At 35.9% G+C, this 122,366-nt stretch overlaps 5 protein-coding genes and 1 pseudogene across 11 annotated transcripts; 3 read left to right on the top strand and 3 right to left on the bottom strand.

Annotated features, from left to right (window-relative positions):
• The first annotated feature begins 997 nt into the window (after positions 1–997).
• On the top strand, positions 998–4,413 carry LOC127808025 (probable serine/threonine-protein kinase PIX13; annotated as a pseudogene).
• Positions 4,414–13,023: 8,610 nt separating this feature from the next.
• On the top strand, positions 13,024–64,204 carry LOC127808022 (uncharacterized). Its single transcript, XM_052346324.1, has 39 exons — positions 13,024–13,183; positions 13,942–14,018; positions 14,499–14,598; positions 15,235–15,342; positions 16,787–16,903; positions 19,012–19,162; positions 20,481–20,728; positions 20,827–21,009; positions 22,360–22,436; positions 22,521–22,638; positions 22,771–22,854; positions 35,734–35,826; positions 36,029–36,130; positions 38,546–38,614; positions 39,360–39,455; positions 39,532–39,639; positions 40,365–40,478; positions 40,711–40,794; positions 41,914–42,042; positions 44,062–44,260; positions 44,401–44,544; positions 44,651–44,694; positions 46,986–47,069; positions 47,185–47,253; positions 47,336–47,412; positions 48,476–48,545; positions 49,615–49,764; positions 51,271–51,336; positions 51,468–51,612; positions 51,815–51,879; positions 51,979–52,044; positions 54,284–54,377; positions 55,127–55,163; positions 55,269–55,326; positions 55,458–55,568; positions 63,227–63,294; positions 63,559–63,625; positions 63,714–63,782; positions 63,940–64,204. The coding sequence occupies exons 1-39, from the start codon at positions 13,115–13,117 to the stop codon at positions 63,976–63,978; spliced, it is 3,849 nt and encodes a 1,282-aa protein (XP_052202284.1). The 5' UTR covers positions 13,024–13,114; the 3' UTR covers positions 63,979–64,204.
• Positions 64,205–65,018: 814 nt separating this feature from the next.
• Positions 65,019–71,898, bottom strand: LOC127808023 (protein NLP5). Of its 5 annotated transcripts, none has more exons than XR_008024851.1 (6): positions 71,323–71,887; positions 69,803–71,001; positions 68,513–68,566; positions 67,486–68,419; positions 65,279–67,369; positions 65,019–65,178 (listed from the first exon to the last, which is right to left on the bottom strand). XR_008024851.1 is itself a non-coding variant. In XM_052346327.1 (6 exons), exons 2-6 carry the CDS (start codon positions 70,691–70,693, stop codon positions 66,468–66,470), a joined length of 2,514 nt encoding a protein of 837 aa, XP_052202287.1. In that variant the 5' UTR covers positions 70,694–71,001; positions 71,323–71,889; the 3' UTR covers positions 65,019–66,467. The 5 variants fall into 5 exon arrangements, 4 of the variants coding, with proteins under 4 accessions (XP_052202287.1, XP_052202285.1, XP_052202286.1 ...); XM_052346327.1 differs by having other exon boundaries at positions 65,019–66,979; positions 67,247–67,369; positions 71,323–71,889; XM_052346328.1 differs by lacking the exon at positions 65,019–65,178 and having other exon boundaries at positions 66,973–67,115; positions 67,247–67,369; positions 71,323–71,898.
• Positions 71,899–85,827: 13,929 nt separating this feature from the next.
• On the bottom strand, positions 85,828–90,266 carry LOC127808021 (catalase isozyme 1). Its single transcript, XM_052346323.1, has 8 exons — positions 90,099–90,266; positions 89,726–89,822; positions 88,902–89,179; positions 87,445–88,221; positions 87,095–87,184; positions 86,372–86,439; positions 86,196–86,289; positions 85,828–86,069 (listed from the first exon to the last, which is right to left on the bottom strand). The coding sequence occupies exons 1-8, from the start codon at positions 90,111–90,113 to the stop codon at positions 86,010–86,012; spliced, it is 1,479 nt and encodes a 492-aa protein (XP_052202283.1). The 5' UTR covers positions 90,114–90,266; the 3' UTR covers positions 85,828–86,009.
• Positions 90,267–93,287: 3,021 nt separating this feature from the next.
• On the bottom strand, positions 93,288–96,418 carry LOC127808020 (U-box domain-containing protein 15). The gene is made up of 4 exons (XM_052346322.1): positions 95,796–96,418; positions 95,585–95,701; positions 94,773–95,195; positions 93,288–94,587 (listed from the first exon to the last, which is right to left on the bottom strand). The coding sequence occupies exons 1-4, from the start codon at positions 96,156–96,158 to the stop codon at positions 93,538–93,540; spliced, it is 1,953 nt and encodes a 650-aa protein (XP_052202282.1). The 5' UTR covers positions 96,159–96,418; the 3' UTR covers positions 93,288–93,537.
• Positions 96,419–99,376: 2,958 nt separating this feature from the next.
• LOC127808019 (G2/mitotic-specific cyclin-2) lies at positions 99,377–102,936 on the top strand. 3 transcript variants are annotated; one of them, XM_052346320.1, is made up of 12 exons: positions 99,377–99,674; positions 99,905–99,968; positions 100,106–100,244; positions 100,361–100,417; positions 100,500–100,551; positions 100,649–100,795; positions 100,870–100,992; positions 101,406–101,495; positions 101,596–101,817; positions 101,906–102,004; positions 102,099–102,277; positions 102,367–102,936. In XM_052346320.1, the coding sequence occupies exons 2-12, from the start codon at positions 99,914–99,916 to the stop codon at positions 102,497–102,499; spliced, it is 1,296 nt and encodes a 431-aa protein (XP_052202280.1). In that variant the 5' UTR covers positions 99,377–99,674; positions 99,905–99,913; the 3' UTR covers positions 102,500–102,936. The 3 variants fall into 3 exon arrangements, with proteins under 3 accessions (XP_052202280.1, XP_052202281.1, XP_052202279.1); XM_052346321.1 differs by having other exon boundaries at positions 99,379–99,674; positions 99,891–99,968; positions 100,652–100,795; positions 102,367–102,902; XM_052346319.1 differs by having other exon boundaries at positions 99,379–99,674; positions 99,891–99,968; positions 102,367–102,902.
• Positions 102,937–122,366: the final 19,430 nt, after the last annotated feature.

The following is a 122,366-nucleotide window of genomic DNA, read 5'->3' as shown; positions in this document are numbered from 1 at the left end:
AGTGCTCAACTAATTTTGTAGAAAATGATCTAATTGATTAAGGCCATTTCTTTCCACCAAGTACTCACCAACATTCTCTACAGAGACCTATGTTTTCACGAGTGTAGAATGATGAGGTGTGATTGGTGGTGGTTGTTTTACTCTTCGCATGTACTAAAAAATAGTAAATCTATCTGTTGTCTTTAGGTAAAAAAAAAAAACTAACACCTTATTAGATCTTATTTTTCCTAAATAAGAAAAAGAATTGGCCAGTTCTTCAGGTGAAGCTAGATGTAAATTTCGCCCATAAACCCAAATTTTTGTTGGCTGGCTGAAGCTCATTTTTAACTGGTAGTGGATTTGGCTGATAACCCCAGCATGTGGATAACTACTAAACAGATAAAAAGACAAGAACTTTAAGACTCAACAAATGAATTGTCCCCAGCTTTGACCCATATATATATGTTCCTTTCAATCTAATTCTTCTTCTCCTTCTTCATTAAATCTGGAATTAATTTAATTTAACAAAATCAGTTTCATAAAATTTACCCAAGTAATGAAACATAATTATTGCTTTAAAAGGGGGGGAGGTGGACTTAATATAAGTAAGGGATAAAATAGAAAAATGTCACATTAGACAATATTACTCCTTTCTAGTTCAAAATTAAAACGGAGAATTAGGGGGCATAATGATCATTAATAGATTTAATAATTAAAGAGGTGAAAGATGTGACACATAGCATCGTGCAACTTCTAAAAAATGCATAATTAATTTACCTTGAATTAGTTTATCCGTGATAATGCTGACGCATGCCTAATTTTAGATTTAGTTTATTGATAAATCCCTTATTTAGCGAATTGAAGAAGTAAACGTCAATGATGCTGACATAAAGCAGACCAAAGCAAACCAAACGGAAGAAAAAAAAAGGCACAATTGTCATTCACTGCTCCCCCCGTTCTCTCTCTCTCTCTCTCTCTCTCTCTCTCTCTCTATATATATATATATATGTATGTATGTTTGTATTGTATTGTATGTTCGTCTCTAGGAAAGTGGCTCCACTTTTTCATCTGGTTGTCTCCTTCCCGGCTTTCTTCTTCTCTCCTTCGAGGAAACCAGGAAGAGAGACACTGAAACCAAATCAAACACCGCCTGTGATCAAAGCTCCAGACAGAGGGAAAGAGACCAGGAGAGATGGGTAACTGTTGGCCATCGCTTCGACGCAATCTTAGCCCGGCATCCCCCACCAGACCATCCACCGCAGGTGAGTATAACACTAATTTGAACAATAATTCTCGGTTAATTTTCTCTTCGTTTCGGTAATTGTTCTTCAAATTCATACATATTATAGTTCCTTCTCAATTAACAGTACACCATAACGAGGATGTGTTCGGCAACAACGTTCACGGAGTCTCGGAGGCGCCGGAAAGTGAAGCTCAGAAGCCGTCCCCGAACGAACAAACTGGACCAAGGAGTGGAGGCGGCGAGGGCGGCGGGGTGCCGGATAAGGAGATGCCGCCGAGCGGCCGGATTGTGACGCCGAACTTGAAAATGTTCAGCTACTCGGAGCTGAAAAGCGCGACCAGGAACTTCCGGCCGGACACGTTGGTCGGAGAGGGAGGCTTCGGGAGGGTTTTCAAGGGTTGGGTGGATGAGAAGACATATGCTCCGTCCAAGGTGGGCGCTGGAATCCCCGTCGCCGGTCAAGAAATCTAATCCCGATAGCTCTCAGGGACTCAAGGAATGGCAGGTCAGTAAATTTCTTCTTAGCTCATCATCTACGTAACCCTTTCAAAATACTTGTTTTACCAGATGATTAATTAATTAGTCTTAAATTATTACTAAGCCCGTTTACGTTTTCTACTTTGTTAGCTTCATGGATTCATCCACATTTGAAGAAACCAATAACCTAACGATAAAGTGACCTTTTTTATATAGAAGTTCTACATATAATAACGTCATTTTCTTGACAGAGATATACATTTTCAGTGTGAGAATAATTTATGGAACTTGAACTTAGAGTTCATCACGACTGTTACTTATTCCATTAGACTATATATAATATTGATGCAGTAGTGTTTGCATATATATTAAAAAGTCACATTAATTCTTAGGGTACTCTAATGGGTAAGCGTGTGCGATTATACCAAAAAAGGGTTAATTTTGTTGTAATGACCACTGGATGCAGTAATAGTATCTGTTTATGATGAATCATGCTTGGACGAAGTCAGTACATGATGGAGCATCTTGGTCAAAAGGTAGCAGCAGTGGGTTATAAAGTCAAATGAATTAAATAAACTTGTTTATTAGCATATATAACAAATTCCATAAATTCGGGTTAAGTATGAACACAAATCAACATTATTCTCAATACATGTGACCTTCATTTTATTTTAAGCATCCAGATCACCTTATGATTCTCATTCAAATATCAAAATGGGATTAGCCTGTGGCCAGATCTTTCTTTCTTTCTTTCTTTCTTTTATTAGTTATTTATTTATTTTCCAACTGTTCGTCTCTATCTCTCTTGTCTCGATTGATATTTCCCAAGTGGGTATTGTTTGGAAAGCTATCAACTCTATATAAACCGGCAAATATATAGGACAAAATATTGGACCTTAATGGCCCTTTGATCTGCGGTTGTGCCAAATGGAATTAAAAAAATATTTAAACTAATTTGAAAGTTCAAACAAGTATCATGTATGGGCACGGGTTTAGGAGCTGATAAGAGTTTGACTTCTTCAATTCATTTGCCTTGCTTCCAGAGGTTTGTTGAACAAGTCTCTCTGGACAGATGAGAAAAGGTCAGCTTTTAAAAAAGTCAACCTAACAAGATGAACTACTCTTTCTTGTTTGCTTGCAGAATAGATTCCCCATTTGAATATATAATAATAATAATAAGAAGAAGAAGAAGAAGAAGAAGAAGAAGAAGAAAATAAAAATTTTAAACAAGAGTGGAGAAACATACATAGATAGCATTAAGTTAATTGGCTAAATTTGTTTGATAATTAATTCTATTAAATGGATTACAATTTTGTGGGTGCATGCAGGCTGAGGTGAAGTTCTTGGGTAAATTTAGTCATCCTAATCTGGTCAAGCTCCTAGGCTACTGCTGGGACGACAGGCAATTCCTTCTGGTTTATGAATACATGCAGAAGGGAAGCTTAGAAAGCCACCTTTTCAGAAGTAAGCCTTCTCCAATCCCCAGGGCCGCCTTCAAATGGGAATAATATAAAAAAAAATTACTGTTTTTATGGGAGAAGAACTTTCTGTGTAACATAATAATAATAATAATAATAATAATAATAATAATAATAATAATAATAATAATAATATTGGTTGGTGCAGAGGGAGCAGAGCCGCTTACATGGGAGACGAGGCTTAAAATAGCAGCAGAGGCAGCTCGAGGCCTCGCGTTTCTGCACTCCACCGAGAAGACAGTCATATACCGTGACTTCAAGCCCTCCAACATTTTGTTGGATGTGGTAATTAATTAATTAATTGAATCTTTAAGCTCTTAATTTCTAAGATTAATGTTTGATTGATACGTGGTTAATTGTTAACTTTTCAGGATTTTACTGCAAAACTTTCGGATTTCGGGCTGGCCAAGTTAGGCCCTGACGACGGCGATTCGCACGTGACAACTCGCATCGTTGGCACATATGGTTATGCCGCCCCTGAGTACATTGCCACAGGTAGTTAATTAATTAATGTTCATTCATTCAGTCATCATATCCTATATATATATATATTTCTTTCTTCTTTGGTTTTTTTAAATAAAAAAATACGCAATCACTACCTTTAAATTTAAATTTGGATGATTGAGCAGGTCATTTGTATGTGAGGAGTGATGTGTACGGGTTCGGAGTAGTGTTGCTCGAGATACTTACCGGGGAGAAGGTGTTGGATATGAACAGGCCGAATGGGGAGCACAATCTTGTTGAATGGGCTAGGCCATTTTTACCAGACAAGAGAAAGCTCAAGAAAATAATGGATCCAGCATTGGAGAATCAGTATCCATCAAAAGCGGCTTTCCAAGCTGCTGAGCTTATAATTAAGTGCCTTGAATCCGATCCGAAGAATAGGCCCTCCATGGAAGATGTTTTGGGGACTTTGGAACAAATCAGAGCGGTCAAGATGAAGCCCAAAGAGTCAAGAGCCGCCCAACGCCACCGCCAACTTCCCAAAGACGCTCTTCATTACGGTCATGCCCGCTCGCCTCTTCACCATAAGTACGGTGCCTCCGCCCCCGCCGCCAGATGTCAATCTCGTTCGCCCTTGCGTAGGTCTTAGTGATTACCACTAGCTTCTACGTACTCCTGTATTCATGCAGCTTTTCTTTTGTGATATCCCCCAGCTCAGTTTCTTTTGTGATATCCCCAGCTCAATAAAACTATGTATAATTATGATTAATTGCATTATTGGATTTCGCTTAATTAACGTCCCCAAGATTCGTGTTCACACCTTTAGGTCCTAGATGTTGTAAGCTTTGGGATATTTTAAATGATTTTTCAATCTCACATTGTTAGATTAATTACAAATCTTTCTACCTGATTTTATATTTGTTATGTCTTTATAGACTTGAATAAATTATGAACGGACTTAGGCTCCTGCATAAAAGGATTAGTATTTTTGAATTAGTTTTCAGTTTTGAAAATTTTATCTTATCAATTTTTTTTTATTTATTTAAATTAATCTTCTCATTTATCTTTCTCCTGTACGTGGTTACCATCATTTGTCCGTCTATAAATACAACATCTTTCTGTGAAATATAAAATATTAAGTTATACCAACAATTCCTATTGTTATTGTTTTCCGAGTTTTTTTGTTCATTACCTGTTGTTCTTTTTGTTCTTAAAACTAACTAGCTTTTAGAAGATCTTATTATATCTTGAGACAATAGTCACCTTTACCTTTTACACTATTCAAAGGGTAAAAATTATCCTGGTGATGTTTGTCATCCTTAAGCTTAATTTTTGATTATTTACTGTCTACCCTTATCTTTTTTTTTTACAACACTAGAATGATAAAGTGATAGTTATAAGACAAAGCATTACTAAGTTTAATCAAAATGTGTTATTTTTCTCGGTAACAAAAAGTGTTTGGGTTATACTTCAAAATGCCATTGAGAAACTTGAAAAGGTGATGGAAGTTTACCTTTAAATATAAACAGATAACTATAAGAAATTTCTCATGAAATAGAATGAATTGATTTCAAATTAGTTCTTAAAATTTTTGGTAATCCTAATTGAAATGAAGAGGTCTGGAGAAGATGTGCATGTGGTGGAGAAGATTTTAGACTCCTTTAATTAGTTTAAAATTTGAGCACCTTTTAGGTGGGCTATTGAAGAATCAAAAGATGTGGATACACTATTTATTAACCAATTAAATAGATTTATATGTGCTCATAAAAAAATAAATAAAACAAAGAAAGGAAGTCTTGCAAATAAAAATCCTTCCCAAGTTTAAGGGAAATGTTCACGTAGGAGTAGGAGAGACTTGTAAAGGAAAGAAAATCTAGGAAGAAAATTGCGTCCAAGGACTTTGTTCAGCAAATTCCACAAGTCAACAAGTCAAGATGACAGCACGATACAGAGAGTGTGTTGATTGAGATCCATGTTTTTCCAATCAAATTCCATAAATTAAGATTGTAAAAATATTAATGACAATGATAGACGAACAAGTGTCTTCCGCAATCTTAATATATCGTGATATTTTAATATAAAAAATATTATATTAAATTAAACTAAAAAAAAAAATTATTTCACTCATTATCTTCTCTACACACTCTCTCTCTCAAATTCATCATTATCGCAAGCACCTATCCATCGTCGCCTCCTTTTGCCCCGCCACCGTCGCGAGCACTATCTTTGCCCCCATTGTCGCGAGCACTGTCCATTGTTGTTCTCCTCCGCAACGAGCATCAAATCACCTCACCCCCATCACTGGCCACAAATCGTCTTCGCCCTCCCACACCGCACCACAGTCGCCCCCTCCCCACCATCACTCGCACCACACCGTTGTTGCCTCCCGATAAGTCGCACATACATTTATATATATATATTTGTTTTGTTATTTTTTTTTATGTGATGATAATGATGATTTGATTGTGAAAATAGAAAATAAAAAAACATGATTTGCTTTGAGTTGTAAAAGAATATAATTTTTTTTTTTTTTTTTGGATGTGTGAAGAGTTTGGGGTTCGAGCTTATGGAGTATTAGACTTATATGATGTGGTCGAAAAACGAAATTTACCTGCTAACACATGTAGTCAAAAAAGAGTTAAAGACAATATTGAGGAAGATGAGAATGTCTAAATATAACTTTGTTTGTAATTATTTAAGTTATTGTAATTCTGATTAAAATTTGTTATTTGTGTAAATTTAGTTCTTAAAAAATTGAAATTTATGTAATTAATTTTATATTATAAAATTTATGTAATATAATTAATTTTATATTGTGTAATATACTTAAAAGTTACCATTCATGAAATTCAAAGGAGTGTTTAGTGGTGGGTGAGCGTGGGAGAGATAGTGAAAGAGGAAGAGAGAGTGAAAATGGGTGGGCTTAAGAAAGTTGAAGTTGTCCATCTCTACAAGTAACTTAAAGGGAGTTGTAATTGTAACTTGGGATAGATGTGTAATTTTGGTATGAGTCGTCAACAAAATTGTCAAGAAAGTTGTTCATCTAGCATTATCCAAAGATTAAAGAATGTGCTGATTGAAATTCATATGTGGCAATAATCAAATCTTAGTTACAGAATTATAGCCTACATTATTATAATTGAGATATAAATAATTTTATACATGCACATTATTTGTGTAAAAACATGATCATGCATATGTATTATGTACTAATTCTTCTTAAAACCAACTAATCAAGTGAACTTTATTACTCAATCATGAAACAACTGCATCAATTTATCGGATAGTGCAGATGATTCATCACACATGTTTAAAAGCTTGGGTTATTATAATTTGTGAGTTTAAATTTGTCTCCGTACAAGTTGTGATAATTTGTGTCTATTTCAAGAGGTTAGATTTTTAAATTTTGACCTGCGATTTACTTATTTGTACACTTTGGGTTGAGGCGAAAAAAAATAGGATATGAAAAATATTTTAAATAAAAATATTTTTTATTATATTTGTTAAATTTATATGATAATTTTTTTAAAAAAAATAATGTGACTTTTTTTTTTATCTGAAATTATCTAAATAAATTTATCTCTCTTCTATCTAAAAAAATGCTTCTTGTTATCTTGACAACCTTTCTCTTGGCCATTTTAACAATAACTACCCAAGTATAAATGCAGCATCCGGCATCCCAATTGCCAATTGCAACACAGACCATTAGAACTAGAAAGGATCAATGGGTGCCCGCATGGGCAGCCCAGTTGGTCAAGAAAGGGGTACAAAGTGTCTTTCGTGGTGAATCTTGAACCAAAATCGAGGATCGAGTCTTGCAAACGACAGTATGGGGTACCTCTCTCCAAAGTGAGGGGGGCTCTTTGTGCGCGATGAGCCTGGGTCTAGCCACTGCGTCCGACTGAGTTACCATAATTAACCCCCCACGTTCTGTCGGGTCGAGTGTGAGGGCGCCCAAGAGGAGCGATTTCACCTTTGGACCTAGAAAGGTTCAATTGGAAGCTGTGAAGGCGCCACCTAAATTGGCAACATGGGTCAAAGGCGCCGCTGAATCTCAAACGTAGCCCAGGTTTGGAACTGATAATGGGCCATTTCTCAAAAAAAGCCCACAATTTCCTCGGGCTGTTCCTGCCTTCAAATATATTCTGCTCGAGCCAATTTGCTGTAAAGTTGTAACATGCGAACATGCGTGTAGCAAAAAAGCATTCGTTCCTCTTTTATGCTTTCGAAATGAATTTCCCCGTACGGCCTAGATTGATTAGTTCCACCCAACTCAGTCCCATTTTTAGTACTATAACGATGGATTAATTAAGAATGGATTAAGCCAAAGGCGTCGCTTGGCTTGCAAAGAGCATGGCCCCAAATCCCCATGCGGACTGTCTCAATGATTACGCTCGCATGCAAATAACTTGCATGATCCCTCGCTTTTTAGCCACTAATTCGGCAACCATTTGGCCATCTACGTTGCTTATAATGCGGCATCTAACTAGCAGAAAGAAAGAATACACCCAAAGATGGTTTATGATTAAGTTCATATTTTTTGATGCGTCTAAAGTTCATGTTCGTTTGATTTTTAAATAATTTGAAATTAATTATCAGGCATCTGACACAACCGTGCTCTTTTTTTTTTTTTTTCTAATTTAGAACTTACTCTCTGTTTGGTGAGAAATTAATGAGTATGATTCCACATGCGGCACGCTGTCTCGTAGCCGACCCCTCTGTTCTGGTAGGTAGGTAGGGGGCTTTACATGATGCCTATTTTGCGAGTATTCAAATGGTTTTCTTTTTAACTGTTTGGGAGTTGATCAAACGCACTGGCGTGAGAGCAAGGGTCCAGATTAATCATGGTGCTATGATGATGGATTTATGAGTTTAAACGGATTCACGGTTCCGACTTTTATTATGGGTTTAGAGCACACGATCCCAAGCTTGATCGCTGGACCCTGAGCAGCTCCTACCCGTTTTAAGTTAAGTGAGGCGTGGCAGAGGACCGCAAGAGAAAAGTGGAAGAGTTCAGGTGAAGAACATTAATGGTTCCCAAGAACATGTCCAATTGCTTTGCTAATTATGATTGAACCTGATGATGAATGGGCCGGGCCTACCCGGCTTCAGCGGAGTGCCATCCACGGCATCCATTTGTATTTGTAATATTGTCATGCCATCATTCCACTTTCTGGTCAACCCTTCTCATTAACATAACTCAATTAATTATCGCTCCTACACCGCTGATACGTCCCCTCTCTCGTAGTTGGAACCGCTTTTAATTCACACTCTCCCAACTTCCCCAGTTTATTTAAGATTTTTACAATAAAATTCCTTTTTATGATGGAAGGTTGTCATTGGATCCTAAGCAATTTACACTGTCCGCTTATGCAGAGCCCCGTTGGTCAAGTTTGAATGATTAACTGAAGAGCGTGGTAATTAGTAAATAATAATGGACCGAATGTTAGGCATAATTGAAGTCGGATTGCAGAGTTTCGATGCAAAACGTTATGCAATGAGCCATTTTCATATTGATGAATCATATTGTTTCGTGTGAAAGTCTGTATAAAGCATTGTTGAAATTGGGTATTGCATTATGCCGGGAAATGATCCATTTATGGTGAGCCAACAACAGCAATGGAAATTATTAACAACCGAAAGTCGAAAACTAGATAAACCAGGAAACCAATGATGCAATGAAATACGTCCAAATAATCTCGCACTTTCAAGATGACCCCTCGGCTTTTCCGGGCCCAAAAGCCCGGAACAAGGCAAGTGCCGGTTGGTGTGAACGGCGCTCCCCATTTGAAGGCTAGCTGTGCCTCACACGTAACAACAATTTCATCTCTTTGTTGATTTGTTCGTTTCTTGGATCATTATTATTGGGGCGCTCTCGCAAGGCCGTATTAACAGAATTACGTAGGAAAACGTATATTTGGCCGGGAGGGGAAATGGCGTGGCGGAAAGGGGCGATGATTGATGGCATGGCAGGGGATGAGCGGCAATGATGAGCGTGAATGGGCGTCTCTCCTCTTTTCTGCAATGCAATAATAATGATGATTAGGCGAGGCTGAGAGCCAGGGCGCCCCGCGGGTGTGTTGCGCGCTTTCTAGAAAGAATCTTGGGAGGCGTAATGTCTATCCATATAATATCCATCCATGATCCATCCAGCCATCCATGATCTATCTTTATGTAATATGTTTATGTTCCTCTATCTCTATATATGCCCCCAACCACTGGAGCTTGTCCCACCATCACACCCACCCATCATTACTCCCACTTCTCTTTCTTCTTTCTTCTTTCTTAACCTTCTTCATTTATTATTATTATTCTTAATAAGCATTTCCCCCTCCCCTTCACACTTGGCATTCACTCTCAACGGTTCCCTTCGCCCCCCAGCCTTCCCCTGTTCATTCTCCTACTCTTCACTCCCAAATTCTCAGCTTCATCTACCCACGTAAAACTAATTGGGCGTGGCCGCGTGGGCGTGAGTTGCCTCAAATTGTGAATTGTAAATAAAAAAATATTTTTTTATTGTCTTTTTCTAACGCACGTAATTTTGGTAAAATTAGTAAGATTTTAGTAGATATATCAATTTCTTACCCCCTTTTTCAGTATTTATGTAAACTCTTAACCCTTTGAAGGATAATTTATTGACCTCATTAATCAAGTCATTTAACATAATTTGTTACATTAATAATAAAATATCATATCAGTAACTAGTATTTCAAAATTGAAAATAAATAAGAAACAAAATACCTTAACTGATAAAATTAAAAAAAAATAATTCAAAAATTTAAATAAAGTTATATTATACTTCATTTTCATCGTCAAAACAATCTATAGTGTGTTTGATTAAGGGGTGAAAAGTGGGATAGAATTTCAATTCTCACCCGACTGTCTAAGAATTTCAATTTCTTGATTTCAAGAAAAATCTTCATTTTTTGAACTAAAATGGAATTTGAATTATTTGAAAAAAAAAATTATATATAGAATTTCTTGAAATTTGGATGAAAAATAAATTTCACCCTCATTTTCTACCCTTATCAAACGCATCTAATTGATTGGTTAATTTTTTTAAAATAATACATTGACTATTAACTAATCAAATTATTTGAATGTTACCGATAAGATATAATAAATTATTATAATTTCAATTAATTTGATTATTGTATTTTAAAAAATACAAAATAAATTACTATAATTTTAGATCCAGGGTTACGTAAGCTATTATGATAGATTATTTTTAACGCAACCCAACGATATTTTAATTCTATAACATCAATTCTATCCCTAGTTAAAATAATCATAAATAGTTATAAATTTAAATTTCAAAAATCCACACAATTGTAGTTTATAATTTTTTAAAATACAATAATAAATTTGACTATAATTTTTAAAATTATTGTTGTCAAGATACAATAATGAATTTATTTGAATATGAAATGTCGTCGTTAAATTGTTTGACCTTGCAAGAAAGAAAATAGTTAAAGGTCGCGGAAAGATTTCTGCGCAAACACTCTGATACTTAAGTCAGACACTGAGAATAATAAAAGCCCTAGAACAATATTTACACCACTATTAGAGACATACATCTTTTGAAATGAGTGACTGACTATTTATAAAGGGATATAGAGTAATCCAAAGTAGTTCAGAATTAAGATTATTGTAGATAATACATATCTTAATTATTCTTGGTGTGACTAAGATTATGATTGCTATGTATAACGTTTATCTTTACAGATGATGTTTTTCTGACCCTTTTTGAGGATGAAATTTCTTATAGATGATTGTCTATCATTTTAATTGAAGATTTTCAACTTTCGAAATTATCTGATTTACGCATTGAGTGGGAGCCCCCCGATATTCGAGAAAGTACTTTGACAATGCACGAGATCTTCTTGCACACTTTAATAAACGAAGGGACAACGAGCCCTTGGCCATGCTAATCCTTTACAATCGTGAGCTATGGCCACAATTATTTGGGGACCATTTGGGTTGTGAAGATTTCGCTCGTCTTCTTCTCATTCTGTCCAATTTAGGTTGATAAATTGATTTATTTTGTCGTTTTCTACTATAATGCATAACCACAATTCTTTGGGGACTATTTAGGCCATGAAGATTTTACTCGTCTTCTTCTCGTTCCGTCCAATTTAGGTTGATAAACTGATTTATTTTGTCTTTATCTACTAAGGTGTATAACCACAATTCTTTGGAGACTATTTGGGCCATGAAGATTTCGCTCGTCTTCTTCTTATTCAGTCTAATTTAGGTTGATAAATTAATTTATTTTGTCTTTTTCTACTATGGTATATAAAAAATATAATGATAAATTTAGTCATAAAATCAAAATATAATAACTAGTTTGCAATTACATCATGAGATGTCCCTCAAAACACTTTTACTTTTGGATTAAGGTAAATTCCAACAAGATGACGATTGTATAAACGAAGATATCACGTGGATGATCGAATATATGCTACGGTAAAACTTGGTGAATTGGGAGCAGGAGAGCAGGCAAAGCGGGTTTGGGTGGGTTGTTGCAACCGTAAGAGGAGCTTGTCGTTTTGTGTTTAGCTATCCCCACTAATCAACTTTGGTCTTTGGTGGGGTCGGCGTAGGCCCAAACTGGATCTTAGCAGGTTTCCATCTTTAAACAATCATTTATAATGCGCTCTTTTCTTTTCTGTGATCTGAACAGTCCCCACTGTAATTCTCATTTGGCCATCATTATTATTATTATTTCCTCCAGAAGAAGAATTATCTCACCAACAACAGCAACACCAGCAGCTGCAACCCATTATATTTCAAAAAATCATTTTCACAGTGGTACGGACCAATTGGGGAAGATTCTTGTGCAACTTAACCAAAGCATGCTCGTCAAATCATCTGGGTCACCCATTAATTAAAACACTGCATTTATTTGACACATTCCCCCACTAGACACGTTACACGCTCCAAGCATATATCATAAATACTTGCCAACTACGTCCTAACTTTTTACTTAGTTGCTCACCAACTAACTATATTAATAATAACATTTCATTCAGATATATTTAGTGTATTTTATTTTTGATATTTAAATATTTATATTAGTTGATAATAAATAAATATTTAGATTAGTAATAAATTTATCAATGTATTTTTCATGTTTATTATCTCACAGCTGGTAGTCACATTTTTTTATTTAAGAACTTGATGACTAATAACGGTATAATTTGATATTTACACAAGTAAGTCAAAATTACAGTGACACGCGAGAGAAGGCACGTCCAAGATTGAGCTTAGCGGTCCACGTCGCGTGTCAGTCCCGAAAAAGGTAACCGAAAGTAAGGGCAAGTACGTAATTCTGTACCTTAGCGGTTTCGTCCGATTGATGATTTAACAAGTCCCCTGAAAATGCGCGATTTTATTGGAGGAGTGTGTGCGAGAGGGTACCTCACCCTGCCTTCTATACTCTCTCACTCTCTCTGCAACGCGAGTCGGCAACGGCTATCTTTCCTTCTGGGCGATGAAGCTCTGGTCCAGCGCAACAATGGAGGCCCTCCCAGGGTTTCGAGTTTCGCTGTGTGTGCTCCAGGCAAGGCTTCGTTGCTCTGCATTTCATCTCTATGTGCGGCGCTGTAATGGCGCTTTTGTTCGAAGTTCTTTCTTTACTGAAAGTTTCCTCTCGGCAGAGACTTCCGTTCGTCAGTCCGATTCTCCAGTTGTCTGAATTATGATACTGCTTGAAGAGCTTAAGTTGAATCTGCCGCGTTAATTTTGAATAATCTGATCCTGTTATTATGCTTGTTTTTTTTTTTTTATACCTATTTTCGGGAGGAAATCGATGTTACTAGCCTCTAGAACTGCACTTTACTTGTTCTTTTGGTTTTAGGACTAGGATGTTAATGTCCCCTTCTTTACTATTGCTGTTGATGTTTGTGTTTGTTGTACGTGGAAGGATTGGTTTTCTTAGTGTAATGTTACAGCCACTACGAAATCTATTTTTGGTGTGATTTCTAACTTCGGATCGGTGCCCTTGGTGTTCGTGCTTTTACATTTGGCTTCAGCTGCTGTGGCAGTACTGAATTCCTTTACTGGTTTATTTTAGTTTGGTTTATCTATATTCTATAGTAAACTGCTTACGACCTAAAATAATTTATAAAATCTACTGAGCACCCCCTCTTTACTTGAATTTCACATATTTGTTTCACTTGAATTGGTACGGGGGAATCAGGACAAACTGCTCTGTGTCAAGAAGTTATGTTTGTTATTGATACAGTCTATTAGATGCTATATATTGGATTAGGCCTAGAGTCTATCTTCACTGCTTAATTTGTGAAATTATGCTTTCAGGTACTTTTTATTGTGTGTGTATCCAGTGCAGAAAGATATGATAATGGGTTACTTTTGACATCCCAGTCAACATCGGGGTAAGCTTTCTTCTTGCATGTTAATTGATTGTTTACATGCGGTAAGATGTTTTATTGGCATTGGTTGTATATATGTAATTATATCTTCCGCTTCTTCCAGAGGTGCACTGTTGATTGGCATGTTATGTATAGAATGTTACTCTGTTATTGGCCTTAAACTATTCTTACAAATTCTGCTAGGGGTGTGACTGATGCTATATTTGATCTTTTTTGGTTATCTACATTATAAAAAGAATTTAATGGTTATCTACCCCTAATTCAGATAATGTAGTTGTAGCAATCATTTAATGGCCTTAATTTGTCAATATGTCTTCCTGTATCTATCTTGACTGCTCCTGTTGTTACTAGTTGAAAAGTAGTTGAGAAATTATACTATTATGCTCTTGATTATTATTTTTGGCTCTAATGCTGTATTAGGCAAAGTCAAAACTTTTTATTTTTCTTGTATATACATAAGCCGTTGCTTTTTTTTTTTTTCAGGAAAATTCATGCTGAAGGATACTGTTCAATGTATGATATTTGTGGAGCACGTAGTGATGGGAAAATGCTGAATTGCCCCTATGGTTCCCCATCCATTAAGGTATTTCTTGCACTAGCATCTATATCCAGTCTGTTACAGATATACCACTTCTTGGACAATTAGTTTAATTCAAGGATTTTCTCAGATAAATAGGCATGTTGTTGATTGCATACACTACTCATGGTTCACTCTTACATTCTTTGACACTTTGAAGAGAGAATGAAGGAGCAGGACGAGAATCCACGAAGTTCATATCTTGTTTGACTCAGATAATGATGCAGCTTGAGCTCATCTTGTTCAAAATTCTGCCCCATCACACTAGTACATGTGTAATAGTCTCACAGAGAAGTTATTCCCTAATTCTAAATGAGAACATTGCCCATGTCAGAAAATAAAATTGGGAGACATTTTAACAGTTTTGGCACAATAATTGTACTACTAATACTTCTTTATGAGACATTACATAGTGGCTTTTCTTTCTTTTTGTTTATGGTCTTCAATGGTTTTGCCCAAACCATTTCTTCTCAATTGTGTTCACCTACGCTACATGTGTGGTTCTTGGGCTTCCGTCCATTTTCTTGAGGACATGTGAAATCAGATAATACTTTTTATCCTGCGTGTGTAGAGCTATTGGAAACATAGTATTGCATATGGTGCAAATATCTGACACTTGATGTCTTCTATTGTGATCTCCAGCCAGATGAGCTGTTGTCATCTAAGATCCAAAGTTTGTGCCCAACAATCACTGGCAATATCTGTTGTACAGATACTCAATTTGAAACATTGAGGTCTCAAGTCCAGCAGGTAAGTTATTTCATACATCTTGGCTGCGTATCCTGCTTTCTGTAATATTCTGTATTGAACAACTATGAATGATTTCCTTTTTGTAACATTATCTTCCAAATAAGCGAGACAAAAAATAGTTTTTGCTGTTAAATTTTCTGTCAAATCTTTTCGCAGCAGTGTTTATTTCCAGGTTCATGTTCCAATCCATGTGGGATTAAGGCTTGTGATTGTTGTTGTTATGTTCTAATCCAGCCATTGATATTCATTCTGTAATTGATCTATCACATCTTAAAGTATTAGTTCAATTCAACCTTCAACAATAGATGGTTGAACATGTTGTCAATTGCATATGCTACTTGTGCTTTGTGTTACGTTCCTTTTCTTACTTGCCTCCTTCCTTATCCTCTTCTTTATTGTTGCATAGTTTTGAATTTGAAACAAGTCCATATAAGCATTGGGTTTCTTTTTGGACAAAAATGATCATGTTTTGCCTGGAGGGCTATGAAACTCCTTTCAGTTTATGCTGTCATCTTTTTCTGTTTGCAATAGGTATTCCATAGTAAAGTATGTACATAAATATTGTAAGATCATGAACTTCTATGCTATTAGAAGTGATGCTAGAAGAAAAAGTATGCTATTAGTAAAGTATGTACGTAAATATTATTTATACATTTGAGTGATTTTCATGCATTCATATCATCATTTTGTCATCCATATTCACAAAGGATAGAGCTAATGAGTGTACCAAAAAAAGGCTGAAGGTGTCCAAGTCTCATGACCAAAATAATGGCTGTGTTGGGTCTGTACTATACCTGATTCCTGTACTTTGTGGTAGCAAACTTTGCTTAATAGTCAAAATTTGTGAGAACGTTTTATTGTCTTTTAACTTATCTATATTGTGAGGTCTGTTATGTGGTGGTCAGAAGGTTAATATTCTTTTTATAACCAGGGATAATGGCTTGTAATCTCAGTTTTTGGATTTTCTTCTGTTAATGTAGTTATATATATTGGTTTATATTTCATTTATAATCTCAATGAACTGGTTTTCAGTTTTTTTTCCCTTCTTCCAAACATTTTTTCCCCAGTAAATCTATTCTAAAGCAGAAATAGAACATAAATCTAGTTCTCTGATGCCTTACAATGAACTCTGCTGCATTTCTGATTGCATTGGGAGCCAGTGGCGGATCCGCGGGGGGGGGGGGGGGGGCTGGCAGGGGCTTCAGCCTGTGCCAGCCTCAACCCAAACATATATATATATATATATATAAGCGCCCCCCCTCCCCCCCGGGGATCCCCCCTGTTGTGAGCTAATACCATCTTCTCATTTGCTAGCATCCTCTATGTCAGGAATGCTTATGCACGGGTTGCTGTTGCACTTTAAATGGTTCCTTGCATTTGTAAGCATTCTATTGCATTATGACTAGTATTGCCTCCAAAATGAAATTTATGTTCCTCCTTGCAGGCAATTCCTTTTCTTGTAGGTTGTCCAGCATGCTTGAGAAATTTTTTGAATATTTTTTGTGAACTTACTTGTTCTCCCAATCAGAGCCTGTTCATCAATGTGACTTCTGTGGCCAAGGTCTGGAATTTTTGCTTATTGCTTATGTTGCTTTTCCGATAAATGTTATGTGAACTCTTTGTTTTATAGTTTTCTAAGAGCACTCTTTTTGTTCTCATACCTACTCTCATGTATTTTAGCTCAATTTCCATAGCAATGTTTAGCCTTAAGTACTGAAACCTTAATCAAGACAGGAGAAATAAATGAACTTAGTTGATAAATAAAATTAAATTGCACTGAGGAATCAAATCTCAATCCTTATGTCAATTCTAGTGTGAATCTTTAGAGTTGAAATCTGGAAGACACCAATATCATGCCAGCCCATTCCACAGGAGGCTGAAATAGTGAGGCTTTTGTAACTGGTACAGTATTGTGAAGATTAACACAACTGTAAAATGAGTGGTATGCCTTCCTGATAACATTAAATAGAATTTGATTTTAGCAGTAGAACATGAAGGCTTGCTTAATGGAGTTAATCATGTCTACATTACAATGCTTGTAGGCATTCTTAAGTTAATTGCCAAATGTGAGTTTGAAGTTTTTGTGCTCAATAATAAATTGCTTGCTAGCTCTATTGAAACATGGATGCTGAGACTGATGTGTGGTAAAGACAAAGAAATTAGTATGTAGTGAGGCAATAAGAGTTTTTCCAGCTAAAGAGTAAGTGCATTTCCAACAAGGTGCTGCATCATGTCAGACACGATGCTAAGTGGAAATTTCCTGACGTGTTAGACGCTCATCCATACATCATCCTTTTTATGAAGAAAGTCCATAGTAGGATTCTTCATTTTCTCAAGGGTCTTTAACTTAGACAAGCAAAGTTAGAACAAATTATATCTAAACAAATAAGTTAGTGATGAACTGAAAAATAAGGATCAATGTGATTTTTCTATTTATCATTTTCCCTTATTTAGACTTTTCAGTTTTAAGAAATTTCAACCCCAAAACTCTAATAGTTATTTATGAAGAAAGTTCTCAGAAATAGATACTAAGAATCTTTGTTCACATTTCTTGCCTGATATGTATAATGCTAAAAAAATTCATTTTTGTAGGAAGTAAATGTACAGATATTTTCTTGTGTTTGTTCTTTGTTGTGGCCTAACCTTTTTAAAAATTTTCATGTCATTTGTGTCCTGTCATGTCTGTACTTCCCTTCTTGGATCACCAGCGTGAGAGAGTGAAAATTGAGTAGATTGAAGAGAAGTGGAGGAACAATACTAGTGATGAAGAGTGATATGGTAATTGAAGATACAACTGTATGCAATTTGAATGCTTGTAAGGGTGTAAAAGTATCACCAATGTGAGGTACAACAAAAAATCAAATAGATAAAAGAAAAAGGTGACAATTCATTACACCAGTTATGGAGAGATATAGTAGCATGTAACTGATATGTACTTGCGGTTCTTGGGAAAAATAAATTTCATGCTCAGAAATTAAAATGATTGCGGTAAAACTTTGGTGGATAGGATTTTGTTTGTTGCACGTTTTGGTATCTATATGAAATATTTTCAGCTGATCATTTATCTAATGGAGCATATATGTGTTTAATCAGCCAGTAAAAGTATCACTAGTATACCACTGTGGTGGTAACCCAGCGATTCAGGAGTTCTCCTGTGTTTCCTGGGTCTGGGGTTCAAACCTTAAATCCATATGACCCCAAAAAGAGTGGTAGATACAAGGCTTGACGTTGTGCACTGTGGCTAGGGTGACAGGCTTGCCTTTCGGGCAGTAGCCATGAATTGAACTGGACATTCCCCAGCGAGGAAGGACCCTCATGGTCACACCTAGAGGGGGTTTCTACATTGATCGCCCCACCTTCCTCTTTTTTGTTGGGTGCAAAAAAAAAGTATCACTGATATGAGATAAATAAAAGAAAAGGTTATATCTATAATGATAACTTGTGATGGAGAAGGATATGGTAGCATGACATTCTTATGTACTTGTGGTCCTTTGGAAAAGCAAGTTTCATATAGGGTTTCCGTTGTTGCATATTTTAGTTTTCGTAAGAAAATATTCATAGATGGTCATTTCTGCATATAACATTATGTATGGGTTAATGATTCTTGTACAGAGATTCTTATTTTTATCTTTTACTGTTTCTTTATTTGTTCGAATGTGTTATTTTCAGGTTGATGGCAATATGACCGTGGATGGGATTCAGTATTATATAACTGACATTTTTGGTGAAGGATTATATGAATCATGCAAGGACGTAAAATTTGGTACCATGAATACCCGAGCATTAGAATTTATTGGTTCTGGTGCTAAAAATTTTAAAGGTATCCTCTCTCTCTCTTTCCCTCTCTCTCACGCACACGTACACATGCATATGGAGGAACAAATGCATGCAAAGGCACACAGAAAAAGCAAGCAGAAAATGAATGCATTGAACAAGCTGAACTAAGTAGCAGGATTGAAACTGAAATTGTAAATAGTTTGCTAAAGAGAACTGTCGAAGTTTCAGGAATATGTATATTGCAAGAGGAAAATGCGCTCCTTTGAAAAGTGTCAATTTCTATATTTGATTATTTTCTGAATACCAGTGTCATTGAAGCCTGGTGGGGTTTTAAGTGCCTTGGGGTTTTAGCATGTGCTTTGTGGATTCTTACTTTTGAGTTCTTGACTCTCTGTCAAGACATTTATGTCTTTTTGGTTAGCATAACTGGAGTTCATGGTTACTAGGACTGACACTTGGTTTAATCAGTAAATGTGCTGCGAGGTGCTGGTATTGAGGTGGCCAGATTTTTACTTTCATTGGTAAATTACATGCTAACTCATGGAGCCTGGTAACAATTTGTTGATCAGGTTGAAATCACTAGTAATGTTGCTTGGGGCACTTTTACTCAGTGGGATGATCTTTTTTGTTAGAAAATTATGTCAAACTAACTTGAAAGTCTGCCATCCTCGTACCCAAGGTAAACATTGTCTTTATTACCTGGAGCTAATTGGTGGTAACAAAATTTGTTGAATCTATTTTAGTTTTAGACTAGTTACCTTATGCTCTATTGAACTTAAATTCAATGTCTGCAGATTCACTATTCAATATGAACTTGGAAGTCTCTACAAAGAACAATGAATTAGTAGGCATGTAAAGAGCATGCTTGTAGCAGTTAACCCAAGCTTGTAGTAATTTGCTAGAATGGATTAGTAGATCTTTGTGTAACCCATTTGTCCAATGGAAATAAAACTGATATTATCACACTGTTTACTGGTTTCATGAGGGGATAAGGTATTCTACTTGGTAATATATTTTTGGAAAATGATCTGTAAAAGTAATTTATCCTAGCAAGAATTCAAAATTTTCTTGCATAAATATTTAAAAATCCTCTATTTAACTTTTTAAGTTTTATAATGTTTTAAATTTTAAGATCAGGTTCTTGGATTAATTATAGATGAAATGCCTAGTTGTCATTATAGATGAAGTAGCTAAAATTTCAATGTCATTATATTATTTTCAAATATTTTTGAGCGGTGATTGTAGTTTAAAATTAATTAATTGTCCACATGCACCTCTTCTTGAAGGACTATGATTATCTTCAGTGTTTGAGTTGCGTTCATGCTATTGTGGTTCTTACTGATTCTGATCCTTTTTGGCAGAGTGGTTTGCCTTTATCGGCAGACGAGCTGGCCTTAGTATGCTGGGTTCACCATATGCAATTGATTTTCAGCCAGCTGCTCCTGAGTCATCTGGAATGATACCTATGAATGTCACTACTTATTCATGCAGTGACACTTCTCTTGGCTGTTCCTGTGGTGACTGCCCTTCATCTTCCGTTTGCTCTAGTTCAGCTCCTCCTTCCCCTGGCAAAAAGGCTTCCTGCTCAGTGAGAATTGGGTCTATTCAGGTATGATGAAAGGCATAGTATTCTGATGAATGTAATTTCACGGTTTTAATTCTGTTTCCCATTTGCTGCTGGTCTTATTCTATTTTTATTCACTGCAGGCAAAATGTGTTGACTTTTCTGCAGCAATTGTGTACATCGTATTAATTATGATGTTTCTAGGATGGAGTTTCTTTTATAGAAAAGGGGAGAGCAGTCCAGCTAATTGGACTAAACGTTTCTTGAACGTCACTAATGGTTGTGAAATGCACTCATTCAGTCAGCAAAAAGATGAGACTCTGCAGGTTCATGTCAATTTCTGCTTGTGACCTATGAGTTGTTTGCTTACTTGGCTAATTGTTTATTAGTGTCAGCTGAAGCACAAAGAATTACCAGTGATGAAAATGGCATAATTTCCAAGTGTGTTTCATCTGGCTTCCTTTTTCCATGCTTTGAGAACATAAAATATTTTTCCAGGAATTTTATTTTGTAGTACTAAGATGTTCCTTACACTAGAAACTCAAAAGTTCAATATATTCACATCTTTATTGTGATTCCTTTAGGGTTTGATACAGCAAAAGTTCCCAGAAGTTTAAGCTGGTAGAGAGAATTGGCATATAAAAGCTTAAGCTGTTAAACACCATTTGATCTAAAAGCTTAAGCTATTAGATAGAGGGTTAACTTTGTCTTTTTATATTATCATTTTTACTCTCAACATAATGCATTTGAAGCTCTTACCTCCCCTTTTATGTCGAACCTACAATTGTATGTGGAGAGAGAGTTTAATCCATTAACTAAACATATATAGTGTCGGAATGCATTGAGAATAGAATATGCTTTAGTTTTAACATCGGGAAGAAAACAAATCACATGGTTTAAATCTTTAGGGCTAGAACCAATATTATGATACCGTGTTTGGCAATCAATAACTCAAAAACATTAGGGTGTTTTGACATGGCAGGAAGTTGTGCATTAAGCTTCCATTGAGACCATAGACAATTTAGGGAGTACAAAAGGTGGAAGAAGACTTTGCAAAAGAAGAATATATAGATATGTCAATTTGTATACCTATGTAATGGAGATGTATGTATGGAAGGAAAGGAAGAAGAAGAAGAATATATATATATATATATATTTATAGATGTCAATAGACAGGAATCGGAATTTTAATTTGAGATATGGAGCATTGCCTGTTAACATGTACTTTGATTTCAATGAAAAGATTTAAAAGAAAATACAATCATTAAATTTTTTTTCTTAGTTTTTAATATCTTGTTTCCATGTACCAAATTCTTCTCCTCTTACTGGAAATTTGACACACTTACTTGCCACCATGACATTAACATGTCAACAATGTAGGAGAGTTTTTGGTTTGAGTTTCTAGCTATTGCTACAAATATTCTGAATGCAGTTATGGGTTTCAAAGTCAATGTTGTGATTGGATATTCAACTATGCACCAATTTTTGCATGACAGATTGGTCATTATAGTTTTCAGTCTATTTCAGCTTGACTTTGTCATTTTCCATTCTTTTTCTTGCTTTTAATTTTTCTATCTCTATACTTTACTGTTAAGTACATTGCAATTCTTCTATCAATTTATCCTGTGATATCTCATGAAGTGGTGTTATTCTTTCCTTTTAATGATTACTTACAGATGGCTGAGGACATTCCTCAAACTACAAAAGGTGTTCAACTTTCAGTTGTGCAGGGATACATGTCCAAATTCTACAGGTCACCTTTGATGCCAATAATTTTATATTGCCTCACAAGGAAGGGTTTCTGTTCTGATGCTGTGGCTCACATATCTGTGTTCAGGAGATATGGAACAATGGTTGCTAGGAATCCAGTCCTGGTGTTATGCTTGACATTAGCTGTTATTCTCATGCTTTGTTTAGGATTAATCCGTTTTAAAGTGGAGACACAACCTGAGAAGGTACTGTGTGCTCTCTAGATTCTTCTTCTTTCATTTCTTTTTGACTTAGTCCGATATCTTTGGTCTTACCAATCATTGCCTACTTTCATAAATGCACATTATTGATCAAGTTTTGACTTCTGCATGAATCAGCTATGGGTAGGACCTGGGAGTAAAGCTGCGGAAGAGAAAATGTTTTTTGACAGCCATCTGGCCCCTTTTTACAGAATTGAGCAGGTTCTGTTCTCATACTTTTTTTTTTTTTTGGTTTATTATGTCTGTCATCTTACTGGTTCAGTAGTCTATACCATACCCTTTTCTTGGTTAGATACTAATGAAACAAATATGCATTTTCTGTTTGCTAAATGCATCCTTAATTGATAGTATCAGTTATTCCACGTAATCAAAAGGTCTTAAAACTTTTGTACTCAAATTGTGCTTTTAGCTTAATATCTGCAAGATATCAGCGAAGATGCCTTTTACTTTGCCTTTTTCGGGTTATACTTGAGCCCACTGGACAAACAGAAGCTAAATTCTATAATTGATTGACTTAATCGGACATTGTAAACGTTCCTTTGATTTTATGCATCATTAAATTTGGCTTGTATAGTTTAACTAAAACACCATTTTAAGTAGTATTGGTTGTTGTAACTTTATTTATTTAGTTGAGAGTTGGTAAAATCATCAAATCCTTTTGTTTTGGATACCATGATCAATATTATTATTAATAGAAAAAATTATATCCTAATGTAGCTCAACACCTTTTTTTTTTATAGATATATGAACAATAACATATTAAGCCTTAATCTCACTAAATGAGGTTAGCTAGTTAGTTACCTCTAAGAGTTTCCTAACAAGTTTTTATTGTCTAACTCTACCTATTTTTCTTTAAACTTCTTCCATCCCATCTACCCTCCTCACAGAAGCCTCTATTTTTCTTCTCTTTACTAACCAAATCATTTTAATTGTATGTCACATTTCTTATCTTCCAGTGTTCAAAAACGCGCTAGGCGCTAGTCGGGCGCCAGGCTGGGGCCTAGCGCCTAGGGCGCCTAGGCGGGGCCTAGGCGGCAACTAGGAAAAATGATTTTTTTTTTTTTTTTCTAAAAACCTTTTGATGTAATTTGATATTATTTTCAGGTAAATCAAAGTTGAAAAGACAAGTGAAATAATGGAATTAAGACTCAAAAAATAAACTATTATATTAGTTATAAGTTCAAGAAGGTAGAAGTAGCAATAATACAACATAAACCATATCCGAAGAATCTAAGTCTAACTATCTAATTGGTCTTCTTCCTCTCCATATTCTTCCAATACACGATCTTCATCGGACTCAAAATCAAATTCATTGATTTCTTGCTCATCTTCTTCTTCTGATTGAAAATCATCTTCATGAAGCTCTCTCATCCTAGAACTTCTTCGAGCTTGAAGCATCTCGTCTGCTCCCGATGCTTCACCAACCACTTCCCAAGTGAGCCCCGTACCAGGCTCAACTTCTTCATCATCTTCTCCATCAACGATCCATCCTTGTGCATTACTAGCATCACTAGCAAGTAGCACATCAACATTCCTTTCCTTCTCCCTTTTGTGCTTGTTCATCAATTTCGCATTAAATTGAACATAGACTAGATTGTTCAATCGATTCACGTCTAGTCTATTTCTTTTCTTCGTATGTATCTACATAAATAAAATAAAAGCAATATCAATATAAATGATAACTGAATAAGGATAACTAATTGATAGTAAATAAATATAATTCATATATACACTAACCCCTTCAAAAGTGCTCCAATTTCTTTCACAACTGGATGAACTAGTGGTTAACGAGAGAATCTTTCTCGCCATTCGTTGCAAGTTTGGAGTTTGATTTCCATAAGTCATCCACCATGTAACTACATAGGTCAAACAAGTATAAAGTAAACAAATTTAATTTATACACTAATACACAATAGAAAGGATTAAAAGAATTTTATACCTGGATTATAATTGTCATCATTTTTCGCACACCCTTGAGTTGCCCACGATTTTCCAAAAGCTCCATCTTTACGAGTATACTTTGGCAACTCGACATTTATAACATGGCCTTGCAATTCACCATCATAATGATAAAACATCTCCACACAGTTAAAAAGCCCATCCATCACTTCATTATCAAGTTGTATATCCATATCCTTGAAAAAGTAGTAGGGATTCAAAAGGTAAGCTGCAAAATGTAGTGGACTATCTAGCCTATCTTTTACCCTTGCTTCAATAATCTCCATAATAGGCTTATAGTTCTTTTCAAGATTATTTAAGGCCTCCTTAATATCTTCCTTTGCTTGCTTAATCTCTCCACATAAAAAGCCCATAGAAGGCTTTCTATCCGCATCAACAATTCGAAGCACCTTCACCAAAGGTGCAAAAACTTTAAGGCATATAGTCACACCATTCCAAAAAGCAATGCTCATCACAGTAGCATAGGCTGCTTTCCCTTTAACAATCTTTGACCATTTGCACTCCTCCCATTCGGAGCTGGTAAACATTGCCCTCAATTGGATCTTTTTCTCCATCAAACTCTGTAAAGTCAAGAAAGCAGAAGCGAATCTAGTAACTCCTGATCTCACTATATCCCTCTTCTTCGTAAATGACCTCATTAAGGACAAGGTCTTATGGTGTGCATAAATGAAGATTGTGAAACTCTTGGCCTGATCAATGACTTTCTTATACTTCGGCAGTTTTCCAATACTTTCAAGCATCAAATTGATGGTGTGAGTAGCACATGAGGTCCAAAAGATATTTGGCCTCTTCACCTTCAATAATTTTGCCGCTCCCATATTATTGGCAGCATTGTCGGTTACTACTTGGATGACGTTTTGTGGCCCAACTTGCTCAATGCATTTATCCACATACTCAAAGATAAGTTCACTTGTATGTGCTTTATCTGAAGACTCTCTAGAAGAAAGGAAAGCAGTACCTGCATTAGAATTAACACATAGGTTCATGATGCTCCTCCTTTTTCTATCTGTCCAAGCATCTGTCATAATGGAGCACCCAGTTCGTGCCCACTCTTCTTCATGCTTCTTCAATAACTCTTTTATTCTGTCAACTTCCCCCTTTAATAGTGGTTCCTTCAATTGGTATTGACTGGGAGGTTTGAAGCCCGGCCCAAATTGACCAACCGCCTCAACAAACAATTTGAAGCTATCATTGTCAATCGCATTGAAAGGTATACCAGCTTCATACACCCATCTAGTACAATATTCACGAACAAACTGTGTTCTCTCTTTAAATAGTGCTTCACTAATAGTTTGTTGCCTTTGGCTCATTCTCACACTCAAACAAGTTTCAGGGCTGATGGAGCTTGCAAACTTATCGATAGGGCCAAGAGTACGGGACGTCTTTCTGCTACCTAACTCTTGCAATTCATCTTCATCATCCCCTTCCACTCTTTCGGAGATATTAACAGTTGATCTCATCAAATCTTCCTCCTTCTTCTTATTTTTCCTCTTATTCTTTGCCTCGGCAATAGCATTCTTACATTTGGCTTGATCAGTTGGAGAAGATTTTGGACATGCAGAAACATTTCCAGAAATGTGGCCAATGTGTTCTTTTACTCTATAAACACCTCCAGACATAATTTTAGCACACAACTTACATTTAATTTTATCCATATTTTTCGGATCAATTAACATTCCATACTCCCATCTAACATCATTTGACTTCCTTTTAAGAATTGAGGAGGCCTCGGACGATGCTCCCGTACTTCCAGTCCTATCCGAATCATTCATTTCACTTCCTGACTCCTGTTTTTCCCTGAGTATTGAATAATTTCAATAATATACATTAAAATTTAACTAAAACTCATCAAATGAAATGAAATCAGCTGCTGCTTGAAGCAGCAAGCTGACGCAGCAAGCTTGCTGCTTGAAGCAGCAAGCTTGCATATTGCTTGCTTGCTGCTTCAACGAGCAGCAAGCAAGCAATATGCAAGCGAGCCATGAGTAGCTTTGCGTTGCTGCTTGCTGCTGAGTTGCTGCAGAAAGGCAAGCTTGCGTTGGAGGAGGAAGATGGATGGTTGGATACATATCGCAGCAAGACGCGAACGGCGACGAGAGAGAACGACCAACAGGCAACAGGTGAGGTCGGCAACAACGAGAGAGCAAGACCAAGAGAAGAGATCAATGGCGGTGGCGAACAACCAAGAAGAGATCGAAGGCGAGAGAGAGAGAGAGAGGAGCCGCGATGAACACAACCAGAGAGAGAAAGGGAAAGGGGATCGGGAAATAGAGAAAGGGAGGGGGAAAAAAGATTGGCCCAAGACTGCGCACGACCTAGGTGGCCCAGGTCGTGCGCGACCCAGGCGGCCGCCCAGGCGGTTAGGCGCCGCCTGGTCCGCCTAGGCGGCGCCGCGGACCGATTAGTCGGCCATGGCGCATAGGGCTACCGAGTAGCCCTAAATCGATGCGGCCGGTTGCCGCTCAGCGCCTAGGCTGCGCTTAGGCGGCCGCCTAGGCCGAATTTTCGAACACTGTTATCTTCATTCGATGCCATTTTGACCTTGTTATGAATAACCTCATTTTTTGCTTCTATTTTTTCTTGTTTAACCTACATCCATCATAACGTTCTCATCTTTGTTATGCTCGTATTTTGCATATGTTGGTTCTTTCTTGCTGAACATTCCATTTCATATATAAGTTGGTCTTGTACTCATCCTAGAATTTTCGTTTTAGAACATCAGATACACTTTTCCATTTTAACCATCTTGCTTTAATTTTATGAGTAACATCCTAATTAGTCTTTGCATCTTTTTGGAGAATTTATCTAATATATCTAAATTGATATATATTTTTTTTTAAGATGACATGATCTTCAAAAGTCTCATTATAATATCTTCCATACTTATATTTTTACTAAACTTATATTTTGTTGAATTGTTAACCACTATATGATCTAAAGGCTTAGCTGACAGATAGAGGGTTAATTTGATCTTTTATATTATTCTTTTTACTCTCAATATGTCTCCTCATGTGTGGCTAGGCCTCAATATGTAACTGGTCCAAACACATGCAACTATATTGGTTATTTTTACTCTCAACACATTCCATATATTTGGTTTCAATATGCTCACCATAAAATCTTTTGATTCTTGAAGTGTTCATATTTTGAGCTTAGTATTGAGACCTCCTTTTGTCTCATCCAATAAAACAATGTCATTTGCAAAAAATATATACCAAGGAACTTCTATCTGGATGTGTTTATTGAGTTCATCTATAACTAGGGCCTAGGAAAAACGGCTTAATGCAAATCCTTGATATAATCCAATTGAAATTGAAAAGCCTTAGTATTTGATTCACACGTGTAGAAGGAAATGATGTTTGACTAGCTGTTGTATATTCTCTTATGCTATGTTGTGATGGCCTTGTATTACTGTAACAGTTATTGTTATGTTTCTGTTGTGTTGTTATAAGCAATGATTAGATTAGTTAGGCAGTTAACTGGTTGTTTTGAGTTGCAACAACTATTTGTTATCAAAGATAACAACAACATATCCAGCCTTTATCCCACTATGTGGGGTTGGCTACATGAATTCTAGACTTTCATGTACTTCTGTCTTTTGTTATATCTTCATTTAGGTCCATACACTTATTTGTTATCAAGGATAGCTGAGTATTTAGCTATACCTTATCTCCTGTATTGATTATCATTTTATTTAGTAAAAGATTTTCAGCGAGATTTACTTTTCTTCCTCTCGCATTTTCTTTTCATTCACCGTGAAGCTCTTGCTTCATGGTATTAGAGCCCTAGGCTCACGTCAATCGCTTCTAATCTAGAATTCAGTTCCTCCTCTCTACCTCGTTCTTCCTCTACTCTGTTGTCGGCTTCACAATTTAACTTCTCGGCAGTGGCAAAAGCCTTTAATTTCATACCGATCAAGCTGGATACCAGCAACTACCTATTTTGGAAGGCTCAAGTCTTGGCAACGATTAGGGATTTCAATCTCCTTCCTTTCATCAACAAGTCTCCCCCACCTTTGAAGTATGTTTCTAATCCAGCATCCTCCGAGTTAGAATCTTAGGTAGTCAATCCCAAATATCTTAATTGGATCATGTCAGATCAATTACTGTTTGGTGGTTTTTTTGTACTATAGATAAAGAAGTTCTTGCACAGGTGATTCATTGTGAATCATCTATAGAGGTATGAAATGCTCTCGGAAACCTTTATTCTCAGCAAACTATAGCTAAGTCATTTCAATTAAAGCCACAATTGAGATCTATAAAGAGGGATGCTCTTTATGTCAACAACTACATCTTGAAAATTAAGATCATAGGCCATGCTCTAGCAGCTATTGGTGAACCTCTAGATGATAAAGAGTTGTTGCTGGCTATTATTAATGGATTAGACAATGATTATGAGACTTTGGTTAGTCTCATTACCCATCAGATGGATGATATAAACTTAGAGAAGGTTCAATACCTTTTGTTGATGCAAGAGCAAAGGCTCGTTGCAAAGAATATGTCTAATTCCTTTGCTCTTAATTTTGATACTGTTGCATCGCCATCCATGCATGTTAATGTTGCCTTTTATTGGCCTAGAAATGGCAATGGATTTGGACCTAATAGAGGAGGTTTTGTTTCACGAGGAAGTGGTTATATGCATAGAGGAAGAGGTCGTGGCAGGTCTACGGGTAGGAGGATATATTGTCAACTGTATGGTAAACTTGGTCATTTTGTGGATAAATGTTATCATAGATTTGATAGAAATTTTCAAAGAACTCCAAATCAAGATTTTGGTAGAGGCGGTAACATGATACAGTCAGACCCGCAAGCTTATTTAGCTGTTCCCAATGAGTCTAATGAAGTCTTCTTCTTGATTGAAGTAGGGTCTGCACCAGGGGCTCATTGTGGCTATTTGTCTCTGTCTTCAGAGAGATAGTCTTAATCCTCCTCATCTTCCTATCATGTAGAACCTTCCTAGTTTGTCAATTTTGGAGCCACAAATCACATTACATCTAGTCTTAACAACCTATCTCTTCACTCTCCATACAACGGTGTTGATAAAGTTGTCATTGGTAATGGTAAGAGACTTCCTATTTCTAATGTCGGTCTTAGCCAATTATATACTCAAACAACTCCTATTTCCATCATTTCTTTACCTAATGTTTTTCATGTTCCTCATATGAAGAAGAATCTTATTAGTTTTTCTTAGCTTAGTATAGATAATAATGTTGTTGCTGAGTTTCATTCTGATTCTTGTTTGGTTAAAGACAAGGATTTAGGGCTGGTGCTACCTCGAGGACTTCTTAAAGATGGACTCTATCAGCTGGCTTTAACATTTGGTCATGCTGTATCCAAGGTTGTTCTGTCTGTCAAGCCCAAAACCTTTGCTGCTAATGTTTCTACTTCTTTGAATAAATGTCAAAGGCAGAGTCTATTCTCTCCTAATTTGTTTTCTAGTGTCAATGTAGCCCACATTAACAATGTATGTTAGCAATGGAATGCTAGATTGGGGCATCCTTCTTTCCATGTATTGTAGTTCATCTTGAATAAAATCAACATTCCTTGTTCAAATTTTGATCTTTCCTTTTGTGATTCTTGTAAAGTTGGGAAATAACATCAGCTTAATTTTGCTAATTGCCAAATTACAGCAAAGAATCCTTTAGAATTGGTTTATTCTGATATGTGGGGTCCCTCTCCTATTGCTTCTATTGAAGGGTATTGATATTATATCATTTTTGTTGATGCTTACACTGGGTATACATGGCTATATCCCATTATCCCTTGAAACTACAATCTGATGCCTTGACTATTTTTAAAACCTTCCTTAAATTTGCTAAATTACAGTACCAATCCAAACTTAAGGCTCTCCAACTGATAATGGTGGAGAGTTTAAAGCCTTTTTACCTTATCTTCATACGTATGGCATTCAGCCTTGATTTACATGTCCTCATACACACCAACAAAATAGTGTAATTGAAAGAAAACATCGACATATAGCTAAGATGGGTCTTACATTATTAGCCCATGCTCATATGCCCTTGAAATTTTGGGTAGAAGCATTTCAAACTGTTGTCTATACCATAAATTTGTTACCAGCTTCACCTCAAGTTTCATTCTCCTTTTGAATTCCTTTACCACAAACAACCTAATTATCTGCAGCTTCGGCCTTTTGAATGTGCTTGTTTTCCCTATCTTAGACCCTATAACAAGCACAAATTTGACTTTCATTCTACAAATTGCGTGTTTCTTAGTTATAACCATGTTCAAGCTAGGCATAAGTGTTTACATCCATCGGATTGAGTCTATGTTTCTAGACATGTGCAGTTTAATCCAAATGAGTACCCCTTTCCTATTTTGTTTTCAACTCCTTGTTCTTTTTCTCACTTCAAGCCAGCTTCTGATAGTTCTTCTACTAAATTCCTGCATTCTCTTCCTTCCTTCTTCTCTAGTTCTTCTTCTTTTCAAGTAGAACAACCCTCTATTCCTACCTTATCTACTTATGTTTCTGGTCCTTCTTCTTGTTTTACTTATCACTTGACCACTAATCTTGATCAGCAGTCAGTTCAACCTCAGTTAACCAAACATAAAGTTGCTCCAACTCCTTCTATTCACCCTATGGTCACCAGATCTAAATCTAAGCAGCTTGTTGTCACCTCTCCTCATGCTTTAGTGAGTAACCTAGAACCTAATTCAGTTCATGAGGCTCTCTTAGATTCTCATTGGGTTAGAGCTATGGAGGAGTTTTCTGCATGCAACATAATCATACATAGGAACTTGTTCCCTTCTCTCCTGATATGAACTTTATTAGCTGCAAATGAGTGTTTAGAGTCAAGTATAACTCTGATGGGCCAGTTCTCAAGCATAAAGCCCAGTTAGTGGCTAAGGGTTTTCTTCAAACTCCTGGGATTAACCATGCTGAAACATTTAGCCCTGTCATTAAGGCCCCTACTATTCGGGTGTTCTCCTTGGCTATTACCTTTGGTTGGGATATTCAACAAGTAGATGTTAATAACGCCTTTGTTAATGGTGACCTAATTGAAGAGGTTTTTTTGTCACAACCTAAAGGCTTTGTGAATTCTCAATTTCCTTCTCATGTTTGTAACTGAAAAAGTCTCTTTATGGTCTTAAACAAACTCCTCGATCTGCCTTGCAGGATTGGGGTTTTACTAGGGTTATTTCTGATGCTTCTCTGTTCATTAAAAGGACCTCCAAGTATATTTTGTTCATTTTGGTGTATGTGGATGATATTCTTGTTACGGGCTTCAATTCTACAGCTTTTCAAGCTTGTATTCAGGATTTGGATACTCATTTCGCTCTCAAAACTCTAGGATCCATCAATTACTTTCTAGGGTTTAAAGCTTATAGAGACACTAGTGGTATATATCTCACTCAATCCAAATATAGATCTATTGAAAAAGGTAGCAATGCAAGATTGCAAGCCCTATGCTACACCCATAAATTTGAGAGTTTCATTGACTAATGAAGGTGATTTATTTTCAGAGCCATCTCTCTACAAAACCATCACTGGTTCTTTTCAATATTTGACAATTGACATTTATCTAGCTAGATATAGCCTTTGTGGTGAATAAATTGAATTAGTTCTCGTCCTCTCCAAAATTGCAACACTAGTTAGCTTGCAAACGATTGCTTCGATGTCTTAAGGGGATTGCTGGTCTGGTCTTGTTGTTTGTTCCTTCTCCTAGTGATTTATCTTTAACTATTTACACTGATGCAGATCATACTGCCTGTAAGGTCACTAGGAGGTCTATCAGTGGGTTGGGTTGTGTGTCTTCCTTGGCAAGAGCTTATTGGTTTGGGGCTCAAGAAAACAGTTTATGGTGGCCAGGTATGTTGGAGAGGCTGAGGTTTTGTGGCTCAAATCTCTATTTTTTGAGTTAGGTTATCCATGTGCTTATACTTTAGTTCTATGGTGTGATAACCTAGCAATCAAAAGCATAGTTGAGAATTCGGTATTTCATTCTCACACTAAGCACATTGAGATTGATGTGCATTTTGTTCGAGAGAAAGTAGAAAATGGTGAGGTTGAAATCAGATATGTTCCTACTCTTTATTAGGTGGCTGATATTTTCACTAAGGCGTTGTCAAGGGACAAGTTTTTATTCTTATGGTGACAAGCTTGGTCTTAAGCTGTCACCTATGCATCATAGTCCTATTGCCACTTTAGACAGCCTAAAGCTCAAATCTTCTTCCTCTGCCATGGAGTCTGATTTGAGGGGGAATGTAGAAGGAAATGATGTTTGACTAGCTGCCGTATATTCTCTTATGCTATGCTGTGACTGCCTTGTATTACTGTAACCGTTATTGTTATGTTTCTGTTGTGTTGTTATAAGCAATGATTATATTAGTTAGGCAGTTAGCTGCTATTTGTTTATCAAGGATAGCTGAGTATAAATACTCAGCTATACCTTATCTCCTGTATTGATTATCATTTTATTCAGTGAAAGATTTTTGGTGAGATTTACTTTTCTTCCTCTCACATTTTCTTTTCATTCATTGTGAAGCTATTGCTTCAATGTGTTCTGAGGCATGTTTTATTTTCTGCTCCATGACCATGATACAGGTCATATGTGGAGTACCTATAATTGTCTATAATAGACAGTATGCTCGAGGGAGGGTTTGTCAGGAGGGAAGTTAGCCCTTGACCAAGATAATAAGATGCATGGATGTTGATGAAGGAACAATTGAGCCATTGAGATTTGAGTGTGTGTGTAGTGGGAGTGCTCTGCTTGGGCAATGTGTGTAGGGTTGGTTGAGCTATTGGGATGCCAATGCACTCGAGACGTGAGCAAGGGCTCCATATAAAGAGGCCAAATTTGTGTATGCAGAGGGTAGTATTAAGAGCAATATAATTGCTGCCATCTCATGCTGGAGGATGCCATGAGCTACATGATATAGGTTAATGCATGTTAAATTGTTAACTATCATTTCATCTAAAAGCTTAAGTTGTTAGATAGAGAGTTAACTTTATTTTTATATTATTATTTTACTCTCAATAGGCCCCCTTAGGTGTGACCATGCTTCACTGTATAACTAGTTTAACCATGTGCAACAATTTAAATATTAGGGTGGCAGTGAAGTTTGAACTCATGACCTTTGCCTGCTCTGATACCATGTTATATTATTAACTACTATCTTATCTAAAAGCTCAAGCTATTAGAAAGAGGGTTAACTTTATTTTATATTATTATTTTACTCAACAATACATATGCACACACATTAGTGAATTGAATGTTGCCTAAAATAGAAACTGAAGTTTAGAAAAGGTGATTTTTTTTTTTTGTTTTGCAATATACATTAATGCAACAATATATTGGCCTACCTTGAATCTGTGAAGCCTTATCTTATAGTAGACACAACTTAGACATCCTCTCGTTTAAATTGCATTCTGGCGGCACAACTGCAGAACTCATAAGGGAGAAGCTGACAAAGCATCCAATAACTGGTCCGGCCACTTTCTGGTACATAAATCTAGTAATTTTCTGACAAATTGTGGTTGTTGTACTGACGTAGGGAATAGCGCGATAAACAAAGGTTCAAGAACTAGAGAAAACTGTCTTAATTGTATGGGATGAAGTTATGTTATTGACTGAATAAAATAGACTTAAGGCCCTGCTATTTATAGAGGGTTTTAGAATTCCTGTTCTAAGAGATAAAGGAATCTTAATTAAGAAAGGAAAAGTAAAGCTAAGTCAAAGACAAAATAGGAATCCTAAATATTCTATCACTTGGAAATAATTAAATCTTCCTACAAAATAATAAAATAAACCCTACAATAGTTAAAGAATTAAAATTATGAAAATTATTAAAATGAAAGCCCTGCATCATGTACTTTTTGTTAAGTTCAGGATTTTAACTTCTATTTTTGGGACTACTTGGGATGTTGAGTTCTTCCCCATGTAATGTTTTGACTACACAACATTGAATTGAGATCTTTGGAGCTGTCTTCATTGCCCTGACGGCATTAACTGTGTTAGTCTCCATTCTGAAAGTGAGGAGAGCAGGACAATGCACCTTTTGTGAGTTCCTCCTGCATAATTTTTGACTAGATAATTGCATCTTGAGATGTTTGGAGGTGATCTGATTGCCCTGACCTTTTCAGTTCCCATTCCTAAAAGGAAGACAGAGCGGATAAATGTACCTCTGCACAGATGCAAGAGAGACTCGAATTCTTTTTTGTAAAATGGCTTCGCTTGTCCTTGTAATTATCCATCAGTGGATGTGTAAATAAGATTGTTCATCAATTGGTGGTCACTATAGGGAAACTTGATAGATATACTTAAATATATACATGCAGTAGAGCAGGAAGGAGCATGGATAACTTCTGTTTGCGTACAATTCCACCTGCATGAATTGGATTTACTGCCCCCATTTCTTTGCAGTCCTTTTATGACGTTAATTAAATTATATATTCTGTAAATATTCAGGAAGTACATCTTATTACAATACTGAGTCTGCTAAGATCTAATTGGATCTGGATAGATTTAGCTAGTAATTTCAACTGTAATAGGAATGGAATATTTTATAGATCTTTTAATGGGCATCATTTGCAGACTGTAATATTGAAGAGTATTTTTTTAATCATATGTGGGTTTGGGCCTGTCCATAGATCAGTTTGTGGGTTGCTTTGAATCTCAGAAGCTTGGACGTGCATAGTTTTATAAAACTTTTCTTTCTGCTTGTGCTTGACATGCATTTCTCTTGATGTTATTCCTAAATTGTTTAGTTTTTGACTATCAACTCGTGTAAAAGCTTAGGTGGGTTAGAGTGGTGTAATTTTTCCTTTAAATTATTATTTTACTTTAAGACTCCCCCTCTTGTGTGCTAGACATAATATACAAACATATGCAATTATTTAATTGTCATGCTAGCAGTGAGGTTTGAAGGAGCTTTGCTAGGTGTGATGCCGTGTTAAAGTTATTAACCACTAACACACCTAAAAGCCTTTTCTATTAAACAGAGGTATAATTTTATCCTTTTATATTATTATTATTATTTTGTTCACTTGTTTCGTCTTGTTTGCCTCCTATTATGTTGATTGGCGATTTGCCTCCTATTATGTTGATTGGCGATCTTTGTTTACGAATTCAGGAGACTCCTAACTCCTTAACATGTTTTGCAGCTTATAGTAGCAACAGTTTTGGATGCAAATGGCAAGTCCCCAAGCATTTTGACTGAAGACAATATAAAATTACTTTTTGAAATACAAAATAAGGTATTTTTCATGATGTGTAACTGTTCAGAAGGACATTTGATATGTTAACTTTGATCGGAATATAAGTTTTTATTAGATACTGACTGATAATTCTGCCATTCTTTTAGTACTGTTTGTTATCACTTTAAATTTAGGTGTTTGCTATGAATGCGTTCCTTTCATTTTCTTCTTCTTTTCTTAATCAATTTATTGATTTTTGTAGGTGGATGGAATTCGAGCAAATTATTCAGGTTCATTGATATCTCTAGCTGATATTTGTATGAAGCCACTTGGCCAAGATTGTGCCACTCAAACTGTTCTACAGGTTCTGTCCTGTCTGTAACTCAAGCATATTATTTTTAGATGTTATGCTTTCAAGTAATTTCTGTGAAAATTGTTGTTGAGTTACAGCTATTCAGAAATTTCATATTTTTGAATCTATCCATGGTACTCTGGTGGAAGATATGGGTTACCCTTGTAGGAGCTAAAGGTGTTATGATATTAACTAGCATTCTGTTTTGTTTCCTTTACCAAAAACTAAAAAATGATCATTAAATCCCTTTTAAGGCTAAAAATGAAGTTTTATTTGACATCTATAAGACCATGTATGGCTCAAAATGTTGGGTAGCTAAGCACCAACATGTGCAAAATGTGAGTAGTTGAGATGAGAATGTTATGGTGGATGTGTGCCCATATAAGAAAATACAAGATAAGAAATGTGACCATACATAATTGTCATGTACCTAATAACTAAGGGAATATATTTTTAGGTAGTTGGAATGGGCAGATGAAAGGTTATTCTTCTAAAAGGAAGTTAGAGAGTTGCAATATTTTGAAAGCTGTAACTTTGGAAAGTGGAGGCCCTTTTGGCGCCAAATACTAGCCACAATCAGTATATAATTACTATTTGCATTCAGTGTAAAGGATAGAAGAAATTAATCAAAAAAGCTTCTGATTTCCCTCTCAATCTCTCTTCTCTGTCTCTCGGATTTCCCTCCTATCTCTCTGTCTTCCTTTCCCCTCTAGAATTCTTCTCATTTCCCTCTTATTTCTTAACCGGATTCTCACCAAATCAGTGAGAACTTCCTATCAGATCCAAGGAGATCTGACAATAATAAGGTTGGACGGTTCCTATTGAAGATAAGATGCAAGCACGATTAAGATGGTTTTAATATGTGAGGGAAATACACTAATAGACACACTTGTGAGGTGAGTGGATGAAATGGAGAAAGTTTGTATCAAAAGAGGGTGAGGAAGACTAAGGAAAACTTAGTGGGAAATTGTTAAATATAATATGGGATGTAAAAGCATTACAGGGAGGATATGATCGTGGAGATGGTTGTGGGTCTAGAATTTGTGTACCAGACTCCACTTAGGTGGGATTTAGGCTTATGATTGTTGTTGTGTACCAAAAACTAAGAAAGAGAGGAACATCCTGCAGAAGTCTTCTTCATATTCTGTAAACATTGTGGTTCACTTTTGTTTCAAGTGAGGACCGCTGCACACTAGTAGTCCAGTGGTTAGGATAGTTGCCTTTGAAGAGTAGGATTTGAGTACCTTTCCATGGGATTTATACAATTTTTTTTTTGTAATCATTAAAGTTGATTTTTCAAACCTAGATTCATAGTAAGTGAAGGAAAATTTCTTTTTGGAATATCAGTTTTACCTCAATTTGATAGGTACAAAGCTTTTCCAAAACTCACATTAGGTTTATAAACAGAGCAGCAAAAAATGAGTGAAACAATATGATGGATTTCTCACTATTCCAAGTTGTGGACGTGATGCAAAAGCCACATGATCTGACCTATCAAACAACCCTACATCAAGAGGAAGAACACACTGAGTTTTGCTGTACCTCTTGAGATCCCAGGGATTTACCCATTTAATACTTGGTGCTAGTTATAATTTGAGATGGAAGGGGAAGGGCCCGCGCATTCTAAGCTCTAAGAGGCCTGATATTGTTGATTACTATATCAACATCTTACTAGATTTGAGCCCGCTTTGTGGGTTACATGGACAACTCTATTTTTCTTTTAATGTGATACATGGATCTCTTTTGTTGAATTTTCTTTTATTGAAACTGAAGGTGAAGGTACAGTCAAGGCTTCTCTAAGAATGGATTTAGCAACTCATTTGGACTATAGATGTGAATGTAAGAGTCCTGAATGGAACAAGGATCTGTTATTGTTACTGGCAAGATTGTAGGAATGGGATAAACAATGATAACCTTATCGTTCTCTCCAGCTTCACTGGGATTCTATTGCCTGGATATCTTTAAAAATGACTTTTTAGATACTATTTTGCATTCTTGGACTTTGACCAGCTTTGTGATTGCTGTTTTAGCTTGGTGAGGTTCACATACTAGTTGATATCATATCCAGGAAACTTCAATGCTAATCTCATGAAGGCTTGCCGCTGACACATGTTTATTGGATGCTTAGTGTCTAGTCAGAGACTAGTGTTCTTTCTGTTGCTAATATTGCTGATATTAATTCTTTCTGGTATTTCTTTTCCTTGCATACCAAATAATGTAATCCTTTTTGACAAATGATGAACCTTAATTTGCCTCATGACAATTTATTTCAGACTTGTTACCGTGAGCTTTGCCTCTATTCTGTTATGAACTTTGTACAAAATTTTATCTTATTTATACAGAAAACTATAGAAAGTTGGAAATACTCCCTGTTATTTCACCATCAATCATGGGTGATACTTTTTTTTTTTCATTCTTTTGTCATAGTACTTCAAAATGGATCCCAAAAATTATGACAGCTATGGGGGCGTTGAACATGTTGAGTATTGTTTTCAGGTAAGTATTGATGATCTCTATCCCTGTGTTGTGAGCTTAAAATCCTTATCATTCTTTTTTTATTATTTATATGTTTAGTTTGTCTGTTCTTTTTTTTTGGCTGATGAATCTATGTTTTTTTCTTTTTTTCTTTATTATTATTATTTTTTTGCATTGGGAGCGGGGGGTGGGGGAGTACTTGAGGATTCAGTTGTTTGTAAGCTGGTGTTATAAACTCCCAACTTACATCCATTAATGTAAGAAAAGACCATTATAATGAGTGCAGCCAGTAATTTCTCTTCTTGTTAAGTTTTACTCTTGAATGTATTATGATCCAAGAAGAAACAGAGCTTGATATTAACCCAAGCCATTTGCTTGCCTTCCAGACCTAGAGCATGCTTTACATGGCAAATAATAATTCAAAATTACCAGTATTGAGTTAGGGGGTAAATGACTTACATGTCGAAATGAAATAGTTTCATAACATGGTATTCATGGTTGCTAAACTCACCTGGAAGGGTAAGAAAAAATGTGACTGCACTAAAAAATTCTTCAAATTTAAACAGACTCATGCCTTAGTGCATTGGCATATGAAATAGTTTAAACAGTTTGATTGGCATATAGATGTATCTCAAAATTTCATCAAATTTACACTAGTAAACTATTAGATTGATGAATTTATACAATTGGATGGTTTAAATATATTTTCTATTTTTTCTTTTTACAATGAAACTGACTGGTTTTGATGATTGTATGCTTCTTTAAGCATTATACTTCAGCAGACTCATGCCTAAGTGCATTTAAAGCCCCTCTTGATCCAAGCACTGCATTAGGAGGTTTCTCAGGGAATAACTATTCTGAGGTAAGCTGCTGATCCATTGTTCATTGCAGTTGTAACTAAGGCATAAGGTGACACACTAGTGTTGTTCCTGAGACAGGCTTCTGCATTTATTATAACATATCCTGTAAACAATGCTGTTGATAGAGAAGACAACAAGACTAAGAGAGCAGTAGCTTGGGAGAAGGCCTTCATTACATTGGCAAAGGTTGGCCTATTCTTGTGCTGCTGTTCTTGTTTCGAAGGATTTATGCAATATTGTGGTTTGATATTGCCCTATTTTCCTGTTCTATGTTAATTGATGTTGTATCAAGTAAGAGTGAGTGGACCACTGGCAAATGATAAGAGCTAATATAGAGCTTGGACTAATTTATAGGTAAATTAAGAGGAAAAGTTTGAGTGGACCACTACCTTGTAGGATTATATTTCATCAAGATGCCAATCTAGCATATGGAGACGTTGGGTGTCTGGACCTATGAGGTAGTGGGAATATTGCCAGAACTTTCATTTTTATATCACAGTTCTTACATTTTCACCAAGGTAAAGAAGGTAGGACCTGTTTAAATAATGTTTGAATCACAGCCAAATTCTGCTTTTTTCTTCTAGTTTTTGAACTACTAACAAACGAGAATTAGTGGTTTGGAGGGCCTTGTAAGGTTATAAACTAGTAGAAGATAAGGCCCATACTTGAATAGAAAAGTTATTTTGGTGGTCAAATTAGAGAGTAAATCCTTCATTCCTTAGTTTGCTCTTTATCAACTATATATTTTACAAGTATTTATGTGATTCTGTGTCTTCTTATTAGTTACTCCCTTATTTTACTTATCTGGGTGCTTGCACAGGAGGCCTTCCAACCTCTTCCCAGAGGGCCAGTAATGGCATTTCCTAGTATTACTTCTTGTAGTACATAGTCTGACTGAATTCTTTTGACAGGATGAACTCTTGCCAATGGTGCAATCCAAAAACTTAACACTCTCGTTTTCATCAGAAAGTTCTATTGAGGAGGAATTAAAAAGAGAAAGTACTGCAGATGCTATAACTATCTCGGTGAGGCCCTGAAGAACATACTTCTCCTTTTTCCTTCATCACATTGGAGAATGGCAATTACTTCTTGATGGAAATTTTCTTAGTATTATTTCCTGGTTGGTCAATGAAATTCTTGATTGCATGCTGTAAAACACGACACTTTCCATATACGGCTTGAAAACTTTGTTTTGGCAAGTGAAAAGTTCTGATTCTTTTTTTTTTTTATTTCTTTGCCTGTGCTATGCTATTCCAGATTAGCTACCTTGTGATGTTTGCTTACATATCTTTGGCTTTGGGAGATTCACCTCGTTTCATCTCATTTTATAGATCGTCCAAGGTATGTTTCCCTTAATTGTTTAACCACTTTCTAATATTTATCTTTTAGACTTTTTTTTTTTATGTCTTGATGCATGCCCTTTGTCCGTCTCGGTATTTGTATGCTAGATTATGTGATAAAAAAATGTGCCATTTCTATGTGAAGAACTTTTTATTTTTTTTGTAATGATGAGAAGAAGCTTAACAAAGGAGCCAAACTTTTTAGTTTCCAAAAATGCACATCAGTTTGAGCATGAAATTCAAATGGAAGCTTTGAAGCTTGAAATTTTCAGTTATTTAAGATGTGTAGGCATATTTTTCTTCCAACTATTGAGTTACCAGATAATGACTCCAATAATAATAAAAAAATCCTTTCTGATTCTCAAATAAAGATTAATTTCAAGTCAAAAGTTAAGTGTTAAGAAGACAATGGAGTTTGGTCTTTAATTAGAATTTGACATGCATGATGGCATAACTGTTACTTATGTTGGACAGAAAATGTTTTAAAAGAAATTCCTATAAAAACTTTTGAGTTCTTCAATAAGATAGAAAGGTAGTTAATTGATTATAAAATTTTGTATGAATACTTGCATAGATGACAGAACCTGAATATAAAAAAATATATATAATGAGCCAGAGACACAACTGGAACAAACTTTTAAATTATGCATGTCCATATATGATTTATATGAAACAAAGAGAGTAAACAAATAAGAGATAATAGTTTCTTTATAAGAGAAAGAATACCAAAGTGGGCTACATGTCACACTATTAGCAACAATGGGCTTTCCATATATGAATACTAGTTTTGTTTGGCAGATTCATTGGATGACTTCGTCATAAGCATCATCCACTTCACCAGTAACTGTTAATTTTGTTTAGGATTTATTTCTCTCCTACTTTGGAATTACATTATTTGTTGTTTGGAATTCCTAATTTACCTTGCATCTTTTTTATTATGTTCAGACTGTTTCAGAATGCCTGCTACAACATCTATTCATCTGGATCTCTTTAATTTCTATGATTTATTTCTTGCTTCCTTTTTCTATTTTGGAACATGTTAAATGCCTGTTCTGCACTTCAGATTTTGACCTTGTGCTTCTGTTATTGTGTTTAAGTCTTTTCTGTGGTTGGCTTCCAGGTCTTACTTGGTCTATCGGGAGTTATTCTTGTTATGCTCTCTGTTCTTGGATCAGTTGGGTTTTTCAGTGCTGTTGGAGTGAAATCTACACTCATCATTATGGAAGTCATTCCTTTTCTGGTGTTAGCTGTAAGTTCTATTTGTTTACCAAGTCTTTCAGATTTAGTGCTATATTCATTCTCATGCAAAATTGGAGTATCTTCAGTCCTCTTGTAAGTTACAGCAATCAGTGAGAGTAGTCCTATCTCAATTTGAAGTTAGTTTCGCTCAAATATTTGTATTGTATGAATTTCCAAATATTCTTCTATTGTCGAGGCCATGTAATATATTTCTGTTGCATAAAGTTAGCTCTGCAAAGAGCATTCTTAGCATATGCCAAATTTGTGAAAATGTCTCCTTAAGGTTTCCTTACACATTTAGTAATGAAGCAATGTGTTTAAGATAAATGGCACCGGTATGCATTCTTACAAAACAAGTCTCTAATCTGAACACTTTTTCTTATGTTGTTGTAGAAGGTTTTTCCTTCATTATCTGTTTTTCAAATCCATTGAAGTTCACAAATGTTTACTTAGGCCCACTAGATTTGTGGATAAACTCTGTAAAACTTTATATTCCAGCCCCAAACCTGAAATCCAGCCCTACAATAGTATATTTTCTTCTGAAAAATCCATATCAATCTAGCATTTTGATTGATCATCTAACTTTCTGTAATAATTTGATATAAACCTATCATAAAGTATTCTTGGTCTCAATCAAGTGACTGGTAGATCTTTCTTTCTCCCTTACCATCCTCTGCATGCTTTTATTTTTATGTATAATTGGTATAATTGTAACTACTGAGGTGCCAATAGCTATTGGAACTTTACAAAGTCACGTGCAGTTTGTATATCAGATAGATAATTGACCACAGTGCTAGTTTTTTATGAATTAATCATCACATATTTGAATAACAATTAGAGTGAATATGATTTATTCTCAGAATATCTCAAATTGATACCAATCTAATGTCTAAGATCCTCTCAATATTAAAAAAAGGAAAGAGATTGTAATATGCTTTTAGGAAGTATGGCTAGAAGCAACATGAGTGTACTTGGTCCCCTCAGCAAAATCCTAGGTCTGTTGCTAGCTCCGTCACCCCCTGGTATTTTGCTCTATATTTACACTAATGTGGCTTTCACGATTTAACCCAATTTACATTTGTCAGCCACAAGTTCTACCACTGTATTATGCTGTTGCAATAGCAGGCAATTAGGCTAATTTGAAAGGATAGAAAAAGACACCCTACCTCTCGGCAATCCTCTTATTTGTATTATTGGTATTTACAGATTAGGAGTCTAGAAAAGGCAAACTATATACGAGGAAATAGTCTTCTAATTATAGCCTAGCTAAAAGATATAACTTCCAATCAATAATTGCTGTCTTCCCCGATTTCCTCCTTAGAATCAGTCTTCCATAATCCTATACCAATAAGTCAATCTTTCCAAAATAAGCATAGCTGTTCATTTACAGCTGTAACAGCTATACATGTAACAGCTGATGTAGAAATACGAGATTTCCACAAATGCAATTGTGTTTTTTTTTTTCAAAAGAAGCTAGAATTTTATTAATGCAAATAAAATTAGGAGCATTATAGGCAATAAAAAACCCAGACAAACAAAACCCCCATGAAACACTACCAAAAAGTAACCAGTCTCATTAGCACTCGCCTTAGTCAGAATATGAGTGATAATCTATTGTCAAATTGCTTTTATGTACTTCATCAGAGAGCTACATGTATTGCTGATGTCTATTGTGTTATGGTAGCTAACAACCTAATGGATAATGACTGCTACTACCTTCAATGTAAGCAATAGAAGAAACAACTTACCTTTAGACCTAAAGAAGGTTTACCATAACAGGCTGTTTGCTCGGTTGAGTCATACAAGAGAAACATGATAATGCATGCAAGGCAAAATGCATCCAAGCATTACACAGAGCAATCCCATGAGAGTTCTAGCTGTACTTAGTGTGTGAAGAATGGCATCATTCCATTCCTCTAACAAAAGATATATATATATATGTATATATATATTTTGTTTATCTTTACAAATCATCTCTGTATAAGTTTCTCTCCTGCTACTTCTTTGGCTTAATGTATTTGTTTTCCAGGTTGGGGTAGATAACATGTGCATTCTGGTACATGCTGTTAAGCGTCAGCCATTGTCATTGCCTTTAGAAGGCCGAATAAGCAATGCGCTTGTGGAAGTTGGACCATCTATAACATTAGCTAGTCTCTCTGAGGTTTTAGCATTTGCAGTTGGAAGTTTTATTCCTGTGCCAGCATGCCGTGTGTTTTCTATGTTTGCAGGTTAGAGGATTACTCCTATCTTAAGTCAATGACCTCAAAGTTCTAGGATTGCTGGTTTTCACCAACTTCATTGTAAATAATAGTTATATGGTTATTATATGGTTCTTACAGTCAACTTCCATTTCCAAATTCTTTTGCAGCATTAGCAGTACTCTTGGATTTCCTTCTGCAAATTACTGCTTTTGTTGCCCTGATTGTTTTTGATTTCATGAGAGCTGAGGATAACAGGGTAGATTGCTTTCCTTGTCTTAAAATTTCTGGATCACATATTGATGCTAATGAAGGTATGAATGAGATTCCTTGCATGGCTGTATATTTTGTTGTCATTTTCATGAACTTCTCTTTGTATTTCAAACATTGGCTTGTTAAAGAAAATGTATGAATATGCAGGCATTGGCCACACAAAACCTGGATTACTGGCCCGATATATGAAGGTAAGAATGAGTTCTTCTTTACTTTTCTTTTTGGTATTCTTTTAAGGTTTTCAACTTCATCATGCACATTACTGAGCTTTAGTGGCACTATTCCATAAATCAGAAGAAATATCATAGGGTTGAGAAAAACTAAAGACATTTTGTTATGTTAGAATGTTTGTAGTGATCTTCTTAAGCAATTGGCCAACTACTTTTTTATCTTATATATACACGCAAATTTTGATCCATGGAACATAACGATTCCGTAATGATTCATTTGCATGAACTACAAATCGATATGAAGAAATGATGCATGCATGTGAGCTACAAATCTAGTGACCTGTGATCATAACACAACACACTTTTTTATGTGAATTGTTGTAAAGGGGAAGTTTAGATGGTGTCACAGAATTTTGGGGAAAATGTATAGAGATAGAACTATCATGGTATACAAAAACCAACCATTAACAATTGAAATAGAACTTACCTGATTTTGCAGTGGAATTGAAACTGGATCTTTGGTTGAATTACTGGTTCAAAAATGCAATCATAAAAACGGAAATCATTTGTAAGCCAGAGCCTAAAAACCACACTTATACAGAGAATTCACTTGAGAGTTTGTTTCCTTCTACCCAAGTTGGAAAACACAGGAGCACGGGTTTATTTCTTTTCCTCTTCAAAATCTCAGCAGCCATTTTCATCATATATATCACATATATATACTGGCATGCTCACACATGCTTCTCTGCCATCTGCCCACTTCCTCCACATTAAATGGCAGTTCTCCTGTTGCAACTGCACATAGCAGTTGCAGATCTGGATCCGGAGCCCTTTTTGGGCGGACCGACGTGGGTACATAATCCGGATTTACTACACAGAATTTCTAGAAATATTGACAGTTGCAAGCATGCCAATTTTCTGTATTACCAGAAGTTTGAGAATTAGTGTTCAGAGCAAATAGTAAACTTGAAGAACTTGATTTTTGATTAAAAATGGTATGCCTCTAGCTCTGGTGAGTGAAATGAGGATTTGTTTACTAGAAGATTCTCAGAAAGGCTAGTTTCCATGGCATATCTTGATGCTCATATTATAATTGTAGGTTTGTACTTGCACTTGCAAGACTTGATCCATTCTGGCTATTGACATAAAGGCTTAAATGAAATTTTTGCATAGTTACTTGCTGACTTAATGCTTCTCAAAAGGATAATAAAAATGTAATTAACTAAACTTGGATAGAGAATTATCTCTAATGTTGGTGGGGTCAATTTTTGTTTGTTTGCATTAAATGGATTTGATGTAAAAATTAATATTTTTTCAGCATGAAATAATGAACTTAAATTATGGAGAAACACCTTAGAATGTAAAGGTTTTAAATTGTATAGGTTGAGAATTAAATATGTTGAATGTTTAGTAAAGATAGAAGTGTAGATAATGTTATTTCAATACCTTGGATGAAATGTCCAAAGAGAAGGGGAGATTATGGAGGTTGTTACTCATATAATCAATACAAGATGGTTAAAGTAGAGAAGTGCATCTTTCATTTTATGCAATCTTAAAATCCCTTTAAAGCTAAAAGGGAAGTTATATGGTATGATTATAAAACTATCTTAGTTGTATGGCTTAGATGTTGGACAATTAAGCACCAAAATGTGCAAAAAATGAGTGTAGCTATGATTACAATGTTACAATGGATGAGTTGCAAGATAAGAAATAACCAGAACATCTATTTGCTTATTGAAGATAATAAGATGCAAGAGTCACGATTAAGATAGTTTGGAGATATTTAAAGAAGACCAATAGAAGTGCCTATGAGGTGAGTTGATAAAATGTTTGTAGCAGAAGAGGGAGAGGAAGACCAAAGAAAACAAGATGGAAAACCCTTAGACATGACATAGGATATAATAGCTTTACAGAGGATATAGTCATGGATAAGAGATGAATGGAGGTCTAGAATTCATGTAGCCAACCCCATCTAGTGGGATTAAAGCTTGTGATTGTTGGTATCCTTTTGTTTTGTTTGTGTAGAATTGTGTTACATGTTTGTGGGATTAAAGCTTGGATGGATCTTTAGATAGTAAATATCCTTGCATGGAATCTGCTTGCTAGACAGATTGCTGAATGGAATGTTAACTTGCAGGTGAACTTGTTCCTTCTAGAATATTTTTAGATCTATCCCGGGTACTTATAAAACTCCTAGTTTGTGAGATTATGCATGGTTATTTTATATGGATTATGTTTGTATACCTTCTTTTTTTTTTTTTTTTCTGTTCTTTTGTTTTTCTCAAACTTTATGTTTTCTATTACTTTTCTAGGAGGTTCATGCACCCATTCTGGGTCTTTGGTGGGTCAAAATAGTTGTTATTTCTGTCTTTGCTGCTTTCGCATTGGCTAGCATTGTAAGTACCCTATTTTAATGTTATTTGAGACTGAGTTACATGGTTTCATTTATCTTTTTTCTGTTGTGTTTGGTTCTTTTTTTTATTGATTTGTAATTTTCTTGAATCTTTAAAGGCGTTATGCACAAGGATTGAACCTGGTTTGGAACAACAGATTGTTCTTCCCCATGACTCTTATCTTCAGGTTTAACCTGGTGATACCTACTTGTTTCATGGAATATGCATATTATGTCTTACTATGTTGCTCAGCATTACCTCTTCTGCAGGGTTATTTCAATAATGCTTCAGAATATCTCAGAATTGGACCGCCACTATATTTTGTTGTGAAAAACTATAATTATAGGTATCATGCATTTCCTCTTGTGCATTTAGATTGATATGTTTTAATAATTTTCACTTTCTGGAAAATAGTTGACAACAATGTTCTGTTTTATATGTGAATATATTCATATGTCTGGTATTATTAATTTATTTTATATTTCCCTATCTCCTTAATAAGAGATCAACCTACAGGAGAGATCAACTTAGAAGTGTTGCTCTTGAGTACATATTTTGAACCATATGAGACCTCTGATGTTATTGTTTGGAATAACGTATGTAGGCTAGGCATACCCTGAGGGGGGACAGGAACAAGCTGTGAAGAACATGCTAGTTAAATTTACCATTCATGAGATTCAACAGACATTTTAAGACAGTTATACTCAGTCCATGGATGTCTGTAAAAGTTTAGATTGTATATCTACTATCAAAAGCATAAATTAATTTAAACATAATCAGTTGTCAATAATCTTTGGACATTTGGTGTACAATTCTGTTTCTGTAAATATTAATTGATATATAGTCAAGACCATCTTCTTTGAGTGGTAGTCTATTTATGGCTTTAGATCCTTTTGTGTGATACGTGTAAAATGATCCAACAATTTTTACAATGGCCATTGGCTACCAAATGCAATATTTCTCCTTCATCCTGATTTTGTATATTGGTAATACTATTTTTTTTAAATATATTTGTTTCTGGTACCTATTTCTTCACTCCGTATAGGTGGGCTTGCTTGTGATAGTTGGAAAGTAATCATAGACAAATTCAAACAGAATATAGTGGCAGCAGTAATACCAGTTCATACAGGAGTATAATGTCGTAGCATGTAGTTTCAGCTTGTCCATTTCTCTTCTCCAATTATTTGTCTGAATAGAGCCACTTTTCCCTTGCTAAACTGTTGAAAGGGGCTACATTAATATGTTTGCAATAAGCAGAACAAAAGTTCTAGTTCATTTCTTATCCAAAAACAAATGATCTGAGCTGTATTGCAGAATCAAAAACAGGAATAGAAAAGTTTACTTTTAACTTAATTTGCAAAGTTTACCGTATAATGTTTGTCATGCTGATGTTGCTTTATCTCCCTCAGTTCAGAATCGAGACAAACTAACCAGTTGTGCTCCATTAGCCAATGTGATTCAGACTCTCTTTTAAATGAGGTAAATGGTGGTATTTTCTAAAATATCATGTTATTCAGATGGGTGATCTCTTTCAATCTAGTTTTCATCCCAAACTGGCCATACATCTACTAATAATAAAATTACTATCCATAGCTATTTATGCATGTTTCTGTATTATTACATTTGTATGTTGTTGCATTCAGAGGTTGTAAAACCTTAAATGTTATCAATTAATCTCGTTATTTCATTATTATCTCTATTTGCCTGCTTATTGGCCATCAGATGCCTTGAACATGATTATGTGAGAGCTATAGTTTTTAGCTTTGAATATATAGGGACTCCACATAGAGAAGGGCCCATATCTGTTGCGCAATGCAGTGATAAACTAATTAATATATTTGATAATAATGTTTTACATCATAAACAATTATCATGCTGTGGGCCAGCTAGTGATAATATCTTGATTGCAACTATTTAAATTTTATTCTTTATCCTGTAGTTTCAGAGCTAAAAGAAATAAGGCTCGCAGTTGTACAGTTTTTATTTCTTATCTTGTATACTGTTCTCAAATCTAGTTCTGTTGTGATAGTTACATTTATAGAACTAGGGCATTTTTTTGTGGTTCACTACTGGATTCTTTACAAACATGAATTAGATAGATGGAAAATTAAAACCTACCCTCTACAATGTGGGCAAAAGGTTCCCCACAATAGGGCCAAAACTGTGCCTGTGTCATAATAATTGCATCCCTACTTGTGCAAAAACCTTTGGTTTCTGAGACCCTTTTTGGAACTACTTGCCTCAAAAAAGCTTAGGCTGTTTGAAAATTGGCCAAGAATGAATATTGGCCACACAGTGAGTATTGTTTAAACAATGATGATCTATCATGGGAAGATCTACCATTTTTTATTTTCATTGAACAAAGATCGTGCATTATTATAATAGCAAATTCTTTTGTGGACCATGAACTCTGCTCTGTGTTAGACCATTTTCTAAATCGTAAGAGTGCCTCACTACAATTTTTTGTCCTCAGGTTTCCTTTTGCAGTCTTTGCCCCGTGTTGCTCCAAGAGTTATTGTTTCTTAGTTAAAAGTTTTTTTTTATGCAGATTGCAAGAGCATCTTTATTACCCGAGTCAAGTTACATTGCTAAACCTGCTGCATCATGGCTTGATGATTTTCTTGTATGGATGTCTCCAGAAGCTTTTGGTTGCTGTAGGAAGTTCACAAACGGAAGTTATTGTCCCCCAGACGACCAGGTTCATGGCCTTGTCCTGCTCTCAATTGTATTTCTTTATGACATCAAGTTGTTTGCCCAATTCTTTAACTATTGGCTGACCTAGAAACCGGTAGAATGTTTACCTTGTGTACCGTTCAAGTTGTTATTGGTAATTAAGTCTACCTATCTAGATCATCCCAGTTAGGATTGAAGGAACTGGAGGGGGAACAGGGATCTGAAGGAAAAGGTTAACAATCGCCTTGTTTGGATAAGTTTTTAGGAGGGTTATGCCTTGTGTACTGTTCGAGCTATTATTGCTTGATTAAGTTATCCCTATTTGGAACAACCTAGTTGAGATTAAGGGAATTTTTTTTTCTCTTTTTTTTTTTTTGGGGGGGGGGGGGATTGAAGCAATGATGTTGGGGGAAAAGGTTAACACTCTTTGTTTGGATAAGTTTTTAGGAGGGGAAGGAATGCATGGAGAGGGCCCGTGTTTTGAGCTCTTTCCTTCACTCTAGATTTGAGAGGGATTGGATGGGAATTAACTTGATTTTTATTTTGTTGAATTGTTAACCATCATCTTATCTAAAAGTGTAAGCTTAAGCTTGTAGATAGAGGACATTAACTTGTCTTTTCTATTATTATCTTTTACTTTCAACAACCCCGTCACATGTGGTCAGGATTCACTACATAACTAGTCCGAACAACAATTTGACATGATATTAAAACAAGCAAAGTCCTAAGTTCAAACCTCATCACTAATCCAATATTTTATTTGTTGCATGTGTTTGGACTAGTTGTACAGTGAAGCCTGAACACACGTGAAGGGTGTGTTGAGAGTAAGAAATAGTGGTCAACAATTTGACGTATTTAAATAATTTTAAAACCAAGTATGTCTTGAAGTATTTCAGGAAATAATTATATATACAATTTAAATTTTATTTGTCTCAACTCTAAATTTTCTCTCTTTACAATTATTGACAAAGAGAAAGGAAGTTTACCCTATCTACCACTTACCGAAAGAGCAATACCTCCTTTCCCTTCCCCTCTCTTGAATGAAGCATAGCCAGTCTAGTTTGTTGTTCTATCTAACATTCATATTTGTTTGATACATCAAATTACGTTATATATGAATCCTATTTCAATATCCATATCCGTTTCTGTTTTTTTGTTTGTATCCATATCTAATTATCCTCATGCTTTTTAGCCTACCTCCATACAGATGGTAGGAAAAGCTTTTAAATGAGTTTGTGGTCAGAAAGTCAACATTTCTATTAGATCAAGCAAAGGCTCTTAAAATTTCATTGTGTACTACATTACTTGGAAGTTGGAATAGTTGCATGGGTTTGGTCTCCTAATGAGGGGGAGTGTCTTTGTTGTTGAAGGGATAAATAATTAAGTTGCCCCTCTAATTGCTGATCAACAATTCAACATATACTGTCATCTTTTTATTTCCTAAGGACTGGTCTATTAGCTATGTAATTTTGGTTTAAGTAGAAATGTTGGTACTTTTGATTTTATTGAAGCATATGTAATTTCCTTTCAGCCTCCTTGTTGTTCATCTGATGATGGTTCTTGTGGACTTGGTGGAATATGCAAAGACTGTACCACGGTAAATTTGAGGGCCACATGCCCTTCCAATATTATGTGATTTTTTTTTTTTTTTTGCACTTGAGTTTTCAAGGGCAGGCATGACCTTGAAACTATCTGGATTTTTTAACTAATAGTACTGGAATTGTTCAGTGTTTCCGTCATTCAGATTTACAAAATGATCGGCCATCTACATCACAATTTAGGGAGAAACTTCCATGGTTTCTAGCCTCTTTGCCTTCTAATGATTGTGCAAAAGGTGGTCATGGAGCCTACACAAACAGTGTGCAAGTTGATGGTTAGTTTTTTATGATCTCTTTACTATTATTATTATTATTATTATTATTGTTATGTTTGTTTCTTTTTTTTGGATAATCGTAGGTTACTGACTTGTTTGAGTTTGATATGCATATCTGTGCTTCATGACTGGTAATTGTTTGGTCAATTAGTTGATTTGTGGTGGCATTTCTTATGAATTCTTTGTTACTTCCCATCACCAGGATATGAAGATGGTGTTATCAAAGCATCAGCTTTCCGAACATATCACACACCTCTCAACAAACAAGTATGACTTTATATTTTGATAATCATAATTAATTAGATGGCCACATTGGTGTCTTGAATTGTAGTTCCCAACCATGATGGTGCTATCCACTTGTTTCAGGTTGACTATGTCAATTCATTGAGGGCAGCACGAGAATTCAGTTCCAGGGTTTCTGATTCTCTGAAGGTAATAGTCAAATGAAATAGAAATATAACTTTTCCATTTGTATGGCACACAGTAGAAAATTAGTTTTCACAGTTATGTAAGATGCTACATGCTAAGGAGCACAGATGCAGAACAGTGATATAGGTGCAACAACATGGATGTAGAAAACTGTGTCCTATAACAGGTTAAACTTTTACGGTGATAATTCCTAGAATTAGGAAGTGTAAAAGAAGTGTTGAGAGTAAAAATACTAAATTAAACATAAAGTTAATCCTCTATCTAACAGCTTACGCTTCTTCTGGATTAGGTGATTCCTAACAATTCAACATAGTATTAGGAGTAGGACATGTGTTGAGTTCAAACCTCACCACTAACCCAATATTTAAATTGTTGCACGTGTTTGGATTAGTTATGCAGTGAAGCGTAGCCATTCTTAACAACTTAAGCTTTTAGATCAAATGGTGGTTAACAATTCAACAAGAAGTAAGGACTGAAGATAAAGACTTAAATTGGTTTTTTAATTTTTGATAAGTGTGCTATTTTTATTTTTGTAAATGTGCCAACATATTTTGGAAGAAAAAATCCCCCCTCCATATATCAGAGTGCTAGATGAGATTGTGCTGTGATGGAATGGATGAAATCAGTGGAAACTATTCTGCCTCTCAGACCAAAGTTCTCATTGAACTCTATCCTACGCCCTTTCATCTCTGTCCATCTGTTCCTCTCGTTTTCTTTTGTCATTTTCATTCGTTTGGGCCTCCTTCACAGAAAACATGCCAAAAATATTGTTGTCCTACTCCAGCATCATCTAGCTTTAGATATCCATATGCTACTGCCATGATTGACATCTAGCACTGTGGTAGATGTTTGTGTTTTAGGTATTGCTGTCTCTGCAAATAAGGCAAAGGAGCTTCATGCACTGAGTATAAACTTTTTTTAGTTTGCATTCTAATTGCGCCCCAAAAGATCAATAAAATTTGATAAAATGCTGTGCCCTGCCATTTGGTGCCAAAAGAACAACAAAAGGAAGTCTTCTCATGAAGAGAAATGATGTGCTCTGTATGATTGCAAATGATGCAAAACCCGAACCAAAGAAGCAAGAGCAATCCCAATTATTTTAAAACCAATGTCAATATTCAATATTATTCATTAAAGTCCAACCTTCAATACATCATTAAAGGATTTTTTATAGACAACTAATAGATAAAAACCTATTCTAACTAGGATTCCTTGATCCAATCTGATTAAGATTATAAAGATAATCCCGATCTAATTAGAATTCTAGGAAATAAGAGAAATTAAAAGAAGCTAGGAAGCAAATTAAAATAAAGAAACTAATAAAACAATGTAAATTTCTATCTTTACGTCTAAAATATTGCTTCCCAAAATATTTGTTTTTACGATCTTTGTCAGATGGTAAGATAGTGCATGGCATGTGTCTTGATGAGTCCCTCTTCCTCTCTCTAAATGCTACAAAAATTATTTATAGCAAAGGGAGAAATTGATAGTTTGTTAGGAACAGTTTACAATTTACAAATTACACCAACAAAAGAATAATTTAGATGCCATTCATATATGAAAATTTCCAATTGCATACAATTGGGCGTCTGCCTCAATGTATTTAACCATGTGAATTAAGAATGGGTGCAGCATCTGTAATTTTTTTTTTTAAGACTACATTATCTGCAGTAGTGCAAACTGTTCAAGAAAATGCAAAACCTTCTGTCAGTGATACTTTAACTTGCCTTTTCCTTCTGAAATAATTTCAAATGAGAAGTACTAATGTACATGTCTTATTGATTTGCAAATCTTGCAGTGCTCCATATTTTTTGACAATCTTCATTTCCCTGTTAAATTGTGTGTTGCATGTTTCACTGAACTTTGTCTATAGCATGTTAGGAAACGAATCAAGCAATACATATAAAAAAAAAAACTAGAACAAAATCGCACACACATAGAGGACAAAATTTAGTGGTTCGGCAAAGAACACCTATGTCCACAGTCACACTAGGTGTTTTTCACTATTTTTAAAGGTTTCAATTACAAGAATTATGCCTACATATTTATAGACAAAAATTAGGGCAAATAGAGCAGGACCCCCATGCCAGCTCTGCATAGGTGTCATAAATCGAATCATGATCCACATCTCCAACAATCTCATAAGTTTCTTATTAAAGTTTTCTGTTCTTAAGCAAATTTTTCAGGAAGTTATGTACTTGTCATGCTATGTGTGATTGTCTGACCATCTTTTCTGGTGCAGATGGAGATATTTCCATATTCAGTTTTCTATATGTTTTTTGAGCAATACCTTAACATATGGAGGACAGCGTTGATCAACCTTGCTATAGCTATTGGTTAGTACTTCTTTTAGAATTCTCAACACCTATATATTAAGGCATAAAGGGTAACTTTTTTAGGGATTCTTACTCTCAATTTGGTCAAACTGCCACTCTTTAGAGCTTATAATTTGTAACTACTTGAAATTATTGGGTCTTACAGCTGAAAACTAGAATTCTTGCATTTTTCCCCTTGTTATTTTTCTTAGCCTAAAGGGTTCTTCTCCTTCGAATACTCAAGTTTAAGCACTTGCTGATTTTTTAGTTGCTGCTTTTGGTTGATGGCAAAGTTTTTTATCTTAACTTGGGCTTTAAATTGCTGTATGCAGTTCTGACTTGGAAACCTTATACTTATTTGCTGTTCCATAATGTTTCCATATTGCTAAACCTATTCCTATATTTTTTAACTCTTATGTAGTCTATCTTGTCCTATATAATCTAATTATGTATGGATTGTAATTGATGTGGCATAATCTTTTATTCAATGTTTTCTATGACATCTGAAATTGAAAACCAGGAATGGATATATGAATTACAATTTTGGCAAATTTATGGGTGAATTTATCCAAAAATTTATTGGTTGAAAGCTCTTCACCACTTCAGGTTAAGGTTTAAGACCAAGCAATAGCTATTTTTCTTAAACATTTCTAAAGTACGAAATCCTAAGTTGGAGCTTTTGAAGTTAGTACTGCATATTTGCATGTATCTGGTTATAATTCTGCTTATCTGTTAGAAGCATTGATTAAATCTACTTGATAATTTAACAGGTGCAGTATTTGTTGTTTGCTTAATTATAACATGGAGGTCAGTATCTCTTTCTCCCTTCTCCACTTTCTCTGTTCTACCAAGAGCTACGGTTCCTTTTCCTGGAAAATTGTTAATTTTATCCTGTTGCCATTTTAAATGCAGTTTTTGGAGTTCAGCAATCATTTTACTCGTCTTGGCAATGATTGTTTTGGATCTAATGGTACATGTTCTTCCTTGGCATTTCACTTTTAGAACCTCCATGAAAAACAACATTATATTTGTAACTCATTTTTCATAATTATTCCAATTCACGTTTGCTTTTGCCTCTACTCACAAGATGAAACCCTGCAGGGTATAATGGCACTTCTAAACATTCAACTGAATGCAGTGTCTGTTGTTAACCTTGTAATGTCAGTGGGCATTGCTGTTGAGTTCTGTGTGCACATTACTCATGCTTTCACAGTAAGTTTTACTCTGCTTCTTGTTAAGGATTACTGACTGCTTAATAATAAGTACAAATTTGTGTTGTTGGCTTCAGGAGACTTGCACTCAAACAAACTCTTTGGAAACATCAAAAAGTAAACATGCAAAAAAATAAAAAACGAAAGCTTAGGCCCCATTCAGTTTCAGAAAATATTTTCTAGCTTTTTTGAAATGGTATCCAGAACTGAGAAAAGAAAAGAGGGAAAAGGCAGATTGGAGGGAAAAAACTGATTCAATTCAACTGAGCCAGGGTTACAAGTATTTATACTAAACTACTCTAACTGCTATTTACAAGTTATCTAAGCTAGGTACAAGGTCCAACTAATACATACAACACCTAATACAATTGAATTAAACATTCCCCTTCAGGCAGGCATATACATATCATATGTGCCTAGCTTGGAACGAATGCACTCAATCCTGGACCTCAAAGAGCTTTAGTAAACAGGTCAGCTAGCTGATCCATTGTCCTAACAAATGCTGTAGAAATCTCTTCAGAACTCAATTTTTCTTGCACAAAGTGACAGTATTTCAACATGCATGGTCATTTCATGAAAAACAGGATTAGAGGCAATACAAAGAGTAGCCTGATTGTCACACAAAACCTGCATAGAACCTGAATCACCAAACTGCAGCTCCTTAAGAAGTTGTTTCAGCCAAATCAGCTCACATGTAGCTAATGCTATGGCTCTATTCTCAAGATCAGCACTAGATCTAGCCACAACATGCTGATTTTTACTCTTCCAAGGAACCAAATTGCCTCCAACCAAAATACAATAGCAGAAGTTGAGCGTCTATCAAATGGACAATCTGCCCAATCAGCTTCAGCATAACCAGTCACCTATTTATGACCTTTATTCTCAAATAGTAGACCTCTATTAGGCGAACTCTCAATATATTGCAAAATACACACAAAAGTTTGCCAAGGAGAAGCCAAAAACTAGATACCCACACTAACAACAAATGCAATATCAGGTCAAGTAACTGTAAGATAATTAAGCTTCCCAACTAATCTTTTGTAAATTTGTAGTGCCCTAGATCAAGAATAGGTTCCCTTGTGTAACAAATGCAAATGGTTCCTCCATATAAATCTCCTCAAGAAGATCACCATGAAGGAAAGCATTTTTTATGTCAAGTTGATGAAGAGGCCAATGTTTAATGGTACCCATAGAAATAAATAAATGAATGGAAGCAATCTTAGCTAGAGGGAAAAATGTATCTCCATAATCAAGGCCAAAGATTTATACATAACCCTTGGCAACAAAAGGAGCTTTTAATCTATCAATAGATCCATTATGACCAACTTTAACAATAAAAACCCAATGACAACCAACTAAGGACTTCCCTAGAGGGAGTGGAACCAAATCCCATGTCATGACCCTAGGGTTTCAACAGAATATTAGGGCCAATTTTAGGAAGAATTAAAGGAGAATTGGAGAAAGAGAGGGAAAACAGAAGAGAAGAGAGAGAATTAGAGAGAATTAGAAGCTAAGGGAAAGAGGAGACAAATCCGAGAGGGAGGGAGAGAGTTTGAGAGAGAGTAGAACCAATGTTTTCAATTGATATTTTCTGGATACCCCAACTACAACAGCTCCTCTAAACCACCTAACTGCCACTTAACAGCCTATTGTTACAATCAACTAACTGTTAACCCTACTGTCTACTATTACAACCATCCATACTAACGACCGTAGGGTCCTGACATCTCATTAGCTAGAAAGGCAGACATCTCCTTATTATCCATAGCATGATGCCCACGAGGATGAGCAAGAGCCTCTACATTTGTATTAGGTTATAAAGCATTGCCGTATAGGTGTTGCCAGTGTGTTGAGCACTCGCACATGGCGTATTTGACACTTTCTTAAAATTTATTAAAAGGATATACAAGAGGATATGTAGGACACACGTCCCCTATGTGGACACTCATAGGATACACATCCCTTATGTAGACACTTTGAAGACTAAAAAAGTAAGTGTTTTCTTGTTTACTCTTTGGTTTTACAATTTGGTAATTGCATGTTTTCTTTCCCAAGTTTTGATTGCACAACTATTTAGTTTTCATACCCTTCATTCTTTTATTCTCTAGCTCTTTAAATATCAATTGGAATGTGAGGGACGAAGAAGGCTAGACTGTCAATTAATTGCTAATTAGATTGTTATTTATTTGGAATGTTGTCTTATGAATTTGAAATGTATATTTGTGACTGTAGAAAATAGTTTTAATAATTTATTATGCTCTAAAATTGTATAAAATTATTTTATTAATTAACATATCCCAATTGTGTCGTGTCCTACTTTTTTAAAAATGTCGTGCCCCCCGTTTCCTGTGTCTCGTGTACCTGTGTTCGTGTCTATGCTTCATGGGTATTAGGAATAGAAACAGAAGAAAGAGCATAAACAAAGGCAAAATGGATAGAAGGTACACGATGATAGCTCAAGATAGTGTAAATAGGATGAGGATTGTGAGAAGAATGAGTACCTTTCTGAAGTGAAGGCTAAACAAGACCGAAAACTGAAGGAACAATGGCACCTGTAGGGAGACAAGTATCTATGGTAACTGCAACATCTGGAGGAACGGAGATGAAGAAACCACACCATCTGAAATCTTAACAGGAACCGAAAGAGAAAATGGTTGGAAATGATGCTGATAGAATCAAGAGAGGATGAGGGGGGACATACGAGGTAATGGGAGAAGAGGTTGTAGGAACCAAAAAAGCGAAGGAATGAACAGGAAGAACCTCATCAAAGAAAGTAACATTCAAAGCAAAGAAAGGACTAGAGTCAAAGAAAGTAACATTGGAAGAGAGAAAATAACAATTGAGATAAGGAGAGAAACACTTGTAACTCAGGAATACCCTAGGAATATACATTTAGTCGATTAAGGTGGTATTTGTCCCGTCCTCGTGATAGAAGATGAACAAAATAGGTGGAACCAAAAATATGAAAAGGAAGAGGATATAAAGGATCTTGAGGAAAAAGTAGAGTATGAGGAATGTGTCCACTAACAGTAGAAGGCATCCAATTAACTAGATAGCATGAAGTCAAAATTGAATTAGTTTTTCCCTCCAGCCTCTCTTTTCCCCTCTTCTTTTATCTCAGTTCTACATATCATTTCACATGGTATCAAAGCTAATCAAGAAGTGAATCTGGAGAATTGGGGCAGATTTGATGTAAATCAAACATCAAATCTTATCTGGGTTAAGTGGCAATCTGCATCCTCTTGCATTGAGGATTTTTTTTCCTGCACTGCGATCTGGTGATTCAGTGCTCCTGGTTGAGATCTGGACGTGCTGCAATCTGCTAACCTACTCTGCACACTGCAATCTGGTTGCTTCCTACAATCTGGCAGTTATGAGACCTGATCTGGGATCTGATTGCTTCCTTCAATCTGGTAGTTGTGAGATCTGTGATTTCTAGGGTTTGTATAATATGTCTGGTTTAAAGGTAATCTCCATACTCCTCCTGTTGTTATTCCAAATCTGGTACTCCTCTCATTACAACTGAAAAGCTGAATGGGAAAATTATTTCTATTGGTCAGCTTCAGTTAAAATGTGGTTTAGAGGCCAAGGGGTTAGTGATCATCTAACTAAGAAATCGAGTGAGATACTAGAAAATGATAGAATAATCTGGGATAAAGTTGATGCACAACTTTTATTTGGTTATGGCAGTCAATTGAATCCGATCTAGTACCTCTATTTCGTGTTTACGAAAGTTGTGCATAAATATGGTCCCATGCGCATATTCTTTATATAAATGACATTTTACATTTGTACACAGTCCTCAGTACATTTTACATTTGTGCATAGATATGTACATTGTACATTTCTCTTTATATAAAGAGATATTGGAGGGAAAAAGTGATTCAATTCTATTGAGCTGGGGTTACAAGTATTTATACTAAGCTACTATAACTGCTATGTACAAGTTATCTAAGGTAGGTACAAGGTACAACTAATATATACAACACCTAATACAATCAAATTAATATGAATTCTCAACAGTTTTCAACCCCAATTTTATAACTAAAGATGTCCTAACATTTTGTGTTTCAAAAAGCCATAGCATTCATTTTCAGAAAATCTAGAAAGCGTCAAAAAGGATATTTTCTATAATTCATAATATAAGGTTGAAAAATTAGAAAACTGAGTTTTCTATTTTCTAATGGGATATTCAATTGCTCAATAGAAAATTGAAGCTGAAAAATAGAAAATAATTTCTACAACTAGACAGCCCCTTAAATTTACCATCTAGTGTCTACATCCTTTGGTATTTCTATTTTCTAAGTGCTTTCATGTCTATACAAGCTGATTCTCTTTATTGTTTGTCATCAATAGATCAAAAAGGTTTAAGATGCACCAATTGGAAACCCATTGTTTTTCATTTTAGGACTAATCACAATTATGCTTCATTTGTAAGTCAAGAGGAAACAAAAAAAAGAAAAGAAAAAAAAAATATAACTTGAGACTTGATGCAACTTCTTTGGCTTCTTCACTTACAAACTGTGATGTTTTTTCTTGAGACTTGATGCAACTTCTTTGGCTTCTTTACTTACAAACTGTGATATTTTTTCTACAAGAGTAAGCAAAGAGTAAAATGCTTTTAGGATTGAAACCTATAATCATTTCAAACATGGAGTACTGGTAAACAATCTAGGTTGTACTTGTTGAGAAAAATATACCTCATAAAATATGAGAACACCAAGATCTTACTCTAAATACTCTCTTATTTTAACTAGAAAATCTAAACTCTCTGAAATGATTAAATTTGAAAACAACTACAAGTCAATGATGTACTTGACATATCTTGTTGTACCTAATTTGATTTCCCACAATCAAGTGGAATTCCGTCAAAATTGTAGTAGGAGGATATCTCATCAAAGACAACATTCCTTGAGACAGTGAAATTGTTGGTCTCTAGATCCATGCACTTCCACCCTCCCTTCCTTTTATTATACCCAACAAATATGCATTTCTTTGCTTTTGAATTTAACTTAGTGCTCTGTGAGTCTGGTATGTGGACATAGTAGGTAGATCCAAAGATTCTAAAATGCTTTCCCCAAACATAATTTCATTTAGAGACTTCATATTTGTTGAACTGAGTGGCACCCTATTAATCACCTAACTAGCACGCCAAAGTTACTCCTTAATACCTTGGTGCATATTGACACAAGAAAGTTACTCCTTAATACCTTGGTGCCAGCAAAATGATATGAACTCATTGGAAGTATATTCTTCTCCATTATTTGTCTGCAGCCTCTTGATCTTCTTTCCAAGTACACCTTCCACGGTTTCTTTGAATTCAAGAAATCTATTGAAGTGTAATTTTAGTTTTCCACAGTTTCTTTGAATTCCAGAAATCTACTAAAGACCTCAAGACTTTAGTTTTACAAAGTGCACCTAAGTGAACCTTGTAAAATTATCCACAATGATGACCATGTAATGGGACCCAGAATATGAGGGAGCTGTGGTTGGTCCCATAACATCACTATGTATCAGCTCTAGACGATACCTACACCTTGAGAGTGACTTGTCAAACGAGAGTAGATGTGACTTTCCATATCAACTTTAGCATACTTGTCCATTACCAAAATTAGCTAGACTTGGAAGCCGTTAATTTTATCAAATTAAGGTGTCCTATCATTGCGTGTCACGAATGTATTATCATAACTACTCATCTTATTAACATAAGATTGAGAAGCAGATAATACATACATGTCATTGACTCTTCTGCCGATGTGAAGAATATCGGCCTGAATATCCTTGACATTTGGAAGAAACTTGACCTCTCGCAGGCCAAACAATGCTTAATTGTTGTCATCAACTACATTAGATTCTAAGAGGAGGTTTTTCTTCATACCTGGAACATGGAACATGCAATGAAGTGTGAAAAAATTGTTATCTTCATCAATCACCACTGTTCCTTCACAACTTGATGGATAGTTTTATCAGCAATAACAATGGCATTATGACCTTCATATGAGAGGAAGCTTTAACATTTTGATTCATCACCTGTCAGGTGATGACCATGACCAGAATCCAGGATCTAGTCATTATCGAAGTTGATGGAAGTCATAGCACCAATCTTTGTTCTCTTAGTAATGCAACATCTTCCCAATCATCTTTATCCTGGTTCTAAACTACAGCCATATTATTTTGTCGTAACTTGATTCAACAATTTTTCTTAATGTGACTAGGTTTCCCATATTGATAGCACTTGAATAACTTCTCTTTTGAGGAGGAGTTGTTATCTTTTCTAGAACTTAAATCATCATTCTTTTCCTTTCCTTTTCCTTTGAAATTCCTCTTTTGCTTGGCAAGTAATACACTAGTTTCTTCATCTTTAATGGAGATATCAGCCATTTGCTTGGCTAGGGACTTTCGTGAAGACAATAGATTCTCAAACTCCTCCAAGGATATGGTTAGCCTTTAGCTGATGTGACAAAAGGAATATACTTGTTTTTAACTCCACAAATGATTAGAGGGTTCATCTGTGCTTCAAAGATCTTCTTATCCAGAATCAAGAAGGAAATTTCTGAACATAAATTCTTCATCGTCTAAAAGTATTGTGCTATTAGAAAGGTTACTTTGAGTCATATTAACCAACTCGTTTTCTAGCATCTACAACCAAGCTTCATCTTTCTTATTGAACAATCTGTCAAAGGTTTGTCAAATTTTGGTTGTTGATTTACTCAGAATAATATGATCAAATAAACCATGAGAGATAGAACAGTTTAAGACAAATTCTGACTTAGCATTTTCTATCATCTGCAACCGAGCTTCATCCTTTGTTGAACAACAATCTGTCAAGCAATTGTCAAATTTTACTTGTTGATTTACGCTTAAGAATATGATCAAATAAGCCATGAGAGATAGAAGACCCTTTTTTCCTCTTGCTGCTTATATTTCTCTTATTCTTTGTTTGGAGCAACCTTGTCTTCACCATCTACAATATCCCATCAATCTTCACGAAGCAGATATGGTTCCATGCTATTCGATAATTTGATTAGGTCAATAATTTGACACCCAATCCAATTGCTCGTGCACCTAAATCCATTAGAAATTTCTATAAAAGTATTTAACAAAAATTACTTGATAATGATCTTGCCAGAAAATTTGCTACCAATGATAAAATTTGCATAGAAATTTTGTACAACCTAGTTTTGGAATAAAAATAACCAGATCTAAAAACTAGATTTGAACCAACTAGATAACTTGAACGTAGATCAACAACGATCCGAACCACTAGTGAGAAAGGCAAGAGAACCTTAGATCAGAGTTGGGTCTAATACCATGTTGAAAAAAACTACTCTATACTCTCTTGTATTAACCAGAAAACTAAAAAATACTCCTATATATAGACCAAAATAATCTAAAACTAAAACTAAATCTAACTAGAAATTCCCAGCTATCTATAATTTTGATCCAACTCTTACTTGGAATCATTATCACATAACAAATAGATATTATCTTTAACTTATCAAGAAATCAACTCGATGATAAATTCAACAGTAAAGTGTATTTAGAAGGATCATTAAATAAAAATGGTTAACCCAATGACTACTAGGGTTTTTTATGGTTTTCTTTTGAACACAAGACTGTCACAAGATTTGTTCTCATGCATTTATCACGGTCATGCAGATAAGCAGTGGAGACAGAAACCAACGGATGGAGGAGTCTTTGTCTACAATGGGCGCTTCTGTCTTCAGGTTCTTTTCCTCCACCATGAGCAAGTTCTATAATTCTTATGCTAGCAACAAGTAGCCCTAGTGTTTTGAAAAGCAGAAATAATAAGTCATAAAAGTCCTTTCGGTTGCACTTTGGGCGATCACAATTGAAAAACAGATAACGCCTTTACTGTGTAGAAACTCAAAGCCTTTGGAACTAGTTTTTTCTTCACTGTATTTTGAGTATAAACTTCTCTCTCAAACTCGGAACAGTTGTAACTAAGAATTACAAATGTATTTCTGCAGTGGGATTACGCTGACAAAGCTAGTTGGGGTGCTTGTGCTTTGCTTCTCAAGGACTGAAGTTTTTGTGGTCTCTGATTCTACACTTACAGTTTTCGCATTCAGTAGGGCCTTTAATTACTTTTTTTTTTTTATCTAAATTCCATCTTCTTCTGCAGGTTTATTATTTCCAAATGTACCTGGCCTTGGTTCTTCTTGGTTTCTTGCACGGCCTTGTATTTTTACCTGTACGTCACTCGCATACTTCCTACATATATCTATGCCAATGATTTCAGTTAAATGTTAAAGTGGTCTATGTCTGATTCTTTTGTTATGTTAAGAAAGAATTTCATCCACAAAAAGAACTATGGATTAATGACAAGTTTTCCTGCTTTGTGTGTGCAGGTATTATTAAGCATCTTTGGTCCACCTTCAAGGGTTTAGTCATGGAGCAAGATCAACTGCCTCCTGTTAAAATCCCAACTGTAAGCTAGCTGACAGTGGATTGACTATAGGAGCTCCATTAATGGGGTTAAAATTTTGCTGTTCCTTTGGTAGTATTGCATGTAAAAAAATCAGTGGGAGAACAGGTTCCTGTATTTATTATCCTAGATCCATTGTAAAAATCCATCTTTTTTCTTTCTGAAAGAAAAGAAAAAAGTTAATTGTACGCGTCTTCTGAAACGTCTGCAGCTTGATAGTTAGGAGGCGCGGAGCATTTGAGTCGTGTGGCGGGCCGTCCAATTGTATTAAGTAAACACAAGTCAGTTTGATCCTTACGTACTGTTTACCCTACTGCCCCACCTGAAGTTCCAGCATCATGCTCAAAAGATAAAAAAGTTTATTTTTCTCATCTACCATATAAATAATATTTAATTTTTTAATTAAGATAATATTTGTTAATTAAGATATAAATAAAAATATATATATAGAAAACATTTCAAATTTTTGTTCTTTTCAATATGTTTGTTAAATTTATGTGTTGATTTTTAAAAAATAAATTACGTAATTTCTTATCTAATATTTTTTAAATATATTTATTTCTCACCATTTTAGATAAACATATATTGGATCTTATAAATAAAAAAAATAATAATACATATCTTGATTTGAAAAATATTTTAATTTTATTTTAATATAATTTTATATTTTCTTATTAACAAAAGCAATCTAAAAGCATTAAATTAATTTTCTTCTTGCTACAAAGTTGCAAGTATTCTAATAGGACATGTACAAACACCCAAAGGTAGAGGTACACATTCGGTTATAATTTAATCGAATTGATCAAAAAATATTAATCAAACCAAACTGACCGATTGATTCCAATTAACTGAACTAATCGAAATCGGACTAATCAAAATTTAAATTGAGTTAACCGAATCAATAATCAAAAATTAATTGTGCAAAACCATAAATTGATAAAGAAATTGATATAGAAAAAAAATTGATTTACATAAACAGTGGAAGAACGTTTGTGCAACCCATTTGTACAAACGAATGAATACACACAATAAAGAATATAAATCTATTTACAATGAAGAAGAATAGAAAAATGCAAACACATTTACAATGTAGAAGAATTGAAGAAATACACAAGAGAATACAAATCTGTTTGTGTAAACGAAAGAAATACAAACAAACAACCTGTAATGCAAACGAAGAAATACATCAAGAAACTAACCCAACTGAAAGTCAAAAAAATTGAAAAATCTTACAAAACCCTAACCTAACTATCAATACTAACCTGAGTAACCTCTGTCGACGGTCGGTCATCGTTGGTGTGAGTTGATCGTCTAAGCATAGGGAAGGAAAGGAAGAAACAAGTGATGGAATGGTCGGGGCAATTGTCGATGTGGGTCTGATGAAGGAGACAAAAGGGACGGTCAGACGACGAAGGGAAAGGTGGCGGCTGATGACTACCAATGACAAAGACAGAGGTGACCATCACCAATTTACTGATGGCGATGTGCCGACATACACAAAATCGATCGATTTGTGCTGGTTTACTGGAAGGTCTCTCTCTCTTTATCGGTCTTGGTCTCCAGACTCCAGGTGAGTGGCTGCCTTGAGGCGAAAAGGTGTTGGGTCACGGACTCACGGGTAATAACTTTCAGTTCGGGCGTCAGAAGGGTCACGAGTAACTTTTGATTATTTGTTTATTTTGGTATAAATAATCAAGCCAAACTGAATAACTAATATTTAGAAAAAAAATATAATCGAACCGAACTATTTTTTTTATGAAAAATCAAATCAAATCAAACCGACCAAACTTGTCGGTTCAATTTACCCAAATTTCTGCTCACCCCTACCCAAAGGAATGGTGTCCCCCATAATAGATCTCCTACAGAGATGCCCACTTCAGATTGCATCATTCTAGATTCTATCTCCAAATGGGCTTTACAGTTGCACCACCACACCCTCTCCAAATTCAATTCAACTTCTGCCCACTTTGTGGGCTTGGGAGTTGACATGCATACATAGTCACATCCCTGAATACAATAATTGGATGAAAACCAATGGAGATGCATCACTTACTCTTCTTATTCAGGCTAAACTTCCTAAACAGTACAATAAATTATGATTTCTGGAGTTGTTGTGCTCCAAAAATCACTTTTGATACTTTCCATTAACTACTAGCTCCTATTTCCCAATAATTATAAACTTCTTTCAGCGGATTCAAACAACCAGAAGCATTACTCATAATGTAACGAATAATCAGCTAACAGCCATCCATTTGTTAGCACGAAAACTGGAGCTTTTCCTTGGATAACAATATTGTCCTCAATATTCTGCAACATGGCCAAAGCCAGGCACTAGGATCGCCCCTTTTTGAGCCCTGAATGCTGAGAGCTGAAACCCATGGATGGACGACGACTCAGTATTCAAACTGCAGCAAAATCATCAATCTCCCCGGGGTATCAACTCGTAGATTTTCATATCGCGCTGCTGCTACCAAAAGAACTTCCGGGACGTTGGTGAGGAATCCGATAGAGTAAAAGCCTAATCGTGTGGTTCTGAGATGGCCCGCACACATCAACACACTCCTCCAAATCGGCATCACATGTTAACAAAACCCATTCAGAGTCATCATCCAAGTACTTCAGCTGAAATCCCTTTATGTCGTCTATTCTAAATCTCATAGCGATTTCTTGCAGTAAATCCTTGTATCCCCAGTAGCAGTTACTTTGCATGCGAAACCGGATTTTCTCTTCCCCATATGTGACTTTTACTCGGAGAGCATCCCCTTCTTGAGATTTGCAACCGACATTTCTTGATACTGGGGGAAAAGTTACAGATTCAGGGTGCTCGGTGAGAGACTTGTGGCTGTGGGATCTGGGGATGAGTTTTGGCACTTCATCACTGGAGGGACACAGTTCTGCTTCACTTCTTACCCTCTCTAAAGCACCATTACCAGAGTTCTCTTTGGCCATTGGATCTTCACTACCTGAAAGATTCACTGTGTGAGGATGTGGCTGTGTCCCACTAGAACAACATTGGCTTGAATTTGAACTGTGGCTGCAAGAAGAAGAAGGTGATATGGAACCGGCAGCTGGGGCCAAAAAACTGACGACCTCAGGGTGCTGCATGTTCAAGAGATTTGATTGATCACTTAGCTTCCAGGTTGAAAACGGTTTGGTTTTTGAAAATTTTGGAGACGCTAGCTCTGGGAAGTTTGAATAGAAGGACTCAATTTGAAGAGAACCGGAGGCACCTTGGACTGAGTCAATCACTCGTTGGAGTTTCTGTAACGAGTGCCCAACCTTCTTGATCTTCCGAGAAGGCCACCGTTGAATTCCATGCTGCCTACATATCCTTTTCAAAGTGGTCGGGCAAACTGAAATTTAAAGAAAAATCAACACACAAGTTAAAGAATGTTCATCTTGCGGAGATGTGATTTCCCCTGGTTCAAAGTTCACCAAAAGTATAGATGTTGCCATAAATATTGCTTACCACCGATACTTTTGGCTGCATCTTTTAGGCTGCCAGCAAAATATTGCCGAAGAATTTCCAGGGTGATAGTTTTCTCTGTCTTGGTACGTCGTCTCTCTCCTGTTCTACCCTCATTTAAGAAGCTAACTTCACCAAAACTAGAATGATCTCCAGTACAGGCAACACTTGCTCTTGCTCCTAAACTAGTATTGCTTTGGGTTTGTTTAAAGTCTGAGGATCTGTCAATCGATACTTCATTTGGTTTCTCTTTCTGGAATAGTTGATCATTACCATTCTCCCAGATTAAACGGCTTGCCGTCCATGTTGACCCTTCTTGAGAATACTGTTCGGAATGAGTACGTTCCACTGAAGGGGCTATCACTTCATCAACTGGCAAAAGAGTCTCGTCTTGCAATTCCTTGTCAGTGATGATCCTTAAGCTCCGGCAAACTTTTTGTATAATAATTGACAAGGAACTGAGCATCTTCTTCTGTTCTTCAAAATCGAGGCAATCAACAGGTAAGAAGAACTCTAAAACAAAGTCAGCTGTACCAGTGTGGAGGCTTCTCAGGCGTATGGCCACAGCAGCGTGCAATCCAAACATCCTTGCATGGTGAGAAAGGGGATATTCTGTCTTGGTGAAAGAAGTAATATCTGATGAGAAGCATGGTTGGTTGGTCATAAATGCCCGCCCAACAACGCCCTGACCTCTCAGCAAGTGGTGCTCAGAGCAAGCTTTGAGAAAATCTTGCATACGGGAATCAGAAAGGTAGCAAGCTGAATCCACTGTTGAAGCACAATGAACGTAGTTCTCATCAGAGTGCCTGCTTCCCCGTTTACCTTGTTGGATACACGGTACCCACGTTTGAGCCAAGGGTAAGTTATGTGTTTCACATGCAGATCGCAAGACTTCCAGAATCTCTGGTAATGCAGCTTGATAGGATCCATTGCATACCTGATGCAAAACAGTCCCACACATAACGCTAAGAAAAAAAATCATAAAAATTTCAGTAGACCTCTGTTTCTTTCTTGAAGATTGTCCAATTACCTTGATGTTCTGAGTGCTTGATACTTCAGAGGCAGAGCTCCTTAGATCAACAGCCTGCAACAAGCCGATTGCTCATGTCAGAAATTCTGAAGAGACGTGTTCGTGTTGCCCTTTTGATGCTCCAATAAATAAGAAATTAATCTGAGCAAATTTCAATTTCCTTTTATAAGCTGTAAAAAGACTCAGGGCCTACTCCTATGGTTTTATAAAAGGTGCAGTGATCAAGATTAAATTAGGTGGCACCTGAATATGTCAATATGTACTTTTTTTCTCCCTATATCATATCAAGGCCTGCAAAATGGTAGAGGTTTACTAGTGTTCTTAAGATTTTGATCTACATCCTCCAAGATGGTAGTGGTAGAGGTAGTAGAATAACGAAATGACACTTAGAAAATTGCCTTTTGTTGAATCCCAAATTTTCTTTAATGTATTAATACATTACAAAACGAAGATCCTATTTTGATAAATAGGATTGCATTTGAATAGCAAGATATATACGTATGACTTGCTGAAATTCTAAGTGGAATAGCGTCAGGGTCAAGATTTTTTTTTTTTTTTTTTTTCACTTTGGCAACTACTCTTCTAGTCTTCTGAATCATGTTCATGTCTGCATTATGTGTTGCACGTGTTATCGCAGTTCAAACCAAGAGCAAATTTTGATATGTGAAGCAATTGAACAGAAAAAAGAAGTCATACTTACCAAAGTTTGGTTGGATAAAGATTGTCCTATTTTGAGTTCTAAGAACAGAAAGCACAAGAAGAAAAAGGCTTGTCAATGTAGAATTTACACAGTATGTTGAGTAGCACACATGAAGTTTTGGGATATTTACCAGTCTTGCTTGCTTTTAAGACTTTCAGCTTTAAACTTAGTCATCTGGTTTTCTGGGGCTCTTTTCACCCGAAAAGCAAAAGGCAGAAATACATCGGCTTTCCAGACTTCTTGGAAACACAAAACTTCAATGAATTTTTAATGTTTCAACTATATGCAATTAAGGAATGAAAGAAGTTCTAAAAGATCTAAGGTAACTGAAGCTCTTTTTAGACTATTCAGAGACTAGACTTCTAAATATGCAATGTTGAAGATATTCATACAGCACGATGTGTGGTCGAGATTATTAGAGGTTCAGTTATAAAATTCCAGGTGTGACATAAAGCTCTTACCAGATGAAGCAAACAAAGTTTCTCAATTATCTAAAAGAGCACAAAGTTTCTGCATTATCTACAAGGAAACACTTAAACAATGAAACCCAACAAAAGGAATCAAGAAGAAGATAAGCAAAGCAAACTGACCTCAAGTGCTTTACAAACACTTTCAATCTCAGGACCATAATTGACCTTTTGATCAGTCATAGCAACCTCAATCACACCCAAGCAATTCTTACTACCTTGTTCAAAAACTGGTAGGGCAAGGGTTCCACGGACACCATATTGTTTTGCGTGGCCAACTCGTGCAAATTCATCATTTCTAAAGAACCGAACATCAGGTGTCCACTCAGGAACCTTACCCCTGAAAACCCGCCCAGGCAATCCCACAATCCCGTTGGAGTTCTCCTCAGTAGGGAATTGATAGGTCACGGAGATTTTCCGGTAACTGGCAAGACTAGGACTATTAAGATCAAGAGAGAAGGGTTGATCACTAGTGGTCAGAATATGTCTGCCCCCACTACTTACAGGAACCCATATTTGAATAAGGGCATCTTTGTTTCTCGTGGAATCTTTTATGTGCTCAAGCGCCCAAATTAATCTATCCATCACAGAAGATCCAGGACCGGGATTTGCTTTGGGTCCAATCCACCACCTTTTACTAAGATCAGAACACCCAGCAAGATCAACCATGTTTTGGCTAGGAGCAAGACTTTTAGTAGGATTTTGCCCTTGGGGTTCACTAGTAGACAGATTCTCGGGAAAAGATGACCTTTGCCTTTCTTCTTGACTGTCCTTTTGAAATGGGCTTGCGCATACGTTTGATTCTCCGTTGTTTGCTTGAAAAGGAGGCCATGTGAAGGTTGGATCAAACACCGCATTAGAAGTAGAAGGGCTATTATGCAAGAATTCAGATCCACCAGTCGTCTCCAACCAATACCCTCCTTGCAACAAGAGTTCATCCATGTAACCAAAATCCATGGCTAAATCAGGTGGAGCTGCTAAGCTGCTATTGGATGGGAAAAAGGTGTCGTCCATCAAAGTACTTCTCCAAAAGTTCTTTTTTAACTTTCAAGAAACCACTGGTCAATCTAATCTTTTAGCCTCTGAGACCCCATCTGCCCATATAACCAAAGCACTCTCAATCAAGAATTTATAGGAGATGAGATGAAAGGACCAATTTGAACCCATATAACGACTTCAAAGATATCTGAAAAGGAAACAAAGCTCTGCTGATTATCCACTTGTGACAGCTACACAAAGAAGAATTGATATGCAATGTTGGGGATTTCTTCTCTCCTTTTTCCGAGTAAGGTATATATCTGATTTCAGTCAAGTTTGCAGATCTGCAAAAATCAACAGAGAATAACATAAAGATGAAGTAAGAATCATAACAAATCCCATTTCCCTACATGCTCAATGCATCAGAAGTCCAATCAACACAAACAGTGAAGATGCCAAATTAGCAAGTACATAAAATAAAAACCAACTTTTTCTATGGAGATTCTCCCAACATGGCCAGTACTTTTGCCCATTCCTCTTTTCAACCACAATTACAAATTCAAATAGAAGCACACTCAAAGAAAGCCCATGACTAATTCCCCAGTCAGAAACTGAAGAAGATGACCCATAAAAAACATACGTAGAGAAGCAGAGGAGCAACTCACTATGCAAAGATTCTTGGATTCCTGGATATTTCTGAAATACACAAAAGGTATTGTGGCTGTCTGAGATGGAGGAAGATGAGCAACACATGATTCTGAGAAGCTGTCTAATTGTCAAGGAGCTGGTCCCTTCCCTCGTGAAATCCTCACCAAAACAAAAGAAGACAGCCTCTTTCTCTTGGTTATTATCTGGCCCTGCTTTGCTCTTGTGATTCTCTCCTCCTAAGAGAAGAAGATTCTCCTCGCATAGAAGGGCCCCACCAGAAAGCCCTAGGGATTCCCGCAGCCAAGTCAACTCACCTACTTCCACTTGCAGAGAAAACCCACAGCGATGGATGGATGAAAAGTTTGCTCATTCATACGGTTCAAGATTCGAGCTTTAACAAATGAAGAAATGGAGAGGGCGAGGAGAGAACTGAGAAGGATGAACTTGTTTGGTTAAAAAGAAAAAAATGGGATTGTCCTTTGCTTTGTTGTGGGCATTGTCAAAACCCAAAACAATTTGTTCGTTTTTCAGCAAGTGGTGCTTGCGTTTTCCCACTGCTCATGTCATCCGCAGAACAAATCTGTTGATTCAGTCCCACTCTCTGTTAAAGCGCGTTGAAGTGAAGTGGGGCTTATATATGATTAGAACACGACAACAAGCTTTTCCTTCTCTGAAGCAAAATTAGAATTTGCATTTGCACCCGAAGGAAAAAAAACCGGAGAAAGTGAACTTGCCTCTGTCACATCACTGTTTAAGTAATTTAACCATTGAAGTCATAAAACTAATCGATTTGCAAGAGAATGTGTAGAGATGGATGGGGATGGAGATGGTGGATTTTCTTTATTCTTTTCTTTATGAACAGTGCTGTAATGCGAAAACAGATTCTTGACCGTTTCAGATTCAGTGTACGCAACGACAAATCAAATCATTTTTAAAACAATCAAAGATGGATGGCCAAATCAAGTTTGAACAACGAGGGAGAGTATGATACCAAGAAGATTTTGGGACAGGCTGTCTTTGATTATACCGTGATTCACCCACCCACTCAGAATCTTCTCTCTCTCTCTCTCTCTCCCCTACAATGGATTCTTAGCTATCATCTAACATTAAAGCAATTAATTAATTAGGATCTAAACCTTTTAGCTTCGGCTGATTATATATTTAGCTAGGATTTATTAATTAAAATATAAGTTGAAAAAAAAAAGTGAGATTTGAAAATTTTTCAAATAAAAATATTTTTTATTATATTTATTAAATTTATCTAATAATTCTTAAAAAAAAATCATGTTACTTTTTATTTATAATTATTCAAATAAATTTATCTCTCTTCTTTTAAATAAAATTATTTAAAATTTTACAAATAAAAAAATGATTCATATATCTCCTAATGCATTTTAAAAAAATTAATAAATAATTTAATAAAAATCTTAAAATACTTTTCAAATTTTTCTTAACCGTTTTATATTTTAATTCTAAAATTATTCTAATTTTATCTTAATATAATTTTATTTCACTCATTTTAACGAACACTAGGTTAATCAAAATGTTACCGTTGGGTTGCCGCTACCTAGGTGGGACCGCTGTGGAATTTTCATTTGGGAGGATATGAGCATAAGAGATATCTGACTGTGGATTAATACTAGTCAATTATGGTGGCCCAAGCATAAGTATTAGGAGTGTTAATTTCATATCAGATTAGATTAGATTGATTCAAACTTATTCGGTCTTGGATAAGATTGATTTTTTTTTTTTATCCAATTTTTTGTTCGAATCAAATTTGAACACTCTTATATGGTTTTAGCTATAGATTTTAGGTTTTTTTTTTTTTTTTTTTGTTGGCTTATGTTATTGGTAGTCACAAAAAAAAAAAAAAAAAACTGTTTTGGTTTGGTATAATTTTCAAAAACTATTTTTTTATGAAAAACTCAGCTTATTTTTAAAATTTCTAACAGAACTTTTGATTAGGTTTTTAGCTTCTAAATTTTTTTAAAATAATATTTTATATTAATAAATCAAACACTCTAAGACTTTTTTTTATAAACTGTCTTTTAAAAAAAAAAAATCAAAAGTTTAAACTTAAACTCCATGGCAGCCCAGCATAGTTAAATTGAGTTGATTTGAATTGAATGAGTTGGAGGTTTGGTTCCATTGGATTTGAGTACAGTTTGTTTCTTTCAGCTCTAGGAGTAGGGCCTATGGAGTATGGACCACCCAAACTCACTAACTGAGTTTGAATAACAACTTGGCCAAACTTGCAAATAACAAACGCATTAACTATTTATCTCCTAAAAATCTAACTATTTATTTCTATTACTTTACCCTTTTACTCTTACAAGTTATGATCGCCTTTAAATTTACATTGGATGATTGATGCTTTTAGGATTAGTAAAATAGATTATTCTACTTTGCCGAGTTACTTGATGTACGAAATGATTAAAAATATCAAATTTTAAAAATATCATCGTCTTAAAATTGCTGTAATATCCTAAAAATAATAGGGATAATTATATAATTAAAATAATAATAAACTAATAAATTAAATTAATTAAATTAATGTTTTAAATTTGAGGCGGTGCGCGTGTGTTAGTGTGCTGTGCATCAAAAGAAATTGAAGCTTCTTGAAGCTTCTGGCTGAGTGAAGAAGAAACAGAGAGTGAGCAGAGGAGTAGAGAGTGAGAGGTGGAGATTGGGAGAAGGCAAGAGAGCTGATGCGAGTGAGAGAGCTCGGCCAAGAGGGAGCGATCGAGACCGAGAGAGAGAGAGAGAGAGAGAGAAGGAGAGAGAGATGAGTTGCAGGGCGGCCATGGAAGCTGCCGAGTGAAGCTCGGCCATGGCCGCCCAGCGAAGCACAGTAGCCGAGAGGGGGCGACGCAAGCAGCAGCGGCGAAGCGAGGCAGCAGCAACGGTGGTGCGCGGCCGTGGGAAGCGAAGCTGGAGGCAGCGGCAGTTGGTGGCGACGAGCTGGTGCGGCGGCCATGGCCGCGACTGAAGCAGGGGAGGCGGCGCACGGAAGAAAAGAAGAAGAAAGAAGAAAGGAAGAAGAGGAAGAAAAGAAGAAAGAGAAGAGGGAAGGAAAGAAGAAGAAAAGAAGGAGAAGAAGAAGGCGGCAGCCGCGGGAAGAAGAAGAGAAGAAGAAGAAGAAGAAGGAGAAGAAGAAGAAGAAGAGGAGGAGAAGAAAAAAAAGAAAAGGAAAGAAAAGAAAATAAGTGAAATAAAATGATTTTGGAATTTTTCAGCGTGGGAAGTGATCAGGTACGTGGGTAAAAATTAATAGAAGCATGTTATGTTTAAATTATAAATTTTACTCAATTAAAATTAATTAATTTGAGTCCCGGTTGTGTTATTTGCTAGGAAATTATTTAATTTGCCTCGGGAGCTTGAGAGAAGTCGGAATCAGCTGATTTCAGGCAAGTTCCTAATGCTTTCCTCGTATTCTTTAATTCCCGTGAGAAACCCTGTGATTTCTCGTATTTTATACCTTCCCTTCGTCTGTTTCGACTCGTTTATTAATTATGGAATTTGGAGTCGTTTGATTTAAATTTAATTTATTAAGCTGGCTTTATTAGCGTGATTTAATTTAAAATAAATATGAGACTCGTTGAGATATTAATTGTGGTGCGCTTACGAGGGATTTTAGACGGTTAAATTATTTATATTACACGGTAGATTTATTTAATTAAGCTGCGATTTTATTTATTGCCAGCGAACGTTTTACTTCGCAGCGGGAGTGCAAGAAAGAGAAGAAACGGCCGTGTAAAGGCAAGCTCTTAACCCTCACTTCCTGATCTTTAATTCCCGTGGAAGACCCCGTGATTTTCTATATTTTATCACCTCCCTTACTTTAATTCGGCACCTTGCCTTATTGGTTGAACTATTATTCATTTGTTTTAATTTAAATTAAATCCAAGACTTCTATAATTTATTCGTTGTGAGCCTACGGGGGTTTGTACCACCCCCATTCCTTTCGGGAATGATGCTGAACCAGTTTGGGGAACTAGGTTTCTAGTCGTGCGGGTTTTATTTACGGTTTTTCTCGGATTTACTTATGATTTGGTTAGAGCTATTGAGCAGTGGGGCAGGGGTCGATTGTTGGTGACGTTGGGGTAGACTATGGTACGGCCCTGAAGTGGACCGTCGGGTGGACACCCCTAATCACTGGCCATTGACCGGTGCCGGGCACTGCTGACTAGCTCTGCCGGTATGTGATTTACTGCATGATTAGATACATTGTATCACTGTTCATGATTTGATATGCACATGGGTACGGGATGCATATTGGGATATCCATTTATTGAGAATGCTTGGACACAGACATTCTAGTTTGGTTAGGTTGCATCCAGCGCGAGCATATGCATGGCGTGTGGTTTACTATGTGGGCGGAGCATGGCCTGATGCCTGAATGTATGGGCGCCTTGTATCACGTTGATGCTCACTACGCCATTGCATTTCTATGTGCATTGCATGGATACTGATAGTATTTAGTTCTCGGACGGGAGTACCGTTCCGAGGGAGCTTATGGCTCGGTTGTCGGGAGTACCGACGGATACAGGTGACGGGAGTACCGGCCTGGGACAGCGCGCGCAGGTTTGTGGAGACATTTGTTGCCTTTCAGGGCAGCGGCAGGTTGGTATGGGACTTGGGTGCCAAGTGTCTTATGTGGGCCCCAAGGACCGGTATGTGCTTTTATTTTGTTATGCTATTGAGCTGTTGTGTTGTAGCGTCTCATGGCTTGTGTGTACCTGGGGGTTTATTTTGGGAAGAGTTTTTTGGTTATACTCAGCCTACAGCCTTTCTTTTCCTTATGCTTGCTGAGTCTCTCGACTCACCTTGCTTTCCATCATTCCAGGTAGTGGCGGCGTGGGCCATAGCAAGGGAGTCAGCTTTAACGGCAGAGTCAGTGTGGTGTACAGGCAGTCTCGTCAATCCCTGTCAACTCTGATGATTGTGTAGGGTCTACTCTATTATTTTCTATTGTGCCAGGTGTTTTCTCGAGTCTTGTGTATTTCGGCACAGGAGTTTGTGTTTGTTTATTTATCTTGTGACCGCTGTGTTAGCGGGGTACCCGTAGTGCATGCATGTGTTTTTCTTCGCTTCCGTTGCTCTCATCTTTGAGTATGCATGCCGGGGTGGTTTTTGTCTGGTGTCTCATTCTTTTCTCCTCCCGTAGGTGCTCCCGTTCGGGTAGTCCGGGTGCTTGGGATATCCGGGCGGGGGTGCTTACAATTGCCGTCTCGCCTTGAAAACATCGCGCGCGTTTAAATAAAATCTGGGTAGCGAAGTGAACGAGGCGGATTTCAACTGTTGAAATCCGCCCAATAGATTTCATCTCAGATGAAATTCGCTGAGCAAGGGCAGATTTCAACATTGTTGAAGTTCGCCCGATAATTTTTTGGTAAATTCGTATGTCAACCTCTTTCAGGTACTGTAACACGATTTTGGCAAAATAACTTAATTTTACTAGGATTTTCTCTAGTCTCATCTTGATTAGATGAGGTCAATTACTAGTGACTTAAATGGGGTTTGGATTTAAATATTTTTTAACTAAATTAGTTAGAATTATGGGAGGGATAATATTTAACATTTCTATTCTCTGTTCTAATACTATATATACATAATTATACATAAATATATTTTTATTCCATTAAATAAGTAACCAAGTTATTTTAAAGTTATAAAACTCTATTAATAATGTAAATTTCAAAATACCCTTTTTCTATTCTACTTAAAAAGTTAAAAACTTTTAAGAACATCAAGAAACCAAGTGGAACATGTAGGGCTCATGATGGATCTTCATTTAAAGTATTATATATATAAATAATAAATAATATTCCAATAACAATGATATTTTTATTTTTGATTTTAAAATTAGAAAAAACTCTAAGAGTAATCAATTAAGTCAATTCATCTAAGTTACTAATTAGTATGGTTAATAATAAGATTAAAAAAAAGTGGCTTCACTCCAAATTATTATATCAAAAATTGGGATGTTGTTTACTTGACCGTTAATTAAAATTTATAATTTTATGACTAAATAAAAAATTTAAATAATTAAAAAAACTTAGTTTTATTTAGACAAATGGATAATTTTCCGATTTAATAAAATTAAAAATCTAAATAAAACTATTTTAGATAATTTTTAAAAATTTCAAATCACCACCAACTACTACTTTTATAATTTCACAAAGTCTTTTGTACTTTGATAATGTGGACAAGACTGACCATCTTTGGGCCACAAAGCCCACAACCAGACGAGAATCGGACAAAAGTATGATATGCTGCTGTGTTGACATATTTACCATAATAATAATAATAATTAATTTTCACCCACACGACACATCTAGAATTGACGAAATGAAACAAAACAATAGAAAAGAACAAACCCCCCAACATAATTTGTCTCCTCCGCAGGAGCGGGCATAAAATTAGGAGCTGACCTACACACAAATAAATTTATTTCTTAATAATATATATTTATTATATCATATTTTTAAGATTCAATCAATTTTAATGATTGATTAAATAAAATTACTTAAATATTAATTGATAAAATTATTTAAATATTAAAAAATATATAATAAATATATTTTATTTAAAAATAAAATACATTTATTAATATGAGTAATGCTATTTGGTCACCTACAGTGCCACCCACAAGACAATTACAAATCTACCCATTGCTTCAATTATAAATATATCCCTAATTCATCCTTCTTTCTTAAACGCACTTCCCTTCAGCTCGTTCCTACCTTCTCTCTCTCTCTCTCTCTCTCTCTCTCTCTCTCTCTCACAAGTGTAACCGAGCCTCCGGAGTCCCTTAGACGTAGTCTCGATTGTCCTTATTCTACAAGGAGGTAAGACTTGTAGTTTTATCAACAATGATATACGTATATAAGCGTTATTTGGGTTTGATCAAAAGTTTAAGCTTAGATTTATAGAAATTCGATCGTTGGATCTTGTTGATTTTTGGGTATGTTAGCTAATAGGCACTTAGGTGTCGGGTGGTTGCCTCTGATCGCCAAAAACCACCGACCACGGTGGTCGGTGGCAACTAGCAGTGCGTATATATGTGGGTGTTAGGTTTGGTCAAATGTTTAAACTTAGATCTAAGGAGATTTAGCCGTTGGATCTTGCTAGTTTTGGGGTATGTTGGTTGATGGGCCCTTGGGTGTCGAGTGGTTGCATCTGATCATAAGAAACTACCAGTCATGATGGCCAATGGAGACTGACAATGCATATATAGGCAGGTGCTGGGTTTGACAGAACATTTAAGCTTAGATCTAAGGAGATTCGGCCATTGGATCTTGTTGATTTTTGGGTATGTTGGTTGATGGGCCCTTGGGTGTCGAGTGGTTGCCTCTGATGGCCAAAAACTACCGGCCATGGTGGCCGGTGGCGACTAGCAGTGAGTTTTTTAGTTGTGGCCAAAAATTAAAAATCATATTTACGAAAATTCAACTGTTAAATTTGGCCCATTTTTGTGTATGTTAACCCCATTGACTTTGTGTTTCTAATTGACTTTGATCGTGGGAATCTCTGACCGAGAATGGTCACAGGCGGCCACTGGTGGTGGCTATTGTGTCTGATTTAGGCTATTTTTGGAGTTGACCAAGTTGGTTCACGGGTTAGCCCATTGTGTTTGGGGTTGGGTCTAACCCACTTGCAACAGCCCTATGGTTATTTCAAAAATCCATTTTGTTGACTCGTTTAACCAACAGAGGAATTTGCGTCTCCTTTATTGGTCTCAATTGTTTTTGTTTCTTTCATTTCTCTTTATATATTCATATACTGTATTATATTTCTACTAAAGTATTCATTTTTTTTTATAGTTTTTTAGATTTTATTGCAGACAATCAATTTTATTTTAGAAGACGAAAGAAAGCCCCAATGAGTGACTTATATCTATGTTTGATTTTTTGTCCCCCAAATATGGAAGTGCTTCCTCAGACATATGCCACAAGTGAGTATAAATAGTTTGATGAGCTCATATATTTGTGTTACGGGTATTTTCTGCACTATTTCTTACGGGCTGGGCTCAACCCAACAGGCCGACCCAATCACCTAAAGCCCAGTAGACTCCAAGCTGAGTTCTTTGGAGTAAGCTCATACATTGCTGGAGTCCGATCTTAGATCGCGGGACCAAGCGGGCGTTAAACGAGTGAGCTCCTGACGATATTTCGAGCCAGCTCCCAGCGACGCTTCCAACTCGCTGGCCTAACTGATCAGCTCGCGTAACAAGAAGGCTGCAGAGTAACCAGAGAATAGCTGTGGGCTAGGGATTATTCTAGTTGGGCGGCCTAGGCCCAACCTGACACACCTTCTTAGCCCATCTTTTTGCCCCATGCTGGTCCCATCTTGGCCCTATACCCGCCTGCAACAACATCATTGCAGCCACTTCTGGATTTTCGCGCGCTCGCCTCAAATCTCATTCTCATTAATGGTAGATCACATCTACATTAATGAGGGTCCCGTCGGCACCATGCAAACGCTGAATATTCTGTCCCATCACCCGCATACGTACAACATATGCAGGAAGACATCTCATCTTCCTATATATCAGCCAGTTCTCCCCAGAGCCATGGTGTGCTCTCTTTATCAATTTGATGATACTCTGCATCTTTTCTTTCGCTTATTTACTTGAGCGTCGGAGTATTTTGCAGGAGCTGACCGACCAATGGATCAACAAACAGAATTATACCACACATCATTCTATCTTTCAAGTTCATTAGATTAGTACGGGCCGACGAATCACGGTCGACCAATTCCAAACGTCTACAATTTGTTTCTCTAAATGGTAACTTTATCACTTAGAATTAGAGATAAATGTAAATAATTCAAATGTGGTTTGCTCAATTTATGATAAAATTAGTGATATAAAACAAGAAAAACAAAATATATGTGCATAATGCAAATTATATAGATAACATTGTATTATCTTATGATTGTACCTTGTTTTGATTTAGAAAATAATAGTGTCCTTCCGGAATCATTTGAAGATAATGAGAAAATTTTTCAAGATAATGAGTGTTCTCCATTAAACGACGAACTACCAGGAGAACATAGTGATCTTGTCCCTGAGGTAGGAATGAGGTTCAATGACGAGCATGAAATATTTGAATTTTATAGACGATATGCTAACCATGTGGATTGTTCAACAAACAAAAAAAAGGAATTCAAAGAAGGGTTATCTTCTATTTCCCAACAATTTTGTCATCAATTTTTTTTTCGTAGGAAGGATGAGTACAAAGGCAGATATAGGAATGGATTTGGAAGAGAGCTGGCTCTCATATTCATAGGTCATTTCATCCCTCCTCCTTCCAAATGGGTCAAATATGGAGAAGGACTGCAGTCAGTGCCTATCCTTTCCCCTTAAATCTACCCTAGGATGAGCAGTCTACCATACTTGGGGGAGAAAATGTGCGTTCTCGTGTGTTGAATCTTTTTAATTGCATCAGTTACAGTATTAATATGCTACATCTTTGATTTGGTTATTTGTCTTGCCAGAGTAGATTTATTCGATTCCTGGGTTGGGTTCATTGTATTGAGTAGAATGGAAGATACATCTGTATCCTTGATGGTCGTTAGATTTTTTAAGTTTATGTTGCCACCAGTAGTGCCTTGAAATTTAGTGGGTTGGAGATATGATGCGTTTGACATTCTGAGAAGTCAATTATTTGTTGAAGACAATGTAATCTGAATTTAAATAGCTAAAACACCACCATGTAATTTGAATTTGCTCAATTTCTTCTATGTCCAAAATACAAAGGATAAAGAAAAAGAGATAGTCTTAGGACATAAGTCGAACGGTCGGATGAGTAATATGTTAATGTCAATCCAGTGGATTAGAAGTTTGATCCTCACTTATGCAAGGATCAAAAGCTTACTTGTAATTTATCTCTCCTGACGTAATCGAGAGCACGAACATCAAAAATTGTGCAAAGACGATCATTCAAAAAAAAAAAAAAAGATTCTATGGAAAAGCTTGGAGAAGTTATAAAGCTGGGATGGTGGTTGGACTTCTTGTTCTTGCTCAAATCTTTTGACATTTAATGCAGAACTATGGTTTGAGTGCTTATTCTCGTTGTAACACAAATTTATCCTTAGAAATTTACAGATGAACAACATTAGCCCATTATGGATGCTGAACAATCACATTAACCATTGAATTACCGCACGTTTCATGTAATAGTTCTAATACATTAACACTTCCCCCGTTTTCATGTCAATTGCTTTTAATAATTTTTACTTGATTTATCAATCAAATAATTTTTTTTATTATCATACTAATAAATAAGATAACAATAAATTGCAAATACATAATTAACAAATAAAAAATATACTTGAATGGTTTACAATTATTTATACACTAATTACACTAAAGCCAAATAGCTGAATCTACTATCTTCATTTTTCATTATCCATAAAATAACAAAAAACAACACAACCCTAACACTATCGTACCCCTAACAAACTTACTTTCTTTTATTCTATATTCTTGGAGCTTTATTTTCAATTCTAAATTTTCTTTCTTAATACATCTATAGTCTTTCTCAAACTTTAGTAACTTTTCTTTTCACCTTAAGGTTTTTTATTCAAAAACTTGTGCTTGTGCTTGTTCTTGTAGCATCATCTCCTTTTCAACTATCTCCGTCATGTTACATTTAATTCCATTCAACTTATCCAACAAGACATAATGCTTTCTCACGAGTTGTGCATTCATCATCAATCTATTAAAACTATCTGCAATTATTATCATGTCCACCAAACCATTCAACAGTCGATTACATTCACATTAACGGCTTTTACATTTATAACATAACAAATTACCTTCCAGAATCGACACCTCAAGAATTTTCTTCCAAGATTAGTTTTAGTCCATGATGTGTAGCACCAAACAGATACATCATGCTCACACACGATTTTTTGATGCGAGCTAGAAAAGTTGATTGAAGCTTCACCTATTTCGAAATTGCAAGTCATAATTTCTAACATAGTAAAATTTGATTTAGTTAAATGATTGTATCTAAAAGGTTCCAACATTATTATTATCCTCCAATTTATACACTATACAGTATGGAAAATACATTAACTAAACATTATGCATTTATGCCCTATAAAGTATGTAAAAAACATTACTATTACATTAAAATGGAGACCGTCAAAATAAGTTACCAATAAATTTGGATAGTGCAACAAGGGCATAGGTCGAGCGGCTGAATAAGCAATATGCCGGTATCAATCCGATGGGTTACGAGTTAGATTATCGCCCTGCATAAGGACCAAATACCCAACCTATAATTTACCTCTCCTAACGTAATCGAGGACATGAGTGTTGGAACAAGTAAGTGATATGGCACACACCAAGAGGGGGGTGAATTGGTTATATAAAAAAATTTCTTTTGAGACGCAAAGATACTTTCATATGGTGAAGAATAAAAATGAAATCTTATCAATGAATAAATAAAGTCAATAGAGCAAAGATACAAACGTAAAAGAGAAAAGATGAAGAGCAGTGAAGACACATATTTATAGTCGTTCGGCTTTCCAAGCCTAGTCCACTACCTTAGCTACCCACTAAGAATTTTCAACCAAATTCACTATCAACCCCCTACTCAACCCGAGTAGGTCCTCTAGTCTGTGACTAGAAAAAACTTACAAACCTCCCAATATAATGGGCCCTCTAGCTTACGCTAGGACAATTACAGTAATCGTGAAAATGAGAGTTTAAGAGTACAAACTTTTAGTTACAAGCTCTTTCCAATTGATAAATTTAGGCTTACAATGAATGTAACAGTGTATACAAAGCCTCAGAAATGTAAATACAATGAGAGAAGATATTGATCGTTCGATGTAAAAATGAAAGCTCGGTGGTTGAAGATATTAAATGTTTTCCAACAACCTTCAATCGATTCTCCCAACCCATATTTATAGTTGATGGTAGATAGATCCAAAAATTCAACCGTTGTGGTGGTTGGGCAAGCATTAAATGCGCCAAAAACTAGCCGTTATAAGTTTTTGCAAAAGATATAGTCGACAGAAGAAAATGCATAGTTGACTATTTTTACAAGTAAAACAAAACATAGTCGACAGACAAGAAAGCATAGTCGACTATCTTCTAACACAAATTTTCTATAGTCGACAAACACATAAACATAGTCGACAGATGCAAAAATATGAAGAGGATTTTGAATTTTATGAACAAAAATAGTCGACAGATGAAAAGCCATAGTCGACTATCCTTACCTGATAATCGACAGATGCAAAAATAGTCGACAAAAGCCTTAAATAATCGACAAATCAAATCAGTATAGTCGACTATTCTTATGCATAGTCGACTATCCTTAACAGCATAGTCAACAGAATGAACCACATAGTCAACTATCCATTTTGAAAAAATGAAAACTTAACAAATCCTCATTTCAATTCTTTTAAAAGCAAGTTGAGATTATCAAATATATATTTTGAAACAAATCACACTCAACCATACTCAATATTTCTTCTATAGGTTTTCATACCTTGTTTCAAAACTCATATATTAAAAATTCATTTTCTCATTCACAAAATCCATATAGTAGAGATTGATTTTCATATAGTCATTATCAAAACCACTATTTTATTATTCAAGAGTAAAATATCAATGAGCACTAGAGGCCGCTCAAGGACGGTCATCCCAATAAATTTGGATAGTGATCAATCAATTAAATCTAATAGATTACAAATATATTGAACATTAAACTTTGAAGATCACTTCATCCCCCACCCCTAACAATATCAAGTGATGCACCAACAATTAACTTTTATTGTAGTTAACAATGCGAGATTCTAAAATCATTTCATTCCCTCGTATGTCTCTTGGCTAAGTTGTGCCACATCACCTAAAAAAATTATTCAATTACATAATAATTAAATAAATACAAAATTTAAAATGTTTATCCTAACTAACTAGCAAAAAAAAGTCAATGGTTAGAGTCAAACGGGTTAACAGATTTGAGTTTTTGGACCGACCCAACCACTGCCACAACTGAGCCAAAGCCAAACCCAGACCCAACCCCAAATACAATGGGCTAGCCCATGAACCAACTTGATCAACCCCAAAAATAGCCTAAACCAGCCATAACTGTCGCCATCAGCGACTACCGACAACCACTATCGGCCAGAGATTCTCACGATCAAAGCCTACCATTAAAAACACCAAGTCAATGGGGTTAACATACACAAAAGTGCATCAGATTTAACGGTTGAATTTCGTAGATCTGATTTTTAATTTTTTACCATAATTGAAAAACTCATTGCCAGTCGCCACTGGCCACCGTAGCTAGTTGTTTCCAGCGATCAAAGGCAATCACCTGACACCCAATGGCTCATCGACCAACATACTAAAAAATTAGCAAAATTCAACGACCAAATCTACATAGATATAAGCTTAAAGTTTTGGCCAAACCCAACACTTACGTATATACGCACTGCTAATCACCATCAGCCATTGTGGACAGTGGTTTCAAGTCATCAGAGACAACTACTCGACACCTAAGGGCCCATCGACCAACATACCAAAAAATCAACAAGATCCAACAACCTAATCTCTGTAGATCTAAGTTTAAAGTTTCGGCCAAACCCAAATAACACGTATATATATATATATCATGAATCTGTACTGAAAGTAATTGCTAATAAAAGTAAAATACTTACCTCCTTATAGATTAGAGCCACTTTCACAGTGAAAATATGCTCAGATCTAAGAACAAACGATTGGATTTTATAAAATCAATGATTAACAAAGGAGTTCTTGAGAAAGAATGAAATAGGGAGACAAAGCAAACTTGGTGAGGGGGAGAGATTTTGCGAGGTAAACGTCGAAACTGCTACAATAAAGGAGATGCGAATGCAAGGGTCACTTTTAGAGTAATGGAGGAGGCACGAAAACTGCTGCAATAAAGGAGACTAAGTCACACAGGCAGGAGAGAGAGAGAGAGACGATCGTTGGAGTCAAATAGACACTGGAGGCTCGGTCGAATGTGCAGAAGAGAGAGAGAGAGATGATTGTTGGAGTCGAACGGACACCGAAGGCTTGGTCGAATGCCCGAGAGAGAGAAAGAAATAGCCGTTGGAGTCGAAGAGATGCTGGAGGCTCAATCAAATGCACGGGAAAGAGATAGATAGATGGTTGGAACAAGTCGATTGAACTTCGAAGGCTCAATCACACGAGAGAGAGAGTGAGAGAGAGAGGACCAAAAGGGGCAAAACAGATGTTGGAGATGCAATCACACGGGCATGAGAGAAAGAGAGGGCCAAACGAGCTCATTTTTAACGCAAGAGAGAGAGAGAATAAATTTAAATTTTGTTGCTTTTGGGCTGATATTCTCATTAAAAATATTGCGATATTTTATACCAAAATATCGCAATATCTCATGGGATAGCACTCTAATACTGACATATTGCCCCTCAGAAGACGCGACTGCCTCTGTACACTCTCGTCATTACTAGGGGGAAAAAATGCCAAAAAAAAAGGGAAGGGAAACTAAATATTACTTCCACATGACTGTAATTTAATTAATTATTGTATGAGACATAGTCGGATCAAAATGTCACGTCACGCAACTTAGGCTATTATAACAATACACATGAGAGGATTAATCCCAACTTATATCCTCCATTACTCTCACTGACTGTTCACAACTCAACATCCAGTTCCAGCCCAACTTCGCTTTCAAATGCTTGGCCTTACGTTCAGGCGAGATGCTATCTTCTGACCCAAAGACCTGTCAGCCTGCAGACCATTGTATCCAATGAATTATCCATCAGTGTGTTGTAATACAAACTGGTCCTGTGACCCTTCAAAATTAAAATTACGAATCATAGCAATGCGAAGGCCTAAGAAGGTAAGGAGTCCAACCTGAGACCAATATGAGATCCAGATGCTGCGGATCTCATGGGTCACTCTTGCGTCGGATAAGGCGTCAACCCATCTGCAGATGAACCGCTCTTGCCTGGAAAATTGCCATTCCATCAGAGGAAATCAGCATAACAATAAGAACATTTCAGCATTCGAATGAATTGGAGGATTAGTACCTGTCTGGTGCCCAAGATCGGTATTTCTCTCCGGGCTGCTTAAAGTTGTTCTCTTTCTCAATGATGCACTGAATTGATAAAGGGAGCGTTTGACAAGTTAGAACATCATGAATCCGCACTAGAATAACATACCAGCTAACTGAAGCACATTAAAAGCATGCGATCAATGCAAAGACATGGAAGTCATGGCACTGAACTTCCAAAACATTCGTACTATGCAGCAGTCACATGCCCTGATATGGGTTTCCTCGAAAAGTCCCAAGGACCAATCTTAAGCATAGATTGAAAAGGATCCAGCAAGTTCAACATTAATTATTTCAGGTACTCAGATACTTCACATGACTGGTAGTGGTAGCAGCAAACTCGCTTATCACCATCTATTAATTTAATTAGTCATAAAATGATTCTTTGTCTTTGCATTGATGTCACCCCCACTCATGTGGAGGTGTGATGGCTTGTAGATCAAAGGCTGACTTCAAACAGGATGTGAACGCTACAAGAACTTCGACCACCAACACCACTCACAATGGCAAAGATTATTGGCTTTTGAATGTCATAATTTTAAAGCATAGCATATTCAGTAATGTGCTGAAAATGCTCAGGAACATGAATCCTGCTTTCTAGACAATTAAAAAAAGCTTGAACTTATAATTGTTTAATTCATTTAATAATCCCACGTTCCATTCAAAACTTCAAATTTGAAACTAACACAGGGCAACTTACCTTATCACGCTTTCCTGTCAAGACAGGAGGAGGAATTGGGTGCCTCTCGGCGTGTCGTACAGGATCATACCTTGAAGGGAAGTAATCAACCTGGAAAAGCATCAATTAATCAAATGAAGCCATAATGGAAACAAAAAGCAAACAGCAAAAGGTTAAGCATTTATTATATGCATCTGCCAATGTGTTCAGCACCCCAAGGCTCAGGGACTACAGTTTAAGCATTTATTATACCTACATGGAACACCAAGTCATGAAAATAGGACAATCCATCTGTGGAAAGGAGGAACCATATACAAATCTGACCTCTCAATATTCGACAAAAGAAAATACACAACAAAAGATGTTAGTACCTCCTCATCTCTGTGCATGAAATTCATGAAACCATCGTGGTGATTGTTGTGATGAGCACACTTGGGAGCATTAGCAGGGAGCTGCAGATAGTTAGGTCCCAGACGGTGCCTCTGAGTATCCGCATAAGAGAATATCCGAGTTTGAAGCAGCTTGTCATCTGAATAGTAGATACCGGGCACAATAATAGCAGGGCAGAAAGCAAGTTGCTCATTCTCAGCAAAGAAGTTATCAATGTTCTTATTCAAGACCAAACGACCCACTGGCTGCAGGGGCAAGATGTCCTCAGGCCATGTCTTGGTTACATCAAGTGGGTCAAAATCAAATCTGTCTTCATGATCAGGATCAATTATCTGAATGAAAAGTTTCCATTCAGGATAATTTCCTGCTGCTATAGAGTCATACAGATCCTGGGTTGCATGGCTGTGATTGGATCCTCCAACCTTAATGGCTTCATCTTCCAATAAACACTTCACTCCACAAGTAGGTTTCCAATGAAACTTGACATAGTGAGCTTTCCCAGCTTTATTGATTAAGGTATAGGTATTAACACCAGAGCCATCCATGTGTCTGTAGTCTTGTGGAACACCCAAATCATCGAAGAGGAAGGTGAACATATGCAAACTCTCTGGATGGTGGGAGAAGAAGTCAAGGATTCTCCAGTTCTCCTGGATGTGAGACTTGGGGTTGGGTTTAAGAGAATGGACCATGTCAGGGAACTTCATTCCATCACGGATGAAAAATACAGGAAAGTTGTTTCCAACCAGATCAAAGTTACCCTGAATCCACAACAAAGAAAAAAGGTCATGATCTGAACAGGGAAAAGCATAAGCAAATCAACTCATCTAAAAAAATTTTAATTCCACAAGGGTCATGTACACTTGTATTCACTAGTTAAAGAACAAGACAGAAATTATGCTGGAAATTCTCTTGGATGCATGAATACATCACATATGTGTGCTACATGCAAAATAAGCAGAATGATCAGTGTACACACCAAAACAAGGATAAATGAGTTTTGCCTGTATCGACCTAGATTAAATAATGAATAATCCATAACCCTATGCTCATTCCACTATTTTCTGGAGGTAAGTATTGCAAATATATCAAGTTTAAGGAAGAACCTCTAATTTATTCTGTCCAAACTACAAAAACATCACATGTTTACGGTTATTCTGGTATCTTTTGCACGCAACAGAATTTGTCATGCCATGTCTGCAGAATAGGCGAGCAGCCACAGCAACCATCAAGAACATAATGAAATTAGCTTTGAACTCATTTTATGTCAACTAAGATCAAGAACCTCCCAAAATAAAATCGTCCTTATTAACTACTATGACACAAACTACACGGTAGCTCAGACAAACATATCAACCAAGTTGACCAAAATCTACTGTTATTACAGACATGAAATTACTTTAACATCAGAAAATAAACACTAATGAACAGTATTACTTACCTCTCTGGTGTAAAACTTCACTGCAAAACCTCTAGGGTCCCTCAGGGTTTCGGGGCTACCACGTTCATGGATGACAGTGGAGAAACGGACAATAACAGGTGTCTGGACTCCAGGGGCTCGCAGAAAATCAGCGCAAGTAAGCTGAGAAATGTCATGTGTGACCTCAAAGAAACCCTTGGCACTAGCCCCTCTTGCATGGACAACACGCTCAGGGATACGCTCCCGATCAAAATTGGCAAGTTTCTCAACCAAGTGATAATCCTCAAGAAGAATTGGACCTGCATAGTGGAGTAAACAAGTCATTACATTGTAATCATTTCGCATAAAATTTCAAATGGCAGCACTAAGAGTAGACTTAATTTCTGTCTCCGCTTGTTATACAACGGATTTCAATTGTTGGCCAATAATATTTCATGCCAACAATCCTCGAGAAGTTTCAACAATTCACAAGGGACAGCGCCAGTGGAAGAAATTGTTTGAAAATCACCTTATTTTAGCATCTTCAATAGAAAAGCCAAAAGCTATGTCCAATTAATTTGGGAAATAAAATGCTGTAAATCTGCCGTGCAGGCAAGGGAATTTCTTTGATGTCATTGTTGGAAGTTTGAGAAATTACTCAACATCACTATACTACTACTAGAAGGTAAGTTTGGCGCGGCGCGCTGAAACAACGTCAATTTTTACACCAAAGAGTTCCTACTAATAACCGAATATAAAAACATATCAACAAATTAAAAGAGAGAGAAAAAAAGACGAGAGATGCGATTACATAATCGACAGGCATGCCGTCAGATTCAAAAGATACGTATATTCAAGAAAAGTACCTCTAGTTCCAACGGTCAATGAAGAGTTGTTGTTCCACACGGGAGCACCAGAGTTTGTTGTCCAGAAAGGAGAATTGAAAGCAGTTGAAGGACGGTGCTGCATCACACAATAGAGAGAAAATCAACAAGACTGAGGACGGAAATCCCAAACTTCAATTAAAATAGCAATCGGAAAAGCCTGGTCCTGGAATCTTCAATTAAAATACCAATCGGAGCTACTAATTACGCTTTCAATCGGAACAAAACCTAATTAATCGAAGAAATAACCGAGCAATCGATAGATAGAATCGCTACGAAAACGATGAAAAACAAAGACTCGTTAGATCAATCATCGATCGAACTAGGGGTGGTTGTAGGATCAATCAGTCGGTACCTTGTACGGATCCATAAGCGGCGGCCAGAGAGAAAGCAGCGATTTCTCCGGGACGAGCGAGGGAAAGAAACCTCCTCAATCTGGTTGGGTGGGTGAGCCGTAGCCTATGGTTATCACGCTCCTCTATGAACTATAAAGCGTCTGAGATTTATTTATTTATTTATAAAATATATATATATATATATATATAGAATCCAGAACCAGAAGGGAAATAAAGTATTATCTAATTATTATTCATAAGGGAGAGAAAGAGAAAGAGTGGCGTGGAATGGATAACGAGGCTCGTGCTTCTATTTCTACGAGAGACGCAAAATTAAATTCATTAATTAAATTTTTATTTAATTAATAAATTCTTACTAAATAAATTGATAGACAAACTTACAGAATAATAACTAAAAGACTAAAAATGTAATATAATATAGACAATGACATTTTAATCTTTTAGTCTTATTCTGTAAGTATGTATGTCAACTTGTCTAGTTTCAAGAATTTTTCTTGATATTCGATAATACTAAAAGGTCGCATAAAATTATATTTGAGATTTATTTATTTATTTATATAGTTCATTAATAATGATGAATAAAAAAAATCTAGTAATAATGAAATAATCATTATACTAATTAAATAATTCTTATTTAGATGTTCACATGCATAAAGAGAGAGAGAGTGAAGGTAAGACTAAAAGTAGCTATATATTATTATTAATTAAAAGATTAAGTCGTATTATGTTGTAAATAATTAAGAATATCCATACAATTACAAAGTTTATTCCATCATCATTCAAGATAATCAGGAAATAATCACATTAATTGTCACGGCGGAGCTAGCCCCCCAATATCAACCTTTAATATATTTCTTCTAATCCTATTCTTAAGCTAGGGTTAACATCTCAATGTTGAATTTTTTTATCATTTAATTTAATTATTATAAGCAAGTATTGGGGCAGCATGGCCGATATTTCTGTTGCAAGGTGGGGGGGCCCACGCGTGAGCGTGATTGTATAAACTTTGTGGCGAAGATTAATGTTGAAATTTGGTGGTAAAAATAATGACCAAAAATGAGAACGTAATTAATAATAAATCCAAACATCCTTATCCGAGGTTTGGGCCTTATCCCCCAACGGCGTCGTCAGTCACCACAAATGGAAATGGGGGCAGAAGATGACATGGGCCTCACCGGCGCTGGCGCGACACGTGGACGGAATTGCAAGGTCCCGTACGCGCTGCTAATTTGGCAGTTACTTAGTGTGAAAGCTCAAAGATGCCCTGTTAGCTAAGAAGATGAGGAGATTAGAATTGGTTGGTCGGCCTCGACTTACAAGGGCGGGCCCGCCCGTAACAATGTGATAAAATGATGCCGTCCACACTAAATAATTTTTTCTCTCTTCTATTATTATTATTATTATTATTATTTTTATTATAATTTATTGTGGTTACGAAAACAAACACATTTCTGATTTCTCCGGGAATGCCTTCGCCAATCAATCTCTTCTACAGTTGTATCACGAAAACATCTTATAGGTATCGTTTTTCGTTTTCAAAACATTTTGAAAATATTTCTTATTCTCGTTTCGCATCCTATTTATGCTTATTTTTTTTAAAAAAACGTCCGTTTCCACGTTTTCATTTTCTATCGAAAATGTTTCTCATTTTCGTTTCTGCGTAACATAAGTTGTACCAACGTGTCATTTTATATATATATTTTGTAAATTACGTGTCATTTTATATTATGTTCTCAAACAAAACAAAAATTGTTAATTTTGGCACCCACTGCCACTGGTTAAGGTGAAAGGAAAGAGGTGTATTTAATTTAATTTCATAGCCAATTCTTAGATTTAATTCTATGGGAAAATTAATTTTATTAGTCTGAGTTAACTAAACAAACTATTGGAGTTGTTAAGAGTGCCAGAAACAGAAGGTTTATATCTTCCATTAATTGGAAATATTTGCACTTTTTGAGATTATTAAGAAACTGAATTATGATAAAAAAAAAAATCTTAAATCTAAATAAGTGATGTAGAGATGTTAAGTCCCCCTTTAATTTCAAAATATATTTCCTAATTTTCTATTCTAATTTTATACCTAAACATCATTCATTTTTAAAATAATATTTAGAAAACATCACTATTTTTTGTTCGATCCTCACAACTATGAACCATTGGGTCCATTCCCAGCCCCTTCAATCTTCGTTGAGAACTTAACAATAGCAAAGGAATGGGTACGTCTCGTCATCACAAGGATGCCATTCAATTAAATCATCCAACATCAGTCCCTTATATGTATTTCCAAGTAATTACCACTACCTATATACAATAATATTATTAAAATAACTTGATAGCTATGCTTTTATATTTACCGTCCATCTTTAACCTTTTCTTTTTGGGTTACTCATTCTATATTTTTTCAAGAAAGATGCAATCTGACTTAGGAAAAATTTGATATTATCAAGGGGAGCCTCTTAAGATCAATGGAAAAGTGGAGCAATATAGCATAATGGATTTACAACTCTATGTTCTATTGTGTTTTTTAAAATGTACGAAAAAGTTTAAATAAAATCATGATATCATAACTTAAACAAATGCCGAATAAATTATGTTGATGAAAAATTAGGTTCCGTTGTTATAAAATAAGTTAGTCAATGACACTTTGTCATGTCAATTCTCAAATGTTGTACCTAGGATGAATGACACATTAGTATTTAATCTGGAATATTTCTTCTAGGATATTTTGTCTTTTTGGTACTATATAATAAGAAACATTCTTTTCTTTTTTAACAAAAATTCTAAGTTGAAGTAACTATCATGTTCTCTATTTTTTATTTTATTTTATTGTTTTATTTATAGAATTAAAAATAATAAAAATTTTGAAAAGACTAGTGTTCAAATCTATTTTTAAGTATAATATAGATGGATATGACACGAATAATAAATTGTGACATAAAACAAAGAAGGGCATGTGAAATAATCTCAACCAGTTGCTCTTGGCCATGACTCCCCCATGCAATTGCTACCTATTGAACGTGGTTACTATAGGCAACTAACCACGAGAAACTACTAGTTGGTCATAGGTATTTAATAGTCTAGGCATAAAACTGTAAGGCTCTTTGAATAATTAAGGGCTAAGGAACATCTTAAGGTAACTTCATCATGTTGGTGGTGCAGGACAAGAGATATCAAAGTGGTGTTATTGGTTGAGTACGCAGAGTCAAGATGTTCCAAATTTAAGCATTTTCCTTTTGGTTTCAAGTTTCAAGCTTACAACATCAAATAAGGCAACAAAAAGTTGATCAATGAGTAAAATACACAGCATGCTCGACAAATCTTCTTTTCTGATGCTTCAACCTCTGGCATTATGATTAACAAGTCAGATTTTACAAAGCAATTAGGAGAGAAGAAAGTGCTAACTCGCCACCCTTAAGTTACTTCTCTACCTTATCCGAATCACCAAGGAATTTGTTCAGACTTGGTCATCAGCTGCAAAAGTGCACTAGCTTTCCTCTGGCCTCTATTGGTCCCATTCTTGCAAAGTTCCACCATATCTTCATACACACCTTCCTGAAGAGCAGCTAGAATGATGTTTGAATTCTTCAAACACAACTCGAGCAGTACAGCTGTTGCACACTCCCTGTTCTTGGGGGTCCCTTCTTTGATGAAACTCACAAGAATCTGAACAACTGATAGCTGTTCGAGCGCTTTCCTCCCAACTGGATGTGAGGCAAGAAGCAGCAGCAATGAGAGGGACTGATCAACCATGTCCAAGGTCCTGTTCTTGAGCAATTCGATTGCTGATGCAATGATCCCGGCCTCAACAGCCCTGTCCTTGTTCGCATTGCATAGGCAGAGGTTAAACAGAGCAGTGACGGCATCTTTTTTGCCTCTGATTGTCCCAGTCTGAAGCAAATCCACCAGGGGTGGTATGCCATTTAATAGCCCTATTTTTGCTTTATTTTCATCCAACATCGATAAGCTGAACAAAGCTGCTGCAGAATTCTCTTTGCCTCCCACGGTTCCACGCTGAAGGACTTCAACTATGGCTGGAATGGGCTCCTCTTGGGTTATGAGTTTCTTGTTTGTTTCATCAATGGACAAGTTTAACAGCGCTGTAACCGCATCCTCTTGGATCTTTGAATCCGGATAGGACAGAAGGCAAACAAGTGGTGGGATTGCTCCACTGTTGGCTATTGAAACTCGGCTTTCTGGACGATCTTTGGTGAGTGTTCGGATCTTTCTCACGGCCTTTCTCTGCTCTCCTAAGTGACTAGAAGATAGGTTTTGAACCAAGGAAGAGATCTCTTCATTACATTCCACAGAGGAGCTTGTAGGAGCTTCCTTCTTGGGGAGCTGAAAATTGTTCTTCTCACACCATTGCAGAATCAAATTTCGAAGAGCAAAGTTTGGTGCTAGTGACAAGTGAGACAAAACTTGCCCAGTCTTTGGGCAGGTTCGATGATCAGAATCCAACCACTTCTGTATGCTTTCTCGTTCATATGTCTGCCAAAACCAAGAATTCAGTAATCTAGTACTTTTTGAATGACAAAACAAGAAGCCGCTGCAATTTCTAGGATTAATAGCTCTTTAACTTGACAGGCTTTGTGCTAATTTAAAGTACTAAATTTGTTTCTAGCACTAATTGGAACAAGTGATCTAAAGAAGTCAATTTTAGCATGTGGGATCACCTGTCCAGTTGCAATAATGACAGGGTCTGTCATTATCTCTAATGTGATAGGACAAAGGAAGTCATTAGGGATTGCCAAAGAAGGAGACTTTGCCAAAGTTTTAGGCTCAGCAGGATCATCAAGAACATCATTATCTTCAAGTCCTGCAATTCGTTTGAATTTGCTCAACAGATCTATGAGTTGCCGGTTGCTTTCAGTATTTTGGGGTCTTTCTCTTGTAAGTTCCCGTACAGCTTGAGTTTCTACCCTTAGGTCCCCAATGGTATGTAGGCCGAGACTGTTGGCCAGCCTCTCTATGCTTGCTCTATCTCCATTTATGTCCTCTTTTGTGGATAGGATAACCATCATGTCCATTGCAAGCTCCATATCTTGAGTATCTGATCGCTTTTTTGCTCTCTTAAGTTGCAGCCGCATTAGCTCAACCTGGAAGAATACATTTACACATATTTGAGGGATCCCGAACCAACATACCATGCACATTTGAAAAATCCCTATCATTAGCATATCTTTTGAGACAATGGAATTGTTGGGAACAAAAAGTACACATTACCATTAGGTTAATCTTGCCTAAAACCAGGAAACCAAATATGTAGATGAGTAATAAACTGAACAATGAATTGAGGAAATGAACAAAGACAACATTAGAGATAATTTCAATTCATTTTCCTTTGATAATGATTGCGATTCGAAATTAAGCTAATGAAACTGTGTGTATATCTATTTTTTTTTTTTTCTCTTTCCAATCCTTTCACAAATCCAGGAAAAAAAAAAAAAAAGAACCAAAACAAAAAAGAAAAGAAACATGTCACTACCTGTTCTTTCACTTCCTCTGAAATGCCAATCTCATTGTAAGGCATTCCATCAAAAGCTTGGCTTAGTTTCTCATAAACCGAACGAAACCTAACCATGACTTCCTCGCTTTCAAATGCCTGGTTTAGGAAAATCATCAAACAGATAAAGGTCATTGACAAGAACTCCCAATTCAAAAGCGAAAGAAGTAACAGTCATTGACAGGAACCAAACCAGAAAAATCTTGCTGCCCTCAGTACACATCTTCAATAATTTCCTGGCCGCAACAAACGCCTTCTTGAGATTACTCAAACAAACCATGGCTGCCTCCGGAACCGGCTCGCCATCCCTAATCTCCTCCAGAAGAGGTAACAAGAGCTTGAGTCGCCGCATGAGAACACAGGCCTCTTTCTTCTGCGTCTTCCTAAACTCGCCAATGGAATGGACAGAGTCGACCATGGCAATGAGTTCTTGAATCAAGTCCATCTTGTCATTGGCATTTACGGGATCCAATCCACCTTCTTCCTCCAAGAACCCTCTTTCGCTCCCAGTCTTTCCCTCTCCAGCTGCAGCTAGCGTCTGGGTGGTCTTCAACATAGTTAAAAGTGAATGTTCCTATGCTGCCAATGATTTGGATCGTCTGATTGGCAGAAGGAAGGGGACCACACAGCAGGAGGCCTGATCAGGAGATTAATGGCGATTTCTTGCGCAATTCATAAGTGTGAGGAACAACCTTTGTTTTCTTTCTTTTGGTTTAATGGTGGATTGGAGCGACCTTTTCGGTTTCGACTCCTCATTTCGCGGGAAAGGGAACTTCTTCAATAAATATAGAACTAGAAGAGGCTTTTTTAAAAGTTCGTTTAACAGATTTTTCCCACAACGGATCATTCCCAAAGTCAACTCCAATTTGAGGTCCAAAATGTTTTCTAAAATTTTCATTTAATTTATTATTTATCTCATTATATGACGTGGCTATCAGAATTTCATGCAATCACAGATTATTTATTTCAAAATAAAAAATAAAAAAAAAACCCCAATCTGGTAAAATGAGGGATGGTCACCATTCGAGTTGGATTGGGATTTATTTTTATAAAATATATAAATATATATTAATTAAAATATGATACAAAGTCATGAATAATTACAGAGACAGACATGAAATTTACTATAATTTAAATATTTATTTTTAGTTCAGACTATACTTATTTTTTATAATATGGGATATGGGTAATAAAGATGTTTTTTTTACATTTTTTTATATTATTTAATTATAAAGAGTAGAAGTAGGATCTTGAAATTTTTGGTACTTGATGTTGTTGGGAAGGTGGGGGCCCAATACATTGCTTGTCAAATTCTTGTAATTGCCGGAATTTTGTTCTTTGGAGTAAATTTCAATGTGTTGAGACAAATAGAGCATAATTATGAAAAAGATAATAGAGTAAATATTTTGTTTTTTCTTTTTTCAAAATATTTAAAATTTATATAATTTAATTAAGAATAACGTAACACAAATTTTGTTAAAAAAATTATTTGAGATATAATTTTAAGATATGGTCCGAATATAATTTCAAGAACATATTACTAAGTTATTCTGAAGTTATGTACATAAAAATAAGAATGTGATGTATTATCATATGATGGATCTAAATGCTCCTAAGATTAGTCCTTATATAATTTAATTAAAAATAATGTAACACAAATTTTGTTAAAAATTTTATTTGGAACATAATTTCAAAATATGGTTCGAACGTGATTTCAAGAACATATTGCTAAGTTATTTTGAAGTTATGTACATGAAAATAAGAGTGTGATGCATTGTCATATGGTGGATCTAAATGCTCCCAAGATTGGTCCTTATCTTTTATGTTAGGCTTCTAATATTGGTCCTTATCTTTTTTAGATGGATTAGTTGATAAATATTTTAATAATAAAAAGATATAAATAAAAAATAAAAAGATAGAATTATTTTGAAACAAAAAAAAATTCTTGCAAAAGCATATTTTACAAACTTTGAAAGTCTTGTAACAAAACTAAAAATGTTCTTAATCGAATAAAAGATGGTAAATAATTAAATTTATTTATATAATCATTCAAATTCATTTATTTAGCATCCTATAATATCAAGTCTACATTATTTTTATTTTATGATTTTATTATTTTAATTTAAATTCCAATGTTCATTATTACCTTTATAATAATGAAAAATATATTTTTTAAATTTTTAAATATTTTCATTTGTTAATAATAAATATATTTTCCTTTTAAACACATTATTCGTAATCAATAAAAATGATTAGATAATAAATATATTTTATTTAAAATGCATATATTTATTTATTGTAGTTAGCACTTCACTTTTTAAATTTTATTAGTTTTTTAATAAAAATTAGGTGTTAAGGGCCACGGAGGAATAACGCAACGGCTCCCTCAGAGCTGCGTGTGCTGTGCACTGCAGAGATGCCAGCTGTCAGCCTGCCTTTGTCAGGAAAATATTGAGCACAGAATCAGAGACATAGTTTTGCTACGTTGCTTTCAATTGAAGAAAAGACTTTGTCCACCTTCCCATTCTGGCCGTCCGATCCCTGATCAAATCGTTTGATCTTAATGCATGATGCCTGAACCATGCCAAATCCCTAGTCAAACATTCTACTTTTATTTTGGAAAAATTACATGTGTACCCATAAAATTTAAGATAATAATAAAAGCTACCTTTCATGTTTGGTAAAATACAGTAAATATGTCCGAGATTTAAAGCTAATTGCAACTTTTCTCCTTAGTTAAATATTAAAAAATAATCATAAATACCCTTATATTTTTATCATTTTCTCTTTATTTCTTATTTTTCTTTGTTTCCCTTCTTAAATCTTTTTTTTAACTTTATTTCTATTCTAACTTATATATATTTGGTAAGGTGAATTTTAATTTTTAATTGATTAATCTTTTATGAATCTACATTAATTAATTAATTAAAAAATAGACTCTATATTTTTATAATTTGAATATTAAATATATTAAAATTCTCTTTATCTCTAGTAATGATCTAGTCAACCAGCCCTAATATCATCTTACCAATACTACCATAATAATATGGGGGCAATAAAAAAAAGTTAAAAAAAAAAACAATTTAACGTGGCAAGACCACGGATGATGAGCACAATTGTTTAGTAAAAATTAAGATAAATTACAGTAGCACCCCTAAAATTTGATATAAATATCAAGAGCACCTTTCATTTTTAAGAATTACACTAGCTATATTGTTTAAAAATGAATCCCTGAGATTTGAAAATATTAAACAAGATGCCCTTGAAATTTTATAAAATTATACAAATTTTTAATTGGAGGGTTGTTAGTGTAATTTTAGAACGTGAGGAGTAAAAATTATAATTTAACAAAACCTTAAAGGTGTCAAAGAAATTCAAGAAAAATAAAAAATACTAATATTAATAATCAGAAGAATCCAAATTTAAGGTGGTTATACTTATGATTGAAAAATAAGAAATAAAAGCACAAATAAATAATAAAGAATAAAGAATTCTTACCAGATCTCATTATGCATCCTATCAGCTACTAACAGCAATAAAAGAATCAAACATAATAATAAAAGCGATGCTTTTAATAGCACATACCAAACAACAGTAAAAAGGAAAAAAGAAAAATAAAAATAAAATAAAAATAAAAATAAAATTTTGAAAGGGATGTGAGGGTGAGCTAACCGTTAAGGGCTCCGCTATGATGTGGAACAACGCGATTTTCCATCAAGGGCATCGGACGGCCACGATTTACTATCCGTTGGTTTCAAAAATACACAAGGGGGCATGACCAGACATATATCCGCTGTTTCCGACTCAATCTCGGTATCCAGTTACACTGATTTTGGATTTTCTTCTTCCTTTCTTGGTAGATGATTCCATTCCTAGCGAAGAAAACCAATCATTCCTAGCGAAGAAAACCAGTAGAGAAAGAGAGAAGAGAAAGGGGTTCAGGGAGAGAGACTTCACGATCAAACGCTCCATTGCCCGATTCGGTGGAGCTTTACGATGACTGGTCTCTCTCTTGTTCGTTTCGTTGCTTGATCGAATCAGGACGGGTTCTTGAAGGATTCTTGATTAGCAGGTTTGAGTTTTCTGATTTGAAGATCTACGTTTTCTTTGTTGATCTATTTCCTCCTCTCTTTTTTTCTTTTTCTTTTTTTTTTTTTGTTTCGTGTAATTTGAAGAATTGCTTTCGATGGAATTTTGCTTTTTGGTGCATGGGTTTTTGACTTTGATTTTTTGGATTTCTTTGAGAGTTTGCTTTTTCGGGCTAATCGGATCTTCTTACTGTCTGTAGGCTGTTCTTTGCAGAGAGTCAAAATGGTCGGGTCAGATGAGAATCATCCTGGTGTATTCAGCGATTCAAATATTCAGGGTAATTAGAGTTTCAAACTGGTTATGAGTCTCTGCCTCCTCCAGGATCTGAATTTAGATTATTTATTTGGTACACTTTGTACCTAAGATTTAAAGGTTTCAAATTCTAGTCTAAATAATTGAGCGATCAAAATGTAGGTGGATTTAATCCAGGAAATGGAAAGTTCACTGCCGGGATGGGGCATAATAGGAGGGCACTGAGCACAATTAATCGCAACATAGTTGGAGTCGGAGCTCCTCCTCATTGTGCAGTGAACAAAAGAAGCAACTTATCTGGGTAATTTCTGTGAACCCTTTTCTTTGATAGTCCAAATCTTTCTCATTTGATGGAAAACCAGAGTATTCTTCTTCTCTTGAGTACCCACGTTGACCATCATCATATAAAATCTTCAGAGAAAATGCACTGCCTAATAAGATCCCTCAAGTTCCAGCACATCGACCGGTTACCAGGTCAGCAACTAATCCTTCTTTTTGTTGTTCCTGGACATGTCCCTTTATTAAGTCCGTGTTTCTGTTCTTTCTGTTTCTTTAGGAAATTTGCCGCACAAATGGCTAGCCAGCAGCAGAATCAAACATTTCCCGAGGTACTTCTTTCTCTGAATGTTAAAAGAAAATCTACAGTTTTTTCTTTATATCGGGGGCGCTCTTTAATTTTGATACTTGTGACTGGGGGAAACAAAGAAGCCGGATCAATCAATTCCAGTTAGGGCTGAACCCGAAGACGATTGTACCATCATAGACGTGGACGAGTACAAGACAGCCAGTGACTTTTCTGTGCCAATGTTTGTGCAGCACACCGAGGCCATGCTGGAGGAAATAGATCGGATGGTAATTATATATGAAGCTTTCATTGAATCTCTCTTGCTGAGGCAGGGCATAATTGGACTTGTAATTTCTTGCAGGAGGTTGAAATGGAAGAAGCAACTGAAGAGCCAATCATGGACATAGACAGCAGGGATAAGCAGAATCCACTTGCTGTTGTTGACTATATCGATGACTTATATGCCTACTACAAGAAAATGGAGGTAAGTGATTTCCATATCATATTTTCTGTTACTCACTACATTAGACTGATACATCTAGGTTTATCACCAAACTTGATTCACTTTGTTGTCTAGGTTCAGAATACATCTATGCTTATCAATGATACATCTAAGCTTGACAACATTGTTGTGGTTTGTGAACTTTAAACATAAAAGTATTCTGAACCATCAATCTCTACACTGTTGTTTCTTTAGGTTTTTCTGTGATAACTGCTGGATTTTCTTTTGAAGTCCACCTAAATCAATTCAGTTCTTAAACTTGAGAATTCTATATATACTATTTTTTGTTAAGCCCAATTTTATGGGTTGGCAGTGCTTGCCATTCCTTTCCATTGCAATTTGTAGTTTGTATACTGATCAATAGGTTTTTCTATTTTTCTGTTTTTTGGATACAGAACTCAAGCTGTGTCTCATTAAACTATATGGGACAGCAGTTTGACATCAATGAAAGGATGAGAGCTATTTTAATCGATTGGCTTATTGAGGTATATGAAATTCTGCACTGCTATATGCTTGATGGCTAGGATATATGAACACATAGACAGCCAGATAGAACTGGCCATAACAACTTGATCAAATGAACAGGTGCACTACAAGTTCGAATTGATGGACGAGACCTTGTATCTGACTGTGAATCTTATCGATAGATTCTTAGCAGTCCAGCCAGTGGTCAGGAAGAAACTCCAGCTTGTTGGTGTGACGGCAATGCTTCTTGCTTGCAAATATGAAGAAGTGTCAGTTCCTGTTGTGGAGGATCTCATTCTGATATCTGACAAAGCTTACAAAAGAAAAGAAGTACTTGAGATGGTAGGTTTTCGGGTAAAGATGTTCTATTGTTTTCACCTTGTATCACTAGATTTTTAACAACACGTGAACAATTTTCTATTGGTTGCAGGAGAAACTAATGGTCAACACATTACAATTTAATCTATCAGTTCCTACTCCATATGTGTTTATGAGGAGGTTTCTAAAAGCTGCTCAATCTGACAAAAGGGTTGGTATCAGTAACCTTTCTGGTAAATGCGTACATAATCTCTCTTTAGCTACATGTGATTTTGATGAAGATTTTTTGAGTGTGCTTAAACCAGCTGGAGCTTCTGTCTTTCTACATAATTGAGCTGTCCTTAATAGAGTACGAAATGGTGAAGTTCCCACCTTCTTTACTAGCTGCTGCAGCAGTTTTCACTGCTCAGTGTGCTCTCAGCGGATTTAAAGAATGGAGCAAGACCTGTGTGAAGCATGCTAATTACTCTGAAGATCAGTTGCTGTGAGCATCAACTCTGAATTTTCCGACTTTGAGGCTGAATTACGTATGTGTGGTTTAAAATTGATTGAAATGTGCTGTGTTTCCTTCAGGGAATGCTCGAGGCTGATGGTTGCTTTCCATGAGAAGGCGGGCTCTGGCAAGCTCACTGGGGCTTATCGAAAGTATAGCACATGTAAATATGGATACGCTGCAAGAACAGAACCCGCTCTCTTCCTGTTATAGGATGGATTCATTAGCAGGGTGCGGAATGGATGCAGCAGCCAAAAAGAACTAGAGCTAACTTGAAGCAAATCAAGTAAAATGGGTAATGGTGAGGAGGAGAGGATGATGGGGCCGGAATTGTTGATGTTCTTCCTGAACATCTCCATCACCTAGGGATGAGTTTTTCTGTTAACTTTTTATTTTGTGACCAGCAGCAGTTTCCCAAGCACAGTGGAACTATTGCCAGCCTGACATTTTATTTCCTATGAAATGATTAAAAAAATTGTTGCTCTTGGATTGGGTGCTGCTTTGTGTGTAGCTTTCCTCTCAGCAGGGGGAACCCCCCACAGTGTTTAGCGCATATTAGCAACTAAATGTTCTAATTCTATGCATTTGATAGAAAGTTCTAAATGTTTTCTTTCTTTTTTTAAATTTTTTTTGTTTTTCCGTATGCAAGTCTAAGAATGGCAACCCCCACAGCCACACACAAAACTCTAAAATAGCAAAACACAGCCACACACAAAACAAGCAAGACTTTTTTACAACCCCTCCAAATCGAAAAGGAAAGAGCACGGGAAGAGTTCATCAAGAGCTCCACTATAACAACGAGGTTACAAGAATCTTGTTCGAGCTCACACAATGGGTACACAACTCCAATTCCAACAAAAAAGGAATCAATCTCACAAAATTAGAAAAAAAAAAAATCTTACCAAATTTGTGATTACTGTTCACACAACAAATTTGGAAGTTACAGTAAATCAATTCACAATCCCACTGTTTAGAATAGATATCGATGTGTCCTCTATATGTGCATGCCAAATTTTGGCTCAATCACACCACGAATTAACCTCCGTTCAGCCACTTAAACTTCATTGGATGGACAGAAATTCTACAGCAGTTTTTGGCTTCTTCTCTCTGTTTTCTTCTTTTGGCTTCATTGGATGGACAGAAATTCTATAGCCCTAGACCATCCACTTGAAAGAGAATACCCCAAGCAGCAAGTGAGCCAAAAAAAAAAAAAGAAGGATTAAGTAAACCAATAAAAAATTTGGACTTAAAACATAACCATCCAAACTAACTTGGGTCATCCTTCACATAGAAAGCAAACCAACAAATCTCCCCCTCCTATGTGGAGGTGATTGTCATCCTAGCAATCAAATGACAAGCAACAAGCATTTTACTAGGCAAAGCCTTGTTCAACATATCCAAACCATTATTATTTGTGTGGACCTTCTCAAGCTCTAACAACTTAGAATCTAAAACATCTCTTATCCAATAATATCTAACATTAATATGTTTCGATCTACCATGAAATATTGGATTTTTACTAAGAAGACGCTTTGAATACCACAAAACAATACATACATCTCTTGCATAAAGCTACCACAAAACAATACATACATCTCTTGCATAAAGCTAAGCTCTTGCACAAATATCTTCATCCAAAGTAACTCCTTGCAAGCTTCTGTCATTGCAATAAACTCTACATCAATAGTGGACAATGCAACACATTTTTGCAATCTTTATTGCCAAGCCACTACTCTCCTTGTGAGAATGATCAAATAACATGAAGTAAACTTTCTCGAATCAACAACTTTTGTCATATCAGAATATATATGAATAACCAATGATAATAAGTTTCTCAATCCCAAAACAAATACTTATATCAGAAGTTCCTCGAAGATATCTCATTATTCACTTCACTGTATTCCAATGCTTTCTTTCAAAATTTGAAAGAAATCGACTGATAGCGCTAACAACATGAGCCATATTTGGCCTCATGCATATCATAGCATACATCAAATTACACATGACAGATGCATAAGGAACATTTTGCGTATTGTCTTTTTCTTCTTTAGTAGAATGATTGTGTTTGATACTCAATTTAAAGTGTGTAGCAAGAGGAGTGCTCATCACTTTAGCTTTGTCCATCTTGAACCTTTTAAGCACTTTCTTAATATACTTCTCTTATGGATAACCATAACTTCTTGGCCTTTCTATCACATCTGATCTTCATGCTAAGAATTTGTTTTGTTGGCCCCAAGTTCTGTGTAGAAAAAGACTTGTTTAACTCTTGGTTCAACATGTCAATCCCAATAGCATCTTAGTAAACAATAAGCATGTCATCAACATAGAAAAGTAAAATAATAAAATCATCATCAGAAAATTTTCGAACCATCTTAGTAAACAATAAGCATGTCATCAACATAGAAAAGCAAAATAATAAAATCATCATCAGAAAATTTTCGAATGAATACACAATGATCAAAAGTAGTCTTCTAATAGTCATGCTCCCACGTAATAGACTCAAACTTCTTGTTTCACAATTTTGACACTTGTTTCAAACCATACAAGTTTTTCTTCAATCTACACACAAAATCCTCTTTTTCTTTTATTCTAAGAGCCTCTAACTTTTTCATGTAAATCTCTTCTTCTAAATCACCATAAAGAAAATTAGTTTTCACATCCATCTGCTTAACTTCCAAATCAAGATTGATAACCAAATCAAGAATAACCCAAATAGAAGACGTATTCACAACTAGAGAAAATATTTCCTAAAAGTTTATCCCTTTTTTTCTAACTAAAGTCCTTAACAACCAATTTAGTTTTATATCATGGGCGTAAAGTATAGTCATCCTACTTTAACCTATAACTTATCAATTCTTCATGGCTCTTTTTCCCTTGGCAATTTCACTAATTCAAAAACACGGCTATCATGAAAAGATCTCATCTCATCTTCCATAGCATCAACCCATTCCTTCTTTTCTTCATAACATTCAGGTTCTCCCCTGTTAGTCAAGAGCACATACTCATTTAAGTTCCACCTTGTGGAAGACTGTTGAATTCTAGTAAACCTCGTTGATGGAACCTCTAGTATGGCACAGTAGGAACATGTTGCTAATTGTCAACAACATCATTTATAGGAGTATCCACATCATCTACATTCTACTTATTACCATTAACACGCCAACCACATTGAACTTCAATTATAGTACCATTTTGAGTACCATTCACAACTAGATTTGACAACCTTACTATGGGGATTGGATCTAAATCAAACAAGCTATTAGTAGACACTATCTTCTTAACCTTTACAATGTTATCAATTTCCTAATCCTTACAGAACACCACATCATTACTTATAACAACTTTCTTCTCAATTGAATCATATAACCTGTAATTAAAGTCATCTAGACCATAGCCAAGAAATATTTACTGTTGTGTCTTTACATCTAGCTTCAACCTTTCATCTTTAGAAACATGTAAACATGCTAGCCTTACAATCAAATACCCACAAGTGATCATTTGAAACATCTTTGTCAAACTAAACTCGATTAGGAATCACCATTTAAAACAACAATAGAAAACAAATTTATGACACACGCAACAATAAACAAAGTCTCACCCTTAAAGGATATAAGTAATTGCACATCTGAAAGCAAACACCTAATCCTCTCAATCAAAGTCATATTCATCCTCTTGACTAAACCATTCAATTGAGGTGTCTTTGGAGGAGTTGTTTGACGTCTAATACTGTAACATCTCACATTGAGCGATAGCAAGCAACAAATCAACTTACCTTGATGGGCTTAAGCGAACTTCCCAAGGGTTACCCATCCTTGAGCTACCCTAGCTCAAGCACACTTAATCCGGGAGTTCTTTATTCATATTCAGTCCAAAATGTATCCAGCTAGTGTTGTTTTCTTTCTTATTATCCTCAATATATATATATTAGGTTTTCTAGAATCCCTTCTTAAACCTAACCTTGAGCTCTCGGGGTATTACATTCTCCCCCCTTGAGCACGTGACGTCCTCGTCATGTGACCTTACAACTGGTCTCAGATCTTCTCCCCTTTTGGGGTTGCCATCATAGAAGCTTGCCAGGAGTTGCTTATTGTTCAGGCCCTCACGCCCCGGCGCCACTCTTTGCTCTCATCAAACCGCCTTCTCCAAGAGTCAACTCTGATACCACTTGTAACATCCTGCGTCGAGAAATAGAAAGGATCGAATCAATTTACCCTAATGGGTCTACGCGAACTTCCTAGGGGTCACCCATCCTTGAGCTACCCTATCTCAAGCACGCTTAACCTGAGAGTTCTTTATCGACATTCAGCCTAAAAGATATTCAACTGATGTTGTTTCCTTCCTTACTATTCTATATATATATATATATATATTAGCTTCTCTAGAGTCCCTTTTTAGACCTGACCTTGGGCTCTCGAGGTATTACAAATACCCTCTTATCTACAATACTTATCAAATGGTCCTTGGTATGATCACCACCATTATTAGTGTGAATACACTTTAACTTTTTCCCAATTTATCTTTCAACCAAAGCATGAAACTCCTTAAAACACACCAAGTACTAAATCCTTAGTCTTCAAAATATAAACCCAAAGTTACCTTGAATGATCATCAATAATGGTCACAAAATAAAGAGCACAATCATGTGACCTTACCTTAAAAGGACCATAAACATCGAAATGCACAAACCCTAACAAATTTAATTTTCTTGAAAGAAGATTACTCTTGAAAAAAACTCTATGTTGCTTCCAAGCCAAACAATAAGCACACTTTTTCAACTTTGCACTAGTCACTCCATAAAGTAAATTCTACTAGCTTTTATCATATTTATACTAACACATTTTTTGCCACAAGCCATAATCAAGGAGCCTTTAGTGAATTTACATTGCCTATCACCAAAGGTGTTGCAATAAGCTTCAACATCAAGCTTCCCTACTTATGTTAAGTTCAACCGAACATCCGATGAGTGTCTCACATCTTTTAGTACAAAGGTAGTCCCACTGTTGGTTACCAAGCAAACATTTCCAATGCCAACAACTTTTGGCAAGCCATCATTACCCATATTCAAGACATACCTATCACTAAGTGTGTAAGAAGTAAAGAACTCCTTCCTTGATGTAACATGAAGCGAATATCCACTAACAACAACCCAACTTGTCTCATGGCATGACAAATTTATCAAATTCTTATCACTAACAATGAAAAGATCACTAAAATAAATAAAAACAAAACGATCATTATTTTCATAATCCTTGTCTTGCTTCTCATTGTCATTCTTTTTTTGTCTCTCTCATCTTGGAAACACTTCCTCTTCATATGTCCCAACTTGCCACAATAATGACACTTTATATTCTCATACTTTACTTTTGACTTGTTTCAACTTTTATCTCTACCATTTGGATCCTTGCTTTTACTTATCCCCTTATTCTTGGCAAACAAAACCTCAGATTCTGATGATAAAGCTTGAGACTTTCTCCTCATCATTTCATTCGTGACACCATTTTTATATTTTCATTATCTCAACACTATTAAGGGTTGACTTACAAAGTAACATCCAAAATGTCTCCCAAGAATCCAATAAAGTGTCTAACAACCAAAAAGCTTGAATTTCGTCATCAAACTTTCTACTTATAGTCGACAATTGTTAAACAACACCTTGAAATTCACTCAAGTGATCGGTAATGGTGCACCCTTCCTTGTACTTCAAACTCATTAACTTATTGATCAAAAACATCTTGTTATTGTTGAGTTACATAGATCTTATCATATGCGCAGCGGAAATTAAAATTTAATTTGGAGGTATCCCGTTTTTCAGAAATTATGGTTTAATAAAACGAAGGCATAAACGAAAAATACCTCTTTGATGAAATCTTATTTCACCGTTAGATTTCCCGCCGTATAATCCTCCAAGTGTAGGATGCCGAGTCGGTCCACCCGAAATCACTTCTATTCAAGAATATCAAAGAGAGAAGATAAGTAGAAGAAATTTTTCACAAAAATTTCTAACTTACCTCTTGGATTCAAGAACACTTCTCCAAAATTCTCTTTACATTCAAGTGAATCAAGAAGACACTTATGAGAGAAAATAAGAGTTTGGAGCTATTTATAGTTCCAATTAAAAACTATTCTTCATTAAATGGATTGGGCTTCTCAAGCCCAATCCATTTAATGCAATTGGACCAAGCCCAATCCAATGGAATTTATTTGAATCCAATAGTGCCATTGGGCCAAGCCTAATGTACTAGCAAAAGGCCCAACCCAATCTATGATTAAATAATTACATTCATAATATAATTATTTAATTATTCTTATTTATCCAATAAATAAATGCACTATAATTAGTAATTATAAAATTACTAATTTATTTATTTTCTCTTTGAAAGTAATTTCTTTTTGGGTGGGACTTTCTGGGTCCACAAATAAATTGGCAACAAGAATAATCAACAATTAATTCTCGTAAATCATGAGTGACATCTAGCAATATATCATGATTACCCAATTTATTGTGAAGCGGGTATTGTGAACCTTTTACTACGTTACCATACAATACGGTCCTTCTATCATCCTATATCCCGACAAGATATGAGATCATGGTCAGTAGGTCGAATCTCTTAATCTTGTCATATGACCAAATCCAAAATCAATCTTGACAAATTATGACACAACCCGTATGGAACAAATTCCATTGTCATATTACCTCGGCCAAGGATTTATCGTCAAGTGATTACTGGATCGCATAGGATATCTTCCTCATAAATCTCGAGGTGATAGATTCCATGTCTAATGCACACATACCTCATGTATCACTGAATCAGGCACATAGATACGTATGATTACCCTTGATTAGAACAACCACATGATATCGTTGATATCCTAATCCACCAATACACAGATATCCATGTCATCTCAGGTCTAAGGACTAGTTGTAAAATCGCAGCTAACATTAAATCATTGACCCGTGAGAAATAACCCATGTGATTTAATGTTAACAGTCCCGTTCAGTGAACTCGTTCTTGTAACGAGCACCCACTTATCTTCCTTCTATAGCTCATACAGAATGGCACGAGACTCACCAACCTTATCTTTCAGTATCTCATACTGAAACAAGGAGGAAGACAATGTGCTGGCCTTTACGAGTTGCTATCATCCATGATAGGAATTCTATGGCCAGGAACATGTTTATAGTATAACAAATTGTGGATTATCCGTAACTCGTATTCTTAACACTTAAGAATGGTATCCACTTCTTATTATACTAATGGATATATGTTTTATAATTTAAACCATATTGCAATTTAAATAAAAACATAAACTTGCCATTTAAATAATATTTAAAGAATTACAAGATCGAGTCCCTTTGTGTCACTGGAACTGGTCTTTAGGGCTCATATCTAACAATCTCCCACTAGCACTAAGATCATTCAGTGTGGTATCTCATACCCCACCTATCTAGATGAAAATCTAGTTGCTTCTGGTTCATGGCCTTAGTCAGTGGATCTGCTGCATTCTCTGATGTATCTATTCTCTGCACATTGACATCTCCTCTACCAATGATCTCTCTAATGAGATGGAAGCGTCTTTCAATATGTTTGGACTTCTGGTGAGACCTCGGTTCCTTAGCTTGCGCTATGGCTCCATTGTTGTTGCAAAACAAGGGGACGACAGACTTTATAGAAGGAACCACTCCAAGTTCTGTCACAAACTTTTTGACCCAGACTGCTTCCTTTGCAGCATCCGATGCTGCAATATACTCAGCTTCTGTTGTAGAATCGGCAGTCGTATCCTGTTTGGAACTCTTCCAACTGAATACTCCTCCGTTGCAGGTAAACACATATCCAGAGATAGACTTTCTATCATCAACATCTGATTGAAAATCAGAATCTGTGTAACCCTCCACTTTTAGTTCTCCTTCACCATAAGTAAGGATCAAATCCTTAGTTCTTTTCAAATATTTAAGGATATTCTTAACGGCAATCCAGTGTTGCTCACCTGGATTAGACTGATATCTGCTTGTAACACTTACAGCATGAGCAATATCAAGCCTAGTACATAGCATTGCATACATTAGGCTTCCTATTGCTGAAGCATAAGGAATCCTAGACATGCGTTCTCTCTCTTCTTGTGTCTTGGGGCACATATCACGAGAGAGGTGGATTCCATGTCTAAAGGGCAACAGTCCTCTTTTGGAATCTTCCATGTTGAACCTCTTCAACACTCTTTCTATGTACTTATTTTGGGAGAGTCCTATCAATCTCTTGGTTCTATCTCTATAGATCCGTATACCGAGAATATAGGCTGCTTCTCCCAAATCTTTCATGGAGAACTTACTTGACAACCAGACCTTTATTTTTGACAACAACCCTATATCATTCCCAATGAGTAAGATATCATCTACATATAAGATCAAAAATGCTACTGCACTCCCACTAGCCTTTTTATAAACACAGGGTTCATCAACGTTTTGTATGAAACCAAACGATTTGACTTCATCATCAAAACGAATGTTCCAATTTCTGGATGCTTGCTTAAGACCATAAATGGATCTCTTAAGCTTGCATACCTTCCCTGCGTTAACTTTAGGTGTGAAGCCTTCAAGTTGTTCCATATAGATTTCCTGATCTATGTAACCATTTAAGAAGGCTGTTTTCACATCCATTTGCCAAATCTCATAGTCATAATGAGCAGCAATGGCTAGTAAAATTCTAATGGATTTAAGCATGACGACTGGAGAAAAGGTTTCTTCATAGTCAATCCCTTGTCTTTGTCGATAACCTTTTGCCACAAGTCTTGCTTTATAGGTCTCTACCTTTCCATCTGAACCTATCTTCTTCTTGAAGACCCATTTACATCCAATAGGTACTATACCTTCTGGTAGATCTACAAGAGTCCAGACTTGGTTCTCATACATGGAATCCATTTCAGATTTCATCGCTTCTAGCCATCTTTTCGAGTCGATATCTGATATCGCCTCTTGGTAAGTGGTAGGATCATCTGAGTGATCATTGTCTCCTACAAGGAACAACTCTTGTTCATTTAGAAAACCATATCTCTCAGGTTGATGGGGTATCCTCTCACTTCTTCTAATGGGACGTGCAACACTCGACCCTAGCTCCTCAATTGGTACTTGGACATCTCGTGGCATAGTTTCAGGCTCAGTGAACCCTTCACCAAGTTCTATTTTCCTTTCATTGCCTCTTTCTTGAATAAACTCTTTTTCAAGAAAAATAGCATTCCTGCTTACAACTACTTGTTGCAGTTCAGGAATATAGAACTCATATCCTAAGGTATCTTTAGGATAACCCACGAAACTACCCTTTAAAGATCGTGTCTCAAGTTTCTCTGATTTAAGCTTTTTCACAAAAGCTGTACATCCCCAAATCTTAACATGCTTAAGACTGGGCTTCCTATCAAACCATATCTCATGTGGTGTTGTAGGAACTGACTTGGAAGAAACTCTATTTAAGATATATATTGCAGTAAGAAGGGCGTGTCCCCATAGAAACAAAGGTAAGTCTGTACAACTTAACATACTTCGGACCATATCTAATAAAGTCCGATTCCTCCTTTCTGAAACTCCATTCAGTTGAGGCGTTCCTGGTGGGGTCCGTTGTGAAATAATACCTGAGACTTTAAGAAAATCTTCAAACTCGTTACTAAGATACTCGCCTCCACGATCTGATCGTAAGGCCTTTATCTTTTTACCAGTTTGATTTTCTACTTCAGCTTTAAAATCTTTGAACATTTCAAAAGATTCAGATTTATGTCTCATGAGATAAACATATCCATATCTAGACATATCATCTGTAAAAGTTATAAAGTATTGATAACCTCCTCGGGCTATTACATTAATAGGCCCACACACATCCGAATGAATAAATCCTAACAATTCTGTGACCCTTATACCTTGCCCAGTAAAAGGCAATTTGGTCATCTTTCCAAGGATACAAGATTCACAAGTTGGATATGGTTCAGAACCTAATGGACCCAAAAGCCCATCTTTCTCCAACTTAGTGATTCTGTCATCCCCTATATGACCCAATCTGTAATGCCACAGAATTTTAGAATTTGGGTTATCACGTGGTCTCTTATTATTATTTGATACATGCAGATGCTCACTATTATCAACAGTCACATTCAAAATGTAAAGACTATTGACAAAATTACCAGTAACAATCAATTTATTTCTAAAATAAATTTCACAAACATTATTCTTAAAAGAAAATTCATAATTTTCTTTCACCAATACAGGAATAGAAATAATGTTCTTAAAAGCTCCAGGTACACATAAACAATTGTTTAAAATTAAACTATGTTCATGTGATAAAATTAAAGATACAGTGCCGATAGCTGTGGCTGCAACTTTTGCCCCATTTGCTACCTTTAGCACAATCTCATTATCTGCAAGCCTTCTACTTTGTTCCAGATCCTGTATAGATGCACAAACATGAGTTGTCGCTCCAGAATCTAGAATCCATAAAGTAGAAGAGTAAGCAATGGAAAAATACTCATGAACTATCATCATACCTGTCGCTTCCTTCTTCAAGGAACTAAGGTAATCTTTACAGTTCCTTTTCCAATGTCCCTCTTTGCCACAATGGAAACATTTTCCTTTGGCAACAGTTTTTCCCTTCTTCTTTTCAATCACTTTAGTTGCTTGGGTGGCCTTCTTTTTACCTTTCCCCTTTCTAGTCTTACTAGTAGAGGACACAGCCATCACAGTGCCTGTTTTCATGGTACCCTGGGCCGTTATTAGCATATTCATAAGTTCCGCCGGGGTACACTCAATCTTGTTCATATAGAAGTTTGAAATAAAACCCCCATACAAATCTGGCAAAGACTGAAGAATTGCATCTATTTGAAGATATTGATGCATTGGAGCATCTAATTCATTCAGTTTATCCATCCAGGAGATCATTTTGAGAACATGGTCTCCAACTGATCCTCCAGCAGACATCTTTGCTCGAAAGATTGATTTAGATATCTCATATCTAGCACTTCGACTTCGCTCACCATACAACTCTTGTAAACGAGCAATAATCGAATACGCATTTGGCATCTTATTATGCTGCCGCTGTAACTCTTGACTCATAGTAAGCAAGATGTAACTCTTAGCAACAAGATCATCATCTTGCCACTTATTGAGTGTATCTTGTTCCTCCTGAGTAATATGTTCAACAGTTGGCTCAGGGATAGGCGTTTCCAAGATATATGTGATTTTTTCCAAGTTTGTAATCAATTTCAAATTTAGAAGCCAGTCGTTGAAATTTGGTCCAGTTAGCCGGTTTGCGTCAACAAATTTAGAAAGTGCATTTAGTGAAGCCATTTGATATATCTGCAGAAAATAAGTAGATTATTAGATATCTTGTTTTCTTAACTATCTGATTTTGGTCTTTAAATCAAACAGTACCTCCCACTGAGTTTTTCAAATTCCTTACTCCCATTTAAAGGAAAAAGCAAATTCACATTGGCATGAATTCTAGTGGGTATTTGGATTCTTATTAATTTTATTACTCCTCACATAATAGATTCTTGGAATAATAAATTCAATAAGTGGACAACGCTTGTCCAGTACATCTTATGTACGGCCCAAATATTTTGTTTCGGCTCCCAGTCCAATATACCTCACATAATAGTTTCTTGGCAATTGAACATAGTTAAATCATACCATCACGATGACAAGTCTGCACAGTTGAATATCGATTGCCTCACATAATAGATTCTTGGGTCACGATATTTGTGCATCCCCATCTCATCAAATGTTTTAAATAGAAATTAAAGTATTTTAATCAATGTGCAACCCCTATGTATCCATAGCCGATCAACACACGAATTAAAAAGCCCCAATTTCTACCGTGATGGAGAGCCCCGATTAGATTGTCTTAACTCTTAAGGTCCAACCGGTTACAATTTAATTTTATAAATATGGGAGATTTTTAATTAATTGGTCTCATTTTTCACATGCAACGTTTTAACATACATCAACTATGTAAATAAACATTGCATAAAATTAGTCGATATGGTCATGGACTCAATCATGCATTCTAAGCGCAATTCCAGCCATTGGAATTGTGCGGTGCATTCGTGGGTGAATAAATAAGGAAACGCCTATAACTATTACAAGCATAACCCTTTCACATAGGGTCTTCATTTCCTTGATTATTTTGTCATCAATGACTTCACTCCAAGCCGTGCCTCGATTGGTGTGAATCCATTGCTTTTACAATTTATTATAAACTACTTTTACAATAAAATTAAAAACAATAAATAATTATTTTACAACCGTCATGAAAAAGACGGCTACCTTCGGCACGCAGGCCGTTAAATAAAATAATCCATACATCCACATCACACATACATCATCCATGTAGTGTCCTAAGTCCATGACCAATACCGATATGCAACAAGGCATCCACAACATGCTATTAACAATTAAAAGCATATTATAAGCAATCATATGATTATTGGACAATTGTATAACTAATTATACATTGGTATTTTTTTTTTTTAAATAATAAAATAAATAAATAAAATAATAATAACAATTATTATTATTTATTTTATTCATTATTATTATTATTTTAAATAAAACAAATAATAATAACAATTATTATTATTTATTTTATTCATTATCATTATTATTTTAAATAAAACAAATAATAATAACAATTATTATTATTTATTTTATTATTATTTTTTTATTTAAAACAAAAAAAATAAAAATAAAAAAAAAATCTGCCAATGGCAGACAGGGGGGGCCAGCCCCCTACTGCGCGCACTGTGCGCGCATTGCGCGCGGTGGTGCGCGGGCCCTGCCCGCGCACCTGCCCGCGCGGCGCGGGCTAGCCCCGCGCCCAGCACGCACCCAGCGTGCTAGTTGCCTCCCGGGATGCACCCGGTACTGCCCGTCCGACCCGAAACAAATTCCGATACTTCCAGCTACGCCAAAACTGATTCCAGCACTGTCTAACAGTGTTAAATCAGTTTTAAAACGCTGCCGGCATGCAACTCTTCTTCGGATCTCATCCAAAATTGTTTTATTTTTCAAAATACCAATTCAATGTCCAATAATCACATGAATAAAACCATAAAACTGAAAAACGATGGCTCTGATACCACTGTTGAGTTACATAGATCTTATCATATGCGCAGCGGAAATTAAAATTTAATTTGGAGGTATCCCGTTTTTCAGAAATTATGGTTTAATAAAACGAAGGCATAAACGAAAAATACCTCTTTGATGAAATCTTATTTCACCGTTAGATTTCCCGCCGTATAATCCTCCAAGTGTAGGATGCCGAGTCGGTCCACCCGAAATCACTTCTATTCAAGAATATCAAAGAGAGAAGATAAGTAGAAGAAATTTTTCACAAAAATTTCTAACTTACCTCTTGGATTCAAGAACACTTCTCCAAAATTCTCTCTACATTCAAGTGAATCAAAAAGACACTTATGAGAGAAAATAAGAGTTTGGAGCTATTTATAGTTCCAATTAAAAACTATTCTTCATTAAATGGATTGGGCTTCTCAAGCCCAATCCATTTAATGCAATTGGACCAAGCCCAATCCAATGGAATTTATTTGAATCCAATAGTGCCATTGGGCCAAGCCTAATGTACTAGCAAAAGGCCCAACCCAATCTATGATTAAATAATTACATTCATAATATAATTATTTAATTATTCTTATTTATCCAATAAATAAATGCACTATAATTAGTAATTATAAAATTACTAATTTATTTATTTTCTCTTTGAAAGTAATTTCTTTTTGGGTGGGACTTTCTGGGTCCACAAATAAATTGGCAACAAGAATAATCAACAATTAATTCTCGTAAATCATGAGTGACATCTAGCAATATATCATGATTACCCAATTTATTGTGAAGCGGGTATTGTGAACCTTTTACTACGTTACCATACAATACGGTCCTTCTATCATCCTATATCCCGACAAGATATGAGATCATGGTCAGTAGGTCGAATCTCTTAATCTTGTCATATGACCAAATCCAAAATCAATCTTGACAAATTATGACACAACCCGTATGGAACAAATTCCATTGTCATATTACCTCGGCCAAGGATTTATCGTCAAGTGATTACTGGATCGCATAGGATATCTTCCTCATAAATCTCGAGGTGATAGATTCCATGTCTAATGCACACATACCTCATGTATCACTGAATCAGGCACATAGATACGTATGATTACCCTTGATTAGAACAACCACATGATATCGTTGATATCCTAATCCACCAATACACAGATATCCATGTCATCTCAGGTCTAAGGACTAGTTGTAAAATCGCAGCTAACATTAAATCATTGACCCGTGAGAAATAACCCATGTGATTTAATGTTAACAGTCCCGTTCAGTGAACTCGTTCTTGTAACGAGCACCCACTTATCTTCCTTCTATAGCTCATACAGAATGGCACGAGACTCACCAACCTTATCTTTCAGTATCTCATACTGAAACAAGGAGGAAGACAATGTGCTGGCCTTTACGAGTTGCTATCATCCATGATAGGAATTCTATGGCCAGGAACATGTTTATAGTATAACAAATTGTGGATTATCCGTAACTCGTATTCTTAACACTTAAGAATGGTATCCACTTCTTATTATACTAATGGATATATGTTTTATAATTTAAACCATATTGCAATTTAAATAAAAACATAAACTTGCCATTTAAATAATATTTAAAGAATTACAAGATCGAGTCCCTTTGTGTCACTGGAACTGGTCTTTAGGGCTCATATCTAACAATCTCCCACTAGCACTAAGATCATTCAGTGTGGTATCTCATACCCCACCTATCTAGATGAAAATCTAGTTGCTTCTGGTTCATGGCCTTAGTCAGTGGATCTGCTGCATTCTCTGATGTATCTATTCTCTGCACATTGACATCTCCTCTACCAATGATCTCTCTAATGAGATGGAAGCGTCTTTCAATATGTTTGGACTTCTGGTGAGACCTCGGTTCCTTAGCTTGCGCTATGGCTCCATTGTTGTTGCAAAACAAGGGGACGACAGACTTTATAGAAGGAACCACTCCAAGTTCTGTCACAAACTTTTTGACCCAGACTGCTTCCTTTGCAGCATCCGATGCTGCAATATACTCAGCTTCTGTTGTAGAATCGGCAGTCGTATCCTGTTTGGAACTCTTCCAACTGAATACTCCTCCGTTGCAGGTAAACACATATCCAGAGATAGACTTTCTATCATCAACATCTGATTGAAAATCAGAATCTGTGTAACCCTCCACTTTTAGTTCTCCTTCACCATAAGTAAGGATCAAATCCTTAGTTCTTTTCAAATATTTAAGGATATTCTTAACGGCAATCCAGTGTTGCTCACCTGGATTAGACTGATATCTGCTTGTAACACTTACAGCATGAGCAATATCAAGCCTAGTACATAGCATTGCATACATTAGGCTTCCTATTGCTGAAGCATAAGGAATCCTAGACATGCGTTCTCTCTCTTCTTGTGTCTTGGGGCACATATCACGAGAGAGGTGGATTCCATGTCTAAAGGGCAACAGTCCTCTTTTGGAATCTTCCATGTTGAACCTCTTCAACACTCTTTCTATGTACTTATTTTGGGAGAGTCCTATCAATCTCTTGGTTCTATCTCTATAGATCCGTATACCGAGAATATAGGCTGCTTCTCCCAAATCTTTCATGGAGAACTTACTTGACAACCAGACCTTTATTTTTGACAACAACCCTATATCATTCCCAATGAGTAAGATATCATCTACATATAAGATCAAAAATGCTACTGCACTCCCACTAGCCTTTTTATAAACACAGGGTTCATCAACGTTTTGTATGAAACCAAACGATTTGACTTCATCATCAAAACGAATGTTCCAATTTCTGGATGCTTGCTTAAGACCATAAATGGATCTCTTAAGCTTGCATACCTTCCCTGCGTTAACTTTAGGTGTGAAGCCTTCAAGTTGTTCCATATAGATTTCCTGATCTATGTAACCATTTAAGAAGGCTGTTTTCACATCCATTTGCCAAATCTCATAGTCATAATGAGCAGCAATGGCTAGTAAAATTCTAATGGATTTAAGCATGACGACTGGAGAAAAGGTTTCTTCATAGTCAATCCCTTGTCTTTGTCGATAACCTTTTGCCACAAGTCTTGCTTTATAGGTCTCTACCTTTCCATCTGAACCTATCTTCTTCTTGAAGACCCATTTACATCCAATAGGTACTATACCTTCTGGTAGATCTACAAGAGTCCAGACTTGGTTCTCATACATGGAATCCATTTCAGATTTCATCGCTTCTAGCCATCTTTTCGAGTCGATATCTGATATCGCCTCTTGGTAAGTGGTAGGATCATCTGAGTGATCATTGTCTCCTACAAGGAACAACTCTTGTTCATTTAGAAAACCATATCTCTCAGGTTGATGGGGTATCCTCTCACTTCTTCTAATGGGACGTGCAACACTCGACCCTAGCTCCTCAATTGGTACTTGGACATCTCGTGGCATAGTTTCAGGCTCAGTGAACCCTTCACCAAGTTCTATTTTCCTTTCATTGCCTCTTTCTTGAATAAACTCTTTTTCAAGAAAAATAGCATTCCTGCTTACAACTACTTGTTGCAGTTCAGGAATATAGAACTCATATCCTAAGGTATCTTTAGGATAACCCACGAAACTACCCTTTAAAGATCGTGTCTCAAGTTTCTCTGATTTAAGCTTTTTCACAAAAGCTGTACATCCCCAAATCTTAACATGCTTAAGACTGGGCTTCCTATCAAACCATATCTCATGTGGTGTTGTAGGAACTGACTTGGAAGAAACTCTATTTAAGATATATATTGCAGTAAGAAGGGCGTGTCCCCATAGAAACAAAGGTAAGTCTGTACAACTTAACATACTTCGGACCATATCTAATAAAGTCCGATTCCTCCTTTCTGAAACTCCATTCAGTTGAGGCGTTCCTGGTGGGGTCCGTTGTGAAATAATACCTGAGACTTTAAGAAAATCTTCAAACTCGTTACTAAGATACTCGCCTCCACGATCTGATCGTAAGGCCTTTATCTTTTTACCAGTTTGATTTTCTACTTCAGCTTTAAAATCTTTGAACATTTCAAAAGATTCAGATTTATGTCTCATGAGATAAACATATCCATATCTAGACATATCATCTGTAAAAGTTATAAAGTATTGATAACCTCCTCGGGCTATTACATTAATAGGCCCACACACATCCGAATGAATAAATCCTAACAATTCTGTGACCCTTATACCTTGCCCAGTAAAAGGCAATTTGGTCATCTTTCCAAGGATACAAGATTCACAAGTTGGATATGGTTCAGAACCTAATGGACCCAAAAGCCCATCTTTCTCCAACTTAGTGATTCTGTCATCCCCTATATGACCCAATCTGTAATGCCACAGAATTTTAGAATTTGGGTTATCACGTGGTCTCTTATTATTATTTGATACATGCAGATGCTCACTATTATCAACAGTCACATTCAAAATGTAAAGACTATTGACAAAATTACCAGTAACAATCAATTTATTTCTAAAATAAATTTCACAAACATTATTCTTAAAAGAAAATTCATAATTTTCTTTCACCAATACAGGAATAGAAATAATGTTCTTAAAAGCTCCAGGTACACATAAACAATTGTTTAAAATTAAACTATGTTCATGTGATAAAATTAAAGATACAGTGCCGATAGCTGTGGCTGCAACTTTTGCCCCATTTGCTACCTTTAGCACAATCTCATTATCTGCAAGCCTTCTACTTTGTTCCAGATCCTGTATAGATGCACAAACATGAGTTGTCGCTCCAGAATCTAGAATCCATAAAGTAGAAGAGTAAGCAATGGAAAAATACTCATGAACTATCATCATACCTGTCGCTTCCTTCTTCAAGGAACTAAGGTAATCTTTACAGTTCCTTTTCCAATGTCCCTCTTTGCCACAATGGAAACATTTTCCTTTGGCAACAGTTTTTCCCTTCTTCTTTTCAATCACTTTAGTTGCTTGGGTGGCCTTCTTTTTACCTTTCCCCTTTCTAGTCTTACTAGTAGAGGACACAGCCATCACAGTGCCTGTTTTCATGGTACCCTGGGCCGTTATTAGCATATTCATAAGTTCCGCCGGGGTACACTCAATCTTGTTCATATAGAAGTTTGAAATAAAACCCCCATACAAATCTGGCAAAGACTGAAGAATTGCATCTATTTGAAGATATTGATGCATTGGAGCATCTAATTCATTCAGTTTATCCATCCAGGAGATCATTTTGAGAACATGGTCTCCAACTGATCCTCCAGCAGACATCTTTGCTCGAAAGATTGATTTAGATATCTCATATCTAGCACTTCGACTTCGCTCACCATACAACTCTTGTAAACGAGCAATAATCGAATACGCATTTGGCATCTTATTATGCTGCCGCTGTAACTCTTGACTCATAGTAAGCAAGATGTAACTCTTAGCAACAAGATCATCATCTTGCCACTTATTGAGTGTATCTTGTTCCTCCTGAGTAATATGTTCAACAGTTGGCTCAGGGATAGGCGTTTCCAAGATATATGTGATTTTTTCCAAGTTTGTAATCAATTTCAAATTTAGAAGCCAGTCGTTGAAATTTGGTCCAGTTAGCCGGTTTGCGTCAACAAATTTAGAAAGTGCATTTAGTGAAGCCATTTGATATATCTGCAGAAAATAAGTAGATTATTAGATATCTTGTTTTCTTAACTATCTGATTTTGGTCTTTAAATCAAACAGTACCTCCCACTGAGTTTTTCAAATTCCTTACTCCCATTTAAAGGAAAAAGCAAATTCACATTGGCATGAATTCTAGTGGGTATTTGGATTCTTATTAATTTTATTACTCCTCACATAATAGATTCTTGGAATAATAAATTCAATAAGTGGACAACGCTTGTCCAGTACATCTTATGTACGGCCCAAATATTTTGTTTCGGCTCCCAGTCCAATATACCTCACATAATAGTTTCTTGGCAATTGAACATAGTTAAATCATACCATCACGATGACAAGTCTGCACAGTTGAATATCGATTGCCTCACATAATAGATTCTTGGGTCACGATATTTGTGCATCCCCATCTCATCAAATGTTTTAAATAGAAATTAAAGTATTTTAATCAATGTGCAACCCCTATGTATCCATAGCCGATCAACACACGAATTAAAAAGCCCCAATTTCTACCGTGATGGAGAGCCCCGATTAGATTGTCTTAACTCTTAAGGTCCAACCGGTTACAATTTAATTTTATAAATATGGGAGATTTTTAATTAATTGGTCTCATTTTTCACATGCAACGTTTTAACATACATCAACTATGTAAATAAACATTGCATAAAATTAGTCGATATGGTCATGGACTCAATCATGCATTCTAAGCGCAATTCCAGCCATTGGAATTGTGCGGTGCATTCGTGGGTGAATAAATAAGGAAACGCCTATAACTATTACAAGCATAACCCTTTCACATAGGGTCTTCATTTCCTTGATTATTTTGTCATCAATGACTTCACTCCAAGCCGTGCCTCGATTGGTGTGAATCCATTGCTTTTACAATTTATTATAAACTACTTTTACAATAAAATTAAAAACAATAAATAATTATTTTACAACCGTCATGAAAAAGACGGCTACCTTCGGCACGCAGGCCGTTAAATAAAATAATCCATACATCCACATCACACATACATCATCCATGTAGTGTCCTAAGTCCATGACCAATACCGATATGCAACAAGGCATCCACAACATGCTATTAACAATTAAAAGCATATTATAAGCAATCATATGATTATTGGACAATTGTATAACTAATTATACATTGGTATTTTTTTTTTTTAAATAATAAAATAAATAAATAAAATAATAATAACAATTATTATTATTTATTTTATTCATTATTATTATTATTTTAAATAAAACAAATAATAATAACAATTATTATTATTTATTTTATTCATTATCATTATTATTTTAAATAAAACAAATAATAATAACAATTATTATTATTTATTTTATTATTATTTTTTTATTTAAAACAAA

Source organism: Diospyros lotus, chromosome 8, assembly GCF_014633365.1.
Source record: "Diospyros lotus cultivar Yz01 chromosome 8, ASM1463336v1, whole genome shotgun sequence".
NCBI classification, from domain to species: domain Eukaryota; kingdom Viridiplantae; phylum Streptophyta; class Magnoliopsida; order Ericales; family Ebenaceae; genus Diospyros; species Diospyros lotus.
Note: the sequence above shows the minus strand (reverse complement) of the source record. Positions and strands in the feature narration are given on the sequence as shown.

Excerpts from the sequence above, each read along its gene's own strand:
- LOC127808022 (XM_052346324.1), top strand. The coding sequence starts at position 13,115 with ATGAAGCTCTGGTCCAGCGCAACAATGGAGGCCCTCCCAGGGTTTCGA. Across the intron at positions 13,184-13,941 it reads TTTCGCTGTGTGTGCTCCAG|GTACTTTTTATTGTGTGTGT; the intron begins GCAAGGCTTCGT and ends TTATGCTTTCAG. Across the intron at positions 51,337-51,467 it reads TATGCAAAGACTGTACCACG|TGTTTCCGTCATTCAGATTT; the intron begins GTAAATTTGAGG and ends GGAATTGTTCAG.
- LOC127808023 (XM_052346325.1), bottom strand. The coding sequence starts at position 70,693 with ATGGACGACACCTTTTTCCCATCCAATAGCAGCTTAGCAGCTCCACCT. Across the intron at positions 68,567-69,802 it reads GTGTTTGTAAAGCACTTGAG|GCTGTTGATCTAAGGAGCTC; the intron begins GTCAGTTTGCTT and ends GGCTTGTTGCAG. Across the intron at positions 67,370-67,485 it reads TGCAGCCAAAAGTATCGGTG|TTTGCCCGACCACTTTGAAA; the intron begins GTAAGCAATATT and ends TTTAAATTTCAG.
- LOC127808021 (XM_052346323.1), bottom strand. Across the intron at positions 89,180-89,725 it reads ATTGACCGTTGGAACTAGAG|GTCCAATTCTTCTTGAGGAT; the intron begins GTACTTTTCTTG and ends TCCACTATGCAG. Across the intron at positions 88,222-88,901 it reads TGAAGTTTTACACCAGAGAG|GGTAACTTTGATCTGGTTGG; the intron begins GTAAGTAATACT and ends TTGTGGATTCAG.
- LOC127808020 (XM_052346322.1), bottom strand. The coding sequence starts at position 96,158 with ATGTTGAAGACCACCCAGACGCTAGCTGCAGCTGGAGAGGGAAAGACT. Across the intron at positions 95,196-95,584 it reads CAGAGGAAGTGAAAGAACAG|GTTGAGCTAATGCGGCTGCA; the intron begins GTAGTGACATGT and ends GTATTCTTCCAG. Across the intron at positions 94,588-94,772 it reads TCATTATTGCAACTGGACAG|ACATATGAACGAGAAAGCAT; the intron begins GTGATCCCACAT and ends TGGTTTTGGCAG.
- LOC127808019 (XM_052346320.1), top strand. The coding sequence starts at position 99,914 with ATGGTCGGGTCAGATGAGAATCATCCTGGTGTATTCAGCGATTCAAAT. Across the intron at positions 100,245-100,360 it reads AAAAGAAGCAACTTATCTGG|AGAAAATGCACTGCCTAATA; the intron begins GTAATTTCTGTG and ends TAAAATCTTCAG. Across the intron at positions 100,552-100,648 it reads AGAATCAAACATTTCCCGAG|AAGCCGGATCAATCAATTCC; the intron begins GTACTTCTTTCT and ends GGGGAAACAAAG.